Source organism: Sminthopsis crassicaudata, chromosome 6, assembly GCF_048593235.1.
Source record: "Sminthopsis crassicaudata isolate SCR6 chromosome 6, ASM4859323v1, whole genome shotgun sequence".
NCBI classification, from domain to species: domain Eukaryota; kingdom Metazoa; phylum Chordata; class Mammalia; order Dasyuromorphia; family Dasyuridae; genus Sminthopsis; species Sminthopsis crassicaudata.
Window position 1 is genome coordinate 60,237,558 of NC_133622.1, and position 144,179 is coordinate 60,381,736.

Below are 144,179 nucleotides of genomic sequence, written 5' to 3' on the forward strand. Positions count from 1 at the left end.
CCTAGAGACCAATGCTTTGGTGTGATTTTGGTTTGAAATTGTAATTAAAAGGTTTGACTGCCTCTTAGGTGTATCTAATCTATTTTACATCTTGGTTAAAAGAGAATCTTAATCTATGACTAGTGAAGATGACCTGGGTATGAGGGTAAAGAGGGAGGACTGGTGCTCACCAGAAGTTCATACTTGGAGCTTGATGATTGAAAGCCATACTTCTTCAGTGTCCTAATATTTAATGTACCTTTTTTTTTTTTTTTTTTTTTTTTTTTTTTTTTTTTTTTTTTTGCAGCTGTTTCAATTTTGATTGGCATTAGTGCAACTTCTTCTGGAAAAAAAAAGTTAAAAATTTCTTTCATTTATTCCTGTAAGAGGAAATTGAACCTTTTTTTTTTTTTTTTTAAAGAAAGCTTAAATTTTCTTCACTTCTCTTTAAGGACTCAAAATGGTATTAATGAGATAATAATAACTCATATTATGAATAGACAGCCTGTACCATCAAGGTCAGTATAAGGACACAGAAAACTAATTTCTTGCTTATTTCTCAGATAGATCCCTTTATGAATAGAAAGCAAAACCTAATGAGTTGATTGGGAAGATGGAAATCTCTTTCCTTAGTAGCCATGAACCTTGAATAAAAGCAAGCAAAGGTAAGGAGAAAAGGATTTTTAGTGGCTTCCTATTGGCTCCATGTTTACATGGGCTATTGGTGCTAGTCTTATGTGCACTATTGGTCTGATTAGCTGTGGTTAGACTCCCACATAGTGATATCATTTGACACTCTTAAATCAACCAACAATTTGGCGACAACCAATTAACATTGCCTCCATGATAAAACTGAAATTCTTTTGAAATTACTTGGAAAATAGCATACTACTTCAAAGAAAGTGTTTATTAAATACCTATTACGTGTGTAATCACACGTGTTCATATGTTTACATATGATACGTGTTTTCCTATATTTTTATTTGGGCTATTTCTATAGTGCTAACATGATTGAGTATTTCTTTTATATTTCCCTTGAATTGAAAGCAGTTGAACACTAAATCATGGAGAGCAGTGGTGATTCTGATCATTACTATCTCCCAAATCCTTTTCCTCTGAAAGCCTAGTATCTTCTTGGGAAAATGTCTCATTCATATGAGATAATGGTGTAATAACATATAAAACATTTATTAATAGTTATATTTTATTAAGAATTCCTTTATCAAGTGGCTAATATTTGTCCCAGACAGTCTGATAGGCACTAGGTATGCAAAGAAGAAAGGAAAAAAACAATAAAATTAGAAAAATATATATTTCCTGGCTTTAAGAAATTTACATCATACAAGGAAAAGTGCAGCATACTTGCAGAAGTCAAAGTACTATGATACAATTTAAAGAAGTAAGTGAGTATTATCAAGTATAATACACCCAAATAATAGGTTAAAATTGGTCAACATAAACATAAACATCAGTTAGAATTAGAGTTTCTATTGTTTTGCATTATCTATCAGAGCCCAGAAATCTATTTTAATTCCTATTACTGGATTTAAAGGTCAACAACACAAAAGATATGCATAGTTTCCTAGTAGTCATTTGAGTTTCCTTTCTACTGGTTAGATATTATTTATAATATGGCCAGAATAATGCTCTCTTCTGATCAACTCTTTTGTCACACATATTATTTACCTGTGAAGAACCACTGCATGACTAGAATTATATAAGCAAGCAAAGCCCTTTATTTATGTATGTCTGGCAAATAGTTTAAGTTCAACCTCAGTATGAGCTTTATGGGATTGAGAAACATTTTATTTTATCTGTATGGGTGCTCAAGGAAGGCTATTTGGCAGCCTTGATTTGATGAAATCCCATGCAGGAGGAGTACTGAAAAGATATTACAGATATCTTTTAATGTTAAATGCATTCATTTCTTTTAAAAATATTTATTTATAAAATTGAGGCATTTATCAATTGAAAGGCAATCAGTTATAGTGAACAATAAATAGCTCCTAGGAAAATAGTTAAGAATGTTTTGGTTCTTGGCCAGTCTTTGACACTTATTAGCTATGTATGACCTGATTTATATATCTTCTGAGATATATAAATATCTAAATAAAATAGATAGATAAATGAGTCTTCTCATTTGTCAAATAAAGATAATGTAAATGACAACCTCATACTCTTGTAGCAAGCAGTAAATACAATCATGTATACAAATTTTTTTTTTTTTTTGGTAAATTTTATTGTTGTTACATGTTCATCATTATTATTCACTATATTTTAAATTGTAGAATTCTGATTTATTGTAAGAAATTGAACCATTGGGACTATGATAGCATTTAGTATTTGAGGATACATTTGGCTTTGAGTTTACTAAGAAACTTAGAATAAAACAAAGCTATCTTGCCCTTGTGACACAGGGGAAAGTTTTATGAGACCTTGTCAATGCTGTCTGTTGTGGCACACTCTAAATTCATGGACTGTTTCCTACACCAGTCCAAATTGGTATCAGCACAACATGACAGCATAACACATGGGATATAAAACTCTTCATAAAACATTATGACATGGTAAAGAAGGTTACAGGCTGGGTGTCCTGATCTCTATTTAGAGTAATTGAAACATCTAGCTTTAACTGAAGCTACAGATGCTCTAAACTCAGACATCCTCTTTTTTCCCCTTCTGAAATCTAAAGAATCACATACTCTGTCACATAGCCAAGTACTCAGACAGGTCTCTCCAAAAAAGCATGGAAATGATCTTCATTTAGGGGAGGCTGTAAATTTGCTCAATGAGTCATTTTAATAGGAAAGGTCAGGAAGGAGAGTGCAGGTAGCACTTAAGAATAAAGGCAATTTTCTTCAGGATGTGATGCTTATTGAAGCAGTCTTCAGCATAAGTAAGGTGAGCCAAATTAGCTGTTTGCAAATCACCCACAAAGAATTGACTGAATAACCACTATAGGTCAGATGAAGGGAGCTGAAATACCTGGTCCAAACAAATTAAATGATTATGATAATGATGGAAGAAGTGATAACTGTTTTATATTCTGGTCTGATCAGACCACAAATAAAGGTTCAGATTTCATTGTGAATATCAAATTATAGGAAGAATAGTAAGATGCAGCCTTCTGAAGGGAGTGGAGCATTGAACTTGTAGTCATCAGGATATGGTTTCAAATCCTTTCTCTTCATCTCATATTCCTCATTTGTATGGAGTAAGAAAGGAAAGGTCTGTACTCAAGGGCTTCTAAGGTCTCTTCCAACTCCACATCTGTCATTCTATAAAGGTGAAAGAACCCAGAGTTAGACAACCCGTATGATGAAAGACTTTGGAACAGTTCTATATAACAACTGATTAGAGGAAATGGAAATATTTATCCTGAAAAAGTGAATACTTAGAGAGAACATGTTAGGTATTTTCAAGTACTTGAAATTCTATCATATGGAGGGAAGGAAAAAAAAAGACTACATTTATTTTTGTTTTGTCTTTAAAAGCAGAACTAAGACCAGTTGGAGAAAAAAAAAATCAGCAGAGCTGTCAGTTCTCTGAGACTGATTCTGTAAGACAAAGGAGTAAAATGAGAGAAAAAGGGGAAAAGTAAAAAAAAAAAAAATGCATTTAAGCTTAATGAAAGGAAAAAACTTCCTAGCACTTAGAGACAACACAGAGAAAAAAAGATTTCTAGGAAATTGATGAGTCCCCCATATCCACCCCACCCTGTACATTGTCTTTTCAAGCAAAAGCTGGATAGCCATTGTTGTGTAAATTTATACATGTATATTTACATATGTATGTACATAGATGTGTGATGATTTAAAGTGGATGAAGAAGAGACAGAGTGAGAGATTTTAATGAACACAGAGTCCAAGTTCAACTATGTATTGATCTAGATGGCCTCTGCTATTTTCTGACAACTTTAAGGTTTTGTGTTTCTGTGGTGCTGTATAATCATATATTGCCTATTCCAACAATGAGTTATAAAGCAATATTTCCAATAAATGCATGGTTGAAATTGATCAAATCCAAGTGTCAAATATGGGATTGGAATGGAATCTTACATTAAAGTTGAAATGAATTAAGCCATAAAGTGTGGGCTATGTTTCATATATTGTGGTATCTGCAGGTATTCCCTCCAAAATGCTAGATTGATTTCTATTAGCAATTACATTCTGGGCGTGGGTGTTATTATCATGTTCACAGCAACATATAGTTTAAAAAGCTAGAGTACCTGGATTCAGATGCTAACCTTGGTGCTTTTCTATCTGTATAACCCTGAGCAAATAAATTCTTTCTTAGCCAAAGTTTATTTAGTTGTAGAATAAGGACGTTTACTAGATAACATTTTTTAAAAAATCTGTTTTTTCCCATGATCTTCTCCATTTCTGCCAAGCATCTAAAGACTTCTTCACACTAGTGTGGCTGCTGCTTTTCCAAAATATAAATAGAAAAATGAGAGCCAGTCATTATGCTAGCTCAAATGGATATGAAGACAAAATTATTAATAGTTCCGTCCTTCAAGGAACTTAATATTTCCTAAGCATTACAATATACACAAAAATAAATAAAATCTTAGAGTTTCTTCTAAATGACTTCAAATAACCCAATGCCTAGAAGAGAGAAAAATCTTTCATTACTTTGGGGTTGGGCATCAGGCTAGAACTTCTTTAGGAGATGACATCTGGTTTGAGCTTTAAAAGAGAAGTTAAAAAACTGAGGAAATAAGAGAACAATTGCTGGCCATGCTCAGAGACAATCTCTAATCTTCCAAATTTGGAAAGCAGGTAGCAGACTAATTTGGCCAGAATTTAAAAAAGAGATAGAATAACAAGAAGTAAATTTGAAAAGCTAGATTAAAATAAGATTGCACATGTGGATTGGAGGCGGTTGGGGATATTTGTTAAATGCCTGGTTCATGGCTATATTTTATCCTAGAAGCAACAGGGAGTCATTGAAGTATGTTGAGGAGGAATATTTCCATGCTCAGACTGAAATCTTTGCAAAAGAACAAATAAGCAAACAAATAAAAATACACACTTTTTGGAACCCAAGAGACCTATTAGAAGTCATATGATATATGGAGGGAGGAGGGGGCATTTTATTAGAGAAAGAAATTAAGGACTAGGAGAGAAAAGGGCCTATTCAAGGTCACAAAACAAGTCAGGAGTAGAAAGCATTCATCATCTACATCATTTATCTTTCTCAATATACTCTTCTTTCCACTCACTTCTAGAGACCCATATTTTAAAACAATGCATGCAAGCTTGTTAGTATTCCTCATATTCATAATTTCTTGTAACTCAGTCATATTCTATCATATTCATTTACCACAATTTATTTATCCATTGTCTAGTTGATGGTCACCTACTTTTTTTCATTTTTTGCTATCATAAAAATGTTATATCATAAATATATAAATATATTTAGATACACACATACGTATTAATCAGTATCATCTATATGACACATATACAAATGTACATATGTAAATTTAGAAATCTACATATCTCTTTTTGTGACCCAATGTTCTAGAAATGCTGTGTGTGTGTGTGTGTGTGTGTGTAGATAAGTGTATAAGCATAGACCTTTCTATATAGTCATATATATATATATATATATACACATATATATCAACATCTATATATGTGTATATATACACATACATGGATACAAATGCATGCATAAATATAAAATATATGAATATATATCAACTTTCTAGAATCTTTCTTTTTCTTTTTATTTTTTTGCCAATGATCTTCTTGAGGTTTAAGATCACTGATTAAAAACATTCCTTGTTAAACTTATTAAAAATAAATGTTTACTAGTGAGGGAATGCTTGAGGAAAGATTTTCTTTAACAGTAGACCAGGGTTTTGTGATCCTCTGGTGATCTCAGATGAGAAGAGATTGGTGTTTGAAAAGGTTTCCATCTTAGTGAAGGACCTTTGTTTCTTTAATTTGATGAAGCTTCCTTCCTGGGATTGCAATCTGATTAACAATGTGCACTGAAAGTTGAGCCTTGGAAAGTGGGTAGGTGGCTTGGGGAAATAGTCACAGAAGAATTCCTAATAAAGCTCCCGAATAGAGAATAGGAACTCTCAGATTTGAGGTTCTTTTAAAAGCCTGAAAAACAAAAATCTTTAGAATGGCAGGAGTTTTAATAGAGTTTTTTTTTTAAGTTGTCCTACTTTGTGACTACAAGTGCTAAGTAGTTCAACTAAAATACAATCCTCCTATGAGAGAACCTTTTTTTTTTTGCCAAAGATCTTCTTTGAGGTATAAGTCCAACACTGAGAATGCTGCTTATTAAGTTTATTAAAAATAAATGTTTAATAGTGAGGAAATGCTTGAGGAAGGATTTTCTTTAGCAGCAGGCCAGGGCTACCTATGATTCTCTGATGATCTCACATTAAAAGAGGTAGGTATTTGAAAACTTTTCCTTAATCTAAAGGTCCAGTTCCCTTCTCACACATTCAGTACCAAATCTAAACTGCTAGTTTTTAAGTCTCCAGGAATTTCATCCCTATCCAGCAATGAGGCAGAATTCATCCCAGGACCCAGGAAGGAGGTATGGTAGCTCAATATGACTTTCACACTGTGAAACAGCAGCTCAGAAAGCACATATTAAGTTGACCTACATTAAAAGAGGCAAAACATCCAGGAATAAAGAGATGACTATCCCTTTGTACTTTGCTCTGGTCAGAACACATGTAGAGCTTTTTTTGTTTTCATTGTAGACAATATATTTTAAAGATATAAAGATCTAGAGTGTTAACTATCTCCCCAAGATGTGTCATCTGAAGCAAACAGGATCAATTGCTGAAGAATAACTAAGTTCCATGAATGAAAACAAATCTTCCTTTGGACAATCACCCCAGTTCCTATTCTTCCTATCTCCACCCCTAGGAATTGTAAAGCTATTCCTACCATGGTTACTATATTTTGCTTCTGAGTTCTATTCTGTGAGCTGCTTTAACTTGTACAAATTGATGAACATGACAGAAGATTGATTGATTGATTAAAGTAAAAAACCATCTTTTAAAAAAATGATGACAGACTGCAGAGGCTGAATATATTTGGTTCAGTTCTTCAGAAATTTAGTTTGTGAGACAAAAAAGTTAATTGGAAAGTACTTTCCAAACATGACACACCAACACCTCAAAGAAATAAAAAGTTTTGAAAATTAAAAGCTGTGATAACTATTAATATATTTACATTTTTGTTGAGGATGAATGTTTTGGGGAAGATTGACTTACTGTAAAGTGTTTTCTTATCAACTATTTCATAATCTTCTTGACTTTTATGATTTAAGAGGTGGAAAATATGATTTAAATCATAGAGATGAAAGTTGCCAGTTTTCATTCTCAACTAAATATTCAACTTCAGAAATTATTTTAAAAATAGATTCTTTTATTAGCTTCAGTGATAAAGCAGGATTTTTAGGATTTTAAGTCAAATATTTCTTTCCTTTTGATTCCTTATTTTGATTTTATTCCTAAAGCATTTGTTAAGAGCCTACTATTAACAAAGTTAAAAATAAAATCATCCTTGTCCTAAGGGAGCTCTCATTCTTCTGAAGGAATTCAAAACAAAGATAAAAAAAAAATACACTTCAAGGAACATTTAGGAAGGTGTGAATAGAGTACTAACAACAGATACATCAGAGAAGGCTTCCAGGAGGAGGAGTTACCTGAACTGATATTTCTTTTCCTCTTTATTCTCATGAACCCCATACTAGTTAAAGTCCTCATATAATGGCGCTTGGAATATAATGAAAATTTCTAATTAGTCCACTTGCTTCATATCTCCCCTCTGAAATCAAGTCTTTCTGTTTGTTCTTTCCCTTTTCTCTTCACCAAAAGCACTGGTCCATCATCTTTTAGCCTCTGTTCAAGATATTATATTGACTCCCTACTTTCTTTACAAGCCAAGAGGCATCTCTTGTACATTATCACTGTTCAGGAGATCAGTCCTTTTGTTTCTCACTTCTTTTCCTTTCTCTAGGTCTTTGCACAAATTCTGTCTTCTTGCAATGCAATCTCTTTATTCTTCTTTACTCAAAAAAAAAAATGGGGTTTCCTTTAAATCTCAGTTCATGCATTGCTTTCTATATAAAGCCTTTCTTGGTTCTCTAAGCTGCTAGTATGTTCTTGCTCAAGATGAGCTTGATAATATAAACATATCAACAATATACACATGTGTATATGTATATTTAAATATGTGTGTGCATATACATATATAATACTGTTTCTGTTTGCATCTATTTTTAACATAGCTACCCAAGCATACACAAATATATATATATATATATATATATACACAAATATAAACACATACACATGCACACGTATCCAGAAAGTATTTACATATATCTATATTAAAGATATTTATATTAGATAGATGCAAATACTAGATAGATAAAAGATTATACAATATGCATATATACATATGAATATGTATACTATTCAAATATGGTATATATGACACATACCATACACATAAACCCTCTGTGTAAATAGCACATATGTATGATAAAACAGACTATGTAATACACACAGAGATTTATACATATACAAAGATACTCACATGCATAAAACACATGTATGTGTATGACTTTTCTTTCAAGTGACCATCTGAATAATACATTTAGCATATTTACAAGTTACTGTCATATGTTTGTTTCATAAAGGAAAACTTAGAAGATTCCATAGAACTACTCTGTATTTCTCAGGATTTCACTGACATACCAATTATGAACCTTTAAGAAAACGAAAAGTGAATTATATACAATGTTTAACTTTTTTCTTTTTTTTTCCTTCTTTCTTTCTCTTCCATCTTTGCTTCGTCTCTCCCTTGCATCTCCTTTCCTCACTTTCTTCTTTTTTCCTTTCTTCCTTTGTTCCTTCGTTCCTTTGTTTTTTCTCTCTCTCTCTTTTTCTCTCTCTATCTTTCTTGCTTCTTAGCTTTCTTTCTTCTTTCCTCTCTTCCTGCCTTCCTCCCTTCCTCCTTCCCTTTTTTCCTTCCTTCATTCCTTCCCTCCATTTTTCTCTCTCTTTCTTTCTCTTTCTTCCTTTCTCTCTCTCTCTCCCACTCTCTCTCTTTTCTTAAAGATGAGATCTACTGTTCTCACCCAGACTAGTTGTACAGAAGCAACTTATGTTTCTGCTCCAACTACACATCTGTTTAGTTTCCAACTGGGCTAGTTTGTCTCTCCTTAGGAAAGCTGGTGCCCCTGCTGCCAGGAAAGCAATATATCAATGCCATATTTAGTGTAGACTACCAATCAATGTAGCACAGTGAAACTTGAAACTCCTATGTTCAGTAGCTCCCATAACCTACCTGAGGCAAAGTAGATATAATGCTGGGCTTCTAATAAAGAATACCTGAGTTCAAATATGTCTCCAGACAATTAGTAGCTGTGTAACCCCAGGCAAGTTATTTTAACCACTGTCTGCCTCATTTTCCTCAGATGCAAAATGAATGTAATAAGAGCTCCCACCTCTCAATGTTATTTTGAAGATTAAATGAAACAGTAATTCTTACTATATTGCCTGACACATAGTAGGTATTACACAAATGTTTATTCCTTCTCTTCCCTCCTAGATTAAATGGGTATCAGACTGCTTAATGAATCTGTCCTTTCTTATAAGAAATTTCTTATTCATTAAGGCCATCTAGGACACAGTGTGACATTTTTCTGCTTAATAGCTAAAAAGGTTCAGAAAACATATACTCATTAAATGAATTATGCAATAAGAGATAAGGATATTAAATCTATGAAACAGATTTCAATTTCTCCATGACAATGAATTCTCTGGGCTGCAAAAATGTGTGAAATATTATGCCATATATTCTACAGAATGTCACATTCCATAGGATAATTGATCTGCCAACTTATGTAACATAAGCGTATTTCCTTTATTTTTATTCTTATCAGTGGTAGTTTTTCTGATTTCTAAATGGACATCCAAAAGGTTTTATTTGTTTGTTTGTTAGTTTTTGTATTCTAGAAAGAAATTTAGAGGGTAGATAATTTTAAAGTTTCCTCTTTACCTCTATCTTGCAACTTCCACAGCATTTCTGTAGCTTTCTGTAGGGAATTTACTTGTCATGGGCCAAGGAGTTCAGAACACTAAGTAACAATGTCAGCAAATGAAAATCAAAAGCAGTTTCTCTGACCTTTAACTATTTTTACCTTTGCAGGTAGCCTTAATATTCCATTTCATCCTAGAAAGAAAGAAGGAGATTAGGGGGGAAGAAAGAAAAGAACCATTTGTCAAATGTGACAGGTATTAATGTTGCATAAATATTATTTTACTTAAATCTTCACAACATGCCTGGCAGGTTGATATTATCATTATCTATAGTTTACAGTTTATGAATCTGAAGTAAAAAGAGGTTAAATGACTTGACCTGTTTCATACAACTAAGTGTCTAAGGCTGAATCTAAATTCAGATAATCCTTATTCCAGACCTAGTGCCACATAACCTCCCTGTGTGTCATCTCACTGCTTGAGTTTCATCTGCAGTCTGCTTTAGTCTTCTGTGTCTAGTTTTTTTTTTTCATTGTAGGCCTCATAAAGAAAGATGTCTATCTGTCTATCTATCTATCTATCTATCTATCTATCTATCCATCCATCCATCCATCCATCCATCCATCCATCCATCCATCTATCTATCTATCTATCTATCTATCTATCTATCTATCTATCTATCTATCTAAATATCTATATCAGTGGTCTTCAAACTTTTTAAATAGGGGGCCAGTTCACTATCCCTCAGATTGTTGGAGGGCCATTGTATAGTAAAAACAAAAACTCACATTCTATCTCCTCCCCTCAGCCCATTTGCCATAATCTGGTGGGCCTCATAAACATCCTCAGTGGACTGCATCTAGCCTGCAGGCTGTAGTTTAAGAACCCCTGATCTATATCTACCAATCTATCTACCTATTAATCCATCCTTCTATCTATCAATATATCTATCTACCCATCTATCTACCTATGTATTCATGCATCTATCCATAGATATATCCATCTACCTACCTACCTACCTACCTACCTACCTATATATTTATGCATCTGTCTACGAGATGTTGCCTCATCTACTAGAGTGTATACAAATTGAAATCAGGGTATATTCTTTCATTGTCTTTTCATTCCTAATATCTAATACAAAACCTGGTACCTAATATCTGTTAATTAATGAGAAAATGTCATGCACAGAGCCTGACAAATATTAACTGTTTTATAAATATAAGTCTAGTATATTCTAGCCACAATCTATTATTTTCTTTTTATAAAAAGAAAAACTTGAACAAAAATAATTCTATACTTTTGCCTGGGAATATATAGGGACTTCATAAAGATCAGAATTGAATTGTCACTTTTCTCAACCTAACTTATTTCTTAGCAAGTCCAGAGAATTCAGTGACCTCCGATTCATCCTCAACTTTTTAATCAGTGCTTTAAGGAGAGTACATATACTGAGTATTAACATGAATGATGCAATTGCTATTGTTTCCCGTTTGCCCCTTAAACTCACATTTTGTTATATAAGTGATTTTTCAGAGTAGACAAGTTAAAAGTTAGAAGACTTTTACCATGAGTCTTTAAATATGTCAAATATTCCCTTAACTTCTTACCTTGTTAAGATCTACAGAGTTGCTACTAGGCAACCTATTTGCTTTCACAATAGAAGGATTCAAAGAATATCATAAAAGAATGAATTAATAACCCTAACTTGAGAATGGGACTAAAACAAAGTTATTTTATCAATAAATCTCTCCCCGCCAACTGACTTTGTTTCTTTTTTTTTAATTTTTTTTAATTTTTCCTCCATCCTTTCATTGCAAGAATGCTCACTCATTAAATGGAAAGAAGCATAAGGGTTGTTGCTATATTTGTGTAAGTACCTGCTATTTTTCCTTGAATTCATGGATATTAAAAAAAAAATCTTAGAGTACTATTGAAGTGCAAATTATTTTTGTTACTTCCATAATTAGTATGGCTGAACTGATTACAGATAAGGAAATGAAGTTAATTGCCCAGAGTCACACAGCTATTAAGTGTTTGAGGTCAGATTTGAATTTAGGAAGATGAAACTTTATCATTTCAGGACCACTATTTGATATACCATGAATTTCTTAAACTTTTCCCACGCACAACCTCTTTTGTCTGAGAATTTTTATGAGACCCAGGCTATATATGTATGTAAAATAGACATACAAATCAAATATTTGCTGAAAATAAACCATAAAGAAATTTATTTTAAAGCAATTCTTTGGTGTTCATAAAATTTCACCATTTATTTAAATCAAAAGCAAATTTGCATGCTAATGTGATAGATATGAGTATCTTTACATAAAGAATTAAGTCTTGACATAATATTTGATACTTTCTACTCCTGGCAAATTTTTTGCGATCCTCACATTCATATATATGACCCATATGAAGTCAAGGCCATAGTATAAGAAGCTTTGCTATACACTGTGCCACCTAGTTGCCCAGACATATGTACAAATTGTATAGATAATTGATGTTATGATTTCAGTACTATCTCATTATTGTGCATATACATTTAATCAGTTTTATTGATTGCCTAAATTGCCCATTTTGATGCCTAAATTAATCTCTTGTATACACCAAAATAATCAGCTTAGTTGTGTGCATAGATATTTAGTAAATTAAGGCTAATTGACTAAAATAAGAATTTAATTTGAATACTTGTTTCAGAGTTAGTTCAATTTTCAAATCTCAAAATAGTCATATATAAACAAGTATCTTTCAGTCCCCTCATTGGCCATAGAAAATACTGTACAAATAATTAGCAATTAGTTTAATAAGGTATCTTTAATACCTTTTGAGTTGATTTGCTTTGATTTAGTAAATTCCACCAACTTTTCTTAGTAATGAAATCATTTGTGTCAGTGTTCTAGAAACAAAGATATTGAAATGTCTAAAATGAGAAAATAGAATATAAGTGGGTTTCACTGCATCTACAATTCAACATCAAGATGAACAATTGAAATTACTTCATTCTTTCTCACCAACAACAATGCTATTTTTTATGCCAAATGGAATCCCAGGTGTCATGGGAAGATTTCTTGCTTTTCATTTAAGTGCAATGAAAATGTTAAACTGAAACTGCTGGCATTTTAAATTCTTTTTTTTTTTTTTTCCCCTGAGCTCCTTCTGTCAAATAAAATTCTGTGAAAAATAAGGGAAAAAAGGAAAAAAAAAAAAAACACCAAGATTTATTTCTAGAGAAACTTAGAATGGAGGTCATTCCCCAAAGACTCATTTGTTCTCTATTTATTTTTATTGTACGGCAAAAAATAAATCTAAAATGAGTCTTCAGTTGTTATGATAATACTGATATTTGTGTAATTTTTTGCAACTGCTAATTAATTAATTAAGATTTTATAGATGCTTTTATTTAGGAAATAAGGTTTCAAGACAATTCACCTTATAAACTAATATATGGTTATCATTGACAGTATTGGACTTTTCTTACTGAATAGCTATTTAGTACTATTTCAGTGGTACTATTTTCCTCAAGTTTATTCAGATTTATTTCATAAAAACTCTATTCGTAAAATAAATCAATAAACTAGAATGGGTGATGGTGTTTTTCTCCCAGTATGGGCAACTAGGTAAATAGTAGATAGAGTATTGGTCTGGGAGACAGAAAGTTTAAATCCAATCTCAGATAATTACCAACTATGTGACTGGCAAAGTCATTTAACTTGTTTACCTCAGTTTCCTCATTTATAAAATGGAGATAATAATAGGCCTTACATTCTAGGATGTTGTGAGGATCAACTGATATAATAATTATAAAGCACTTAGCACAGTTCCTAACACAAAGTATATGTCTTTTAATTAGTATGATTTTTGTTCCTTTCATAATCTTTTCCTACATATTAGTTATAAGGAATCACATGCCAAGAGCCTTGGGATACTTCAAGTAATATTTCATGATGCCTTGAATCAGCTTCACAGAGGATAGAACACTGGACTTGAAGTCAGAACATCTCAGTAAATTGAAGTAAAGAATTACCTCTTTCACCTAATCAAAAAAAAAATTATACATACATATATATATATATATATATATATATATATATATACACATATACATAAAATAAATGAATAAATCTAGGAGGGGAAGTCTTTCAGGGTTTTTGGCCAAAGGACAAATGATTGCTATTGATATTTAATTGAGTCAATTAGGACCCAAACAATGAGCAAATGGACCTTGGCTAGGGCCTATTGGTGGCCAGTGAAAACTTCAATGACAATCAGATTGATTTTGGTTTAAATCCTTGTCCTTAAAGATCTAGCCAGTAAACTGTAGGATATCTTGATTAAAATGGACAGCAAGGACAAAAACTTGTCCTAGCCCCTATAAGATAAAGTATTTTATGATTAAATTTGAACAGAATCATTAGTGTCAATGAGATAATGTACACTTCTCTATATAGTCTGCTTTGACTTGGTTTCTTAAATTAGTTTTATTTTTGATCCATTAGTAATTTGAGTTGTGGAGAGAGCATCTAGTGTGGAAACTACTTCAATTACAGTTACTGAAGGGCCCCAAGGGGACAATGAAAAATCTTGGAACTTGCCTAAGATTCCTAATTCTAACGTTGGACCCTTATTCTCTTTTTCATATTGTCTCCTTTATTAACTTTTGACTAGCACAGCAATTTTTTAAACACCTTTGCAATGATTAACTCATTTCTTGTCTAGGGGGTCATTATAATGGTCCTTAAATGCCACTTTATTTCCTTCTTTTCAGCTTTAGGGAATTTATTTTAGATGAATAGTTCTGAATTCTTTCAGAATTGCCCTTAACCTTCAGTTAGGAAAAATTTATTACACAGAAGCAGAGGTTTGGTTCTTTTTTAACCTTACATTTATATCTTTCTCTCATTAACCCCTAACCTTTTGGTGGTTAAGGCAAAAATCAGTTTACTGGAAATATTTGGGCAACAAAACAGTATTTTATGAGAATAGACAAGTAAAAATTCTGTCTGATTGAGGAGGACAAGTTGGTGCAAAGACCTGCTTTTAGGATTTCTTTTGGCCTACATCTTCTACTCTCTATGGCTTATAGAGCAAAGGAAATCATTCTCAGATATCACTCCCTTCTCTCCCAAAGTTCTGCCTTCCCTCTATTTCATTTTGTTTCCTCTCTTTGCTTCATGTTTATTCTAACCTCAGCATTACAGATGCTTAAATGTTCTCCAATTCTGATACAGCTTCTTCCTCTTCTGAATAGTAAAGTGGGCTCAGTTTTTCATACAGTAACTCTGATTCAAGAAGATATACAGTCAGGATGTTAGTTGCTTAATAGTCACATTCTACTCCTGGGAAAACACTAATTTGGGTTTTTGGGGGCAAATACACTGGAATGGTTAATTTGATTTCAAATTTTCAAATTAATTTTGTTTCAAATACACAAGGAAATGGCTTGTCCAACTCCTTTTACAGATGAAGAAACTGAGATAAATAGAGCTGAGTAACTTCCCTGGAGTTAAATAACTAGAAAGTATATAAGGACAGATTTGAATTCAAGAAGATGAATCTTCTTGACTCCAGTCTGGCACTCAATCCACTGAAACATCTACCTATTAAGAAAATCTGGCATCCAGCCCAATCACAGATACTGCCTGACTTTGAGTAAGTCACTCAGTTTGCCTCAGTTTCCTCATCTGTAAGGAACTAGAGAAGAAAATGCCAAATTACTGTAGTATCTTTGCCAAGATAACTCTAAATAGGGTCATGAAAAGTTGGGCATGACTGCAATGACTGAGTAATAATAGATAGGAAGCCATTATAAATTTTTGAATTGAGAAATGCAATGATTAACGCTATGCACAAAAAACCATTGTGGCAAGCATATGATTGATTGATAGAAATTCAGAAAAGAGGTAGGAAGATGTGTTAAGATAATAAAATCAGTATATTTCTGTTCAAATCCCAGTTCTACTGCTGCCATGTTTAGAATCTGCTATGCCATATATAGCCTCATCTCTCTGAATCTGCTTTCTCACATATAATGAAAGGGTATCACAAAGTATTTAATAGGCTACTGAACTGGGTGTCAGAAAGATCTCTCTCTCCCTTAGTTTCATCATTTGGAAAATGAGAGGGTAGGAGTCTATAAGTCCCTTCTTTTTCTTATTCTATGATTATCTGAGAACAGCAAAAAGAAAGAGCTAGAAAACAGATTCTTAAGATAGTAGAAACATATTTGCTAGGAATATAACTGATTATACATAAAAAGTGGAGGGAGAAAGAAAATGAAAGATAACCAGAAAGCTCTCAACACAGGACATTAAGTGAATGATGGTGGTTCTGACAAAAATAGTGAAGAAAAAGTAAATTTTAAGTTAAAATAATACTCTAATTTAGGTAGTAATGAAGTTAAGGTGGTAGTAGGGAATTTAGGGAAAGAAAACCTATAGGCAGTTGAAGATTATGATCAAAATTTCATTTGGGATTTAAATGCCTAGTATGTAGCATTATGTATTTCACATGTTGATTGATCTACTGAATGAATGAATCTCAAGAGAACAAAAGGATAAAGCTGCAGAACTGAGGGCTGACATAAACTGGTTACACAACTCACTGATATCTCAATAGCTCATTAATCAGATAAGTTAAAGCTATGACCTCTCACATTTTACTTTCAATGAAGCTCCTTTAAGAGTCACTTCATTTGAAATATCCCTTGGATACATAAAAATGCAACATGACTCTTTTCTAGAGAATTTTTTTTAGGTTAGTTTGGAGAAAAATTGAAATATGTCCTTTAAAAATTTTGTCTCAGCCTGGCTTAGAAAGGCTTTAGTTGCTAAATATGATGCACATTAATGTAGTCTATTTTTACCACATTTCCCTCCCTCCCTCCTTTTGTTTAAGAGTAAATTGTGTAACTTACATGTAGCTATATCTTTAAGGCAAAGAATATCTTCAGCTGATATAACTAACAGACAGCTCTAAACCTAGAAGTAGAATATTATTATTACTACTAATAATAATTTTATAGTGTCATTATGTACCAGGTATTATGATAAATGTTTTATTATTATACCAAGCCTGAGCAAAAAATACATAAGGTATCAAGAGCTAGCCTTGAAGTCTGGGAAATTTGTATTCAAAGTCCTCCTAAGAGATTTGTTAGCTGTATAGCTCTTGAAAAGTTACTTATGTAACCCCTATACCAAAATGAGTTTCTTTTCTATTCATTATGTGTGTTCACTGCAAAACTGATAGGGGAAAAGGTGTCAAGCTTTTTATTTATAGCTTAGAGTTCCCCTCCCTTACCAATAATGACAAGGTGCTGAGAAGCTGGATTGAACTGAATATATCTCCTAGATTGTTTCTGATGAAAGTCAGGTGACCTTTGGTCCAAACTTCATCCTTACCTTTTAGGCAGAAATGAAAGTGCTTCTTAGAAAATGGTTAGGGAGAAGAGAGATTAGAGTTGTTTATTCTGCCTTTCTTCCAGATAAATACAATAATATAACTTATCTTATACATGGCTATACATGGCTATCCCTATCTTTGGGTCTCCCTCTTATAATTAATTGCTCTAATTTCTTTTCTTTAAATGGGGCTAATAATATTGCTTACTCTTCAGAATTGTGAGAATCAAATAAAATGATGTATACCAATTTTTCCAAGATATGGGACTAGGCCTACGATTTCACTTATATGGAGAAATCCCAGAATGAGGAATTCCCCCTCTACAAATGCAAAGTAAACAACTTATCTGCAATGTATAATCTTAGAAAGCTGCCCAGAGCACCATAATTTGTTTGATCAAAATTGTTTTATAAACCTTAAAGTACCCATATTATAAATGTCAGTTACCATAAACTCCATTTTAAAAAAAATACCTGGAAATAACATTTCAGAAAAATGAAATGGACTATTGAAGTAATTATATTACTTGCTGCTCTCCAACTTTCCCACACTACTTATAGATAGAAGTACTAATCTTATTTAGTGCTAGGTAGATAAATAGATAATAGATAGATAGATAGAATATTTATTCACTTAACATGTGCCAGTCACTGTTCTAATTACTGGGGATACAAATAGAAGCAAATACAATAGCAGTTATCCTCTCAGAAACTCATTGTAAGCATGGAAGAGACAATAGAGAGGTCAAAGTTTTATGAATGGAGGAATAAGAGAAGAAATCCAAAGAGTTAAAACTGATTGAATTTAGGTCTAGCAGATACACATTATAAATAGTTACCTAGATCTGGAGGAATGACTTTAGGGCAGAGACCTTTTTTGTCTGTTTAATCTGGGTAGGGGATAGTGATGATGGTTAGGAAGGAATAAAAGAAGAGAAGTTCAGAGAGTAAGAGTGAATTTTCAGTCTACCTCATGATAAATGAGAGGATAGGAGACAGACATAACAAAAATGGTGGGTGAAGAATGAGTATTAAAAGTGTAAAAATAATATGACATTAACATATATTTTTGTGTACCCCCATTGAGAAAAATGGGAGTAAAGAGGACGAGAGACAGAGGAAAAGAGAGACAGACACACCGAGAGAGAGAGAGAGAGAGAGAGAGAGAGAGAGAGAGAGAGAGAAGAGAGAGAGAGAGAGAGAGAGAGAGAGAGAGAGAGAGAGAGAGAGAGAAACTCAGAACCATAAACAGCATAATATTTTTTGAAAACCTTTACCTTAAATACTTTGGGGTTGGATGGGGTGGGGTAGAGGTAGAGAAGTAATAACAACTGGCATTTTTACCTTACCTGTACTACTTCATTTAAACCTTCATAATAGTTCTATTAGACACTACAGGTACTATTTTGCTTCACTTGACAGATAAGGAAATTAAGGCTTAGAGAGAGAAAATGATTTTCCTATAATCATGAATGTCAAGAAATCTTAATTACCATAAATTCACTTGTCTTCCCAGTTGCCATGTTGATTCCTGATTCCTCTGAAAGTACTACCCAGGTCTAAAATATGTTATATTATTATCCTAGGATCTTAGATAGTAGTTTCATATCTCTACGATCAGGAAAATATTCAGCCAATGACACATTAAGATACTTTTAATAAACTGTAATAATTCAGGGTATTGTCTAGAAAGAAATCCTTGACCCGGTACATGAAGGAGAGCCTTTATCAATTCTGAGAACAAATCCTTGTTGAATATCTACTATAAAGTGCTATGGAAGTAAATGGGTAGCTAGGAAAGGGAAAAGAGAAAGATTGAGGAACATGTATGGGATGGCACATCATAAGGGCATACAGAAGAAGAATCTAACCAAAATTTGTAAATACTATGTAGATGTTAAGGATGAAGACTGAAAAAAAAAATCCTTAGATAAGTATGCCGTTATTTGATCTTTTAAAAATAAATTTCAAAACAATGATAAAGATAGGAGACATTAAAAAAATGGAAGGAGAAAATATGGAAGCATTTTGGGTAAATGACTCTTACTTTCTACTCAAAGTAGAATATAATTGTAGATGAAGTCAAATTAAGGAAAATAAATTAAAAGACAAAAAGTCAAGGGACAAGACCTCCCATTGAAGAATGGTTTAACTGTGATTGAGGAAGTATGAGAAAAGAATATAAAAGGAGGTAATAATTAGAGAATAGAATCTTGTAATCCTGAATCTTGGAGACAATATATTTCTGTAACATGATGAAGTCCAAATTGTGGATGTGACAGTATATATAAGAAATAGAAAGTAAAAGATAGCTTTAGAGTAGGGAAGATTAAGAAAATGTATATTTCAAGTTTCAGAGGGTTGTCAGCATTAATATCAAACTGAGTACTGTGGTAGAGAATCTGGGTAGAAAGTAAAACTTTGAGGCAGGTGATAAGGCATCATTGATGAGACTACAAGAGTATTCTGGAGGTCAATAGATTTTTTGTGTGTGTGTGTGTGAGGAAAGGGGGAACATTTTAGATATATTTATTTTTAAAGATGTAAAGCATAGAACTTTAAACATGTTGTCATATATAGTGTTTATTGACATATTTTTAAGTTGTAAAAGCATATCTAAAATATGCCTAAATAAAAATATGCCTAAAATAAACACTCCATTACCTCTCCCTAAGGAAAACAACTTATTTTGAGACATTTGAGTATCCTTTTTACGAAACCAATACATAATGACCAATTCAATAATAGTTCAGGAAAAAGGATTAGCTCAAACAAAAAAAACATTTATTCCCATGGCATGAGTTCATCAGTACTGATCAAGCATGACAAAGCATGTTCTTTTTGGTGAACATCCTGCTGAGACCAAGGCCCATTTGAAGAACCTCCAGAAAGCTACCCTGAACTTTTTTCTTTTTGAAGTTAAGAAAATCATTTCTCACAGCTAACTCTTTGAATATTTACCCAAAACTATCATCCTTCTAATCACGAAGTCCTTTGTTTTCCAATTTAAAACCTCTAGGTTCTTCTCTGCATCTCATATGACTTTTTCTTAAGGAACTTGGCAATCTAGTAATACTTCTTCGCATGAAATGTTCTTCATCTTATCAATCTCTTTCCTAAAGAATACAGAGGAATTAATTTAATATTCTATTTATGGCTTGAGCAAGGCAGGATATTGTGGAATTATTTGGCTTTAGACTTATTTCAGCTTAAGGTTGAGTTAGTTTCATTGAACATTGATTTCTACAAGGCATACAATTGATTAAAATTCCCAGATTATTTTAGGTGAACTTACATCTCATTATTCCTTATGAAGTGGAGTTATTGAAATCAAATATTCGATTTTAACTTTGATGTCTTTTAAAAATCATTTTGTTAAATAAGTCTCAATGTCTTACCCTTTGAAATTTCTTTGTAATATATCTTTGTCATACTGTTTGGTATCTAAACTTCCTACTTTGTTTTTTTTTTCTAAATTTGGTGAGGGTACTATTTAGATCTTTATCTAAACCAATAAGAACAATATTAAATAATAAATTGCCAACCAAAGATTTTTGGGATACTCTAATCAAGACCTTCTTTCAAATGAAATCAAGTCGTCATTAACCCCACTTTTGTACCTACATATTCAAACAATTCTAAGTTAATCTATTTAATGGCAGCCCACATCAAATTATCAAAAATAATATAAAAATACTTTATCAAACATTTTGCAAAAGCAAAAAGGTATAAAAGGTGATTATCTTTAGTATATCTTTCATCAATAAGTTTGATAAACCTGCCAAAGAAAGGAAATTTGTTCCTGATGCAATTATGTTTTCTTTTAAAGATTATGGCTTCCTTCTGTTGGAGAATTGATCATTGCACTTTGAAAAGTGATTTATTGAATAGCGTTTTACGAATAGATGCAAATGACCTATGGTGCACACAACTTTGTTTTCTTTTCTTTGTTTCTTTTCTTTCTTTAAATTGGAATAACGCTTCTCCAATTTTTCTACTTTTCATAGTCTTCCAAAGATTGTGATAATGGCTAAGCAATCATATTTCTTGATAATTGTAATATAATCCATCATAGTTCTTTTTTCAGTCTCTCATTTTCACAATTTTGGCATTATCCTTAATATGTTACATATTCCACATATCCAGTCCAAACATTCCTCTATTCACCTTCACATCATCTTTCATTTAATACTTTCTCTTTACTCACAGATACCTCCTTATTATAAGTCTTCATTACTTCTTTCCAAATTTGTTGGATTACTTTCTAATTGGTCTTTCTGCTTTCTCTCTCTTTTCTGTCCTACCCTCTGTAGCACATCCAATGTGATTTTCATGTGACTAAGATATTGATGTTGATGTTGATTAGCTCCCTAATCAACAAACTCCAATACCACCTTATTCATCCTTATAAAAAATATAAGATCTGTACTTTGGCTTTTAGAGTCTTTCACAATATAGCCTCAACCTATCTTTCCGAACTAATTGTGCATCACTACATTCTTTTACCCTAATTAAGTTAAACTCTTCTGTGTGTATTCCATGCACCCTGTCTCTCATTTGTATTCATTCAAACTAGATATCCTTGATGCCTAGAGTTCAATCTCTTCTTATCTCTGCCTCAAAAATTTTCATTTTCTGATAAATTTTGAAGAAGATGTGGGAAAACTGAAATACTATATGCATTGTTGGTGGAATTGTGAACTGATCCAACCATTCTGTAAAGCAATTTGTTATTATGGCCAAAGGGCTATACAATTCTGTATGTCCTTTGTTCCAGCAATACCACTCCTAGGTCTGTATCTCAAAGAGATCATTCAAAAGAGAAAATGGCATATATGTACAAAAGTACATAGCAACTCTTTCTGTAGTGGCAAAGAATTGGAAACAGAGGGTATGACCATCAATTGGGGAATGATTGAACAAGTTATAGTACATGAATGCAAGGGATACTATTTTTTCTATAAGAAATGATGAGCAGATGAATTTCAGAAAAACCTGTTAAAAACTCCCATGAACTGATGGTTCATGAAAGGAGCAGAACCAGGAGAATATTGTACACAGCAAAAGCAATATTGTGTGATGATCAGCTGTGATAGACTTGGCTCTTCTCAGCAAAAAATGATTTGAGATAATTCCAAAAGAACTACGATGGAAAATGCCATCAACTTCCAAAGAAAGAATTATAAAGTCTGAATATAGATCAAATCATATTATTTTCACTTATTTATTTGTATGTTTTTCCCTTTTGTTCTGACTCTTCTTTAATAATTTGACTAATGTGGAAATATGTGATTATGCCTTGTATAACCTATATTAGATTGCTTACTGTCTTGGAGAAGGGCTAAGGAAGGGAAGAGGAAGAAAAATTTGGAAATCAAAATCCCACAGAAATGAATGGAGAAAACTATCGTTATACGTAATTGAAAAAATAAAATACAATTAAAAGAAAACATTGACTTTCTTTCAAGATGTAAGTCAAGTACCATTTTCTATTTGAAGAGTTTATGGTTCCTTACAACTCACAGTATCATCCCTATCTAACTATTTCATACTTTATTACCTTGCAATTATATTTATATTCATTTTATTTAATAATATATGTATATATTTATACTTGTGATTATAAATACACATGCTATCACTGATAGAATCTAAGATTTCTGAGAGCAATATATTTTTTTTCCATAGGCCTTTCTTCATCAAAAGAAGTTTCACATCTTTTTCTTCTTCACATCTCTTCTCTTTACCAATACTTGGTAAATATTATTTTATGAGTATGTGTTGATGACTTGGTTGATATGGAATTAATCCTTATCAGAATGGGAACATTAAAAGAACAATTAGTTTTTTAAAAGACCACTTTTACAATTAGACTGAAAAAAACAAACTAGATTTGAGGCTCTTCCTGTATAAATCAGAAAGCAAGACCTTATGAGAAGGAAGAAGCTATTTGTTTTCTGAAAATTAGTAGAGTAGAGGCTGAGAAATTATTGGGTGAGAGATCATGCACTAGGGAGGCAGCAGAAAAATATAATAAACATAAAAGTTGAAGATTGCCTATTCAGAGATACTGGGGCAATGATTTTTCTACCTGAAACCACAATAAACAAGTTAGTGATCTTTGTGAGATATTTGTTCAAGGCATAGTGAAGAATCTCTCAAGACTTATTGAAACACATGACAATTATTCACTTATAATTTGCTATATGAGTATAAATGGAATCTCTAGACATAGCAAAAAAGTTTCTAAAGTAATAAAATTGTCAACCATTGTGAAATATTGGACAAGAATCTGAAGACCATAACAACATTTTTTTTTGTTTTTTTCACTGCTGATTCACTGAAGGAAAAGGGTGAAAAAAAGAAAAAAAATAATTTGAAGTGAACAGCTGGCTAAGAAGGGAAAGTCTGAGAAGGAGATTGGAATCTGGATCATGACTTACAACATACGGTTGGCAGATACCTGGCCTGATATAGAGTATGCCAAACAAAGTCTTTTAAGAATGTATCTGCCATAGAAGATTTTGATTATATCAAACTAAAAAAGTTTCTGTACAAACAATACTAATGCAAACAAGATTAGAAGGGAAGTAACAAATTGGGAAAATATTTTTACAGTTAAAGGTTCCGATAAAGGTCTTATTTCCAAAATATATAGAGAACTGACCCTAATTTATAAGAAATCAAACCATTCTCCAATTGATAAATGGTCAAAGGATATGAACAGACAGTTCTCAGATGATGATATTGAAATTATATCCACTCATATGAAAGAGTGTTCCAAATCACTACTGATCAGAGAAATGCACATTAAGACAACTCTGAGATACCACTACACACCTGTCAGATTGGCTAAGATGACAGGAACAAATAATGATAAATGTTGGAGGGGATGTGGGAAAACTGGGACACTAATACATTGTTGGTGGAGTTGTGAAAGAATCCAGCCATTCTGGAGAGCAATTTGGAACTATGCCCCAAAAGTTATCAAACTGTGCATACCCTTTGATCCAGCAGTGCTGCTATTAGGCTTATATCCCAAAGAAATACTGAGGAGGGGAAAGGGACCTGTATGTGCCAAAATATTTGTGGCAGCTCTTTTTGTAGTGGTTAGAAACTGGAAGATGAATGAATGTCTATCAATTGGAGAATGGTTGGGTAAATTATGGTATATGAAGGTTATGGAATATTATTGTTCTGTAAGAAATAACCAGCAGGAGGAATACAGAGAAGCTTGGAAAGACTTACATCAACTGATGCTGTATGAAATGAATAGAACCAGAAGATCGCTGTACACTTCAATGTTGTATGAAGATGTATTCTGATGGAAGGGGATATCTTCAACATAAAGAAGATCCAACTCACTTCCAATTGATCAATGGTGGACAGAAACAACTACACCCAGAGAAGGAACACTGGGAAGTGAATGTAAATTGTTAGCACTACTGTCTATCTACCCAGGCTACTTATACCTTTGGAATCTAATACTTAATGTGCAACAAGAAAATGGTATTTATACACATATATTGTATCTAGGTTATATTGTAACACATGTAAAATATATGGGATTGCCTGTCATCGGGGGGAGGGAGGGGATAATTTGGAAAAATGAATACAAGGGATAATGTTATAAAAAAAATTACTCATGCATATATAATGTCAAAAAATTTATAAATAAAATTTACAAAAAAGAATGTATTTGCCATTTTTCTTACAATTATAATGAAAATAGCTTTAAATTAAAAAGAACTGGAGATAGAAAAGACTAACTTTTTAAAAATTATGCCTCCCTTCCAAATGGAATTCCAAGAATACATCATAACAAACAGCACTCCTTTGCTAAGAGGCCAGCCAAGTGACAAAAAGACTAAGTAGCTTCACAGTGACAGAGTGACTAAAAGCAGAGTATTTAATGAATTAATTTTCCTCAGTCATAATTTCATCATTTAATGGTAGAGGAAACAAGAAGGAGAAATTCTATGTTGAATCAATCACTAATGGAATCAGTCTAGTTGCTAGAGATAAACATAAGGGACACCTTGGCGAATTCTTAGAGTTTGGAATGGTGAAGTAGAAATTTGGTCATAATTTTCAATTGTCTTACATATGTGGAAAGTAAATTTTAAAGCATTCAGAAAAAAATATTAGGAAAATCTCAGACAGTAAAATGCTCAGGAAAATTTCCCTAAGGGAAAAAAAAAAAAAAAAAAAAAGCTATTATAAAGAATGGGATAATGAAGAAACAAATAGAAATAATCCTAATTAAGAGAAAAAACAAAAATTTGATTGAAACCAATGTGGATAGAGAACAGAAGCATCAATAAATCTATATTTTTTTTAAAAGAAAATAAATGTAATGAAGGGAGGAAGGCCAAGTAAGAATAAATTACTGTAAGTCCTTTGACACTGCAAAGCAATGCCAGAGCTCAAAATGACCTGAACTGAGCAGGAGAAACTTAAGAAAATAGAATAAACAATTTTTCTTGGTGTTTTTTTTTTCCCTTTTTTATAGATATTTTATTTTTCCTAGTTACATGGAAAAACATCTTTTTTACATTTATTTTGAAAACTTTTGAGTTCCATATTCTCACCCCTCTGTTCTTACCTCCCTCTCCCTATTAAGAACACATAGGTGAAGTTAAGCAAAACTTTTCTGTAAAAGTCATGTTGTAAAATAAAGCAGATCCCCACCTGTAGTGTTCACCTAGTTGCTCTCCTACTAATTTCCATTCATCTAGATGCAGTTCTTTTTCCATAGAGAACCAAGGAGATATACATTGCACAGGTTTTAAAAGTTCAATGATCTCCTCCAAAATTATAATCAATTCCTGATTTTTCATAACCTTGACAATGCTCTCTAAACATTTTCTTTGAAGGGGAAGAGAAGGCTATTTTCTAAAAATTTGCCCAATTTTGTTGAAATTCTACTTTAGCTCTTTAACAAAGTTTCTTTGTTATACTCACCCTAATTTCTGGGTCAGAGAGACTTTTCCACTGGATCACAATCAGAAGCTTTTCCATTGAAATAAGGATCCTGTTTGCCCCATGTTGGGTGTCAAAATGTGATATTCTGTTTCTCTAGATTGTAATCATTCTCTTCAGGGCAGATTTCTTGGGGTGCTTGTGGAAGCAGCCTTGGCTTCAGTTCAGTTCAATAATCCCAAAATGCAGCCAGGATTTAAAGTCTAGATCCTTTATTGTCTTCAAAGTCTTGAATCTTTTCCTGGGGTCTAGCTAGCTTTAATAGAGGCTTATCTCTCTCCTTGGTTCCCCGATGAGCTCTTGTCAGAATGTCTCCATCCAGCTTCAGCCTCTCCTCCTCCCCATGTCTCCAGCCAGCATGAAGGTAGATGTGGGAATGAATCAAACTCTGCCTTTGAGAGTGGGATTGTGGGTTACAGTGGGCTTGTGGGAGCTCCTAGAAATCAATCCTAGTTATGAATCTCCTCCCAGAGAGTGAGCTTGTCCTTCTATATGCTCTCTTAAAGGTGTGAATCTCATGGAATTCTAGTAAATACATGACTGAACTAGAGAATTGTTAAGTACCATGCTAAATTAAATAATTATATCCATTCCAGTGTCTTAGCACCTTGTAAGAATCCTAACACCCACCCCCAAAAAAATTCTCAAGAAAAAAATAAAGTAAAAACAAAACAAAACAAAACTATGATTCTATCTGTATTCAGACAGTATCAGTTTTTCCTCTGAGTATAAGTAGCACTTTGTACCATTGTACTACTGAGAATAATAGTTATAGTTGATCATCCAAAAACATGGCTATTACTTTGTACACAATACCTTTCATTTTGCATGAACTCATGAAGAACTTTCCAGATTTTTTTGAGAGCATCTGCTCTTATCCTGTACACAATAGGATAACATCATAATCACATGGTTTGTTCAGCCATTACCCAATTGAAGGACAGCCCTTCAGTTTCCAATTGTTTACCCTGATAAAAGAGCTGCTATAAATATTTTTGTACATATAGTAATTTTTTAAAATCTCTTTTGGGATACGTCTAATAGTGATATTTTTATGTCAAAAAGTTTGCATGATTTTATAGTGCTTTGTTCATAGATCATATTTTTTATATTAATTGGGGAATGTCTATTTTTAAAAAATAAATTTGCTTTGGCTCCCTATACATTTGAGAAACAAGGCCTTCATCAGAGAAATTGCTTCAAAATTCTTTGTTTTTAAATTTTTATTTAATTATTTTAAAACATTGTTTTATGAATTATGATGGGAGAGAAAAATCAGAACAAGAGATTCTATGGAAAGAAAGAGAATCTTGGGAGAGAAAAAAAATTTAAAAAGAAGTAAACATACCATGTGTTGATTTAGATTCAATCTCCATCATTCTTTTTTTGGATGTAGAGGATATTTTGTATCAAAGTTTATTGGGATTGCTTTGAATCACTGAAGCAATGAGAAGAATCAAGTCTTTCATACTTGATCATTGTACTTTCTTGAACTTACATTGTACAATGTATCCTTTGTTCTGCTTGTTTTGCTCACCATTGGTTCATGTAAATGTTCCCAGGCCTTTTTAAAGTCAAATTTTTTATCATTCTTTATAGAACAATAATATCTCATCACCTTCATATATCACAATTTATTCAGCCACTCCACACTTGGACAGCTGCTCATTTTACCAAAAAAAAATTATTTTTATTTATCTGTTTGTATTATAAGTTGCTTTATGAATCATGTTGGGAAAGAAAAATCACAATAAAAGAGGAAAAAAAAACATGGAAGTGGGAAAAAAAAAAAACAGAAAAAAAAGTGAATATAACATGTGTAGATTCAATTTCCACAGTTATGTTTCTGGAATTTGATGGTATTTTCTGCTCAAAGTCTTTTGGGACTGCTTTGGATCACTGAACCACTGAGAAAAACTATATCTTTCACAGTTGATCATCTCACATTCTTGCTGTTATTGTGTACAATGTATTCACTCAGCATCAGTTCATGTAAAACATAGGATTTTCTAAAATGAACATATTCATAATTTCATTTTTATGACAATGTCATTATCATTTCCTGTCATCTTGGCAAATCTGAGAGATAAGAGGTGATATTTTTAATGTGATTATAGGTGATTCTAACTGACTTTAATTTTGTCATATGGAAATTGTTCATATCCTTTGAACATTTTTCAATTGAAAAATAACTTATTTTTTTTACATAGTTGACACAATTCTCTGTATATTTTGGAAATGAGACCTTTATCAGAAACACTGACTGTTAAAATTATTTTCCAGCTTTATACTTCCCTTTTAATATTCTTTGTTGGTTTTGTTTGTGTAAAACAATTTTTAATTTAATGTAATCAAAGTTGTTCATTTTGTATTTCACAATGTTCTTTAATTTTTCTTGTCATAAATTATCCCCTTCTCTAAAGTTCTGTTAGGTAAATTATCCCTTGCTCTCTTAATTTGGGTTATGGTATCATCCTTTATGCCCAAATCATGCACCAATTTTGATATCATTTTGGTATAAGGTATGATATGTAGGTCTATGTTGAATTTCTGACATATTATTTTTAAGTCTTCTCAGCAATTGTTGTTAAATAATGAGTTTTTAGTCCCAGAAGCTTGCTATAGTAATTGATTGTCATGTCATGTACATCTATTCTATTCCACTAATCCACCATTCTGTTAATTAGCCAGTACCAAATACTTTTGATGACTGCTGCTTTATAATATAGTTTTAGGTCTGGTACTGCTAAATAACCTGTCTTTGTATTATTTTTCAATAATTCCCTTAATATTCTTGACTTTTTTATGTCCAGATAAATTTTGTTATTTTTTTCTAATTATATAAAATATATTTCAGCAGTTGGATAGCTTTAATTTCATCATCTGAAAATTATCTGTTCATATCCTTTTTTTAATGATTTTTCTAGGATTCTCTATATCATCATATCATTTACAAAGAGTAATATTTTTATTTCCTCATTGTCACTTCTATTCCTTTAAATTTCTTTTTCATTTCTTATTGCTAAAGCCAACATATCTAATACAATGTTGAATAATAGTAGTAAAAATTGACATCTTTGTTTTATCCCTGATCTGATTGGAAATTTGTCCAGCTTCTCTTCATTACAAACAATGCTTATTGTAAGTTTTAGATAGCTACTGCTTAATATTTTAAGGAATGTTCTCTTTTATAACTTTTGTAAAGGGCTGAAACTATGAAAAAGTGTACTTGAATCAGACAACCAAGCACTTAAAGGCTAATTACCTATTTGCTATGACTCAATGACTCTATTAGCATATGTTTTAGATAAATGGCTCTTTTCATTGTTTGGTACTGGCTCACTGTTTGATGTTAAGATAATGGTAGGCAAGGATTAGAGGGTAGAGTGAGAGAGGTGGAAGAACAAGGAGAACAAAGATGGAAATTTTAGACTCCAGAATTCAGAAGAGATCTTTGGCAAAACTTCTGGCAGTTTGCCTGTCCCTTTCACTCCTCCCCCTAAAGACCATGGATTTTTACTTATACTGACTCTGGCTGATGCTAAAGCCTCTAGACAGCTAGCTTGGATTTAACATTTTGGTGTCCAAAGTGTGAATCAAGGACCCTAATTTCACTGAACAAGTCCCTGTGACCAGGAAATAGGGTGAGCATTTTAATAGACAGAGAACTTATTTTGTTAAGAGCTAAACTAGTAACTCTCATTTTCTATCTGAAATGGGACAGATATTAGGAAAAGATTCTCCCCCACCCCCACCCCAATCTCACCCCAAGGGAGATCTACAGGAAGCATACTCTGACTGATAAAGAGGCAAGGTTTGATTGTAACTTGGGAGCAGATTGGTGGACTTGTGGATACATTAGAATGCATGTGTCTTTGGTTCTTCTAAAAAGAAGAAATAAAGGCAGATAATTGGAAACTAGTAGGAGATCAACTATGTGAATATTGCAATGATAAAGGTCGAGATTCAATTTCTAAAGAAATATTCTATATATACAACTTAATACAATTGGCCTTAAAGAATCCAGCAAGTTCTAGAAAAAAGAAAAAGTTTTAATACCATACAGATAAGAAAATGTGAGGAGAAAGAGGAAAAGAAGGGAGAGATTAGTGGAAATCTCACCAGAGGACATGGGGAATTAAGTAAACTTAAAGAATGTGATTCTCATTCTCACAGCCCAGCTTCAACTCCACCTACATCAGAGCAAGTCCTTGACTCTCCCCCATCAACTTCACCTTTGTGAGTGGAGGGAGGAGGAATAGGAGGGACAGTGATATCACCAGCACCTTCCCCCCCCCCCGCCCCAGAAATCACCCCCTCCTAAGACTTAATTACAAAAGGCAATACTTAAAGCAAAAGAGGAATGGCAGAATACAGCTGATATGAGAATAGAAATATATCCTGTTATTGAACAGCTTAACTCTTCAGGTCAAGAAAGGAGAAGATACACTCCTTTTGATCTAGAAATAATCAAAGACCTAAAAAAGGCTTGCACACTTTATGGGGCTACATCATCTTATGTTAAGATGTTATTAGAGAATTTGGCTTATGAAATTTTAACCCCTAGTGATTGGAAATATATAGCAAGGACATGCTTAGAATCTGGACAAAACTTGTTGTGGCTTTCTGAATTTAGTGAACTCTGTAGGACACAAACCCAATGAAGTAGTCAAAGTGGAGTTAATACTCCAATCACCTATGATCAACTAGCAAGTGTAGGTTCTTATGCAGACATTTCAGTTTACATTAATTACCCCATAGCAGCATATGAACAAATTGCTGCTGCTGCTATTAAAGCATGGCTTTTATCCTCAGTAAACACAATAAGAGTGAAGCCTTCACAAAAATAGCACAAGGGGCAAATGAACCCTTTGCTGATTTTGTGGGATGTCTACAGACAGCTGTCATATGAACTATTGGTGAAACTGCAGCAACAGAAATTATTATAAGGCAACTTAATAAAGAAAATGCAAATGAGGTTTGTAAAAGACTTATACTTGGACTACACAAGGATGCTCCTTTAGAGGAGATTATGAGACACTGTGCCACAGTGGACACAAATATCTTTTATACCAAGGCTATGATGCAAACTTCCCAAGATCCAAATTGGGAAGATAGGGCCCCTTTAGGCAAGGGACTTCTAGAGAGACTCATCAATGCTTTCAGTGTCGTAAAGTAGGACTACTGAAAGCTCAATGTTGGTATAGAATAGAGTGAGAAGACAGGATGGGAGAACAAGGCACAAAACCCCATGTCCAAAATGCAACAGAGCCTTCCATTGGGTATCAGAATGTAATTCAGGGAAATGAAATGAGGGGCCAGCCCCAGGGCACAAAACAAACAAACAAATACCAGAGGCATTATGTCAACTGATGCTACATCCAGAGAGCATTTAGAAGTTCAGTACTCAAACATGACCGATCATCCAAGAAGCAATCTGTTGGGAGAAAGGGATTATAATTGGGGAGAATAGAGTTGTATGCAGCTGGGACTACTAAAATACCTCCTGGAGAAGTGAAATCTGTCCCTCTCTGGTCTATGGATCCCTTGCCTCCAGGCACAGTAGGCTTGACCATTTCACATACTGAGAGTACTTACAAAATAGAGTCCATCCATACACTTATGTGGGAAACTGGGGAATGTCTAGATAATATCCCAGTCACTAATACAGGTAGACAATGTGTGACTTATCAACCAGGAGAAGTAGTAGCATCAGCTTTATTGATACAGACTCCTAATAAGCAATCTGGTGATAGTTGCTCAGATTCTGACTCTAAGCAACAGAATCCAGGAATATTCTACACAGCAGCTGTGACACCTGACTGACCTATGCCTATTTTCAAAGTAAATGGCATATCATTAGAGACATGAGTGCTGATTGTACAGTCATTAGAGGTGTCAATTGGTACAGTCACTGGCTAAAGATTAAGGCAGATATCTACATGTCTGGTGTAGGAGCATTAATAGCAACTGAAATTAGTGCTACATCTTTGAGAAGGACTTTTGAAGATGAAACAGGAGATCTTTTGATAGTTGAAAAAATCCCCATCAATCTGTGGAGAAGAGACATTTTACAATAATTAGTAAAAATGAGTACTTTGCTTTTTTAGGCAAAGTTGCTGGTGAAGGCCTACCAATACTTTTGCCTATTCATATTCAGTGGAAAACTGAGATACCAGTGTGATAGAACAGTGGCCCTTAGCTAGTGATAAAATTCAGGCTTATTAGATATAGTACAAGAGCAACTTGACCAAGGACACTTACTAAGTCCTTGGAATTCCTCTGTATTTGTTGTAAGAAAGAAATCTGGAAAATAGAGGATGTTAACTGATTTAAGAAACTATGGGAACTCTTCAGCCTGGACTTCCATCTCCTACTCAATTGCCTAAAGAATAACCTCTTTGGGTTATAGCCATTAAGGATTGTTTCTATTTTATCCCTCTAGATAAGGAGGATATGAAAAGATTTGCCTTTTCAGTATCCAGTGTTAACTTAGCTTAGCCTTATAAAAGATATGAATGGACAGTTTTGCCACAGGGAATGAAAAACAGCCCTACTATATGTCAAATGTATGTTGCTGCTGATATATTGGGATGTGCACCTAAGGAACAAATGTTAGAAGCATGTCTTCAGAAGACCATAGAAATACTAAGGAACTACAAATTGCATATAGCTCCAGAAAAAATTCAAAGACATGCTCCTTTTCAACATTAAGATATGAAATATACCCTAAGGTGCTTACAGTTCAAAAAAACTTTGCTTAAGAACACAGAAGCTAAACACCTTAAATGACTTTCAGAAACTGATAGGAGTTATCCAGTGGATGTGTCCAGTGTTAGGCTTGACTACCTATCAATTGCAACCATTATATGACATTTTAAGGGGGGGACAATGCTTTAAACTCACCACACAAGCTTACAAAAGAAGCTCAAGAGGCTTTGAGAGAAGTTGAATTGGCTTTATCCAATGTGGTTGAGTCACTCAAAAAACCTTTGGAATTAACAGTTTTTGCTACATAAGAGGCACCCACAGCAGTTCTTCATCAAGGAGACATTGTGATAGAGTGGATGAACCTTCCAGCACAACCAGACCAAAGCCTTACTCCTTACCCAGTACTTTTGGCTAGAATTTTATTAAAGACCATTAAGCGAGCACAACAATTATCTGGGATAAGACCTGACAAGATATACACCTTCTATACTAATGCACAATTTAATATATGCTGTGAAACCACCCAGAGTGGCAAATTTTGCCACAGCTCCAAATTTTACACACAAGTCTCCATTAAAGATAACCAGACTATAACAAAATTGGTGATGGATTCTTGACTATAAGGTTTCCAAAATTCCTCTTAAAGGACCAACTCTCTTTACAGATGCATTCAGACTTAACATTTGTGCTGTATGCTCTCATGACTTACCCATAGAGTAGTCAGAAATCCTTTTCAATCCACTCAGCAGAATGAAGTGTATGCAATCATTCCAGCTTTTACTTATTATCTGGGAGATATAAATATAATATCTGATTCCACCTATTCAGTAGGTGTGCTACAAAGAATTGCCACAGCCCAAATAAAATGTGTAGCATCCAATATATATCAGTTCTTTAAGGAACTTCAAGAGCAAGTGAGAAAGCATCCAGGTAAGATGTATATCTTGTATGTCCACTCTCATAGTTGACTTCCAGATACTATTTTTGATGGTAATTCAAAGGCACATAGCCTTCTAACTATGTTGGTCAATACTCCTTTATTTCAGGAAGCCCAAGAATCCCATTGTAAATATCATCAGGCTGCTCGAGCTTTATATTTACAATTTGGAATAACAAGAGAGGAAGCTAGGAGCATAGTAAGTCTGTCCAGCCTGCCTTCCTTTCCATGCTCCTACACTCCCTCTAGGGAAGAACTCTCATAGTTTGAGACCCAATGCAATTTGGCAAATGGATGTGTCCCATTATAAATCTTTTGGTCATCTGTCTTTTATCCATGTTGTAGTAAACACCCTTTCAGGAGTTACTTTTGCAATACCAGAAGCAAAAGAGACAGCCCAAGTGGTCACTGAATTCCTTATACAAACATTTGTAATTATGGGTCTGCCACAAGCAATAAAAATAAACTTCTAAACATTTTGAACACTTTTGTGCTCAGTATAAGATTTTACACACCACTGGCATACCCTTTAATCCTCAAGGAAAGGCAATAGTACAGAAAAGAAGTAGAGATGCTAAGATGTTCCTCCAAAAACAAAAGAAATGGGGAGCCATGGGTAACCCTTGAGAACTTCTAATTTAGCTTTTTATACTATCAAATTCTTGATTTTTGACAAAAATGCACAGCTCTGGCAAATAGGTTTTATAACCCACTGGAAGGGCAGTGTTCAGTGCGAGCAGCTCCACTATCTTTAGATAATCGCCAGGTGATATGGAGAGTTCCAGAAAGTGGTGAATGGAAGGGACCAGATAGGTCAATTGCTTGGGGGAGAGGGTTTGCTTGTATCTCTAAGATGGAGAAGGAATCAGATAGGTGCCAAGGAGCCATATTCACATTGTCTATTTGAGAGAGATGGAGCAGATCATTGAAACGAAGTTGAAAACCTAAGAAACATTGGGTGGTTCCATCACTGACTATTCCCACCACTGCAAGAGCATAGCAGTTATGGCAATTGACTCATGGACATAAAAAATTGTTAATGAGACTGATGTAGGACTTCAAAACCCTCAGGAATTATTGGAATCCCTGAGACATAAGATTTTTATAGGACTTGAAAACCCTAAGGAATCATTGGGTTCTCTGAGACATGATAAGACTGTTGCAAGACTTCAAAATCTGCAGGAATCATTGGATTCTCTAACATATAAAAATACTGGTGCAGGATTTCTAAAACTTGTGGGGATCATTGGATTCCCTGACATGTGAAGTAATGGATAATAGACTGGTTTTGATTATCTCTTGGTAGCTGAAGGAGGCATATGCTTGATTGTTATGTACATATTTTTCTTCTAAGACTTCTGGAAATCTTTTATAACACTATGTTGATTCATATTTTTTGTTACATCACAACTTGCATGTATAATTCATGTTTGTTACACCACATTGAACTTTGGGGAGAGTCATCACAGCTAGCCTGTGCTTTATTGCTATGTGTTTGTGTAATACTTCCCATGCTGATGGGTTCATGTATACCTGTTTTTAATAAGACCCTTCAGGCCAGAAACCCACTAACAATATCTTGCTTGACTCCTCACTTCCTTTTTTTTTTTTTTTTTTTTTTTTTCATGTCTCTTCTTGAGAAGTCACGGAGGGCATGATCATCTTCTTTTTAGTTCTTTCACCTGAAGATTCTGGACTCCAAAATCAAGAAGACATCTTTGGCAAAATTCCTGGAAGTTTGCCTGTTTCTTTGACTCCTTTCCCTGAAGACCAAGGCCTTTTACTTATCCTGACTTTGGCTGATCCTGAGGCCTCCAGAGAGCTAGCTTGGATTTAGCATGCTCTTTTATGTTTTTAATATGAATGACTGTCAAAAGATTTCAACATCTATTGAGATTATGTTATGATTTCTGTTGGTTTTGTTATTGAAATGGTCAATTATGATAATAGCTTTCCTGATACTGAACCCTACATTCCTGGCATTAACCCCACAGGGTCATAGTGGATTATTTGCTATAATGTCTTTGCTAATATTTTATTTTAAAATTTTGCATCAGTATTCATTAGGGAGATTGCTCTGCAATTTTCTTTCTTTGTTTCGGCTCTTCCTGATTTAGGTATCACTATCATATTTGTGTCATAGAAGGAATTTAACAGAACTCCTTCTTTAATCATTTTTTTCTAAAAAAATTATAAAGTTTTTAAATTTATTTTTCTTTAAACATTTGATAGAATTCCTTTGTTAATCCATCTGCCCCTCGAGACATCTTAGCAAATTCATTAATGTCTTATTCAATTTATTTTTCTGTAGTGGGATGATTTAAGTAATTTATGTTCTCTTCTGTTAATCTAGGCAATTTATTTTTTCTAAATATTAACCCATTTCTGGTAAGTTGTCATAATTTCTGCAATATAGTTGGGCAAAACAGCTTCTAATTAATGCTTTAATTCACCCTTTTCATTTTTGATGCAGATAATGTTTTTTTTTTTTTTCTTTTCTTTTTCCTAATCAATTTAGCCAGTTTTATGTATTTTTTTCTCAAAATCATCTGTTAATTTTATTAATGAGTTCAATAGTTTTTATTTTTTTAGTTTCACTTTTATTAATCACTCCTTTGAGTTTAAGAATTTCCATTTTGGCTTTTAATTGAAGGTTATTATTTTGTTCTTTTTCTAGTTTTCTTCTTATTATTTGCATTCCCAATTCATTATTCTTCTCTTTCTCCGTTTTATTCATATAACTATTTAGAGATATAAAAATTTCCCCTCAGAACTGCTTTGGCTGCATCCCATAGGTTTTGGTATATTGCCTCATTATTGTCATTATCTCGAATGAAATTTGGTTTTCTTTCTGGGATTTCTTGTTTGATGTAGCCATTCTTTGGAAATAGATTATTTAATTTTCAGTTGATTTTTAGTCCATCTTTATCTGGTCCTTTATTTTTACTACATCATGATTTTTAAAGAAAACATTTACTATTTCTACTTTTATGCATTTGATTGTGAGGGGTTTTTTTGCCCCAATATTGGTCAACTTTTGTGTATGTGCCCTATATTGCAAAGAAAAAGGTATATTTTCTCTACAGTTTTGTCATAGTTAGGTTTTCTAGGAACCTAATACCTCCCCAATTTATTTCCTGTTTATTTTTTTTGTTAGATTTTGTTGTCTGATTCTGAGAGTGGAAGTTTTATACCCCCCTACTAATACTGTTTTATTTTTTATTTCTTCTTCTAAATGACTTAACATCTCTAGAAATTTGGCTGCTCTACTACTTCATGCATGCACATTTAATATCATTATATTTCATTGTTTATGGTAAACTTTATCAACATGTACTTTCATTCTTTATCTTTTTTAAATCAGAAACTAGTTTTACTTTTGCTTTAACTGAGATAAGAATGGCTATACCTACTTTTTTTTTTTTTTTTTTTGCTTTATTATGCTTTGATGAATAATTTTGTTCCAGCCTTTTACATTTATTTGGTATGTATCTCTCTATATCAAATGTTTTTTTTTTTTTTTTTTGTAGATATATTATAGGATTCTATTTTTCATCTACTCTGTTATTCCATTCCATTTTATGAGAGCGTTCATCCCATTCCCACCCATAGTTATGATTAGTTGTGATTACCAACCTCAAATTTCCCTCCATTCTATTTTCTTCCATTTGTATACTTTTGTTTTCTCTTTCTACCCCGCCCCTCCTTAGTAGTGTTTTGTTTTTTATCCCACTCCACCCAATACCTGCCCTATCTTATCATAGCTTCCTTTTTCTCCTTGTGTTTCTCCTTTCCCTTCTATCCAAACCCTATCTTTTCTTTATTCATTCTCCTCCTTTATAGGGTGAGATAAATTTCTTCATAGGATGAGATAAATTTCTATACCCAATTGAATGATTAAATTATTCCCTCTTTGAGCCAAAACTGATGAGATCAAGCTTCAGACAATGCTCATTTCCCTCCCTTCATTCCCTCTTATGTAATAAGCCTTTTGTGCTACTTTTTGTGATCTAATTCCATTATTCTATTTTCTCTTCTCCCAGTACAGATCATTTTCCACACTTTAAAGTCTTTTTCTTTGATATCATCAATTCAGAGTCCATTCATAATCATGCCCACAATTCATGTATGTCTCTTTTAACTGCCCCAATAACAGATATAATTCTCAAGAGTTACAGATATAATTTTCCCATCTAGGGATGTAAACAGTTTAACTTTTAAATACTATATATTTTCTCCTTGTTTAATTTTTTATACTTTTCTTTAGTCCTGTGTCTGAAAAATAAATTATCTATTTAGTTTTACATTTTTTTTTTGTTTTGTTTTGTTTTGTTTTGTTTTGTTTTGTTTTCAGTAGAAATGATTGAAAGTTTCTTACTTCATTGAAGATCCATCTCCTCCCCTGAAAGATGATACTGAGTCATGCTGGGTAGTTAAATCTTGGTTGTAACATTTTGCCATCCAGAATATTTGGTGCCCTGAGATCCTTTATTGTATATGCTGCCAGATCCTGAGTAATCTTGACTGTTGTTCTGAGATACTTTAATTGCTTTTGTCCAACAGCTTGCAGTAATTTTTCCTTGCGAATATAGTTCTGGAGTTTTGCAACGATGTTCCTTGATGGTTTCCTTAGTGAGATCTTTTTCTGAAAGTCATTCAATGGACTTTTTCAATATCTATTTCAGCCTCTGTTTCTAAAATATTGGGCAAGTTTTCCTTGATGATCTCTTGAAGAATCCAGTTTCCTTTTTTCATCATCTTGAAATTCTGTATCTGTTAAGATAGTATGGCTGTCCAAAAGATGTTGGGTTTTTCCTCAATGGAGTTCATTGAGCAGAGGCTAGGTGATTATTTGTACAATATGTTTTTTATGAGAATTTCTTTCTTGTATTTGTACTGACTGAAAAGTATCCTTTGAACTTTGAATTTTTGTGATTAATTAGATTTTCCATCTTTTCTGTCTGATTATTTAAACAAATCACATATAGGAAAATAATCTAAGATTATAGAGTATGATTATACTTTATAGATGAGAAAATTGAAATATAGAGAGATTTGTGATTTGCTTAAGTACCAATCAATCATCCTATGAGTTTGGCACAAAGAAAGATAAAAACTAAGAGAAAAATGGATATGATGAATTGAAGATATGTTTGATATGTTTCCATCACTAACTATGCATAAGTCTACTGAGATAGTGGAGTCAGAGATGCGACTAAAATTTTCCTTGGTTCAACTCCTCAGCATTAATATATACAGTTTTGTTTTTTTTTTTTTTTTGGGGAAGGAATCTCTATCTTCCATCCCTGCCCATCAAGACACACATTTTACAAGCTGCTGAGGCCAAATGATTCAAGTCTTTGGATCAGAGCCGATTTTGCCATAGGAATGTAGAATTAGCCCCTGTTATAAAACTGTATTTTATATAAAAGGGCTCTCCTCTACACTTATTATTTATTTCTATGCATGGAAAGAAGACATTAATCACATACACAGCCTAGGGCCCTGCTATTCAATTTGCAATTTGAGGATGGTAACAGTGATTTGACTGTTGGGCATGTTTTGCATGTGAAACCAAAGATAGAGCATTTTGCAGGGGCACATTAATTTTTTTTTTTTCCTTTCCTTTCTGAAAGCAAAGCTAGACAGCATGAGCTACTATAACATGGCCCTAAGGCTCATGCAATACTTTGGTGTTGAAACATTCCAAAAATATATAATATATATATATATATATATATATATATATGTATATATATATATATATATATATATATATATATATATATATATATATATATATATATATATATATATATGTATATGTATGTATTACCAACTATTGCATTATTTACCCTTTACTTTTGTACAGTGGATTAATAACATAAAAATAGGAGTAAAATGATAGCTCATAGGTTATTGTAATAAAAAGTCAAAACCATAAAGTAACAAATTGAATTATTATTGTTAATATTTACAATTGTATTGTGAACTCTATTGGATCAGAGACTGTTTTGTTGCCACTTTTTGTAGTCCCATTAACACAATTCCTGGAATATAGTAGTTTTGTAATAAATGTTTATTGATTGATTGACCAACAGGAATATCATAACAATAGCTCCTTTTGAATTTATATACTACTTTAATACATGAGCATAATTTTGGTTAGTAAGTTTCATTAAAAAATGTTTTTTTAAAGAAAATGTAAGAAATAAAGTCAATATATTTAAAAAATTTCCTGTGTAATGGAGAGAAGTTTTATACAAATACAAACAGATCTATATGTATACATGTGAATGTTTCACATATATGGCTATGAAAGAATATATATATATATATATATATATATATATATATATATATATATATATATATATATATATATATATATATATTGTATTTGTTTGTAATACAGTAACAAGTTCAAATACTAAAAACTAAATTGTACATATTGAAAAAAAATTCTTTTTTCCTTGTTGACTCCAGAATTGGTGGCATTTGGGGGAATTTTGGGTGGAGATGAAGAGAAATTTTTTTCTATATTATAAAACCTAACCAGAACACCCTTTATAATTGATGTTTCTATGAGAAAAATGTGTTCTGATTTTCAATAAGCAGATTTTCAGGAAACAGTATTTTCACAGCTTTGGTGTTTCATTATTTAGCAATGAGAAATTTATTATTTTAACATATTTACATGAAAGAAATATGTCATTTCCAGACTCAGATAGTGATCCTGAGCTCTGATCATGCAAAAGCAAAAATAGATCTAGTTAAAAGATATAAGGAAGGAAACTGCATCTTGCTAAAGTGTATCATAAATAATGAAGTAATATCAATGCTGAACATATGTGCATTAAGTAGTATGGCATTCAAGTTTCTAGAGGAGAAGCTGAGAACCACAAGAAGAATTAGACAGGACAATTATGTTAGTGGAGGATCTCAAACTTACTCTTTCAAAACTAGATAAATTGAACCACAAAATAAGCAAGAAAGAATTTATGGAGATAAATAGAATACTAGAAAAATCAGATATGATAGACCTTTGAAGATAATTGAATAGATACAAAAAGGAATATACTTTTTTTTCAGTGTTACATGGAATCTGTACAATTTATGGTAACAGTGATTTGACTGTTGGGCATGTTTTGCATGTGAAACCAAAGATAGAGCATTTATTAGGGTGAAAAACCTCAAAATCAAATGCAGAAAAACAGAAATAATAAATGCAATTTTTTCCAGATCATGATGGAATAAAAATTACATGCACTAAAAGGCCAGGGGAGACCAACAATTAATTGAAAAATAAATAATCTAATTCTAAAGAATGAGTAGGTGAAACAACAAATCATAAACACAATTGATAATTTTATCCATGATAATGATAATGAGATGACATACCAAAATTTATGGGATGCAGCCAAAGCAATACTTAGGGGAAATTTTACATTTATAGATGCTTGCTTGCATAAAATAAAGAAAGAGAAGATCAATGAATTGAGCATGCAACTAAATAAGTTAGAAACAAAAACAAATAAAAAAACTCCCAATTAAATGCCAAATCTGTAACTGAAAATAAAAGGGAAGATTAATAAAATTGAAAGTAAGAAAATTATTGAATGAATAAGCAAAACTAAAAATTGTTTTTTTGAAAATAAAATGGATACACTTTTAGTTAATTTGATTAGAAAAAGGAAAGAAGAAAATAAAATAGTATCAAAAATGAAAACAGAATCCTTTCCCTTTCCAGCAATGAAGAGGAAATTAGAGCAATAATAAGGAGTTATTTTGCCTAACTATATGTCAACAAATGTGATAATCTAAGTGAAATAAAGGAATACTTACAAAAATATAGCTTTCCCACCATAACAGAAGAGAAAACAAATTATTTAAATAGTCCCATCTTAGAAAAATTAATTGATCAAGCTATCAATCAGCTCCCTAATAAAAATCTCCTGGGCCAGATGGATTTACATATTGATTTTATCAAACACATAAAGAACAATTAATTGCAATAGTATGCAAACTATTTGGAAAAAAAATAGAGAAACAAGAACTCCTACTAATTTGCTTTAATGACAGAAATGTGATGCTGATATCTAAAACAAGTAGGGTCAAAATAGAGAAAGAAAATTATCTTATTTTCTTAATGAATATTGATGCAAAAAACCTAAATGAAATATTAGCACAGAGATTAGAGCAAATTATCCCCAGTATAATACCATGACCAAGTAGGATTTGTACCAGCAATGCAGGACTGGTTTGATATTAGGAAAACTATTAGAATAATTGGCCATATCAGTAACCAAACTAACAAAACTCATATGATTATCTTAATAGGTGCAGAAAAATCCTTTGACAAAATCCAATTACAATTAAAAGCACAAAAGAGTATAGGAATAAATGGAGTTTTCCTTAAAATAATCAGTAGCATCTATTTACAACCATAGGGATAAACTAGAACCATTCCCAGTAATATCAGGGATGAAACAAATTTGCCCACTATCACCATTGCTATTCAATTTTGTATTAGAAATATTAGCTTTGGCAATAAGAGAAGAGAAAGGATTCAAGGAATTAGAGTAGCTAATTAGGAAACCAAATTATCACTCTTTATAGGTAATATGATGGTATATGTAAAGAATCAGCTAAAAGCTACTAGGAGAAATTTCCAACATCAGCAAAGCTGCAGAATATAAACTAAATCCTCATAAATCATCAATATTTTTGTTACCAACAAAGTTCAGAGCAAACATAGAAAGTGAAATTCCATTTAAAATAACTAGATAGTATTAAATATTTAGGAGTCCGCCTCTCAAGACAAAGTCAGAAATGATAAGAATACAATTACAAAACATTTTTCATACAAAGTCAGTTATAATCAATTGGAAAAATATCATGTGCTTATTGGTAGGCCTAGCTAATATAATAAAAATGAAAATACTACCTAAATCAATCTACTTATTTAGTACCATACCAAACTCCCAAGAAATTATTTTACAGAGCTAGGAAATAATAACAAAGTTCATCTGGTAGAACAAAAGCTCAAGAATTTCAAGGATATTAATGAAAAAAAAACAAAAAAAACAAATGAAGGTTGCCTAGATATAGCAGACATAAAACTAAATTGCAAAGCAGCAGTCATCAAAACTATCTGGTACTGGTTAAGAAATAGAGTAGTTCATTATTGCAATAGGTTAGGTTCACAAGACAAAATAGTCAATGACTATAATACTCTAGTGTTTGCCAAACCCAGACCCCAGATTTGGGGATAAGAATTCATTATTTGGGGATAGCTAGGTGGCACAATAGAGAGAGTATCAGCCCAGAAGTCAAGAGGACCTGAGTTCAACTCTGGCTTCATATACTTTCATAACCTTTCCTCCACACGGCCAATCAATGAAGCATAATATTCCCACCCGTTTCTCAAACATTATTCTGAATCCTTACTGCCAACCTCATCACACTCACCTGAATTGGTGGCCAGCCAGTAGAACAGCCATTTATTATTATCGGCCAGCTAGCCTCCATTCTCTACTTCATACTTATCTTCATCCTCATACCTCTAGCAGGCCTATTTGAAAACTACATACTTAAACCTAAATGAAGAGTCCAAGTAATTTAACTAAAATACTGGCCTTGCAAGCCAGCAATGAAGGTAAACCCCTTACTAGGGCACATCAGGCTTATAATATCATGAAACAATCCAACTATTTTAGAAAGCTTTCTGAAACTGTGCCCAAAGAGCTATCAAACTGTACATACCCTTTAGTCCAGCAGTGCCATTACTGGGTCTATATCCAAGGAAATCTTAATGGAGGGAAAATACCCCCATGTTCAAAAATGTTTGTAGCAGCTATTTTCTTTAGGCAATAAATAATTGGAAAAGAGAGTGGATGCTCATCAATTGGGGAATGGCTGAACATGCTATGGTATATAAAGATAATGAAATATTATTTTTCTATTAAAATGATGAACAAGCTGATTTTAGAAAGGCCTGGAAAAATTTACATAAATGATGGAAAACTAGTAGAAACAGGAATACATTGTACCCAATTACAACAAGAATAGGCGATGATTAATTATAAGGTTTAGTTCTTTTCAGTGGTTTAGTGATCCAAAGCAATCTCAATAGACTTTGGACAGAAAATTCCATTTGCATCCAGAAAAAGAACTCTGGAGACTGAATGTAAAGCAATGTTCACTTTTTTATTATTTATTTATTTATTTATTTATTTTGCCTCTCCCATGTTTTTTTTTTCACTTTTGCTCTGATTTTTCTCTCTAAAAATGATACATAAAATAGTATGTATCAAAATACATAAATTTGCTAGAAAAAAGGCATAGGTTTGCAAAGTACTTGGTAAACAATATTTCATTTGATCTTTATAATTTTCAGACATGGTAGTTACACCAGTTATTTCCTTTCTTTTTGTATGGATTAGAAACTTGAGTTTGTGTCTTGCCAGAATGTATAGATCAAGGCAAGGTATGAATCTTGCTGACTAAGACCTTTTAGAGCTTAGCACAGTGCTTGGCACATAATATTTTTAAATAAATGTTTATTGATTGACTGTTCAGATGACTAAGTCCAGGACTCTATATACTAAAACGTGTAACCCTTCCCATTAAGTGTTCATTTATTACAGAGATGAGCATGTACATAAGAGGTTTGCCTAAGCTGCCAAGGAAAATCTTCATAGGTATTTCACAATAAATCATAATGTGTTTAAAATTGGACTGAATAAGTTTCTCAAAGAAAGATGTTAAGACTCTTTTTTATCTAAAAAAATAGATTTGCAATATGATTATTTTGTATTTTTTTGCATGAAAATATTAAATCCATTGAAGTATAAAGGAACTCTTTAAGAAAATCAATGTATGACTAGTAACATTAAATTGTCCACAGTTGCTAGTGTTTTTACTTCAATAAAAATTTAAAAATAGATTTTTGAGTCATAGTATGAAATGTAAATTTGTAGCAGATAAAGCATTATCAAGTGAAATATTAATTTGGATATATTAAGTGAAGAAGATAAGAATGCAAAAATATTCTCTAAAAGAATATTGATTTCATAGGATTGTCAGGAAAAAAAGTTCACCCGATAAAAGAAGAAGTGGTAGAGAAGGTGAACTTCAAGTAGACAAGCAGTGAGTATAGATGACGTGTATCCATGAATTTTAAAGGAAGTGAACAAGAAAACCAGTGAACCTTTAACTGACATTTTTTAAAGTTCACTGGACTTGGGAGAGATTCTAGAGGATTTGAAAGCAGCAAACATGACTCTGTTATTTCAAAAAGGGTCAAGATAGAAAGGATGGAAGGGAAGCAGAGTGATTTTTTTTTTTTTTTTGAAGTAGGGAAATAGTAGGAAAATCACATATAAAGTGAATTATATAGAAATCATAATAAGTAAAACTAATTTATGAGGAAACATTTAGAAAACAAATCATAGTTTAAACTTGCAAGCATATTTTGGTATATGAGAAACCCTGTTTAATAAAACTGATTTTAAAAATGCTGATATTGAGGAATAGGAAAAAAGAAAATGGATATAAATGTGTAGCAAATCTTTGTGATGTAGTACCCATTCACATCTATGATGAGAATAATAGAATCAAAACAAATTCAGCTGTTTTATGATATTCAAGTGTAGGACATAAAACAAAAAAAAATGTTATTTAAAAGCAACATAATATTGATATTTGTTTTTTACCATGAAAATAAAACTAATTCACCGTGTTAAAAAGCATTATCATTTCATCAATAAACTCATTCTAAACTCCAGATATAATTCATGTTTCAGGATAAAAAGAAACTACCAACTATTCAGTTTACATGTTTAGATAGTACAGATGCATATTACATAAAAATAAAGTGTTATAAGTAGATAGACACAAATAGGCATATGTGCCTATATGATATGTGAACATTCCTTTTGGCTATCATTAGACTCAACTTACCTCTCATTTAGCAAGTTGAATCTTAGACAGTTGACTGAAGCTTATAAATAGAAAGGATTTGTTTGAGATCTCAGATAAGTGTTTAAAGTAAGAGTACATACTGTTGCCTTAATAATTTCAAGTTTCAGTGTATGTTATGGCTGTGTCTTTCTTTTCTCGCTCTCTGTTTCTATCTGTATCTTTCTGTGTTTCCCTCTTTTACTCTGTCTCTCCTTGTCTTTGTCTATTGGTCTCTCTTTTTCCATTTCTCCCTCTTTCATTCTATCTCTCTCTCTCTCCAGATCAGATGACAAGAGAGGAGTGGAAAGAGAAATAATTACCTATGGCACTTCCATAAGTCTATATACTGTGTTTAAATATTTGTCTGCATTTCTTTCTTTCTTTCTTTCTTTCTTTCTTTCTTTCTTTCTTTCTTTCTTTCTTTCTTTCTTTCTTTCTTTCTTTCTTTCTTTCTTTCTTTCTTTCTTTCTTTCTTTCTTTCTTTCTTTCTTTCTTTCTTTCTTTCTTTCTTTCTTTTTTTTTTTCCTGAGGCTGGGGTTAACTGACTTGCTCAGGGTCACAAAGCTAGGAAGCGTTAAGTGTCTGAGACCAGATTTGAACTCGAGTCCTCCTGAATTCAAGTGCTCTATCCACTGCGCTGCATTTCTTTTTACTTGATAATTCTAAGAGTTTGCATGATCACTAAGATTGAAAATTCATGAGTTAAAATTGAGAGATATGGAACTAGCTTCTAGACATAATCTGGAATTCTCAAACATCATTATTTTTGAAGTGTTTGATGCTATATTTGAAGTCATTTAAATCTTAACTAACTCTTCATGAATCCATTTAGGGTTTTCTTGACAAAGATTCTGGAGTGATTTGTCATTTCCTTTTTTGTTTCATTTTACTAAGGCACAGTTAAGTGACTTACATAGGTTTGTTTACCTAGCCAGTAAGTGTCTCAGACTGGATTTGAACTCAGGGAGATAAGTCTTTCTGACACCAGGTCTGGCTATCTATCCACTATGCTACTAAACTATCCCAAGTCTAATATATTTGTAATCAATACTTAATATTTATTATGTGCCTAAAATTCACTGTTATAAAAGAATAACAGTCTTTGCTGTCAAGGAGTTTATAATTAAATGGGGAAAGAAAATACACCAAATGAAGTTAAAAAGGAGATGAGAAGGAGGTGTAGGGGATGACAGCCTGATGATGGTGAATTAAATTAAAACAGTGCAACTGGTAGAAAATGACATAACCTTCTTTCAATGTTAGCTTTGGGAAATTTTAACTGCACCCTCCTGTCCTCCAATCAGAGGGACAGTGACAACTGAGGGTACAGATTGGGTATGAGTACAAAATGTGATGCAATCTCCATAATGATGAAATTTCCAGTTTGATATTTTCTTGGGAAAAATAATGATGATGGTATTATTGGTATTATTACTATTTTACAAATGAGGAAACAAACAGAATCAGGTTAAGTGGCTAGGTCAGGACAACTCAGACATAAGTTAGGTTAGATTTAAACTCACATCTTTCTAACATGAGCTCCAATCCATTCTGCCACTGAGCATTGCTTATGATCTTGGAAATAGTTCATTACACTGAGCATAGTATACCAAAAGTGATCTGTCTTAGACTCAGTGAGACAGAATCCTAACTTTTTTCATTCAATTTATCTATCATGTGCCATAGGAATAAATATCTTTTTTGATTCCCTTATAGAAATATTGACATATGTTGAACTTACAATCCATTTTTCCCCTGAAGGAAGTTATATCTATCAATGCTTTTGAAGTTCTGTCCATCTAATATTGATTTTTAACATATGTAAGACTTTATACTTATTGATATTGAATTCACATTTCTTGAAGTAGACTAACATCTTTTTTTGAGTCCCATATTTTCATTCAGTTTAATATTTCTCTGTGTTTTATATCATCTGCAATTAATCAAATCACTGACAAAAGCTAAAATAAACAGCAAAGGGTCAATTTCAACTTTCTTAGGATGTTTAAAATATACATCTTTAAGGGGATGTAAAAATATTGACATCTGTACTACTGTTATATAGGACACATATCTTCAAACTTTTCCTTAGAATAGCATGAAAAAAAACTATCAAATCTTTTTTTTCAAAAATATATTCCAACTGCTATCTACAACATTCCTTTGACCTATTTGTCAATAAATGAAATAAGTTTAGGGTGGCTATTTTTAATAATTTTTTTTTTCCTAAATGTTTTTTTAAGATTATTTCTTCCCTTCTAGACATTTTTGACCATTATTTTAATATCACTAGAATTTTGCCTAAAATAAAATTTTTGCCAAAAATAAAATTTTGTTCCATAGTGTATAGATTCAATTCTCTTCACTTTCCTTAAATATCTTTTTTCAATATCTCTTGTTTGTTGTGATATTTTAAAGATCCCTTACTTGACTCAACTATTATATCCAATGATTCTCTTTCAACCTAAGGATCTAGTTTTGAAAATGTATAACTTGAGTTGTTAGGAATAGGAAAATGCTATTTTATCATTGGTGGTCTTATCTTGGGTTTCTACCCATATAATCAATTTCATCCTTCTTAGTCCAAACTGCATTATTCTAGGGAAAAAAATAAACTTTTTTCCATTGTCCATTATTAATCCATTTTCTTTTCTTACAGCAAATGTAGCTCAAAACCTGACTCAATCATTTGATGTCTAGTTTTTACCACTTCTGACATATTCTTAAAAGATGAATTCTTTTATAATTCTTTTTTATTTTATTTGATCTTACATAGTTTGAAACAGTGAGTTTATTGATATAGGTTTCCATTTATGCAGACCAAATGGTGTCTTTTTTTCCTGTTTGTAATCATTAATAGTAGAATCACTTGATAATAATGCAAAGTTCCAGAGATTTATGTAGTTCGTCTAATGTTATTCACAAATATTAGCATCTATGACCCCTCATAAACAGATATGCATTCATGCATTCAACATCTACCATGAGAGTAGAAAACAACTTTGATAAATACCTTTGGAAAAAGATCCAAGCATTTTCCTAAGTATTGACACATGAACCCTTAATGATCAGAGGGTTATTATATAAAGTGACCTCCATTGTTATATCTTTAAAGTAGCATTTTGTCTTTTTTTCTTTTGTTTTTACATTTTTAAAAACAATAAAACTTTGCTAAATTTGAAAACTAACAAAACAAAATAACAACAACAACAACAAAATATCCCTAGCTCTTGAGCTATTAAAAAACAGGAAGAGATAGATTTGGTTCACAGCCCAAATGGTTTCTGGTTCTAATCTATGTTTCAATGTAAATTCAAGTTATATTCAAAATAATACAAAGTAATTTCAAGGTATAGAGAATCCTTAGATTCAACTTGAAGAATAACAGAGATTCTAAGAGGTGTACAAAAAGATGTACTGATCACATTTCAGAATGAGGACAATGGGTGCAAGGGGATGGAGGAAGGAGAGATGTTATCATATACATACAAAAAAGGAGTAAGCTAGTTTGGCTAGAAAGTAGAATATGTGAAAGGAAACAATATGAAATAGAACTGAAAAAGTAAACAGAAGGCAGACTATGCTAGAATGGTTATTTTAATCTTCAGAAAATGACAAACCCTTCAAGTAGGTTTGAGAGAAATTATAATAGGTTCTTTGTGCATATTAAGTTTGAAATCCCAAAAAGGAAGTGTCCAGCATGTGCTTCTTAATTTGGAACTGTTTTTCAAAAGAGATATAAAGTCAGGATGTGAATATTTAGAGATCATCTGCATAGAGATAATAATTTGATCCAAATTTTCTGATAAAGAAAGAGAGGAAAAGAGAGGAAAGATAAAGAAAAGATAGATAGAAAGGACGCAGGAAAGAATGTAAAGGTATGATATATTTTAGATTTTTTTGTGTTAAAGCATTACTATTGGCTATATCTTTATATAGGAGATATATATATATATATCTTTATGAAACATAAAATATATGTGTATAGATTATTCTCATAAATATTTCATATAGAAGATATATAAATAAGCCTATATAAATAAGCATTTTTTATTAAATCACTTTTTCAGTAAGCTTTTATTTTTTAAAGTCCAAACTGGTCAACGAGTTTTCAAAGAAGTTACATTATTCTTTTGAGATATTTTTTTCTCTTTTTCTCGTAAGAATTATTTCTGCTTGTTTTTTTTTTTTTTTCTGAATATAGTCATTATGATTTTCTTACCTCTTTTCAGCAAACTCTCCCTAAATCTAAGTATTCTTTGTTCATTGCAATTTTTTTCCCCTAAACTCCCCAAAATACTCTTTTAAATCTCGATGCTCAGCTTTCCTCTCTTTTACTATCAAGAGCTCTATGATTTAGTGGTTATTCTTTCTACTCAAGGTCTTTCTCATTTCTCAGTAACTAATTTCTCTCTATTTTAAGTGTTGCCTTTAGTTGCCATGTGCCTAAAACTTACAAGGAGTTTGACTTCTCAAGGTGAAGAAGTTTCTGGACTTATTCAGCCTTCTTGTTCTACTAATAATGCAAATGCTAAATTTACCTAAAAATGTGAGAAAATCATTTGTTTTTTAATTTTTCTATTTTCCACCTGACAAAATCTATTACTTTAAAAAAAGCAAAGTTGTGACTTTTATAATCTCAAAAAGTGTATTCTTTTCATCTACATCCTTTCTTCTAATGTGGTATTTACTTTGAACTTTGTTGTAACCTGTAGATGAGCTGACAACACATAGAAAGCTGATTTTGAAATGATTTCCACATAGGCAACTAGTCATTTCATCTTTGTGAAGACATATTCTGTTTCATTATTTATGATGCTATTTGGTGTTCACCTTACAACTCTTTTCTCAAAAAAATATAAATATAATCATGATGTATAGGCAAAGCTATGTGAATAATCTATAGCCTTTGGCATTTTGCAATTTCTGATCCCAAAGCATACTTTTTGAAGTAAGAAGGTCCTGTGGTGTATTTGTATGTTGTGTGTGTGTGTGTGTGTGTGTGTGTGTGTGTGTGTATGTGTGTGTATGTATGTATCTGTGTGCCTCTCAGGTATATAAAGTGATACTTATACCATTCTCCAGTTCTTGTCTGTTATTTGTTCATCTTTTAAATCAACTTTTAATATATTCAGAGCAATCTAATTTCTATGATTTGGACTATTTTCTGAAATCAATAAAATGAAAGAAACTCTCTCTAATTTACTCTGCTCCCACTCTGGGGATTTGGGGGTAAGCATGATCACAAGCTGAAAACAACATGGAATAAGGAACATAAAAATATAAGATCTTATTTTATTCATTTATTCTTGATTTTTAAAAGTTTAACAATATGCAATTCTGACTCAAACTAATGCATATTATTTTAAGAAATATTTTTTTTAAACTATATAATCACTTATGAAGTTCTGCCATTTTTATCTCATTATCATTTCTTGTATATGCCCCTTTCTCTCCTCTGATATCACACTATTCTCATTCAAGCTCTCATTATGTCAAGTCTGGACAATTATAATATCTATCAGATTGTTCTCCTTCATTAAGATCTTTTCCCATACAAATTTATTTTGCATGTATATATCAAACTGACCCTCATAAAACACAAGTCACGCATCATTTCTAGTCCTTCCCCATTTTCAATAACTACAATGTTACCCTGTTACCTCCAAAATCAAATATAAATTCCTCAGAATTGTAAACTTCTTCATAATCTGATCCCTTTCCACCTTTCCAGTCTTTTTCATTTTAATCCGCTCCACATGTTCTTCAATCTTGTTATATGGACTTCCTTGGTTTTACTGGCACAGAAGGAACCATCATCTAAGTCAACATTTTTTTGAAAGCTCTTCTTCCTCATTTTGATCTAATCATGGCTCCTTCCTTCTAAGTCTCACCTCTAAAAGCTTTTTCAAGGCTCTCTTGATCTTGCTAGCTTCCCTCTGAACCTATTCCCAATTTATTCTGTCTATATCCTATATTATTTGCATATTGTCTCTGATTAGATTGTAAGTTCCTTGAGAGGAATGATTGCATTTGTTTTCATTTGTTTTTGTGTTCCAGAGCTCAACTAAGTGCCTTGAACATGGACTTGCTTAATAAATACTTGCCAACTTGACAAATTGTATTGATAGCTATGTCTGTTCAGATAAGTCTTGCTCAAAAAATTGTTGAGTGTTGATATCAATCAAATAATAAAAATGAGATATTTTGTTGCTTATCATTTATTTGTCATAGAAAATTTCCTTCTACAGAGGCTAAGCAATAGAAAAAATTTCCATTGATGTTGTCTTCTAATTATATTACTCATAAGTAATTTCAGTCTTTCTTTAAGAAAGAATGATGAATGAAAAATAAAACAACAGAAAACAAAACCAATCAAATCAAAGCAGAAAATACAGATTATGGCAAATATTTGCTAAATTGGGGTGGATAAACCACTGCTTGAAGGTATTGTTTGGAAATTTTAAATGGCTATTACTTATGGAGATTAAAAAGGGATAGTATTACACTGAAGAAAGCACTGGACACAGAAATATCTTAAACTGTGCTCTGTTCCCAGCGTCCATTTCAAAATGTCATCATTCTTCCTTGAAGATCATAAGAATATGAATCATTGAAAACCATGATCATGAAAAGTCAGAATTATTTATGACCAAATATCATTCATGAAAAATCCAGTTCTATTATTTAAAACAATGGGTATGGAATAATTGTTATTTAACAGCTTATGTCGATGCTGAAACTTTGCATGATATCTAATATGTCATAATTAGTCCTGTGACTTAGGATATATTACTCAAACTCTTAGGTCTAAAGTTTTTTGTTTTTTTTTTTAACTATACAAGCAATTAGTTATGTTATTTATAAAACATAATAGTGAGGTTAAGAAACAGAATAGAAACAAGTATATCATAATTCTATTGTAATAGTGTTGGGGGGGTAACAACCAAGATGTTCAGGATCTTAATAAACACAAAAGTACAACCAAAATAAGGCATTTGCAGTTATGTTAGGGGGAACAATAGTCCTTCAATCACTATGAAGGATGGCTTTAATGATAATATTGGATGACGACAAAAAGATGAAAAATTAAAATATTATATCACTTCATTTATCTCTTGAAAACAACAATTTCTTAGGAATGAGGAGAGTCATGAAACCCAGGATAAATAAATATGCAATGACAATACCTTGATGTCCTCAGTTAAATGAAGTTGGCTTAAATTTAGTGTTCATTCTACTACATTTTGCAATAGTTAGGCAATTTCTGGAGCTCTCCAAGACTGTTGAATAGAGGAAGATAATTATCAGGGTTATGATAGCTAGTTTTTATTATTTAAAGAACTCCCATTTGGAAAAGGAATAAAAATCATTATTATTTGAACTAACTAACTAATGGGACAGAAAATAAAATGAGGAATGAGTGCTACAGAGAGGAAATTTTTTGGTTGGATATGAACAAAAACCATCATTCAATCACATCTATGCAAGATTCGAATGGTCAGCTTTGGCATAAAACAGATATTCCCTAATTGGATATCTTTGAGCAGGATGTTGAACAATAACTTTTCATAATGTTGCAATTAATTTTTATATATAGGATACCTGAATGATCTCCATGGTTCCTTTTATTTATTAAATTCTGCAAAATAGCTCTGATGACAAAGAAATGGATATGTAATTTGAAGAAACTAGCAAGGTCACACAAGAACTCCATGATATATCATGATTACCAGTATAAAGTATGAAAATAAAGTAGTATTAAATGTAATAATCACTGTGGAAATTGCTAATGCTATTAAAGTTTGCTGAATACTTTGTACACATTATGTCATATAGTCAAAATATAATGCAGAAATATAGAACAAACTTTTGTGAATTATTTCAAGAAGAAATGGTATTGATTCTACAAAACTCACTGTCTTGTATTTTGAAGTTTCTGGAAAAAAGTACTTTAGAAGGAATGATTAAATAGTCTATGTTTCTGTTATTCCAAAAGTCAGAACTGGGAGCGATGTGTAGATTTTAGAAAAAAAAAAAAAAAAAGTACAGAATGCCACAAAGACAGTATGGTTCGCAGTTTCAAGGAGAAAAAGAGGCAAGCTCCTATTTTAATTGAACAAATGATGCCATTTGCTGATTGTATATAAACCAGTATAAGTTAAAAACATAGATACAGAATGTACAGTACTTCTGTACTTCTAACCAAGACCCAGTATTTCTTTGGACCAGAAAAATGAAATAATTGTTAACTTTAGTTTTATTCTGAGTGACCCATCGTGTTTATGCACATATATGTTATAAGTTTCAGGCTGATACTACAAAAAAAAAATAATAATTTGTTATGCAGATCTTCATATGGTGAATGTGAAGGGAATGACAAAATTTTATAACAAGAAAATAAAAATAAGCTCAAATTAGCTATAATTCCACCATTCTAAGCTAAGCAGAACATGAATGTGAAAATCAGTAGGTCAAGTATAGATAAAAACAGATATTGTTAGATCTTTTGTGTCAGGGACTAGGTTACATTACACCTGTTTTATATATTTTTTCATTTCTTCTTTTAAAATTGGGATTTTTGACAAGTTGAGGAAGCAGATATATTTCTTCTCAGATTAATGTTTCTTTTGAGCATTCATAATCAAAGTTAATGTTAATTTCAGTTAGAGACTTGCCAAAATAAGACAATTTTTGCCCCTTCTAATTTCAAATTTTATACTCAAGTACACTTCTTGGATTGTATCTGAACTTCAAATTAAGAAACTGCTTTAGGACAAGAGAATATACTTCCAAGAAATAGAACTACATAACAATGAAATGGAAAATTAATACAGTGATTAGATAAACATTTTTTGGTGATGTGTCGGGGAAAAAAAGAATCCTCCATTAGGTGGAGTGTTTCATTTTATTTGTTCACAAGTTATTTGGAATTTTGAGAATCTGTAGAGTTATTAGAACAATTTAATTGAGTGTTTTTTCTATGCACATAATTGTAAGAGGTAAATAAAATAAATCTCTGAATTTATTATCTTTATCTTTTATTTTATTTTTCACTTTCTAGAGATTAATCTAGTTACTACTTTTGGAAGAATTGCTCTTTAAAATCAGAATAATAGCATCAGAAGAGATTTTATAGATAACCTAGCAATTCTAGTTCAAACTCATCATTGTGGGAAAAGAAAGAAAACTGACAGAGAATACACACGACTAAAACATTCATGGAAATTAAAAATCCCCACCCTTCTATTAATGGTTGTCAATTGGAAGTTTCAGTTGATGTTCATTTCTTGTATGAAATGTAGTCTACTGGGAGAATTGTGGGGTTTTTTTGTTTTGTTTTGTTTTTGCTTTTTAACACAGAGTGTACTGGCAATGGAATTTTAGATCGAGGAAAGTCCGAAAGGAATAAGGATTATCAGAAAATTCTGGTGTCAAACACTACAAAAGAATGTAGACAAAGCAGTCTTTCTGTCATTTACACAAAAGCTTTGTTCTTTTGCAAGTTTCTAAGATTTTTTCTCTCACACCAGCTAAATATTTATGTTAATATGCTCAGTTGAAGAAACTAGTGATATCTTTGTGAGCTGTTTTGTCTCTAAAAGGCTAAGGTAATTGTGGCCTAAGGTTATGTGTGAGTATCTAATGACCCACATAGCACTTCATGAGTGTAATTCTGTTCTTTGTTTTCTCAACTGTTTTACCAAAGCTAATGACATCTTCCTATTTATAAATTTTCTTTGATAGATCAAACTAAACTTAATATGTTCTTGAAGAAAGGTCTAAGTTATACAAGTATATACACTTGATATACACATGTACACATTGTGATTACACGCATATATATACACACATATATGTACATATATATGTATATATACATATGCATATATGTTATATGCATATGTATATATACATATATACATACATTATATATATTCATATAAACATTTGATGCATATATATGCACACAGGAAAGATATTTGAAGATATTGATTTATAAAGTCACAGGGTCATAGGTTTAAAGCTGAATGGATAACCTAAAAGCTATTAAGTTCAGTCCTCTCATCTTACATAGGAGATAATTTAGAGATATAAAAATTAAGTGACTTGCCCAGGATTACACAGTGAATAAGTGTTTGTGGCAAAAAGTTGAATGTGGGTTTATTTTTTTTTCAGTATTTTAATATGCTAATAATAAAATAATTTAAAAGATATGATCTATGATATCAATTGTTATTGGTTTGCCAAAATAAAAGTTTTAGTCATTTTGTCCAAAGAAAAAAGAAGTAAACATAGCATGTGTTGATTTACATTAAATCTTCTTAGTTATTTTTCTGGATGTAGATGGCATTTTCTGTCCAAAGTCTAGGGGACAGGGAAGGCAGGGGGGGAGCAAGAAGATGGAAAGGACACATGCTTCTTTCTGAGCTCTCCTGCTACCCTCAAACTAACTACAAAATTCAGCCTCTGAAATAGTGCTACACTATCAGAACCCACAAATATTAGGAATCTGCAGCAAATTACCCACAGAAGATAATTCTGAAGATCACCAGAAAAGGTTGGTTTTGATCACATGTATGAGCACAGGAGAAGGCCAGGGGCAGGCAGGAAGCCAGAGCACAGAGGCCAGCACATACTGAGAAGAGTGGGGGCAGGGGGCAGTCTCTACATTATGAAGAATCTATAGGGAAGACTCTACCACAGGGTTGGTTACTCTGCCCTTGTTGCAAATCAGTAGGTCAGCAGAGAAGTTAAAAAACACACAACACAAACATAGCAGGTAAAGAGTGAACCCCAAAATGCTGTAGTCTCATGGGACCTGGCCATGCCCACCCAGTTATAAGGAGTGATTCAATAAGATCCCATCTCAGACACTGTTGATTCTGGTCTCTAGAGGACGCTCAGTACTCCTTGTCCCAAAAGCAGATCCCAACATTTAAAAAAATGAGTAAACAGGAAATGCAGGTTCTAACTCTAAATAGCTTTTATAGAGCATGAGAACAGATTTCAAACATTTAGGAGCCTAAAAGCACATTGTCTTCAGATGAAATCCCAAAGGGGGAATATAACCTGGTCCCCACCACACAAGGCTCTGCTAGAAGAAATTAAAAATTATCTTAAAAGAAAACTAGAAGAAGAATGGGAAAATGAAATGAAGACCCTGAAAAAAGTTTAGAAAAGGCATATAACTCATTAAAAGAAAGATTTGATAAATTGGAAAAAGAAAACAACTCCGTGAAATGTGAAATGGAAAAGTTAAAGAACTCCCATAAAAACAGAATTTGTAAATTTGGGAAAAGAAAATAACTCCTTAAAAAAGTTGTGAAATGGGAAAAAAAATCCATATAACAAAACAACTTATTTAAAAACTCAGTTGGAAAGATACAAAAAGAAATTAAAAAGTAAATGAAGAAAATAATTCATTAAAAAATCAGATCTGAACAAATGGAAGTGAATGACTTTATGAGACATCAAGAATCAGTCAAGCAAAACAAACCAAAAAAAAATAGAAAAAAGTAAAATACCTACTTGGGAAAGCCTAGAAAATAGATTTAGGAGAGATAATCTAAGGATTATTGGACTCCCTGAAAATCATGATGAAAAAAGAATCTAGATACTATTTTTCAGGAAATCATCAAACAAAACTGCCCAAATAACATAGAATCAGAAGGTAAAATAGCTATTGAAAGAATTCATCAAAACACTTCCTGGGACTTCCAAAAGTAAACTCCAAGGAATACTGTGGCTAAATTTCAGAACTATCATACTAAGTAAAAATATTACAAGCAGCCAGAAAGAAACAATTCAAATACAGAGGAGCCACAATAAGGATTACTCACTATCTAGCAGCATCCACATTAAAGGATCAAAGGGCCTGGAATCTAATATTCAGAAAGGCAAAGGAACTTAGCACGCAGCCAAGAATAAACTTCCTTGCTAAATTGAACAATTTCTTCCAGGAAGAAGATGGACATTCAATGAAACAGGCAAACTCCATTTATTTCTAATGAAAAAAAAAAAAAAAAAAAAAAAAAAAAACAGAGCTAAAATAAAACTGAGTTCCAAATATAGGATTCAGGAGAAATATAAAAAAAAGTAAAAAGAACTCTTGGGAACTGTATTTCTTTCTGTTATGGATATACATAAAGAGTGTATGTGTAATTTGACTTTACTGTTATAATATAAAAAAAAGAACTATAGGTGGAAGGGAGATTATACCAGAAAGAGGAAAAGTTAAGGGAAAAAGAGGGAAATTACATCTCACAAAGAGGTAAAATTGTATCTGAGGGAAAGAAGGAATGGGGATGAACACTGTGTGAATCTTACTCTCATCAGATTTGGCTCAAAAAAGAAAATATTAAATATATTTAAAATACAGAGAAATTTATCTCTCTTGATTGAAAAGTGGGAGGAGAAAAGTGAAAAAAAGGAAGGGGTAGCTTAAATAGAGAGGAATAAAGAAATAATAGAGGGAAGATATAAGAAAGGAGGAGGGCTGCTTGAGTCAAGTGATACCCATAAGTTAAATACTGGGGAGAGGGGTAAGATGGAAAGGAAAGAGAAATGTATAATCTGGGGATAATAAGATGGCAGGAAATACAGAATTAGTAGTTTTAACTGGAAATGTGAATGGGGTGAACTCTCCCATAAAGTGGAGGCAGATAGCAGACTGGATTAAAAGCCAGAATCCTATGATATATTATATACAGGAAACACATTTAAAGTAGGATGATGCATACAGAATAAAGGTAAAAAGTTGGATTGGTATTTATTATGTAGCAGGTGAAGTATAAAAAAAGCAGGGGCAGACATCCTGATCTCAGATCAAGCAAAAGCAAAATCTGAACTAATTAAAAGTGATAAGGAAAGAAACTATAGCTTGCTAAAGGGTGCCATAGATAATGAAGCAATATCAATACTAAACATATATGCACCAGATGGTATAGCATCTAAATTCCTAAGGGAGAAATTAAAAGAACTATAAGAATAAACAGATAGCAAATTCTATAATAGTGGCAAATCTCAGCCTTGCACTAAGAACTAGATAAATCAAACCACAAAATAAATAAGAAAGAAGTTAAACAGGTAAATAGAATAATAGAAAAGTTAGGTATGATAGATCTTTGGAGTAAACTGAATAGAGACAGAAAGGAGTACTCTTTCTTCTTGGCAGTTCATGGAACTTATATAAGAATTGATTATATATTAGGACATAAAGACCTCAAAATCAAATGCAGAAAGGCTGAAATAGTAAATGCATCCTTTTTAGATCATGATGCAATAAAACTACATTCAATTAAAAGTCAGGGGAAAATAGACCAAAAAGTAATTGGAAACTAAATAATCTCATCCTAAAGAATGAATGTGTCAAACAGTAACTCATAGACACAATTAATAATTTCATCAAAGAGAATGCCATTAATAAGACAAAATACCAAAATTTGTGGGATGCAGCAAAATGATAATAAGGGGAAATTTTATATCTCTAGAGGTTTACTTGCATAAAATAGAGAAAATCAATGAATTGAACATGCAACTAAAAATGCTAGAAAAAGAATAAATTAAACCCCCCCAATCAAATACTAAACTTGAAATTCTAAAAAATAAAAGAGATTAATAAAATTGAAAGTAAAAAAAGGAATATTTATTAAATAAAACTAAAAGTTGGTTTTATGAAAAAAAAACTACAAAATAGATAAACCTTTGGTACATTTGACTAGAGAATGGAAAGAGGAAAATCAAAATTTTAGTCTTAAAAATGAAAAAGGATAACTTTCCACTAATGAAGAGGAAATAGAACAATAATAAAGAGTTACTTTGCCCAATTTCATGCCAATGAATTTAATAACCTATGTGATTTGGATAAATACCTACAAAAATATAGATTACCCAGTTTAACAGAGGAAGAAGTAAAAATTACTTAATTAGTCCTATTATAGAAAAAGAAATAGCATAATTTACTAATCAACTCCCTAAAAAAAAAAAAAAAAAAAAAAAAAAAAATCCCCAGGACCAGATGGATTTACATTTGAATTCTACCAAACATTTAAAGGACAATTAACTCCAATAATACATAAACAATTTGAAAAAATAGGGAATTAAGTAATCTTAGCAAATTTCTTTTATGACACAAACATGGTTCTGATATGTAAACCAGGTAGGATGAAAACAAAGAAAGACAATTATAGACCAATCTTTCTAATGAATATTAATGCAAAAATCTCAAATAAAATATTAGCAAAGAAATTACAGAAAATCATGCCCAGGATAATACACTATGACCATGTGGGATTTATACCAGAAATGCAGGGCTGGTTCAATATTAGGAAAGCTACTAGCATAATTTACTATATCCATAACTAAATTAACAAAAAACATATGATCATCTCAATAGATGCAGAAAAATCATTTTATAAAATCTAACATCCATTCCTATTAAAATACTTGAAAGTATAGGGATAAATTGACTTTTCCTTAAAATAGTCAGTAGCATCTATTTAAAACCATCAATAAACATTATATGTAATGGGGATAAACTAGAATCATCCCCATATGATCAGGAGTGAAACAATGTTGCCCACTTTCATCATTAGTATTCAATATTGTTTCAGAAATGCTAGTTTTAGCAATAAGAGATGAAAAAGAGATTAAAGGAATTAGAGTAGGTAATGAGGAAACCAAATTATCACTCTGCAGAGGATATAATGTTATACTTAGAGAACCCTAGAAAATCAACTAAAAAACTATTAGAAAACTTTTGTAGAAGTAATCCCCAACTTTAGCAAAGTTACAGGATACAAAATATATCCACATAAATCATTATTATTTTTATACATCACTAACAAAATCCAACAGCAAGAGATACAAAGAGAAATTTCATTTGAAATAACTGTCAATAGGATAAAATATTTGGGAATATATCTGCCAAGGGAAAGGCAGGAATTTTATGAACACAACCACAAAACACTTTCCAAACAAATAAAGTCAGATCTATAAGTTGGGAAAATATCAAGTGGTCATGGTTAGGAGCAAACTAATATAATAAAAATGACAAAACAATCTAATCTACTTATTTAGTGCCATACCAATCAGACTCCCAAGACATTCCTTTACTGACCTAGAAAATTCATCTGGAAGAACAAAAGGTCAAACATTCCAAGGGAATTAATGAAAAGCAAAGCAAATGAAGGTGGCCTAGATGTACCAGATTTAAGCTATATTATAAAGCACTGGTCACCAAAACCATTTGATCAGTGGAAAGTTAGGTTCACAGGACAAAATATTAAATGACTAGAGCAATCCAGTGTTTGACTAATCTAAAGATCCCAGTCTTAGAATAAGAATTCACTATTTGACAAAAAGCGCTGGGACAATTGAAAATTAGTATGGTAGAAACTAGACATTCACCCACACCTAACACCATATAACAAGATAAAATCAAAATGTGATCATGATCTATACATAAAGAATGACATTTTTTTAATTTAATTTTAATTTAAATTTAAATAATTAAATAAATTTAAATAAAAATTAAATAAAAAAAATTAAATTAAAAAAAATTAAATTAAATTTAAAAAAAAAAAAAAAATGACAATTTAAACAAAAACACATAGGATAGTTTACCTCTCAGATCTGTGGTGGTGGAAGTAATTTGTGATTGCATTCCTTCCAACATTCATCATTATGTTTTCCTGCCATTTTAGGTAATCTGAGAGATATGAAATAGTATGTCAGAGTTATACTAATTTGTATTTTTCTAAACAATACTGATTTAGAGAATTTTTTCACATGAATACATATGCCTTTAAATTCATCATCTGAAAATTGTCCATATCCTTGATCTACCTTTCACATACCACAATTTTTTTAGCCATTCACATATTATGGAAAATTTCTCATTTCAAAAATGAAGAAAATGGGAGCAGCTAGGTGGCACAGTATATATGACACCAGCCCTGAAGTCAGGAGGACCTGAGTTCAAATCTGATCTTAGACACTTAACACTTCCTAGCTGGGTGACCCTGGGCAAGTCACTTAAGCCCAATTGCCTCAGGAAAAAAAAAAAATGAAGAAAATGAAGGTCAAAAATTAAATGACTGGCTCAGCTCACGAATATGTGATAAGAGAGATATTTTTGTTGACCATTTCTATAAATAAAGTGATCTTACTGCCTCTACCAATTAAAATCCTAAAGATTTGCCTGAGAACATTTAAAGTTGTAAGAACTAATATTTTCATTCAGAACATGAGAGACAATATGTGTTATTATAGATTGCAGGTTATGGAATCAAAGACATCATGGGATTTTATGTAAAATCATTACTAGCTAAATGACCCTGGGCATGTCATTATCCTTTCTGGCTTTCACTTACTATCTTTGTAAAAATGATGAGTTTTATATTAATTGAGCTCTAAGCTACCATCTGTTCAAATTCAGAATCGAATAACTAAACACAATGACATGAATGCCGGTCTTGTTAACAAGGAAATTAGCTTTCTATGCCCAAAAATCATTATATAATTATTATATATATATATATATATATATATATATATACATATATATATGTATATATGTATATGTATATACATATATGTATGTATATGTATATACATATATAATATATATCTATAATGAGCTTTTAGAAAATGAATCTTGATTATATATAATCATTTTCAAAAACCTCATTCTTCAAATTCAATCTTCTTTCCACTATATCACATTCCAATTTTTCTGGAAAAAATATAGATGAAGCTTTACATGAGAAAAGTGCCTTCAGAAGCTCTAGAAGTTGCCCCAAATTCCCCTTCTTAAAAAGGAAGCATAATATCAAAATTATTTTAAAATGTATCCAAATATAAATTACTGATAATATTAACATCCATTTAAAATAAAATATGGAGATATTTTTATGCATTTCTATTTCCTTAGATTGCTTTTTATCATCTTCAGGTCTTCACTCTTTGTAACTAGGTAGTTCAAAGTTTTTAGGAGTTTTAGTACTGTATAGCCTAACTTCATTATTTGTCTTTGCAAATACAACATTAAAGAGAAAAAATATAAGAAATAATTCATGAAAAGTATGTAGCAGTATGCCAGATGAAAGCTCCACTTTATTGCCTCATCATTCATCTCTCCTGTAGGCTAAGGAGATTCAATATAATTCACTGAAAATAACTCTGGAACTGATTTATGGAAAGATCAGAGATCCCTAAGTGCTGCAGTTAATAGAGTACTAGATTTGAAATCTGGAAGAGCTGAGTTCAAATTTTGTTTCACATACTTGCTTCTCTGTGTAATCCTAAATAAGTCACTGATTTTATTTCAGTCTCATCTTCCTCTTCCACAAAATGGTAATAATAATTACACCTACATTGCAATGTTGATGTGAGGACTTCAATAATGTAGAGTGTATAGAGTGTATTCAAGGAGGATTAGCATCTTTATTGTGAAGACTGCTGAGTTCTTTTCAGAGATGCTTTCTGCCTTGGTGTCCACCTGACTGGCCCTATTCTAATCTGTGTATCCAAGAAACTATAGCATGCACAGAGGCCACATCTAAGTTAATTTTTCCACAGATAAGCAAAAACAGGTTGAGGGAAATTGAGGGGTCTGAAGGCCATCAATGAGTTAGATGGGATGTCTATCCTAATCATCTGAAAATATCCTCTGGTTAAATGAGCTGATGAGAACAGTTTATTCCAATGGAGGTGCTAAAGCAGGTGCTTTGGAGACCTTAAAGCTTAATTAGTTATCAAATATAACAATACCCTTTATAATATCCTTAATCAACACTAGTCATCTTCACTTTTGTCTTGTCACTGGCCTATGATTATTCTAGAAGAGAGAGTAAGGCTGTCTTTGTGCATCTCTGCCTTACTTAAATCGAATTTATGCACAGATCAAAAGATGTCACTCATAACATTTTGCTGTTTTTATTTACTTCAAAGTCCTGTGTCAATAGGATAGTGACAGAACAGCAGGTGCCCATACACTGGGAACATTAATCCACTACATTCAATTTTTCTCAATTTAGCTGTTACCAATGATTCTACATATGGGTGATGTGTTGCTGGCTGTTGATTGTTAATTATTAGTTCAAAATTAGTACAAGCAATAGGTAATCTATTTTTGCTTCATCTCAGTCTTAGAGGTTACATTAAGTCCACAATTATCTGTGAATAAAAAAAAAATCACTCACCAATTCTCCCTCCACTTCAGTCTTGGCCTATATCCTTTTTAAGCTAAGTAATTTAAAATGAACTAGTGCAATAGCTGACCTTGATCCTCTTTTTGTCCTTGTTGAAGATAAACATAGGAGTTAACACACAGTTTCACTTACTGGTGTCTGTAGAAACATGAGTATATTATCCGTTATCCAGAACCCATAAAAGAATTCTGTGATGAAACTGATGTACAATACTTATGAACTTCTCAGGACAACTAGATTTTTCCATAATTTTCTACAAGCCTTCAAAACTGACAGACAATATCAAAGTTCTTGGCCAGATTAATAAATATTTTTTACAGACCTCTCTTCTGTTCCTGGCATTTCCCCTACACTTATCACATAACAACTACCAATTTTTTAAACTGCAAGGAAAATATGAAAAGAATCCTTGATGATTTTATCTTGGAGAGACAGAAGAACATAGAATAATCAAAACATGGGTTGAAGTTAGTTCTCTCTGTGACACACAAATTGTGTGATCATGAGTGAGTAATGTAATCTCTTTTGTCTTGGATAACTTTGTTAGACACAATTAGAAGCAAATTATCATGCTGACATGTGAGACCAATGCTTTATTAAGTGCCTGGCATATGCCAGGCTTTAGACATGCTATGTGCTATATGCTTTACAATTATTCTATTTGTTCATCATGATTTTAATTTTTTTCTAAATTCTATAGTTAAAGTTATTGAGGGAGAAGCAAATGACTGATTCAGGATCACAAGCTAACAGATACCTCTGCAAGACTCAGGTCTTCCTGATTCAGATCCCAAGATTTATCCATGAGACCATCTAGCTGCTTGCTGTATCTTAGATATGTCCCATGATAATTAAACCCCAGATCAGGGAACAAAATAAAACATAAAAAAAAGACAGAGACATATGAAATCAGCCACAAAAACATTAAAGAGGAATGGTTCTAATGCAGAACATTCAAGTAGGTATAGATGCTATCAAATTTCTAGGAATGTATGAAAGTGAGATTGTACATGGTATATAACTTGTACATTTACAAAGGTGAAGAGAACTATTAGAGTTCAGGTGTTGAGAATAAGAAAATATTTAAGACCCCAGACCTAGAAGTCAGGATGTTAATCTATATGAGAAAACTGCAGCAGTTAGTACCTGATTCAAACCAGAAGTGGAATTTCTCCACTCTTCATAGTCAAGGAAAGATGAATGAGCTTTCATAATGGACCTTGCTGTGACAATAGGAATAAATGGCTGTGATTTCTGAACATTTTCAAGGAGACCCAGAGACTCAATATGCAAAGTCTTTCATTCTATCATTGAAAATGCAGCCTTGGATTATTACTGACAGCCAAGATGCAGTTAAAGTAAAGGTCACCCAGGCTATTGACAATAATAAATTCCAAGATCTGGTAGCTTTAGGCTGGGGCCTGCTTGAGGTCATATATCAAAAACCTGTACAAGAAAGTATTTTACCTTCATCCTATAAAAGGGTGCAATTGACTTTTTTAAGCTCATTTTTTGAATGAATGTACAAAGAAAACACTTCTTTTTAAGCTATTAAACTCTTCTCATTAGTAAGCATGGCCTTCAGATACTTAAAATATTCTCAAGTGACCATGGATAATGTTATAAAATAAGGTAGCATAATCATTTGCTGCTAGGTACATGATATCAGTGAAATTGCATATTTGGGTAAAGGTTGAATGTAAATACTGGTAAGTTAATTTATTTTTCACCATATAAGCCTGGGGTTAAAACATCTTCAAGTTTTAGGTTAACTAATTGCCCATTTCTAATTGGATAATAAATATCTATGGCTTCAAAAATAATGCCAAAAAATTCAGGTGGCTTATTTAATTGTGTTAAAATTACTTATAAAGAAAATTTTAAAAGAGCTTTTTTTCCCTCTTTTCTCCTTTCACCTGCCTTCTTCTCTCTTCATCTCTTCTTATGTCTCTTTCTTTCACTTTGTCTCTATCTGTCTGTCTCAGACTCTCTGTCTCTGTCTCTGTCTCTCTCTCTCTGATTCTTTCTGTCTCTCCATTTTCTTCCTCTTCCTCTCTCCCTATGTCTGCTTTTTGAATATGATATTTGTTATATTTGTTTCTACTTAATAGTAACAACCCACTTTGATCTTTAAGATGTAGACATACTAACCATAATGGAGAATTCATTGAAAGTGTTAAGATATAATCAGTGATTATTCACTCAGAAAAAATGAAGAAATATCATTTATAACTATATATTATTTTAGATAATAAGAATCATAAATTAATTTGTTGATGAGGAAACTCAGAATTAGGAAGGCTGGCTCTAATTTACTTACTCACTGTCATACCAATCTTAACAGCAAAAAGTAAAATTTGAAGTTAGGTCTTTTAACTTCAAAATCAGTGTCCTAAAACACCAAAGACATGCATAACCTGAAATTGAGGTAGAACAGATATTTAATAAGTGAAATGAGTGTCAGTTGGGCAGTCTAAATGCCATCTTCTGAGCCAGGAAATGTTAAAACAGAAAAAGAAAGAAGCAATAAATGACCCAGGAAAATTAATGCCTCTAGTAGGTTGGATAAAGTTTCTATAAAAATATGAAATATATGAAAATGTAAAAATAAAAATATGGAAGTGACCCAGAATCATAAAAATATCACAATGTGCGTAGGCTGGATTCTCCACTGGTAGAATGTGTCCTGAAACCAGTGAGATCAAATATCTATCAAAATAATGAATTATTTTAATTATGAATGATTTCCTTCCCTCTGACAGAAAATAAGATTTATAGTTCTATTTTTTCAATACATACACAATACATTCATAAACACACAAGTAATACTTATGTGTAAATATAACATATATATGTGCAAATGTTTGTATCTATGACTGAATATATATATATATATATATATATATATATATATATATATATATATATATATATATCATATACAATGTTCTAGGTAAGGGCAAATAAGGAGATTAAATAATTGTCTTTTGTAATTGAAAAAAAAAAGTATCAGAAATGTAAGCCCCTCATCTGTAGGCTCACTGAAGGCAACTTGGGCAATGCACACTGTAATAGTCTTCTCTAAAATATAATATTCTCTGGGAACAGGTTTTATGGTAAGGGAGGGGGCATCTAGAGGCAGCCTTCCTTTCAGTTCAATGTAATCACCCCAAATGCAGCCAGGAGTTAAAGGCTAAATCTTTTATTGTTTCCTTTAAACTCTCATCTCCTTCACTTGAGGCTCAGCTAGTTTTCTGGAGACCTTCTGTAGTCTTGGTTCCGATGAGCTTAAGCTCCTGCCTGCCTTCTCTGGCTTTTGAATCTCCTGGACTGAATCCTGGCTGAGACTTTGAGAGCTTTTAGTGAGCTTGTCCTTTCTGGTCCTGAGAATTCCTCCTTACATGTTCCACACTGAGCATGCACCAATCACTATATCACTAGGAAACCATTTTTTTAATAGCTTTTTATTTACAAGATATATGCATAGGTAATTTTTCAGCATTAACAATTGCAAAACCTTTTCTTCCAATTTTTTCCCTCCTTCCCCCTATCCCTTCCCCCATTTGGCAAATTGATCAATACATGTTAAATAAATTAAAGTATAAGTTAAGTACAATATATGTATACATGTTCAAACAGTTATTTTGCTGTACAAAGAGAATCAGACTTTGAAATAGTGTACAATTAGCCTGTAAAGGAAATAAAAAATGCAGGCAGATAAAAATAAAGGGATTGGGAATACTGTGTAGTGGATCATAGTCATCTCCCAGAGTTATTTCCCTAGGTGTAGCTGGTTCAGTTCATTACTGCTCCAATTTGGTTCATCTCATTGTTGAAGAGGGTCATGTGCATCAGAATTATCATCATATAGTATAATTGTTGAAGTACATAATGATCTTCTGGTCCTGCTCATTCCGCTCAGCATCAGTTCATGTAAGTCACTCCAGGCCTTTCTGAAATCATCCTGTTGGTCATTTCTTACAGAACAATAATATTCCATGATATTCATATACCACAATTTATTCAGCCATTCTCCAATTGATGGGCATCCACTCAGTTTCCAGTTTCTGGCCACTACAAAGAGGGCTGCCACAAACATTCTTGCACATACAGGTCCCCTTCCCTTCTTTAAAATCTCTTTGGGATATAAGCCCAGTAGTAACACTGCTGGATCAAAGGGTATGCACAGTTTGATAACTTATTGGGCATAGTTTCAAATATGGCTGGATGTATTCACAATTCTACCAACAATGTATCGGTGTCCCAGTTTTCCCACATCCCCTCCAACATTCTGCATTATCTTTCCCTGTCATTCTAGCCAACCTGACAGGTGTGTGGTGGTATCTCAGAGTTGTCTTAATTTGCATTTCTCTGATTAATAATGACTTGGAGCATCTTTTCATATGGCTAGAAATAGTTTCAATTTCTTCATGTGAGAAATATCTGTTTATATCCTTTGACCATGTATCAATTGGAGATTGGCTTGATTTCTTATAAATTAGAGTCTATTCTCTATATATTTTGGAGATGAGGCCTTTATCAGAATCTTTGACTGTAAAAATGTTTTTTTTTTTTTCCAGTTTATTGCTTCCTTTTTAATCTTGTCTGCATTAGTTTTGTTTGTACAAAAACTTTTCAATTTGATATAATCAAATTCTGTTTTGTGATCAATAACAATCTCTAGTTCTTCTTTGGTCATAAATTCCTTCCTCTTCCACAGGTCTGAGAGGTCAACTATCCTATATTCTTCTAATTTATTTATAATCTCATATATGCCTAAATCATGAACCCACTTTGGTCTTATCTTGTTATATGGTGTTAAGTGTGGGTCAATGCCTAGTTTCTGCCATATTAATTTCTAATTTTTCCAGCAATTTTTGCCAAACATTGAGTTCTTATCCCAAAATCTGGGGTCTTTGGGTTTGTTAAACACTATTATAAATTTTATTATCTGTTTTATCCTTTGAACCTAACCTATTCTACTGATCAACTAGTCTATTTCTTAGCCAATACCAAATGATTTTGGCAACCACTGCTTTATAATATAATTTTAGATCTGGTACAGCTAGGCCACCTTCATTTGATTTTTTTTTTTTAATTAATTCCTTTGAAATTCTTGATGTTTTGTTTTTCCATATGAGCTTTGTTGTTATTTTTTTAGGTCATTAAAATAGTTTTTTTGGGGGAGTCTGATTGGTATAGCACTAAATAAATAAATTCATTTAGGTAGTATTGCCATCTTTATTATATTTGCTTGCCCAATCCAAGAGCATTTAATATTTTTCCAATTGGTTAGATCTGACTTTATTTGCTCATATATTTTCTGATTTTCCCTAAATATTTTATACTATCTGTAGTTACTTTAAATGGAATTTCTCTTTGTAACTCTGTTGGATATTGTTAGTTTTATATAGAAACCATTATTTGTTGTGGGATTAAATCAATGTTAAACTAGATTTAACCACTATCTCCTCAATCGCACTGGGGTCGGGAATAAAGGGTGTGGACTGTGAAGTCAGAGAGTGGCAGCAGACCTTAGTATGATTTAATAAAGCCACTGCTCTTTTTGTGAGGCAGGGTCTGGGGATAGGCATATCCCAGTTTGTGAGATAAGAATGCAGTTTAAGCTCTTGGACATCTTTTAACTATACTGCTTTTCCTTAAAATAATAGGAGGTTGGTTTCTCAATTTTACCAGAAAAAAAATAAGCAAAGATCCTCAACTTTTCCCTCCTAGTTTCCCCCCTCTTTATAGGGAGACAAGGAAGGAGTCAGAGGGGATGCATAGTATCAGAGCATCACACCCAGATTACCAGCCCCTGAGGTGTTTGGACTGTCCTAGGATAAAAGGGAAACAGGGCAGGACCCCAAATCCCTACCAGGGAGCAAGATGCCAGGGTGTCAGTTCAGCTCCTGTGATGTTTGCTGTGATGATAAGAAGGCAGTTCCTCCTGCTAAAATTCAAGACAGAGACTGGGGTCTCCTTGAATAGTTTGCTACCAGTATAAGTCTGGGAGAGATTTGTATTAAAAGAAAAGCTGAATGGAAAAAAAGAAATTATTGAGTCCTCTCTTTGTTTTGAAAGAGTCTAGCCTTGCTGGGTGTATCACAGTAGAAGCATTTTGTGTCTGAGGGCAGAAGTATGCAAAGGAAGCTTCTTTCAACTTAGGTGGAGGGAGATCAGCTTATCTATTCAGTATTCAAATTGTGAGGTGGAGGTGGCTTAAGTGTGTCTCTGTATTAAGAGACAGTAACTGGTTCCAAGCACCCCGATTCTATAGCTTTTTGTTCTCTTTGGGCATCCCCAAGAGAGAGAGATACTATAAAAACTTTAATTTTTGTCAGTTTGCAGAAGTATTTCCATGATGCCTCAATAGAAATACCCAGCTCAAGCGTTTGAACTCCAGACAGGCCAGACAAAAGTCAAGGGAAGCTGCCTGTCTCACTTAGCTATAGAAAGGGTGGGGGTTTTGAAAAAGAAAAACAAAACCTCATGAATAGTTAAGACTGAAATAGACAGAGGCAGGAGCAGTTAGCTGAAGTGAGTCTCCAGAGAGAGATGACATAATCATCTTGAGGGGAGGCACCTCAGACTTGAGAAAGGCATCTTGATAAGACATTCAGATAGCTTGGGATTGGAGAGGCATTCTAATATTCTAAACATACATTCTTTTACACTTTTCAGGTATTATGATAAGGAGGCAGGGAAGATTTTGCAGAACTGAGAAGCAGGGAAACTGAGGCAGGGCTGAGTCAAGATAATTAGGGAAACTGAGTCAGGACAATAAGCCAAATAAACCAGACTTAAACTAGAACCAGTTTCTCCCTGATAATACAGAATTATTATCATCAAGCTGCATTCCTCATCTAGGGAGACACACAGGCCTCCCTGTTCAAGTACTCTACAGGTGGCAAACATCTCAGCCAGAGATGGACAGTCTGAGGTCTGTGGTCATTTGTGCATTAAACTCAGCCTCTGATGAGCAGTGCTCAAGGGAGTCCTAATGCTGTAAGAGGGGCACCCCACGTCTGTCAGAGGCTCCAAAAGAGGGAAAAAGTGGGTCCTGGAGTAGCTCCACCTGTCCCCTCTCTCTGGAGCAGGAGCTCCTAGTAGGAGACAGATTTCTAAGCAAATTATACAGTTAGACCAAGACAGGCCACCCCAAACTATTAGAGTCCTGATATCAAAATGTTGAAATAGTAATTAAGGAACTAGGGTAACAGGAATGAAGAAACATATCAGAGAAACTGCCAGTTCTAGGACAGGTGTCTGATTTCTGGTTGTTTCTAAAGAATAATCCCAAAGACTGAATAAGGGATCTCAAAGTTAAAACATAACCCAGCAAATCATAGGACAGTAAATTTTAAGCATAAGAGTAAAACAATTTCCAATTCAATCTGAACTAATGAATAGGGAGTAAGGCAGAAGTGCCTAAGAAAAATACATCAGTTTCCCAATTTCTTGACCAGTTTCAATCAGTTTTCTTCCTCCCTTTATTTTGCAGAAAAAGAAATTATTGGATAAATTAAAATTCATATGCATAACAAACTAGTAAATTTCCTAAAGTCCATCAACCATACAGCAATAGTTAAACAGTTTTAACAAATCCCAGTTTTAACAAGTGTTAAAAATAGATCAATTAACTTAAAGGCAGGCCTATCTTGAAATCTTTTGTCAAAGCCAAGCCTCTGCGAATGAAGGCTGGAACCCACTAGTGAATGTGGGGGAATTCCATGTGGTCTCTTTCTCCCCGCTCCATTTCCCAAGAGGCAGAGGGGAAGGGAAGGCAGCTAACCTTTGCCCCAGGTTAACTAGGTGCTTAGCAGAGAGCAGTGGATGAGTTGAGGACAAAAGATCCCACCCCACCCAATCTTTAGTGGGTTGGGTGTGGGGGCATTGAAGCTTTTAAAAAAATCAGACCCTAATTGGAGATGCATGACTCTTGAAAAGAAAGTTGGAGGATGGGTGAGTAGAGAGAGAGATTAGAATTCTACTTGGAGTTCAGGTGTTGAGATTAAGCTATTTTTCTCTAGCCCATCATTTGTCTCTGCATTAAAAGACAGCTTCATGAAGAATCTATTCATATTCTGTAGCCCTGGGCTCCTTGAACTGCACTGCCAGAGAAACTGAGGCAGTAAAAGAGAACTGTGTCACAACAGAGCAAGGGAGAATTTGTTAGGGATAAGCTATAGAGTAGAGAAAAAGTCTAGAGAGAGAGACACCACAGAAATTCCCACAAGGGAATTCTGCAAAGTAGAGAAAAAGCAACAGGAAAGCATTTTTTTTTTTTCCCCCATAAGAGGAGCCAAATTGAAAGTTGTTAAGGATTTTTGAAAATAGGTTCTATCTTTCCCAACTCATTCACTGCTGCAATCAGGGAATAAGAAGAAAGAGACAAAGGCCATGTTTACTCTCTTAACAATTTAATTTAATTTTTCTTGATTCAGAATTTTATTCCCCAGCCATCATTCCAAAGATTTTTCCTGAAGCTGCAACCTGGCCAGGATTGGAGCTTAGAAAAGAAACCTCTTTAATTGTTGGCAGGAACATAGAATACCAATGTAGAAAAATAGGAGAATGTGCTAACCAAAGGGTCCTGGGACTGAGAAAATTCAGGAGTTATTTTTTCTCACTTGTAAAGTTAGGTAGGAAAGTGAGACAGAGAGACATAGCAGATATCTAGGCTTTATCTTTCCATTACAGGGTAAGTACCCTGAGGCTAAGGAAAAAAAGTGAGCAGTTTGAAATTCCCTGTCTTCGTAGACAGCTTTGTGAGCATGGAAAAGCATAATTTTGAGGCTGCTACAGTTATAATGTAGGATGACCAAATCAGGGAAACCCTATTCCCATTTTAAAATGTATGGGACAAGCTTGCTCTCTGAGAGGGCTCAAAGTCGAAGTTCCTTAAGAGCCAGGTAAAAGGTCTAGGAGGGGCATGGCCTGCTTGTACAAATTGCTTGCAAAGTACCATTTTAAGAGTTGATGGGGAAACTTTTCCGGAGATTTGAGAAGATAAGATTGAGTCCCCAATCTCCCCACTGTACAGTACCCAAAGAAGAGGACAGGATGGGAGCATTTAAATGACAGGTTGCCAAGCCACATGGAAGAGGTCTGAGAGGAGAGAGGATGGGGGAGAAAGAGATGTTATTTTACTCAATGCTTCCTGGATGTCGAGGGCTCACACAGGAACTTGAGGAGCACTTACCTCTGTCCAGGGAGTAGCAGCCGGGTAGAGACATAACTCCAAGCTCATCCCAATCCCTTCTCCTTGTGGCTACAGACTGACCATTACAGTTGAGTGGGAGAGGGGCTCAAACACAGAATCACTAACATTTCTCTGGTTATCTCCCCAGAACAGATCAAAGAATGTTGACTTGGGATTCCTGAGAGGGGTAGGGTCAGCCATGTGTCTCTTTGATCTGGGGGGTGTGGAGGGGTGAAAAAGAGACACTTTTTCCCATGTGTCTCTGAGTTCTGGCCTGAGGGCCTGCTTTCTGACAAGAGAAAAGGGGATTAGAAATGCCTTGCAAGAAAAGGTCTTTTGTCTCTGGAAGCAGTTTAGGTGTGTATAGATCATGGACAGGTAAAAGGTTTTAGTATTCCAACTTCTTGCAGCTTCTCTCTTATCTCTAAAGACAGAGGGAGACAAAAAGAGACCTTTTGTCAATTCTCAGCAATTCACAAAGAATCATGCTCGAGAGTATGCCCTAAAAATGATCCAAGCCTGACTAAGTGGCTTTAGATGTCCACTGCAAAATAGGAAAAGAAAAAAAGTCTTTTACCTTGTTCAGGGTTCCAGATTTAAGGTTCCTTTTGGTAGCCAAATTATGTCTAGATTTCGAGGATTCCCAGTCAGGAAACCAATTGATGAGAACTAAATAAGGAGTATCTAAATAAAATCTGGTTTAATTGAGGAATAGTGGCAGGTTCGGGGTACAGGGAGTCAAATAGAGCTCCCCTGAAACCCCTTTGGATTCAGCGGAATGATACAGAGTTAAATGAGTCTAGTAGTGGCACAAGAGTCCTCTGTAAAGGAATTTATGACCTGAAAACCTAGATTGATAAAAGAGGTTTATTATGGGATTTGGGAGTAAAGTTTAGTTAGTAAAGTTGAGGGTAGAGATAAAAAGGCACCAGAGCTACAGGTCCAGTAGGCAGAAATCCTTGATGTGACTGGTGTAAGGATGCCATGTTTGGGATCTCTGCAAAGAGTGGACTCCAGTTTAGCCCTTTTTATAATAGGGGGGCTTTTGATAATCTGAAGGGGCTTATGGGTGGAGTCCCATATTGGCTTCTAGTTTAAGCTTCAGCCAGGGTTAGAATTTGAATAGAATTCAATGGGATTTTAGTTAAGGAGGAAACTTTGCTTGGGGTGGGGAAGAATCCTTGAGGCAGAGTCCAAGGAGAAGAGTTTTGGGGTTTCCTCATCAATTTGTCTAGAACCATATCCCTTACTATTGGAGTGATGCCTCAGAAATCTTTATTCCAAGTCTAGGGCTATTTCCTTGTGCATCCCATTGCTACTTGTGAAAGATTATATGAAATACATTTTAACAAATTGAATTCTATCATGATTGTATTAAGGGATATGGATAATAAAAGAATACCATGGTAAATGCTTTTGGTGAAGTGATCACACCACTTGTTTGCCTTTTATGCAAGTATCATCCATCATTTTCCCCCCATGTGAAGGACATTTTAAGTGTGTGCTTAGCTCATTAAAAATGACCTTATTTAAATAGATTTGCCTATTTAATCTACTGTGGGTAATCAAATAAAGAACTGGGAATCAGTCTATCTGTATTCCAAAGAATATTCAATCCTGTATGAAAAAAAAATTGGCAAGAATATTTCTAGTGACTCTAAAACTAATTATTCTTGCCATTTATCTAAGAAAGGAGCAAAGGATTGCTCTAAAACAAATATTCTTAAGATAGGTTTTGTTGACCCCATATAGGGTTGCATAACTGAAAGTGGGGATAATGAAATATTTGGCAACAGTAAAAGGTTTCTAGTTTGAAAGATCAAAAACTAATTCAAAATAAAATGTGTAATGAATTTGAGATTTTTCACACACAACTTGTCCAAATTACATAGCACAAATTCATGACATTCTTTGTTTTGAACACATAACACATGTTCTTTATACTACGTATGCACAGATTCTGTGCACATACATGGATTGTGTGCACATACAAGAAAGCTTTGTGTATGTGCACAGGGATTAGGTTTGAGAAGGGGTCACCTAAAAATTATCTGCCAAAAAGGGGCAGTAAGTAGAAAAAAGTTTAAGATCTAAAATCTTTTCAATGTTTTTTCCAATTCTATGATTTCATGTTTTGCATTATTATAATAATTATGAGCGATAACTTGGGACTAATCATCTAAATACCTTTTCTTTTTTTTTAACCAAGTCCTGATAAAAAGTCAATATGGCATTGAGACTATAAAATACACATTTATTGAATTGAATTGAAATGAACTGACTTGGAAAGAGCATTGGCTTTGATGTTGTAGTATAACTCAAAAATTTACAGCTGAAAGGGACTTTAAAGTCATCTTTGTTATCCCATAAAGTAGTCAGCCATTATTTTATAGGTTAGAAAATTGAGGCTAAGAGAGATTGTAACTTGTTTGAATTGTGCTATTTATTAAATATGACTAAGGTTAAATTATTATCTGCTTCTAGGCTTTAGCTTCTTCATTTATGAAATAAAAGAGTTGGATTTAAAATCTTTGGGCTAATTTCTGTTTATCAGAACAAGTACAAGAAAAGACAAATAACCACATAGCCCTTTTTTAGTGCCACAAACTATGCTAATTTGCAATTGTCTCACTTAATTTTCTCTACACCCTTGGAAAGTAGATGCTATAATTAGCATTTGGGCAAACTGTTTGCCCAAAGTCACATAGTTACTAAGTATCTAAGACAATATTTGAACTCAGGTCTTCCTGATTACAGAAACAGGAGTTTCTCCAATATGCTACATAAATATCATTGCTAAATATAATGGGATTGGAAGATTCATGTTCACTTCTTGGCCATGGTTCCCACATGATTCCAAGCTGTGTAATACAGACTTAGAAAGAAAACTGACATTTATTTTTCAGAAAATATCTAATATTCTACAAATATATAATATTTCACCCATATGTCTATTGGTTTGTTAACATAAGAGTAGCAAAATTAGAGGAAAATAAATCATTTTTATCAATAATATATTCTATATGGGATACTTTAATCTTTGGGAAATTAAAATGATTATATTCTCTACTGAAGAAGAAACTAATAGAAAAAGACTTATTAACACAATGTCCTGGAACAACATAGTGATTATCCTGAATCAATAAAGTAAGAATGAATTCACATAAATAGATTAATCTTAGAAAATGAAGGATGGTAATATGTAATCTCATGCCTACTTTCACAAAATAATTTTTAAAATCCCTTGAGGAATTTTTTGTACATTTAAAGAAATATGTCTAGTTTTCAAAACAAATATATTTATTCAGTTCACTCAATATTATCAACGAAATTATTTTTTATTGGGGAAAAGTTCCAGAATATTGACCATTAATAGGAAAAAGTTTTTCTTCTGCCAGATATAAAATGCTTCAAATAAATCTCTGAATTTCTAAGAAGGACAATCGCAAGGAAAGATAGCTTTTATTTTATTAAAATAAATATTAAATTAAAAGTCTGTGCATGGTATTTTCAAGCTTGTGTGAAATATTTTGTTAAATAAATTGTAGTTTTTAAAAATTGTTATTTTATGTTGTCTAATTACATGTAAAATCATTTTCTAAGACTCATTTTGAAAAACATTTGACTTTCAAATTCTCTCCCTGACTCCCTCCACTACACCTCATGGAAAAGGCAATTGTTTGTTATAAGTTATACATGTGTAGTCATTTAAAACATTTCCATATTAGCTATGTTGTAAAAGACTACACAGATTGAAAAACAAAAACAAAAACAAACAAAAAAAAACCAGAAAAATAAGAGAAATGCAAAAAAAAAAAAAAAAAAAGGATGCTTCAACTTTCATTTTTATTCTATCAGTTCTTTTCTCTGGAGATGAATAGAATTTTTCATCATCACTACTTTAATATTTCCTTCATTTTTTGTATTGCTGAGAATTGTTAAATTATTAAAACAATCAGTCATATGGGTATTATATTATCCTGGTTCTTTTTCCTCTAGTTTATATCTGTTCATATGAATTTGTTCAGTTTTCTCAAAGAATCATACTCATTTCTTACAGCACAATAGTTTTCTATCAGAATCATATACCACAACCTGTTTAATTATTTCCTTATAATGGATATCATCTCCATTCCTAATCCTTTTCCACAACAACAACAACAACAAAAAATGATGCCATAAATATAAATTTTTACAGAGGTCCTCTTCTCTTCTCTCCTCTTCTCTCCTTTCCTTTCCTTACTTCCTTTCTTTTTCTGTCTTTCTTTCTCTTTTTCTTTCTTTCTATGTTGTTGGGACAATGTTGTTGCTGGCACAAATGATATGCACAATTTTATAAATCTTTAGATTGAGTTTATAATTGTTGTCCATAATGGTAGGACCAGTTCACATCTCCACTAACAGAATTCTAGTGACCCAATTTTTTTACATCCATGCAAAATTTGCCATTTTTTTCTTTCATATTAACCAATAAAATAGGCAAGAAAGGAAACCTTAATGTTTTCTTTATTTGATTCTTTCTTTCCTCCTTCCTTCTTCCTTTTCTTTCTCCACCTTTTCATTTCCTTTCCCCCTTTCTCTACTATCCTCTGTACCACTCTTTTGGCTTTTCCTGCTCTATTTCTATCCTTTTTTCTCCTCATGATCCTTCTCCTCTATCCTTTTCTACTCTGAGTTTTTTTCCCTGCTTCTCTGTATCTCTCTCTATATCTCTGTCTCTATGTATTTTTGTCTCTGTATATTCATATACATGTATATATATATATATATATATATATATATATATATACATATACCCACACATACATATATATTGCATTATTTTATGTGTACATAATGTTTGTTTCTTCCATTAAGATAAGTCTTTCATATCAGATATTATTTTATTTTTATCTGTTTATATATAGCACTTAGCAAAAACCTGAAAAGTAGGAGGCATTTATTCATGTAATTTTTTTTTATTAATTTTTATAATTATAACATTTTCTTTGACAGTACATATGTATAGGTGTTTTTTTTTTTTTTTTTTTTTAAACAACATTATCACTTGTACTCCCTTCTGTTCCGAGTTTTTCCCCTCCTTCCCTCCACCCCCTCCCCTAGATGGCAGGCATTCCCATACATATTAAATATCTTATAGTATACCTTAGGTACAATATATATGTGCAGAACCAAATTTTTTTTGTTGTTGTTGTTGCAAAGGAAGGATTGTATTCGGAAGCTAAAAATAATCTGGGAAGAAAAACAAAACAAAACAAAACAAACAAACAAACAAACAAAAACAAACAATGATCTCAATTTACACTCATTTCCCAGTGTCCCTTTTCTGGGTGTAGCTGATTCTGTCCATCACTGGTCAATTGGGTCAATTGGAATTGGATTAGCTCTTCTCTATGTTGAAGATATCCACTTCCATCAGAATACATCCTCATACAGTTTCATTGTTGAAGTGTATAATGATCCCCTAGTTCTACTCGTTTCCCTCAGCATCAGTTGATATAAGTCTCTCCAAGCCTCTCTGTATTCCTCCAGTTGGTCATTTCTTACTGAACAATAATATTCCATAACATTCATATACCATAATTTACCCAACCATTCTCCAATTGATGGACATCCGTTCATTTTCCAGTTTCTAGCCACTACAAAAAGAGCTGCCACAAACATTTTGGCACATACAGGTCCCTATCCCTTCTTTAATATTTCCTTGGAGTATAAGCCCAGTAGTAGCACTGCTGGGTCAAAGGGTATGCACATTTTGATAACTTTTTGGGCATAATTCCAGATTGCTCTCCAGAATGGTTGGATTCTTTCACAACTTCACCAACAATGCATCAGTGTCCCAGTTTTCCCACAGCCCCTCCAACATTCATCGTTATTAGTTCTTGACATCTTAGCCAATCTGACAGGTGTGTAATGATATCTCAGAGTTGTCTTAATTTGCATTTCTCTGATCGATGGTTATTTGGAACACTCTTTCATATAAGTGGAAATAGTTTTAATTTCATCACCTGAAAATTCCTTTGACTATTTCTCAATTGAAGAATGGCTTGATTTCTTATAAATTAAAGTCAATTCTCTGTATATTTTGGAGATGAGGCCTTTAGCAGAACCTTTAACTGTAAAAATGTTTTCCCAATTTGTTACTTCCCTAATCTTGTTTGCATTAGTTTTGTTTGTGCAGAAACTTTTGAATTTGGTGTAATCAAAATGTTCTATTTTGTGATCAATAATGGTCTCTAGTTCTCCCTTGGACAAAAATTCCTTCCTCCTCCACAAGTCTGAGAGGTAACCCATCCCATGTTCCTCCAATTTATTTATGATTTCGTTCTTTATGCCTAAATCTTAGACCCATTTTGATCTAATCTTAGTATGTGGTGTTAAATGTGGGTCCATGCCTAGTTTCTGCTACACTAATTTCCAGTTTTTCCAGCAGTTTTTGTCAAATAATGCATTCTTATCCCAAGATTTGGGATCTTTGGGTTTATCAAACACCTATGCCACTGATCAACTTGTATATTTCTTAGCCAATACCAAATGGTTTTGGTGACTGTTGCTTTATAATACAGTTCTAGATCAGGTACAGCTAGACCACCTTCATTTAATTTTTTTTCATTACTTCCCTTGAAATTCTCGATCTTTTGTTCTTCCATATGAATTCTGTTGTTATTTTTTCTAGGTCATTAAAATAGTTTCTTGGGAGTCTGATTGGTATAGCACTAAATAGATAGATTAGTTTAGGGAGTATTGTCATCTTAATTATATTCGCTCGGCCTATCCAAGAACACTGAATGTCTCTCCAATTATTTAAATCTGACTTTATTTTTGTGGCAAGTGTTTTGTAATTTTGCTCATATAATTCCTGACTCTCCTTTGGTAGATATATTCCCAAATATTTTATACTATCGACCATTATTTTGAATGGAATTTCTCTTTGTATCTCTTGCTGTTGGATTGTGTTGGTAATGTATAAAAATGCTGAGGATTTATGTGGATTTATTTTGTATCCTGCAACTTTGCTAAAACTCTGAATTATTTCTAATAGCTTTTTAGCAGAGTCTTTGGGGTTCTCTAAGTATACCATCATGTCATTTGCAAAGAGTGATAATTTGATTTCCTCTTTTCCTACTCTAATTCCTTGTATCTCTTTCTCGGCTCTTATTGCCGAGGCTAGAGTTTCTAGTACTATATTGAATAGTAATGGTGATAGTGGGCAACCTTGTTTCACTCCTGATCTTACAGGGAAAGGTTCTAGTTTATCGCCATTACATATGATGTTTACTGAAGGTTTTAAATATATGCTCCTTATTATTTTAAGGAATAGTCCATTTATTCCTATACTCTCAAGCATTTTTAGTAGGAATGGATGTTGGATTTTATCAAATGCTTTTTCTGCATCTATTGAGATGGTCATATGGTTTTTATTAATTTGATTATTAATATGGTCAATTATACTAATAGTTTTCCTAATATTAAACCAGCCCTGCATTCCTGGTATAAATCCTACTTGGTCATAGTGTATTATCCTGGGGATGATTTTCTGAAGTCTTTTTGCTAATATCTTATTTAAGATTTTAGCATCAATGTTCATTAAGGAAATTGGTCTATAGTTTTCTTTCTCAGTTTTCAGCCTACCTGGTTTAGCTATCAGTACCATGTCTGTGTTATAAAAGGAATTTGGTAGGACTCCTTCAATCCCTATTTTTTCAAATAGTTTATATAGCATTGGAGTTAGTTGTTCTTTAAATGTTTGGTAGAATTCACATGTAAATCCATCTGGTCCTGGAGATTTTTTCTTAGGAAGTTGGTTAATAGCTTGTTCTATTTCTTTTTCTGAGATGGGATTATTTAGGATACTTACTTCTTCCTCTGTTAATCTGGGCAACCTATATTTTTGAAGGTATTCTTCCATTTCATTTAAGTTGTCGAATTGATTGGCATAAAGTTGAGCAAAGTAGCTCCTAACTATTGTTCTAATTTCTTCTTCATTAGTGGTGAGTTCTCCCTTTTAATTTACAAGACTAACAATTTGCTTTTTCTCTTTCCTTTTTTTAATCAGGTTTACTAAGGGTTTGTCTATTTTGTTGGTTTTTTCATAGAACCAACTTTTAGTTTTATTAATTCAATAGTTTTTTTACTTTCAATTTTATTAATCTCACCTTTTATTTTTTTGAATTTCAAGTTTTGTGTTTGTCTGAGGCTTTTTAATTTGTTCCTTTTCTAGTAATTTTAGTTGTAAGCCCAATTCTTTGGCCCTCTCTTTCTCTATTTTATGCAAGTAGGCCTGTAGAAATATAAAACTTCCCCTTATTACTGCTTTGGTTGTATCCCACACATTTTGGTATGATGTCTCATTATTGTCATTTTCTTGGGTGAAGTTATTAATTATCTCTATGATTTGCTGTTTTACCCAATCATTCTTTAGTATAAGATTATTTAGTTTCCAATTTTTTTTTTTTTTTTTTTTTATCTATTTTCCCCTAGCTTTTTGTTAAATGTAATTTTAATTGCATTGTGGTCTGAAAAGGATGCATTTACAATTTCTGCCTTACTGCATTTGATTTTGAGGTTTTTATGCCCTAGTATATGATCAATTTTTGTATAGGTTCCATGAACTGCTAAGAAGAAAGCATACTCCTTTCTGTCTCCATTTAGCTTTCGCCTAAGATCTAGCATATCAAATTTTTCTAGTATTCTATTTACCTCTTTGACTTATTTCTTATTTATTTTGTAGTTTGATTTATCTAATTCTGAGAGTGCAAGGTTGAGATATCCCACTATTATAGTTTTGCTGTCTCTATTTCTTCTTGAAGCTCTCTTAATTTCTCTTTTAAGAATTTAGATGCTGCACCATTTGGTGCATATATGCTTAAGATTGATACTGCTTCATTATTGATGCTACCCTTTAGCAGGATATAATGCCCTTCCTTATCTCTTTTAATTAGATCAGTTTTTGTTTTTGCTTGATCTGAGATGAGGATGGCTACCCCTGCTTTTTTGGCTTTGCCTGAAGCATAGTAGATTCTGCTCCACCCTTTTACTTTTAGTTTGAATGTATCACCCTGTTTCAGGTGTGTTTCCTGTAAACAACATATAGTAGGATTCTGACTTTTAATCCAGTCTGCTAACTGCTTCCTCTTTATAAGGCAGTTTGCCCCATTCACATTTATGGTTAAAATGACTAATTCTTTATTGCTTGCCATCCTATTAACCCCTGCTTATACTTTTCCCCTTTCCTTCCCTCTTGCCCCCCTCTCCACTATTAAACTTGTGAGCACCACTTGCTTTTTACAGTCCTCCCTTTTTAGTATCCCTCCCCCACATTAAAGTTCCTCCCCTTATTTTACCCCTTTTCCTCACAATTTCTGTATTCCCTTCCCCTTAGCTTACTCCTTACCTCTCACTTTTCAATGAAGTGGAAGAAGTTTCACTATAAATCGAATATGTCTATTGATACACACTATGTTCATCTCCCTCCTTTCTTTCTCTCAGATATAATAGGTTACCTTTGCCTCATCATGAGATGTAGTACCACCACTTTACACTTTTTTATGATATAATTTCCTTTCCACCTCTAGTTTCTAGGACAAATTATACATATGTTCTTTACATATTTTTATGGCAGAAGTATAGTTCTCAAGATTTCTTTTTACCTTTTTAGAAATCTCTTGAGTTCTCTATTTGAAGATCAAACCTTTTATGTAGGTCTGTTTTTTTCATCAAAAATAGATGGAATTCATTTATTTCGTTAAATGTCCATCTTCTTCCCTGGAAAATGATGCTCATTTTTGCTGGGTAAGTTATTCTTGGCTGCATACCAAGTTCCTTAGCCTTATGGTATATCATGTTCCAGGCCCTTTGTTCTTTTAATGTGGACGCTGCTACATCCTGTGTTATCCTTATTGTGGATCCTCCATATCTGAATTGCTTTTTTCTAGCATCTTCCAACATCTTTTCCTTTGTCTGATGGTTCTTGAACTTGGTCACTATATTTCTTGGCATTTTGATTTTAGGGTCCCTTTCAGTAGGGGTGATTGATGAATTTTTTCCATGTCTATTTTACCTTCTGTTTCTAAAACGTCTGGGCAGTTCTCTTTGATAATTTCCCCGAAAATAGTGTCCAAGCTCTTTTTTTCCTCACATTTTTCAGAGAGTCTGATTATTCTCAAATTGTCTCTCCTGGATCTGTTTTCCAGGTCTGTTGTCTTTCTAATAAGGTACTTGACATTCTTTTCAATTGTTTCATTTCTCTGGTTTTGCTTGACTACCTCTTAGTTTCTCCTTGAATCATTCATTTCTACTTGTTCGAGTCTAATTTTCAATGATGTATTTTCTTCACTCACTTTTTTATTATATCTTTTTGTAATTGTCCAATTGTGTTTTTATCTTCTATGGAATTTTTTTCCATTTTTTCCATTTTATTTTTTAGAGAGCTGATTTCTTTATCCAGCTCACTACTCTTGTTTTCCTTGGAGTTGTTTGTCTTTTCTAATTCACTAATTTTATTTCTCAATGATTTGATCTCTTTATCCATTCTGGATGACTTCTCCAGGCTCTCTTTCCAAGCTTCCGTTTCCTTTTCCTATTTCTCTTCTAGCTCTCTTGTGAGAGCCTTTTTGATTTCCTCTATGAGATTCTTTTGTATTGAGGAGCAGATCACATCCCCCTTAGGGGATTCCTCTGGGGACAGTCTGTTTTTAGTCTCCTCAGTATTTGAAGTCTACTCTCTCTCCATACAGAAGCTGTCAATGGTTAGAGCCCTTTTGAATTTTTTGTTCATTTTGTCAAGAGCAGAATGGAAGAAAACACACTGACAAGAGAAACAATTGTTCTGTTTTTGGGGGGATGGTGCTGGATGGTGTTAATGGGCTTCCTCTACAGACTGGGGGTAGGGCAGCAGAGAGCCACTAACAGAACAGGGATGGCTGTGTTGTGTCTATGTTCTGAGGCTCTGAGAACTCTTTGAGTCACTCCAGGTTGGGTTGGGGGTGGCCGGGTTCTGAGAGACTCTAGCTTTCTGGGGTTTTAATCTTCACCTCTGGTGTTTACACTCTCTCTCCTGATCCTGGCTTGCTGCCAAGACGAAATATCCACACTGGGGTAAGAGTCTTTTTGCAAAAACAGCAGAGATCGTACCCCTCCCCCCTCTGGTCTGAGCCATGTGAGCTGTTTGTCTAGCTCTGGCTGCCTGCCCTCAGTCTGTGCCCAGTCTGTTCTACCCTCCCCAGAGCAAACACAGACCTTTTCTGGTGAATTTCAAGGATGTCTTCTCTTGGTCATTATTTGTGGGTTTCTTTTCTGGTCAAGCATTAACTCTGAGGCTTGTCATGAAGTAAGTCCTGAGAGAAAACTCGGAGCTCAAGCAGCTGTCTGCCTCCATGCCGCCATCTTGGCCGGAAGTCCATGTAATTTTTAAATAAATTAATTTCCTGGTTTCAAATTCCAACTTTAAATCTTACTTCCAAGTGACTTTGAATAAACTATATAAACACATGGGATTCTGTTTCCACGTTTGAAAAATACAGAGATTTGACTAGATGATCTTAAAATTAATTTTTAACTCAAAATTCTATGATCCTGTAAGGGTAGAAATCTTATGCATATGGAAGAAGACAAAGGAATTCTATGTATAAATTAATCAGTTTTAATCAATAAGCACATATTAAATGCCACTCTGAGTGAAGTACTATGATAAGGCCCGGGAATTAAAAAACAAACAAATAAACAAACAAACATTTTGACTAATGAAAAAGTTTGGGAGACAATTTCTGGGTAACTAATCGATAATTTTATTCATTATCTCCTATTCATAATTAATAAAAGTATTAGTTATCAAGAAATTATATGTTTCCAACTTTACATTTGTAATAAGATAAAAGATAAGTTCTGTGCTACAAAAGCTCAAAGGGAAAAGAAACAAACAAATATAAACAAACTGTATGCAAGATGTCTAGCAAATAATAGAATTTGCAGTCAAAGCAAAGACAGCAGAATAAAGGAAGAAAATTGCCCAACCTCTCTCCCCCAAACTGCCCTGAATTACTTGAAATAATGACTCTGAACAAGTTTTAGAGCATCAGAATACCCCCCAAAAAGGGAGTTGAACATTTTTCAGCCAAAGGAAGCTTAGAAACTCATCAGGAAAAGTCTGTGACACTAGGGTGGGAATCCCTGGAGAGGAGATACCAATGCAGTCCCAACCCCAGGCCTGGTCTGACTTCTGAATCTGTAGCAATGCAGGCACCTTCTGGAACTCTCAGCCTAGTGAGAGTGGGGAAGACTTGAAAGGTTAGTGGAGAGGGTCTGTGGCAATGAGGTGCAAGTCTAGTGTATAGTTCTAGCACAGACCTAGTCAGGAGAACCCCAATCCTGGCTATCACCCTAGATCTTACAGCTCCACTGGGGCAGGGACATGCCTAACAGCTCCAAAGCTGAAAAGAGTGCTTATGGTCAAGTTCTTAGAACAAAACTCCTGAAGCTTGGGGTGGAGCTTCTACCTTAAAAACAGAGCCCTACTTTAACAAAGAGTTAAAAGCAGAATAATAGGCTAGAAAAATGAGCAGAAAGAAAAAAAAAAATTGTTTCTGACCATAGTAAAATACCATAGTGACAAGGAAAATCAAAACACATACTCTGAAGAATATTACAAAGTAATGCAATATTACAAACATTACTTAAAAGAGACTTTGAAAATTAAGTAAGAGAAATAGAGGGAAAATTAGGAAAGAGAAAGAATTGTGAAAGAAAATACAAAACATCTTAAAAGAAGTATGTCTTGCAAAGTAAAATTGGCCAGTTAGGAAAGGAGGTACAAAAGATCATTAAGGAAAATAATTCCTTAAAAATAGAATTGAGCAAATGGAAATATCTCATTAGAAAAATAACTGACCTTGAAAATAGATCCAGGAGAGATAATTTTAAATTTATTGGTGTGCCTGAAAGCATGATCGAGAAAAGAGCCTGAATATCATCTTTCAAAAAATTATTAAAGAAAATTTAGGATATTCTAGAACCACAGGGTAAATGGAAATTGGAATAATTCATCAATTACCTCCTGAAAGAGATCCCAAAATAAAAACTCCCAGAAATATTATGGCCAAATTGTAGAAGTTCAAGGAGCAAATATTGCAGGCATCCTAGAAACAATTCAAGAATAGTGGAGCTACAATCAATAACACAAGATTTAGCGACTTTTACATTAAAAGACTAGGTGACTGGGAATATGATATTCCAGAGAGCGATGGAGCTAGGATTGCAACCAAGAAGCACCTATCCAGCAAAGGAGTATAATGCTTCAGAGGAAATAGTGGTTATTCAATGAAACAGAGGGTTTTCAAACATTCATGATGAAAAGACCACAAGTACATAGACACAAAGTACCTGTGTAACTTTAGGCAATACATTTGATATCTAGAAGCTATTTGCACATCTTTTAACAGAACTAACTCTTTTCTTAAGATAATTGGAAGAGACTGCCAACCTAGAGACAGAAACACTACTTATTATATTCTTTCATTTTAAAAGAAAATTGAAAGGAAAATTTGACTTTCAAATACAGTATTCTAGAGAAATATAAGGAGGTAATCAAGAAAGTGCTATCTTAAGAGACTTAATAAACTTTATCAGGCTACATTCATACATGGGAGGATGATCCTTGTAACTCATTAGAACATTCTCATTATTATGACTGTTAGAAGTATATATAGATAGAGGACATGGATGTGAGTTGAATATGAAAGGATAATACCTTTTTAAAAAATATCAAATTAACAAGTGAGTGAGGAATATACTAGGAAAAAGGGAAACATAGAATGGAATAACTTATCTGACTTAAAAAGAGGCTATAAAAAGCTTGTTCAGTGGACAGTGCAGGGAAGGAGGGGGAGGAAAGAGGTAGTGAGTAACTCTTATTCTCATCAGAATTGGTTCAAGTAGAAAATAACATACATACTCAAAAGGGATATAGAAATCTATCTTACTCTTCAAGAAAAGTATAAAGGGAATGAGATGTAAAAAGAGGGGAGGGTGATAAAAGAAGGCATATTGGGGAAGGGAATGGTCAGTATCAAAACACTTTTGAGGAAAGTCAAGATGAAAGGAGAGAGACAGGAAAGGAGGGGAAGTACAGTGAGAAATAGTGATTGTAAAAAAATAAATAAATAAATCAAGTTTCTTTGATGGAATATTACTGTTCTCTGGAAAATGATGACCAGGATGCTCTCAGGAAAACAAACAAAAACAAGCAAACAAGCAAAAAATCCTGTGAAGTCCTCTATGTAAAAAGTGAAATATATTATATACAAAGGAATAGCAATGTTCTATGATGACCAGATAGCTATACATGACTTTGTTATTATCAGTAGTATAATTGTCCACAAATACTCTAAAGGATTCATGATGAAAAATCCTGTTAATACCCAGAGGAGAACTGATCAAGCCTGAATATAAAGCACAGCTTTCTAAAACTCTATTTCTTTCTTTATTTTTAGCTTAATTTTTCTTGAGAGTTTTTATTTTTATTAGGGTGGAAAATCTATGTTTTGTTTCACAACTTGACTTTTATGGAAACATTTTGCATAACTTCATATGTGGTTTCTTAATTATAGATGTGGAAAAAAGAGAAAACCTAGAACTCAAAAAAATTAAAAACAAATGAAAAAGTTTTCAATATAAATGGGAAAATATTAAATAAACAAATAGATAATTTTTTTGTTGTTGACTGATTGACTAGAATTCATCTCCTTGCTTGTCCTTTGTAAATAGTAGATGCTTCCAAAAAGAAAAACTTAAACTATAAGCTGTTTTGAGGAATAAAAATACAGTTTATAAAGTTGGTATTTTTTAACTGTTTGACTTTTGTGTAGATACAATAAACTTTTAAAGACACTAGTATTAAGTGTCATTCGAGAAACCTTCCTGTAAACCAAGTAAACATTAGATAGATATATTAGATAGATCAATCAATGGATCGATTGATAGATTTATATAGATAAATGTAGAGATAAAGATATGTAGACATATAGATATAAATATTTTACCTTAGTTCACCCCAAATTACCTGTAACTCTATCTCAATATGGTGTTATTTCCCTAGAATTTTAAGATTAAATTTAGGGACTAGAGTTTTTGACATGTTACCATTTCGATGGGTTGCCATCTCAGTCATTTCTCCTTTACAATATACCTTTTAATGATACAACTGAAGAATCACTGAATTTCCACATCACAGACTTTTACCCCAAACAATCACTTAGTACCTGTGTAATTTTAGGCTTGATATCTAGGGGTTGTTTGCACATCTTTTAACAGACTAAATCTTTTCTTAAGATAATTGGAAGAGATTGCCAACCTAGAGACAGAAACACTAGTTAATAGCTACTTCTTTTGTAGTTTTGCTTAAAGGTGGCCTGAATAAGTTTTATTCAATTACAGTTTGATTCCAGTCCTACATTTCCTTGCTAGCTCATCTGAAACAATATATGTCATAGAGAAACTGCAAAGTGTCATGGTAACTTTCTGTATGCAATTTTCTGAATCGTGGCCTCTTGCACAATCATAGATATTTAAATGAATGAAGAAGCAACATGTATTTATCAAGTATCTACTAAGTATCATGCAGCATTTGTAAGTGGTCATCTAGCATCTGCACAAAATTTTAATGACAAAGAACTTATTATCTCTCAAAATAACTGATTCTCCTTTTGGAGATGTTTGAATGTAAGAATATCTTTTATTTTTTATTTTTTGATCACCCTGACATTAAACCTATGTTTCTAGGTATTAAGGATATAAATATAAATGTTGGATTTTCTCTGTCTTTAACAAGCAATGGGATAATATAACAAAAAATCAGAACTAAAAAAAGTAAGGAGTTATTAAGTTCCTCCTATGTGACAGGTACTATACTGAGTGCTTACAAGTATTTCTTTTAATCCTGACAACGATCGAGGGAGGTAGGTACTATTATTAACCTCATTTTGTAGCTGAATAAACAAAGGCAAATAGACATTATGTGACTTGGTTAAAGTCAGACAATTAGTAAGAGTCCAAGGCTAGGTTTGACTGGAATGCCATACTCTTTATTGCACCACCTAGCTGCATAAGTGAATGGTATCTAGGAAAGAAAAATGGTTCAAGCATGTCATAGACATCATCAGTGCATTCATAAGTAAGATAATCTTACAGTAAAAATGTATCCTTGTCCAGTAACTATAATAAAAAAAAAAATATCAATTAGGCCAGTTCAGTACTCCAAATATGGAAGGGATAAGAGCAGTCACAAGTCTAATTTACACCTAAAAAATATTCACTTCTACAAAACTCTAGTCATCCAGATTCACTCTAAAGATCACCATACTTCCTGAGGCAGCCTCTTCTACTTTGTAATATCTTGAGTATTACATAAACCTGTTCTAACTTGATTTAGCCTCTTTGCAGCATTTACCCACTGTTTCTAGTTCTGCCCTATGGAGTCATCCCCTCCCCCACCAAAAAAACCCCAAAGTTCTTTCCTCAAAATATATCTTTTTAAATATTTGAAAACAATTACTTACCTCACCCTTAACACCTCTGAGTTATCTATGCTAAATATCATTAGTTTCTTGCATAACATGATATTTTTTGAGATCATTCAATGTTGTAGTGCTTTCCTCTAAATTACCTTTATAATGAATGTTTTTCCTAAAACTGTGGTATTTGAAACTGAACACAATGCTCTGGTGTGATCAGAGCAGAGTTATATGCAATCTCTCACTAAGTTCTTAATAGTTCAGTATTACTTAGTGATTCTCATCTTAACATTGCACAACAAATCTAGGTTATTATAGACAATGAAATAAATTGTCTTTTCTGAAAAACAAAATAAAACAAAACAAAAATAAAACAAAGACTTGCATACTAACCCTTATCATAGAAAGTAAAATAAAAAGAAACATTTAAAACAAGAATGATTTTGCAATGATCAGTGAATTCTCTGGGTCTTATACAGTTTAATTTGCCTAAGGATTTCAGAGACTTACGTCTAATTTCTGAGAGAAAGAAACACATACTGATCACTTCACTTTGCAGTCTTTGTAGTATTCATCCTCACAGATGTTTGCCTAACAATTTAACTGATGACTCTATCCTAGTCTATTACCTCATCATTTTCAAAGCATGATGCCTATTTGTAGAATGTAAGTTTCAATGTGACTAATGAGTAAGAAGTCAGAGATAATGGTAGATATGTGCATCTTTAATATAAAATTACTGTTACGTTCTTAGAGTTGAAATGTTTAATTGTTTCTTTATTGCTGCTTCATGTAAATCAGTCCTAAAAAAGGATTTAGAAAATTCCAGTCCCCAACACTGTAATTCTAATGCATTTTAAATAACTTTAGCTAGGTTTAGAAAACATCTCTTGGGGGGAAAAAAAAAAAGAAAAGAAAAAGAAAAATAGTTTTGGATGCGTTGTTATCCACAAATCAGAGCTGTCCATTCTTCATCTACAAATCAGAGCTGTCCATTTTTTTAGGCTTGAATAAGTAATTGGATATATACAATCTATGTGTCATATTTGAATCAACTCCTCTTTCCCACTATTCTCGACCTGCCTCAACTATCAACATGTTACTCATTAGCTATATGACGTTGGAGAAGTCACTTAATTCCTATAGACCTCTTATTTTTTCTATTTAAAATGAGAATCATAATATTTGTACTACCTCTTTTACAAAGCTATTGTTAGGAGACCCTTTCATATAATTTAAACTTGTAAATAAATGGGAGCAACTAATTGGTTCCTGTGGTTTTAACTGTGCTCAGAGTTTACTGAATCAGTCACAGTTTAAAAATGGATCTCAGCAGGCAACTTTTTCAGCCTACATGCAGAAATAACAGTCTCAAAACATGGTTAGCCAGCTATCAGTTGAAGATGTTCATTAACAGGGGACCCAACCACCTCCTGAGAGAGAGAGCTACTTCTATTTTTCTTAGCTCCAACTGATAAGAAGTTATTTTCTTTTTAGTTAGCCTAAATCTGACTCTTTGTATAAAATATTCATTGTATTTAAAAGAACTCTACCCATTGTTCCTAATTCTTCTAAACAGAACAAGTGCCTCTTTCTTCCCCATGATAGCTCTAGGCTAATACAACTAATAGATACTACACAAGTATATTTCTTTTGGTTAAATATCCCTACTTCCTTGAACCAAATTCTGATAGGAAATGAAGACATCTTATTAGCTCTTCATTAACTTCAATGCTGTCCCCCTCAATGCCCTGTAAATTATGTAAATCTTTCCAAAATCATAATGCCTAATTTGTAGTAATGACTAAATCAAAGAAAAATAATTGTGATAAAAAATGATAACAATAAGACATCATAACAAAATTCCTAGGCTACAGTTAAACAATCATCAAAGTAAAATATATTTCTGAAAACATACATTAACAAAAGTGAAAAAGAATTAATGATTTAATATGTAATTTTAAAAAATATGAAATTAACAAATAATTATTACAAAAGAAAAAATCATGAAGATTAGAGAACAAGTCTTTGGAAAAAGACTTCTGAACAATATTAAAAAAATGTATAACTCATACAATGTGAGCACTCCCATGTATGGCCGAAGAAACAATAAAGGACAGTTTCAAGGTATCTTTGAAGTACTTTGATATTGATGGCAAGACATGGGAGACCCTGCACAGAATTATAAAATGTGACATATCTGCATGAAGGACATTGCTTTGGTCTATGAATTGCTATAGTTCAAAAGAAATGTGGGATGTATAAATATAGACATCTCCATCCTAGGTGTTCAGTTGAACAATTTTTCTCTGTCCTATGATACAGTTTTCCTTGGTCTGATCAGCCACACTGAGATAAATTATATTTTGACCACAAAATTGTGATGCTATATTGGTCCTCTAACTATAGTGATATTGTATAAGAGAAAAATTAAAGATATTAATTATCCAATTAGATGAAAAAAAAATCAGGGTTGACTTAGAAAAATATCAGAGAATCATCAAAGAAATTGTTGGAGTTAATAAATCTCTTCACTAATACATCAGTAAAATGTATCCACAAACATGAATCACTATTGTGCGTCAATAACAGGATTTGAGAAGAAATAATAGAAAGAGATAATTTATTTAAATATAATCAAAATACATAAAATATTTGTGGGTCAGCCTTTCAAGGGATAGTCAAGATGTATAAAGGCTTAAAGAAAAAAATAACAAATTGAAAAGAAAAATATCATTGCTTATGTTCAAGCTAAACCAACATAAAATTAAAATTATCATGTAAATTAGCTTGAACTTTTATTACTTCTTCAATTCACCTACCCAATGTTTTCTTAGAAATAGATAAAATCTCTTATAAAACAACACTAAATCTAGCCTCTCAAGAAATAAATGGGAAAAATCAATGGAATGGGAACAACATTTTAGTTGTAACTTAATTATAATTGGATGTTGAGTACATATTTTAAGTTTTCTTGGTGAAATTACTGGAGTTACATGAAGTTACTGATGAAGTTACATTTTCTTCTCTAGTTCATTTTGTAGAAGAGGAAACTAAGGCAATCAGATTTAATTGCTGCATGACACTCTTGACACTCAAGGACAAAAAGTATCTGAAGTCAGATTTGAAATGTCAGATATTTCTATTCTTGACTATTGGTCCAATGGGCCACCTATTTGGCAGGAAATTTTATATTTTAGTTTGTAATACAAATAAGGGATCATCAAAATTATGTTTGTAACACTGGTTAAAAAAGACTTGTTAAATTAGGTTAGATTAGACAAGGAAGAGACAAAAAGGAATTTTTGTGAACTAGGTAATAACTACCTGTTTGATGAGAACTTCTTAAAAACCTGGAATGTAATTTGTCAGAAATTAGGGATAAAACAACATTCTAACTATACCATGACACATCACATTTTATACCTTAATTAGTTCTAAAAAGATGTATGCTCCCTAAGCAGGAATATGTTTAGAGATTTATTTGGAAGGGTTCTCTGAGACATTTTTGTGAAATTAAATTCAAATAGCAACAGTCACTAAACCAAATATAAAGATCCTTTCAGGCCCCACATTGATTTTATTGTTGTTCAGGTGTTTTCAGTCATGTCCAATTTTTCATGACCCCATAGGACATTATTTTGGTGAAGATACATGATTGATTTGTTTTTTTCCCTCTTCAACTCATTTTAGATAATGAAGCTGGGGACAGGGGGTTAACTGACTTGACCAGGCCCACACAGCTAGTAGAAATCTAAGATCAGATATCAGCTCATGAAAATGAATCCTGGTGCTTTTAGACTCAGTGCTCTATCCACTATACCAACTAGCTGCTCTACATATTGCCTAAGAAATCAAAAGTTAGACCATTTGTATTCATTTATTTTTTTCAATTAGAGCTTAATCTGGTTCTAGCCACACTTAAGAGCATTGTTGATTGATGATTCTATGTATGACATCTCTTTTCCAGTATAATCCAACCCTTTCACGCAACATACAGATGAGAAAACAGAGGACCAGGGAGTTTTAAGTGGTTCTTCCAAATTTCTGCTGTCAGAGACAGCAATAAAGTCAAGTTTACTGATTTCTACTATATTTTTCACAATTGGAAAGTCTTCATGAACTGCATTAAAAGTGGAAAGTGGAAGAGATCAGGAGAGAGAATACATTGTATTTAGAGAAGCTGTACAGCATAGTAGATAGGATGGTGTATTGAATCCTGTCTTATACATTTACTAGCTGTGTTTTCACAAACAAATCATAGAACTTTTAGAGTTATTTGTAAAATTAGCATATTATTAACATCTTCACAGGACTATTGTGAGAAAAAAAAAAGATAGTGGATGTATAATCCTTTACCACTTATGAGCCCTATATAAATGTAAGATATTATTTTTATGATTAATATTTTCTAACGTAATTTAACTTATAATGATTGGGCTCTTTTCATATCACCTATCCTTTTCCAAATAGCTTTATATGGTGAAAGGAACCCTATAATTAAAGTTGGAAGTTTTAAGTTAATAATATAGTTGTATCATTGTAACATCTATTTGATCCTAGAGGAATCACTTTCCCTGTTTGGGTCTCAGTTTACTCCTTTGTAAAACAATGAGTGGTTTAGATGATATCTACAATTTCTTCTAGTTCTATAAAGGTCAGCAACCTTTGATTCTAAACTTGAGCACAGAGAATCAAAATATGAAACATTTTCTATTTCTAATGCTGAGATATATTACTAGGTCCCTAAGCAACTTCCTCCTTGTCCAGACACAAGACTCAGTCCAGGCCCAAAATTTGAAGCAAAAAATGAAAATCTAATCTATGAATTAAGTGCAGATAGTGACAGCAAATTACTTTTCTGGGTGGTGTTGAGGGATGGTATCAATAGACTCACAATAAATGGTGATGGTAAGAAGGGGCTCAGGCAAATGGAAATCTTAGCTAAGAGACAATTTATAATGAAGAGAAGGGAAGGAGGATGTAGTCAAAGAAGAAAGCAATGGGAAAGGGAATGACACTACTGGAAAAGGAATTTAAAATTCCTAGTTACTAGGAATATGCCAGTTATTACAAAGTGTAGCAGAGTGAACTAATTTCTATTTATTTATTTAATGCACCAATTCATTGACCTTCCTTTAGACCTTTCAAATCTTTCTTTAGATTACTTTCTGTTGAGCTATTTCCTTCATTTTTTAAAGAATAATCTAAAGAATGAAATGGAGATGGTCATTGGAACCAATGTTAATAGCTGAATCTGAACATACTATTTATTTTGTAAAATTAAAATTGTAATTGTCTTTATAGATATAGGCAGCAATACACTGAGCTCTTCCCACAAGAGGTATATGTTTAGGAAATATCACCGTATATGATACTATTAGGTTTGAAATCACAAAATATGGTTTAATTGCTGAAAACAACTTCCCATACATAGAAAATAGGGTAGTTGGGCTAGGTGATCATCCAGATCATTTCCAGGTCTATATCTATTTCTGTGACCTATTTTTTACCTATATGACCATGTTCAAAACACATACTTTCTCTAAATCTCAGTTTCATTTTCTCTTAATTGTGGGACCATATTAGACGAACTTTTATATAGCTCCTATGTTTAAATCTATGAACTTTGACATTGATTGTAGGTACAATCAGACATCTTAATTCACTATCTTTATTAATAAAAACTCTCAAAATATCAACTGTCTCATCCTTCAGTTCCTCACCAGTTATTCTTGTTGGTAAGATACTCTTAGCTAAACTAGTTTATTTTAATGTCCAATGTTTTGCAAAGTTTTTTTTTTTTTTTTTTTAATTGAAAAATAGTTTGTTGAATTATAGAGGACAGTGAATTTTGATTTATTTGGCAATAAACTCAGAGGATTGCACTAAATAATTCTATACCATACAAAAAAGAGATGTAAAAAATGCAGGAAACTTATGACAAAGCAGACATGAATAAAACTTGGGGAGTGTTACATACATGAATCTTAAGGAATTTCTTGTTCTGCTTAGCCACACAAATGGACAAGTGAGAACCATGGGTAAAAGCTGAAAAAATTTCATTTAATTTATATGTATCTCCACATTTCAAAGGTCCTAACCTTGGAAATCTTCAAGTAGAACCTAAAAACCATCATATATGTAGACCTGGAATTGAATTGAGATATCAATTTACGCAATCTTTCCAAATGAGCAAGGTAAGATTCAGAAAGGTTAATGGAGTGTTCCACTGTCACACAGTTAGCAAGTAGGAAAGCCAAAATTTTAATCTATATCCCTGACTCCAAAATAAACTTCTTTTCTACTGTAACACATTATATAGGGAGTCTATTTTTTAAAATGTCAGTTGAAGTAGATCGCTTCTAAGCCCTTTTCAACTCTTTTGATTCTATAAAATAATCCTTACTCACAAGCTGTATCCTAATTCTAATAGAGTAGGAAACATTGAATAATGTAATCAGTAGAAAATTTATAAAAATTCCATTTGCACTGATAGATGGTAAGATCATGCCTTTATGTACAAGTTATATTTTACAATTCAGGCAGATAATTTTAAAGCAGATAATATTCCTACAGCAAGGTTTTAGGATTTCCATAAATCAAGTGTAAAAATTTCTTGAGAGGGTGTGACCAAATGAAATCAAGAAATAATACATGAATGAAACATATCTATTTTAAGCCTCATTTTATAAAGCACGTTGTGTTTTTGAAATAAAAAATATTACAAAATGTTCCATGTCCTTCTTCCTATGATTCTAACCATTAGCACTTAGATTATAATTGCACGTTAAAATAATTCCAGAAAAAATATTTTTACATTAACAACCACTATTGTTGTTCTGTATTTAGAGGAAGGCTGAATAGGATCATTAGCAGTTAAGTTGCTCATTTCTTCTGTTTCTATTCATCAGGAAAAGTAATAGGTATAACTAAATTTACACCTTATAGACATCCATTATACAAGTAAAATACTTTAAAATGTTAACATATTGTACAGAGATTATTGGAGATAAATAGAATTAAGATGAGTTATACAAGTCATTTTCTTTGACACTGTAATATATGATATAAATATACATGAATAAATTTATGTTTTTAATGTTAAATGTTCAATGAAACAGTTTTTTTTTTAATTGAGCAATAATTTGTTGAACTGTAGAGAACCCTTGGGATTGATTTCCTTATCCATAAAGTCAGAAAGTTATATTAGGTAGTTTTTGTACTTTTTTTTTTTTTTTATATGGATTCAAATTAATGCATATATGGAATTCTGGGAAGTGATAAATTTTCATTGAAATTGCCCAACTTGAAGTTCTAATATATGTGAAATATTTTAAGTGATTCCAGACCAATGGATATAAGCAGTGCCAATCCTAGTAAGCTAACCATTTCATGATGATGTGTCATACATTAGAATGTGAACTACGTGAAAGCAGAGACTATCTTACTTTTCTAGTTGTATCTCCAGCAAACAACACTATTCTTTGTACATAGTTATCACATAATAAATGCATTCATTCATTCATTCATAAATGATAGCTTGTTTAATTTGGTCTCATATTAAAACTTTCTGCAGGGGGCGGAGCCAAGATGGCAGAGAAGATACACTCGAATCAGTAAGCTCCCTTCTTCCCTCAATACCAATTAGTTAAAATCAGACTCAAAAATAACGCTGGACTGATACAAACCACAAGGATTAGAAGCACAACTTACCAGCTGAAGAGAATCTGGAATTTCAACAGAAAAGGTCAGTTCTGAGGGGAGGAAAAAAGAGACCAGCACAGACAGGGTTAGATGCTAGCACACTATGCCAATCGGGTAGGGGAGAACTCTGGGATCAGAGAAGCCACTGAAATAGAGGAATCTGGCACAGGCTGTTAGCTCTTCTCTACTTATAAAACAGCAGTTCAGAAGATAAATCAAGCCACTTTAAAATATAAAGCTAGATCCTAAATCCACCCCAATCCAGAAGTGACCTAACAGATCTCAGCACTGTCTTCTGCTGTCCAGGGCTTCTCCTTGTGGTAATTGAGAGCCTGAACAGTGGGCGCACAGCCACAGGCAGCCCCTAATCCACATAGTGTGGGGCTTAGCCTGAGGCAGTGGAATTCTAGCAACAGCAGAATTCCCAGAGAAACAGAACTCCCAGAGAAGCAGAACCTTTGAAGTAGGGACCTTGGTTTCCGGGCAGACACTTTCGGTTTGAGTGCAGGGACTTTTCACGTCAGCTGTTGATATCCACGGACCCATGGGAGGCATTGTCTGGGGTTTGTGACTCTTCCACTGTTTAGCCTTAAACCTCAGGGCAGTTGCTAAGCCTCACAGCAGAGTCCTTCAATGGGTACTCCTCAAAGCTGCAGCTGTGCTAACCACCTCTGAGGCATTTCTGGGGAAGGGGAATGGGAACTCTCTCCCAGAGCTCTCTCTTAGCTCAGGCACAGGACTGGCTGCATCCATATTGTCTGGGAGGAAGCTGATAAATTTCTTGCCCAAGGGCAGACCCCAACATATTTTTAACAATGAGTAAGAAGTGGAAGAGAACGATTGATACCTTCTCTACAGAGAAAGAAGGGGTATCCAATCCCGAGGAAGCTAACAGCAGACAATCTCCAGATAACACCTTAAAGGGGAATGATACCTGCCCCCCATCACATAACTCTCTCCTAGAGGAGACTATTAAAAAGTTAAAAGAGTTTGAAGAAAAATGGGGAAAGGAAAGAGAAACTATGATAGAGAATAACAATGTCCTGAAATTAGACTTGGAAAAAATAAAAAATTCACAGGAGGTGCAGGGAAACAAAATTAGTGAATTAGAAAAGGTTAAAAAATCACAGGAAAGTAGGATTTGTGAATTGGAAAAAGAAAATAATTCACTAAAAAAAATAGTGAAATGGAAAAAAAAATCAACAGAGCAAAATAATTCATTTAAAAACTCAATTGGGCCTATACAAAAAGAACTAAAAAATGTGAATGAAGAAAATAACTCATTAAAAATCAGGACTGAACAAATAGTGATGAGTGATTCATTGAGAAACCAAGAATCAGTCAAAAAAAATTGAAAATCTGGAGAATTACATCAAATACTTACTGGGAAAATCTATAGACCTGGAAAATAGATCTAGGAGAGATAATCTGAGGATCATTGGACTTCCCAAAAACTATGATCAAAAAAAGAGCCTAGATTCTTTTTTACAGGAAATCATCAAAGAGAACTGTCCAGAGATAATAGAAACAGAAGGGAAAATAGGCATTGAAAGAAGTCACTGAACACCTTCTGAAAAAGACCCTAAAGAAAGAACTCCACAGAACATAGTGGCTAAGCTGCAGAACTACCAAACAAAGGAAAAAATATTGCAAGCAGCTAGGTAAAAAACAATTCAAATATCAAGGTGCCACAATAATGGTCATGCAATGTGGCTGCCTCCACATTAAAGGATTGAAGGGCCTGGAAATTGATATTCTGAAAGGAAAAAGAACAAGGATTGCAACCAAGAATAAACTACTCAGCTAAGTTTAGCATTTTCTTCCATGAGATGGTCATTTAATGAAACAGAGGAATTCTATTTGTTTCTAAGAAAAAAAATACAGACTTAAACAAAAAAAACTTTATCTACATCCACAATACTGAAGAGAAGCAGAAAAAAGGTAAAAATAACTCTTCAGAACTGTATCTCTGTTGTGGATATACAGAAAGTCTGCATGGATAATTTGATTGTACTGATAAAATATAAAAAAGGGAAGTAGTAAAGGGAAGGGGGTAGAATCAGAAAAAGGGGAAGGAGTGATAAAATGAGAGAAACTACATCCCAGGAAGAGGCATAGAAAATCTACCACATCTGAGGGAATTTAGAGAGGGGGAGAAATATTGTGTGAATCTTACTCTCCTCAGAGTAGGCTCAAAGAATAAATAATTGACATATTTGTTTTTCAGAGAATTTTTTCTCATCTCATTAAAAGGGGGGAGAGGAAAAGGGAAAAGGAAAAGGGGAATAAAGGAAGGGTACAAGAAAGGGGAAGGGAGACTAAAAAGGGAGGGTTGTGTGTCACAAGGAGGGTCTATAAATTAAATATTGAGGAAGGGGTTCAGGGGGGTCAAGGAATAAAAAAAGCATAATCAGGGGATAATATGATAGCAGGAAATACAGAATTAGTAATTTTAACTGTAAATGTGAATGGGATGAACTCTCCCATTAAATGGAGGCAGATAGCAGACTGTATCAAAAGTCAAAACCCTACATTATGTTGTTTCAGGAAACACACTTAAAGCAGGGAGATACATACAGAGTAAAGGTAAAAAGTTGGAGCAGAATCTATTATGCTTCAGGTAAAGCCAAAAAAGCAGGGCTTGCCATCCTTATGTCAGATTAAGCAAAACAGAAATTCATCTAATTAAAAGAGATAAGGAAGGAAACTATATCCTGTTAAAAGGTAGCATAGACAATGAAGCCATATCAATACTAAACATATATGCACCAAGTGGTATAGCATCTAACTTCCTAAAGGAAAAGTTAAGAGAGTTGCAAGAAGAAATAGACATCAAAACTATAAGAGTAGGAGATCTCAACCTTGCACTCTCAGAATTAGATAAATCAAAACACAAAGCAAATAAGAAAGAAATTAAAAAAGTAAATAGAACATTAGAACAACTAGGTATGATAGACCTTTGGAGAAAACTGAATGGTGATAGAAAGGCGTTTATTTTCTTCTCAGCAGTTCATGGAACCTATACAAAAATTGACCATATATTAGGACATAAAAACCTCAAAATTAAATGCAGGAAGGCAGAAGTAGTAAATGCCTTCTTCTAAGATCACAATGCAATAAAAACTACATTCAATAAGAAGTTAGGGGTAAATAGACCAAAAAGTAATTGGAAACTGAATTATCTCATCTAAAAGAATGACTGAGTGAAACAGCAAATTATAGAAACAATTAATAATTTCACCCAAGATAATGACAACAATCAGACATCATACCAAAATTTGTGGGATGCAGCTAAAGCTGTAATAAGGGAAAATTTTATATCTTTAGATGCTTATTTGAATTGGGCTTACAACTTAAAAAACTAGAAAAAGACCAAATTAAAACCCCCCAACCAAAAACTAAACTTATAATACTAAAATCAAAAGGAGAAATCAATAATATTGAAAGTAAAAAACAAAAAAACAAAAAAACAAAATTATTGAATTAATAAATAAAACCAAGAGTTGGTTTTATGAAAAAGCCAATAAAATAGAACAACCTTTGGTAAATCTGATAAGAAAAAGGAAAGAGGAAAATCAAATTGTTCGTCTTACAAATGAGAAGGGGGATCTTTCCATCAATGAAGAGGAAATTAGAGAAATAATGAGTTACTTTGCCCAACTTAATGCCAAAAAATTTGATAACTTAAGTGAAATGGATGACTACCTCCAAAAATATAGGCTTCCTAGATTAACAGAGGAGGAGATAAATTGCTTAAATAGTCTCATTTCAGAAAAAGAAATAGAACAATCTATTAATCAACTTCCCAGGAAAAAATCCCCAGAACCAGATGGATTTACATGTGAATTCTAGCAAACATTTAAAGAACAATTAGCCGCAATGTTATATAAACTATTTGAAAAAATAGGGGATGAAGAAGTCCTACCAAACTCCTTTTATGTCACAGACATGGTACTGATACCTAAACCAGGTAGATCAAAAACTGAGAAAGAAACTATAGACCAATTTCCTTAATGAATATTGATGCTAAAATCTTATTAAATAAGATATTAGTAAAAAAGAGTACAGAAAATCATCCCCAGGATAATATTTTATGATCAAGTAGGATTTATACCAGGAATGTAGGGCTGGTTTAATATTAGCAAAACTATTAGTATAATTGACCATATTAATAATCAAATTAATAAAAAAAAACATATGATCATCTCAATAGATGCAGAAAAAGCATTTGATAAAATCCAACATCCATTCCTACTAAAAACACTTTAGAGTATAGGAATTAATGGACTATTCCTTAAAATACTCAGGAGCATATATTTAAGATCATCAGTAAGCATAATATGTAATGGAGATAAACTGGGAATTTTCCCAGTAAGATCAGCAGTGAAACAAGGTTGCCCACTATCACCATTACTATTTAATATTGTATTAGAAATGCTAGCCTCGGCAATAAGAGTCGAGAAAGAGATTAAAGGAATAAGAGTAGGAAAAGAGGAAATCAAATTGTCACTCTTTCCAGATGATATGATGGTATACTTAGAGAACCCCAGAGATTCTAATAAAAAGTTATTAGAAATAATTCACAACTTTAGCAATGTTGCTGGATACAAAATAAATCCACATAAATCCTCAGCAATTTTGTACATCACCAACAAAATGCAACAGCAAGAGATACAAAGAGAAATTCCATTCCAAACAAATTTGAGAGTATAAAATATTTGGGAATCCATCTACCAAAGAAAAGTCAGGAATTATATGAGCAAAATTACATAACACTTGTCACAAAAATAAAGTCAGATTTAAATAACTGGAAAGACATTCAGTGCTCATGGATAGGCTAAGAGAATATAATAAAAATAACAATACTCCCCAAAATAATCTATTTATTTAGTGCTATATCAATCAGACTCCCAAGAAACTATTTTAATGACCTAGAAAAAATAACAACAAAATTCATATGGAAGAATAAAAGGTCGAGAATTGCAAGGGAATTAATGAAAAAAATAATCAGATGAAGGTGGTCTAGGTGTACCTCATCTAAAGCTATATTATATAGCAGCAGTCACCAAAACCATTTGGTATTGGCTAAGAAATAGACAATTCGATCAGTGTACCAGATTAGGTACAAAGGACAAAAAAGGGTACAACTATAGCAATCTAGTGTTTGACAAACCCAAAGATATTAACATTTGGGATAAAAATCCATTGTTTGAAAAAAAACTGTTGGGAAAACTGGAAATTCGTATGGCAGAAATTAGATATGGATCCACACTTAACACCATATACCAAGATAAGATCAAAATGGGTCCATGATTTAGGCATAAAAAATGAGATCATAAATAGATTAGAGGAACAGAGGATAGTCTACCTCTCAGACCTGTGGAGGAGGAAGGAATTTATGACCAGAGGAGAAATAGATATCATTATTGATCATAAAATAGAATATTTTGATTTCATCAAACTAAAAATTTGTTGTACAAATAAAACTAATGCAAACAAGATTAGAAGGGAAGTAACAAATTGGGAGAATATTTTTAAAGTTAAAGGTTCTGATAAAGGCCTAATCTCCAAAATATATAGAGAACTAACCCTAATTTATAAGGAATCAAACCATTCTCCAATTGATAAATGGCCAATGTATATGAACAGACAATTCTCAGATGATGAAATTGAAGCTATATCCATTAATATGAAAGATTGTTCCAAATCACTACTGATCAGAGAAATGCAAATTAAGACAACTTTGAGATTCCACTACACACCTGTCAGATTGGCTAAGATGACAGGAACAAATAATGATGAATGTTGGAGGGGATGTGGGAAAACTGGGACACTGATACATTGTTGGTGGAGTTGTGAAAGAATCCATCCATTCCGGAGAGCAATTTGGAACTATGCCCAAAAAGTTGTCAAACTGTGCATACCCTTTGACCCAGCATTGCTGTTATTGGGATTATATCCCAAAGAAATACTAAAGAGTGGAAAGGGACCTGTATGTGCCAAAATATTTGTGGCAGCTCTTTTTGTTGTAGCTAGAAATTGGAAGTTGAATGGATGTCCATCAATTGGAGAATGGTTGGGTAAATTGTGGTATATGACGGTTATGGAATATTATTGCTCTGTAAGAAATGACCAGCAGGAGGAATACAGAGAAGCTTGGAGAGACTTAAATCAACTGTTGCTGAGTGAAATGAGCAGAACCAGAAGATCACTATATACTTCAACAACAATACTGTATGAAGATATATTCTGATGGAAGTGGATCCAACTCACTTCCAGTTGATCAATGATGTACAGAAACAAGTACATCCAGAGAAGGAACACTGGGAATTGAATGTAAACTGTTAGCTCTACTATTTACCCAGGATATTTATACCTTCGGAATCTAATACTTAATGTGCAACAAGAAAATGGTATTTATACACATATATTGTATATAGCTTATGCTGTAACATATGTAAAATGTATGGGATTGCCTGTCATCTAGGCGAGGGAGTAGGAAGGGGGTAAATTTGGAAAAATGAATACAAGGGATAATGTTATAAAAATTACTCATGCATATATAATATCAAAATAATTATAATTATAAAATTAATAAAATAAAATCCAAGCGGATTGTTAAGAAGATCCATCACTTCATACAAATTGTATCCTGCTTCTAGAGACAGTTTTCCAAATGACTTATCTTAAAGGGCTCCAGTTTTTATTTATAAAACTTTACTTCTGAGAGCCTGTTCAAAAAAAAAATAAAGATATGTCACAAAATTCATTTTCTTAAAACAGAAAATTTAAACTTTTTTGTCTCATTGAATCTTTTAGAATTCTTTTGGAACCTTAAGGATATCCCTGATTATTTTCAAATAGATAAAATACATATAGTTACAGAGAAAACCAATTATTTTTAAATAAGCTTATGAAATCTAGGGGAAAAGTATATTTTCTCAATTCATGTTATAGTAATATATTATAGTAAAAATACATATCCCCAAGATAAAAACTACTGTAAAACAAAAGATTCTCTTTCAAACAAAGTTCATATTTTATAAATCTTTGATTTACCAAGTTTTTTTCCATACTTCTGAGTTTATTCTTATGTTTTATTATGGTATATCTACTTTAAACAAGGGGAAACTGAGCCAAAGAAAATGAATGCTTTGCTTAGAAAGACAAAGCTTTGGAGATATCATGTGAATGCAATCCGGACTAATAATATTACTGGGTGCCCACAAATACCCATGACATTTAGTTCTTATGGCATAAAACCTACATTTCTTAGACTGTCCTCCAAACAACACCCCTTTAATATTACTCCTTTAATCTTCTTCTGGAGAAAGGCTGTTGCTAAGATTAGTTTGATACTCTCTTTTCTCCTGCAATTCTCCTTACCTGAAATAACATATCTTCTCCTCCTAAACTCCTTCATATTTTTAAGGTTAAACTTCAATTGTACTTCTTCCCTGGTAATTGAAATGTTTTTTGTCTTTTATGTTTATTTGTTTTTGGTAGCATTCAATATCTATGCCATTCATCAACCATTTGTCTTTCCTCTCAGTTTATTTCTTTGTAAAATGGGATGATAATATCTGTAGAGTTTTTCCTTCAGTGATATTTACCAAAAAAAGATGTAAAGTATTTTGCACACTTTAAGGTATTATACAAATTCCAGCTATTATTTATGGGAAGGACAACTATATTTTGCCCTGTATTTTAATTATTTGTAGGCATACAGTGATCCAAATGTCTTGGTAGAATTTTAATTATTAAAATTTTAAATTGCCATTAGATGTTTGAGACATACTATATATGTATTTAAATACATATAGATGATAAAGATATAAATATGTAGATTATCTTTGCAAATAAATTATAAACTTGTATTTTTGTAGCAGGTTCTATGTTTTAGGTGTTAAAATACTAGATAAATGAATTGCTGTATGTATAGTACTATTATAACATTAGTATAAATAGAATCCTTTCCAGGAGAATGTTTCCAATTCCCAATTACATTGGTGAGATTATTTTCCCTTCAGTGTTCTAGTGGTACTCTTGAGATATCACAGCTTTATTCTTGTTTTTCTTATTCATTTTCATCATTATCATCATTGCCACTCATCAGCCTTCATCTGATCTGTTTTTCATTATTAACCAAAAATATCAATTAGCTTTTAAAAAGGCAGATTTATTAAGATAGTATCATCAGAAAGTATGTCACAAATAAATCACTCACAATGTTCAGGATACATTCATTACCTCTCAAATGTCCACATAGTTCAGGGAAATATATTTAAATTCATAGGCAGAAAAATGATTAAGTAGAGCATATGATTAGTAGAAATTCTTTTCCCCCCTTTATGAAGTGTTCAAAATGTCCCATTCAGTATAACTATTGAACTCCAAAGGCCCATGTCTTTTTATATTCCTAAAATGGTATTTCCTCACTATGTCTAATTTATCTTTAAGGTGTCTCTCAGCTCCCAATGCAGATGTTACTTTCAATTATTGATACTCTGAGAACACTGCTATCAACGCCAATAGGAAATCCAAATCTTCTGACCTTTTGAAGTTTACAAGGTTATCCTCTAGTAAATACTGGGGGCAAGGAAGAAGTGAGAAAACTTTATTCTTGCTTCCCAAGAGCAATTTACATACACAGGTTGGCCATTACATTGTTTTTGCTAAATATTCTTGGAATTGCTCAGAATATATAGAATTGGGTCCAAGTCTTTCAATCAAATGCTAATACATTTCCTATATTGCATCAGTTAATTTATTTCAGTAATACATGTATTTAACTCCATTTAATTTAAAGACTTTTTACATCTAATTCATTTGAAAATCCTTAGTCTTTAATATTAGGATTTAAGTAAAATGAAAATAATAGTTGGGAAAAGGTCTTCCCCACCCAAATTCTGAGACACATCCCCACCCCACAAAATATACAGAGTATAGGGGGAAATGGATTCAAATTTTAAGAAAGTGACAAAGAAACAAAAGGATTCCCAAGTTTTCTGATTAGTGAGAGGCTTCTTCTTCTCATAATCCTCATGAAAGTCTACTTCTGTATAATATCTACAAATTACAGAATTGTTTGAGACTTAGAAAAGTTGTCAGTATTCAAACACTCCCTACAGAGAAACCCTTCTTTCCCTTTGTAGAATGGTCAATATATCCCCCTAAGTATAACTCTCTACTGAGCTCCAAGGGCAAATGTCTTTTTATATTCCTAAAATTCTCTTTCCTCACACTGTCTAGTTTTTCTTCAGTGTGTCTCTTGGCTCCCAATGCAGTTGTTACTTTCAGTTACTGATAATCTGAGACCACTGCCATCAATGCCAATGGGAAATACAAATCTTTACATTGCAGAGGTAATATTTGTACCCGGGTCTTGCACCATAGCATGCTGGTTTACATTGATGTAGATTTGTCTATATTAAGCATGTCTAAACATTTTTCTCTCATGGACAGATAAAATATACATTTTTTATGTATAAACGAACTATGTTTAATTTTGTATTTACATTTTTACATACTCATATTTATTAGCATACATTATCAACTATGACTTTCTTTCTGTATTATGCATAAGATATACTTTGATCTAACAGAAGCATATATGGTACAGCCTGACCTCATCACAGGGAAGTGAGAGTTAGAGCTAAGTAAACAGTGTGAGTTTATTTGAAATAGTTCTGATTTGATCTCCACTATTGCTCTTTCTCTAACCAAGGTATTATCTGTAGCTTAACCCTTCTATCCTCTGTTGACGATTCTAAAAATATATATAAAATAGAATATTTTGTAAAGATAGGTAGAAGTGAAAACAGAAAAGCGTGTTTCCTTTTTTTTGATGTTTGTTTTTTGTATCCTTCCTATAAAGGTGTATTTAGAAAACAAATGGCCATATTTTATTTTTCAAATTAACTATCTTTTGCCTTATGTTGATGTTTAAACAGATGATTTCAGAGACCTATAGCAAGAAGTCCTAGTCAAAATGACCCATTTTATATATGAGAAAGTTAAAGTTCAAAAAGGTTGTCAGGATTGTATCTAAAGTAAAGTAAAGTAAAACCAGGAGTTTTGTCACAGGGCAGAAAATTTAGAAGGGGACTGTGGTATCATTTGAGGGGGTACTTCTTCATGAGGTTTTTTTTTTTTTTCCAACTAAGTCTCTGATAGTTATTTCATCTTAAGTGCTTTTTTCTCCCTAGCATCTGGGAATATCTTCACCATTTCCAGATCTTGAAGTTGGTGCACATTTCTTTCCACTATCCATAAGGAAATATAGAGTATGAAGATAGAACTGTCCTGAATTTTCTCATTTTTCTCTAACCTAGGGCTTCTTACACATTTTCCATTTATGAGCGTTTTTCAGCTAATAAAATTTTACATGACCTGGGCATAGAGTTACGTAAAATTAGTATACAATAAAACAATTACTGACAATAAATCATAATTTTACAACCCCCTCATTTGGTTATATAACCCCACAGTTTAAGAAGCTTCTTTCCAATTACTTGCCCTGATCAGCCTGTCTTGCTAATAGGAATAAAAACATTGTCAATGAGTGTTTCCTTCTAATTTCCACCTTCAGTTTCCAGTGGCCAGTAGGTCAGTAAGGTACAACGTTTATAATGTCCTGTAACTTGCTTCAACTCTCTCAGAATAAAATTCTAGAAAAAAACCTCATATCTTATCCAATCCTCATTACCCTCTCACTACACTAACTACACTTGTATCAGTTGCAAATTTTTTCCTTATCCCTCTGGTTTAAGTGACTTTTATAAGATTATACAAGTAGTAAATATCAAAACTGAAAGGGGAAATACTTTTTTAGGGAAAAGAATCCACATACAAAACATATTTCTAGCAACTATTTTTGTGATGGCAAGGAACTAGAAATTCAGTGAATGCTCATCAACTGGGAAATGGCCAAATAAGTTACAGTATATGAATATAAAAGAATATTATCTTTTGAAAAGAAGTGATAAGTAGACCGATTTCAGAAAAACCTGGAAAGATTTATATGAAGTGATGTGAGTTCTACATAGTAACAGCACGATTGTGCTGTGATAAACTATGATACACTTAGCTTTCCTAACAGCAATATAGTGATTCATGATAACTACAATAGATTTGGGATGGAAAATGCTATCTTCATCATCCAGACAGAGAATTTTGGAGACTATGAGTCAAAGAATACTATTTTCACCTTTTTTTTTTTCCCTCAGGGTTTTTTCCTTTTGTTCCAATTTTTCTTTCACAACATAAATAATGTGGGATTACATTTAAAATGATCTATATTGGATTGTTTGTTGTCTTGTGAAGAAGGCAGGTAGAGAAAGGAGGAAGAAAACTATTAGAACCTATGATCTATTGAAAGTAATCTTTATATGTCATTAAAAAATAAAATACTATTGATAAAAAAACAAAGATCTAAAACCCAGTGTTTCTTCCAGTAGAACTCTAAAAAGGCTATCATTATCTCTTTTATTTTTATTTTTTTAAATTTTTTCTGAGGCTGGGGTTAAGTGACTTGCCCAGGGTCACACAGCTGGGAAGTGTTAAGTGTCTGAGACCAGATTTGAACTCGCGTCCTCCTGAATTCAAGGTGGGTGCTCTATCCACTGTGCCACCTAGCTGCCCCCATTATCTCTTTTAAAGAGATAGTAATGCTACCAGATAACTTTTTCAGATTCAATAAGAACTGTTCAGTATATTCTAAAATGAGACATAGATTATAGGATATCTTTATATATCAGTTCTCCTTATTATAGCTGTAAACAAAACAAGGAAACTTGTTTGTCAATTAAAATATAGCAGTATTTTTGAAAAGTATATGTAGAAGTAAGAGGAACTTTATGGAATTTAATGTATTCTAGACTCATTAAAAGATTATCCAATGTTCAGGTAGTATAATGAAAATGGTGACATAGACAGAAACTGGCTATTACAAAAGGATGGTACTTTGGAAGACATAACTGCCAATATTACCAGATTGAGAAACTAAGAAAGAAATACATACAATGACCACCTGAGTCCTAGTTTTAAATTTTTAAAATTAACTCAAAAAGAAAAGTAAGCCACTGATTTTTTCTCCTCATATTTATATATTGTTACCTTTGGAAGGACTTCAGCCTTTATTATTCTAATCCTTAAATGAAAATTATTACCTCTAAAGCATCCTTGATGAAAAGGAATCTATCTTTTGCTTGGAGATCTTCAGCAAAGGAGAACTTATTCATTGCCTCTGAAGCAGTTCATTCCACTTTTGGAAACTTCCAATTATTATAAAGTTGTTACTGACACTTTTTTTAAAATTATTTAAAACTTCAATTTATCTCTTTTTAACTTTTACATATTATTCCAGTTCTGTTCTTTAGGCCCAAGTAAAACAATTTCTTTAAAAGAAGTTCTATTATAATTTAACTAAGAAAATTTCTTCTTTCTTTCATTTCTTAGATTAAGTTGGTTCACTGATCAATTTGCCTCAGCAGTTTAATTAATTGTTGTGGAATCCAGTGTGGCAAGCATCTTCTCCTTCTTCACCATGGCCTGAGGACTCAAGCTTCTAATTTACTCTTAGCTCAGAGGATCTATATATTTTTTTTTCCAGATTGGAAAGCCAGACAAAGACATGGCTATTCAGCTACCACTCACACTAAGACTCAAGGCTCTAGCTCATAAATTTGTAGTTTGGGGAAACTTTCCTACTACTTCTTACTGTACCTTTTGAATTGTTATTGTTATCCTTTTGATTTGCACAGTCAGTTGTCATGACATAATTAATACTTTAAAAATTAGATCTCCATTTCTCTTAGGGAAGAGAAATAGTGAACTGGAACCTTCCATCTGCTGGAATTGGATCAGCTGGAATTTTTTTTCTCTTACTATCTTCTTATCCATTTACTATCAAGTTTTCAAACTTACCATTGCCCCAAAATCATTCTCAATCATTGCCAAATTCAATGAACTATTTTTGTTCAATTTTCATTCTTCTTGAACTTTCTGAAATTATCTTTTACATGATCACCATCTTTTCCATTATGCTCTCCTCTTTCTAGTTGTTTAGGAACATCGTTCTCCTGGTTCTCCTCCTATCTTTTTAGATTTCTCTTTTTGATCACTCCAACTAAGTTCAGATGTCCCTCATGGGTTTTATCCTGTGCCGTCTTTTGCTATACCTCCATACTTCTTCATTTGTTAATCATATTTGCTCTCATAGATTTAATTACCATTTCTATGCTGATGATTCTCAAATCTTTCTACCCAGCTGACCTTCAATCTCATCTCACATCTCCAAATATATTTTTCAGATATCTTAAACTGCATGTCTAGTAAATACTTTAAACTCAACATGTACAAAATGTGATTCATTAACTTTCACCCCTGTATTGTTCTGTTGTCTCTAGAAACTGTCGACCGCTCTCTGGGAGGAGATCTGCTGTCTGAACTCAATCCCAGACTAGACTCTTCTTTTTCCAGAAAGCCGTCCCAACTCTGTCCTAGAGTAGACTCATTCCAGGCTCAATGTTGTCTTCTTTTATCCTCCCAGAGAATGGGCGTGTGAGAACTCAGGGACTTGTGGGAAAATTACTTCAACCAATGAACTTGCTCCTTTTAAAGGTTGTGTGAACTCCTTTTCATATGTAAACTCCTCCTCAGAAGTTCAAAGGGGTAAACTCCCCTTAAAGGCTGGAACCAAAGATGTGAACTAGAGAATTGTTAAGTACTGACTTAGCACTTAGTAAGAATCTAACATCTCCCCCTTTCTTTTGATTTAGAACATAGGGTGGTCATGACCTTGAAACATAAATCCATCAATATGGGAGGTATTACACATAATTATATAAATTACATAAAGACATAGTAACATAGTAACATAGCAACATAACACATGCTAGAAGTATGTAACAAATAACATGATCAAATAATCATAAATTGAGAATTTATAAATGTCCATAAGTCCATTTTTCATTAGTCTCATCTTGTGTTATGAAATCCAATGATTCCTGCTGGTTTTAAAGTTCTTTAATAGTCTTCTTATTATCCATGCTCTTTCAGTGTCAGCTGTTTCTTAGATTTTCTCCTTTGTTTTGAGGTCTTTCTCTTTTTCTGTCTCTCTCTGATGGACAAGGTGAATATGACTCATTAACACCCATCTGATTCCTTCTCCATCTGAAGAAATACAAGCAAACCCTCTCCCCCAAGCAGTCAACCTATCTGGTTCTTCCATTCACCACTTCTGGGTCTCTCCACATCACCTGGCGATTATCTAAGGACAGTGGAGCTGATTGCACTGGACACTGTCCTTCTGGTGGGCTATAAAACCTATCTGCCAGAGCCAGTACATCTTTGTCAAAATTAGAAAATTAATGGTATAGAGAATTAAATTTAGAAGTTCTCTAGGGTTATCTATGGCTCCTCCTATCTTTTGTTTTTGGAGGAGTGTCTTAATGTCTCTGTTCCTTCTCTCTACTATTGCCTGACCTTGGAGATTAAAAGGTATGCCTGTGGTGTATAAAATCATATATTGCACACAAAAGTGCTCAAAATGTTTAGAACTATATGCAGGTACATTATCTGTTTTTATTTCTTGTGGCACACGCATAATTGCAAATGTGTGGATAAAGCTGTCTCTTTTGCTGTTGGCACTGCAAAACTGAATCTTGAAAAGGTATCTACCACCATGTGGATAAAAGACAGACGACCAAAAGATTTATAGTGGGTCACATCCATTTGCCAGATTTCATTGGGTCTCAAACCACAAGGATTCTTCCCTGGAGGGATTGTAGGAGCATGGAAAGGAAGGCAAGCTGTACAGCTTTTAACTATACTCCTAGCTTCCTCTCTTGTTATTCTGAATTGTAAAGGTAAAGTTCGAGCAGCCTGATGATATTTAGAATGAGATGCTTGTGCTTCCTGAAATAAAGGAGTACTGGCTAGCATAATTAAAAGGCTATCTGCCTTTTAGTTGCCATCAAAAATAGGACCTGGAAGTCCACTATGTGAGTGGACATGCAAGATATAAATCTTGCCTGGATGCTTTCTCACTTGCTCTTGAAGTTCCTTAAAGAGCTGATAAATATTAGAGGCTGCAAATTTTATTTTAGCTGTGGCAATTCTTTGTATTACACCTACTGAATAGGCTTCATCTATAATTATATTTATGTCTCCTGGGTAATAAGTAAGAGCTAGCATGATAGCAAACAATTCATTCTGCTGAGTGGACTGAAAAGGAGTCCTCACTACTCTCTTTATGGTTAAATCATGAGAGTATACAGCACAAATATTTTCTTTGGAGGCATTTGTAAAGATTGTTGGTCCTTTAAGAGGAACCTTAGAAACCTTTTCTTCAAAAATCCATTGCCAATTATGTAGTAGCCAGGTTATCTTTAATGGAGATCCATGTGCAAAATTTGGAACTGTGGTCAATAAAATCTGTCATTCTAGGATGGTCTCACAACGTACATTAATTTGTGCATTAGTATAGAATGTGTATATTTTTTCAGGACTTATCCCAGATAATTGTACTACTCTCTTAATGGCCTTTAATAAAATTCTAGTCACAAGCACTGTGTAAGAAGTAAGGCTTTGTTCTAGTTGTGCTGGGAGTTCACCCATTCAATCACACTGTCTTCTTGATGAAGGATTGCCGTGGGTGCCTCTTTTGTAGCAAAAACTGATATTTCCAAACATTTTTTTTTTTTTTTTTTTTTTTAATTTTTTATTTTATTTTATAATTATAACATATTTTGACATTACATATGCATGGGTAATTTTTTACAACATTATCCCTTGCACTTACTTCTATTCAGATTTTTTCCCTTCCTCCCCAACCCCCTCCCCCAGATGGCAAGCAGTCTTATATATGTTAAATATATTACAGTATATTCTAGATACAATATACGTGTGTAGAACCGAATTTTTTGTTGCACAGGAAGAATTGGATTCAGAAGGTAAAAAATAACAGTTTACATTCATTTCCCAGTGTTCCTTTTCTGGATGTAGCTGGTTCTGTCCATCATTAATCAATTGGAATTGGATTAGCTCTTCTCTATGTTGAAGAAATCCACTTCCATCAGCATCCATCCTCATACAGTATCATTGTTGAAGTGTATAAAGATCTTCTGGTTCTGCTCGTTTCACTCAGCATCAGTTGATGTAAGTCTCTCCAAGCCTCTCTGTATTTCTCCTGTTGGTCATTTCTTATAGAACAATAATATTCCATAACATTCATATACCATAGTTTACCCAACCATTCTCCAATTGATGGACATCCATTCATTTTCCAGCTTCTAGCCACTATGAAAAGGGCTGCCACAAACATTTTGGCACATACAGGACCCTTTCCCTTCTCTAGTAGTTCCTTGGGGTATAAGCCCAGTAGTAGTATGGCTGGGTCAAAGGGTATGCACATTTTGATAACTTTTTGGGCATAATTCCAGATTGCTCTCCAGAATGGTTGGATTCTTTCACAACTCCACCAACAATGCATCAGTGTCCCAGTTTTCCCACAGCCCCTCCAACATTCATCGTTATTTGTTCCTGTCATCTTAGCCAATCTGACAGGTGTGTAATGATATCTCAGAGTTGTCTTAATTTGCATTTCTCTGATCAATAGTGATTTGGAACACTCTTTCATATGAGTGGAAATAGTTTTAATTTCATCATCTGAAAATTGTCTGTTCATATCCTTTGACCATTTATCAATTGGAGAATGGCTTGATTTCTTATAAATTAAAGTCAATTCTCTGTATATTTTGGAGATGAGGCCTTTATCAGAACCTTTAACTGTAAAAATTTTTTCCCAATTTGTTACTTCCCTTCTAATCTTGTTTGCATTAGTTTTGTTTGTGCAGAAACTTTTTAATTTGGTGTAATCAAAATGTTCTATTTTGTGATCAATAATGGTCTCTAGTTCTCCCTTGGACACAAACTCCTTCCTCCTCCACAAGTCTGAGAGGTAAACCATCCCATGTTCCTCCAATTTATTTATGATTTCGTTCTTTATGCCTAAATCTTGGACCCATTTTGATCTAATCTTAGTATGTGGTGTTAAATGTGGGTCCATGCCTAGTTTCTGCCATACTAATTTCCAGTTTTCCCAGCAGTTTTTGTCAAATAATGAATTCTTATCCCAAAATTTGGGATCTTTGGGTTTGTCAAAGATTAGATTGCTATTTTTATTCACTATCTTGTCCTGTGAACCTAACCTATGCCACTGATCAACTAGTCTATTTCTTAGCCAATACCAAATGGTTTTGGTGACTGTTGCTTTATAATATAGCTTTAAATCAGGTACACTTAGACCACCTTCCTCTGACTTTTTTTTCATTAGTTCCCTTGCAATTCTCGACCTTTTATTCTTCCATATGAATTTTGTTGTTATTTTTTCTAGGTCATTAAGATAGTTTCTTGGGAGTCTGATTGGTATAGCACTAAATAAATAGATTAGTTTGGGGAGTATTGTCATCTTAATTATATTCGCTCGGCCTATCCAAGAACATTGAATGTCTTTCCAATGATTTAAATCTGACTTTATTTTTGTGGCAAGTGTTTTGTAATTTTGCTCATATAATTCCTGACTCTCCTTTGGTAGATATATACCCAAATATTTGATACTATCGACTGTTATTTTGAATGGAATTTCTCTTTGTATCTCTTGCTGTGGGATTGTGTTGGTAATGTATAAAAATCCTGAGGATTTATGTGGATTTATTTTGTATCCTGCGACTTTGCTAAAATTCTGAATTATTTCTAATAGCTTTTTAGCAGAGTCTTTGGGGTTCTCTAAGTATACCATCATGTCATCTCCAAACATTTTTGAGTGACTATTTCAACCTCATTGGATAAAGCCAGTTCAACTTCTCTCAAAGCCTCTTGGGCTTCTTTTGTAAGCTGGCATGGTGAATTTAAAGTACTGTCTGCCCTTAAAATGTCATATAGATGTTGCAGTTGATTGGTAGCTAAGCCTAACACAATGCATCCATTGGATAACTTCTATTAATTTTTGGAAATCATTTAAGGTATCCAACTTCTCTGTTCTTAAAGAAAGCTTTCATACTGTGAGCATCTTAGGATATACTTCATATCCTAAATATTGGAAAGGAGCATGTCTTTGAATTTTTTCTGTAGCTATATGCAGTTTGTAGTACTTTAGTGTTTCCATGGTCTTTTGTAGACAGGCTTCTAACATTTGTTCCTCAGGTACACCTCCCAAAATATCATCCATATAATGTAACAATATTACTTTTTGAAAGGCTTTTCTTACTGGAGCAAGAGCAGCAGCAACATACATTTGGCACATAGTAGGGCTGTTTTTCATTCCCTGTGGCAAAACTGTCCATATTTTTTAAAAGGATCAGCCAAATTAACACTAGGTACTGAAAAAGCAAATCTTTTCATATCTTCCTTATCTAGAGGGATAGAATAGAAACAATCCTTAATGTCTATAACCCAAAGAGGCCATTCTTTTGGAAACTGAGTAGGAGATGGAAGTCCAAACTGAAGAGTTCCCATAGTTTCCATCTGTTCATTTACTCTTCTTAGATCAGTTAAAATCCTCCATTTTCCAGATGTTTTTTTCACCACAAATACTGGGTAATTCAAAGGATTTAGAGAAGGCTGCAAGTGTCCTTGGTCAAGTTGTTCTTGCACTATGTCGAATAAGGCCTGAATTTTATCACTTCTTAAGGGCCACTGTCGTACCCACACTGGTGAATCAGTCTTCCACTGAATAGGAACCGGTGAAAGTGCAGGTAGGCCTTCAACAGCAGCCCTGCCTAAAAAGCCAAAGTGCTTATTAGTAATCATATCTGCTGTAAAATGTCTCTTTCTCACAGATTGAAGGGGATTTTTTCAACCACAAAAGGAGTAAAAAAAAACTGTTTCACCTTCAAATATCCATCTCAAACGTATAGCACTAACTTCTGCTTCTATTGATCCTCCCACCCCAGACATATAGGTATCTGCCTTAATCTTTGGCCAGTGACTGGGCCAATTGGCACCTCTAATAACTGTAATATCTGCACCCGTGTCTACCAATCCTTCAAATGGTATTCCATTTATATAAATAGTAAGCATAAGTCGGTCAGCTGTCACAGCTGCTGTCCAATATATTCCTGAATTTTGTTCATTGGAGCCAGAATCTGGGCAACTGTCACCAGGTTGCTTATGTGAAGGCCCGGGCTAGCTCCTCTGAAGGGCTCAGAGTAAGTTCTTGTCAGGATGAGCAAAAGTCCTTGCCCCACGTTGGGTGCCAAATTGTAAAGGTCCTGTTGTCTCTTCAATTATAATTCTTCTCTGGGAGGAGATCTCTTTTGCAGTCACACTTGCTGTTATTATTGGGAGTATTGATATCCTCCTCTTCTCTCTTACATATGAGTTATCTTGAATTCCTCATTATTGCTCACCCTCTCATCCAAGCTATTGCTAAGGCTTGTCAATTTTTGCAATATTTCTTGGATATATTTCCTTGTCTCCTCTGACATTATCACTTTTATCAACTCTTCCTTAACATTTCTTCTCCTATTAACTGCTTATAGCTTCTAATATCTCAAATTGTATCATTCAGGGATTCATTTCTACAGGCAAAACTCAAGATTCCCACCTTTATGCCAGGAATTGAATCCAATAGTTCTTATACTATCTCCCCTAGCTATTTGATTTATAATCAGGTCAGTTATAGCCTTAAAACATCTAAAATCAATCACATGCAATTGGGCTGATGAACTATGGTGCTATGAATCCATCTTTACCTCAGTAATTGCTTTCTCTTCTAAAATATGTTTTCAGTCCATTTATTACAAACAAGCATCTTATTGTAAGAATGATCTTTACCTCTCTTCAGTATCTTAGAGAAAGTGTAGTTCTTTTTGATTTGCCTTATTATTTTTTCTTCTTGCAAATGTTCATTGTTCCATTTTAGCAACCAAAATTTTCATGCATGAAAATTTTAGTAGTTTGCATCACCCAATTTTTCTTTAATGTGATAACTCATCCTATTAAGTACTTATCTACATTTTCTATTATCCTATTTATCTTCTTTCCATTATGGTTAAACTCCTTGAAAAGGCTTGCTACAATAGCTGCCTACACTTTCTTTCTTGTCATTTTCTTCTTAATCTTTTCCAATCTTACTTCCATACTTTTTAATCTACCAAAAATACTTTCTCCAAAGTTACCAAATATTCAAACAGCATAGGAACGATTAAAGTCAATCCCCTTAAGACTTACTTTAGTACTAGATTGAATTAAATAAGCAAAAGTGTTATCATTGTATTTAAGTTCCTAGAAAGCAAAAACACTTTTTTTTTTCTTTTTTATATCCTTAGTGCCTGGCACATAGTAAAAATTAATAAGTTCTTGCTAGCAGGAGAGCTTATTGTACTATCTCTTGTTGTTCATTGTTAGACATTTCTTCATTTATATTCGGGGTTAAATATTTCTCCCAGAAAATACAGAATGAATTTAATGGTCCAAATGATACCTTTTCAAATATATGAAGTTGTCTCTTATCCCCTTGTACATCTTCACTTTTTCAATCTAATTAATGATTGTATGATATAGTTTATATGTTTTTTATTCACTTTTCATTCTCTTCTAGAAACATCCCTTTTAAATGTGGCTATTAAAACTCCAGATGCCATCTGCCCAGTGCAGAATACAGAGGAAACTATTACCTTTCTCCATCTGGACACTACTATGCTTATATTAATGCATCTTAAGATTTAATTGGTTATTTTAAGCAGCTATGCCAAGATATTTCATAATAAGCTTTCCCACAACAAAGATTTCCAAGTATCTTAAACTTCTGTTATTAAATGAATAAATTATCATTTATGTATTTATGAATTTTAATATTTTGAACCTAAATATATAACCATTTATTTATCCTTGTTAAATGTCTTCTTGTTAGTTTGGGCTTATCATTATAACCTTTCAAAAATTTTTAAAGTTTGATTCTACTCTTTAGAATTTTGATAATTCTTTGTAGCTTTCTAAATTTGAGAAGTGACTTCTGTCTTCATCCAAGTCACTGATACAAATGTCAAAGATGACTGGCACCAAAAAGAAAACTTCTTGTATACAGATTATTGGTTTCAGATTCAAAATTCTCCGGTCCATGAAGGAAGGATAGGTGCAGGATAGAGGTGGGAGCAAGAGATAAGAAAGCCATAGTATTTATTGATCACGTTGTCCAAAGTCTCATTTTGCAAGTGAGGAAACAAGCCAAAAGATTAATTGACTTGCAAACACAGTCACCCATTAGTAAGATAATGCCATAAAGTGAAAACAGCATGCAATTTGGAATCAGAGTTTCTAGGTTTAAATTCTCTCCCCTCTACTTAAAACATGTATACTCTCAGTTTATTTATTGTTAAAAGAAATATATTATATGATTAAATACATTTCAATTATAAATAAATAATTTCACAAGTTAAAAAAAGACAAAAATCTCTCAAAAATCTAGACTCCAAAATGTTAGGATTACTAGGTGAGAATTCAGGTTGTCTGGACAATGACAAGGTGAGAATTCAGGTTGTCTGGACAATTACAAGGTGAGAACTCAGGTTGACTTGATAGTTCTCTGGCTCAGATTCTTAAGAGGAGCAAGCTCATTGGTTGGAGTACTTCTTCCCAGAAGTCCTTGTATTATCCCACACCCATTCTCTGGGAGGATAAAAGAGGCAACATTGGGCCTGGACAAGCAGTCTGGACTGGGGAAGGACAAGAGCTGGAGGAGATTCAGAGCCAGGATTCAGGAAGAAGAAGAGGCTGGCTGGAGGCTCCAGAAGCCTCCCAAGAAACCTCCTCCCAAAGAAGGATCACAACTGAGAGATTATCAGAACTTTACACCAAATAGTTTTTTTGTTTTGTTTTGTTTTTTATTATGCCACATTATTAAAGGGAATTTTGTTGATAAAAATTATTCTTTTTCTCTTAGTTCTTAATACTGCTTTCTTAGGATGAATTCCTATTCAAAAAGAAAATAAGTATTTGCACTATTCTATGACTTAGGAGAAAATAATGCTTTTAAAATAATCCTTGTAATATTACTTCCTCCTCTTTATATTTAATGTTTGTTTATTTCTATTATTACTTTAACTAATTGGATTCTGAGGTAACAAAGCACTTTACTACATATTTGTAAGTTTGACCTCCCCCTACTAGAATCTTTCAAGAAAAGACTACATAAATCAAATTTATTAGACAGCATTTTTGTTCAATAATTGGTTAGATCAGAGAGATAGACATAGAAAGAGGGAGAGGCAGACAGAGACAGAGAGACACAAAGAGAGATACATAGAAAGAGAGCCATACAAAGGTACAGAAATATTTTTCAAAGTACATTTGAACTATGCTTCCAATCAATTAGCAAAAAGAATTCATAATTTTTTCAAATCTGCAGATATTCAGTGACTCTAATTTGATTATAATTTTTTGACTTCTTTATGCCTATTCTTAAAAAAAATAAACTTAAGGGATTTTTTTCATGCTCTTCAAGGATAAATAGTGACATTTAATCATAACAAATAATTTGTAAACTCCTCTTAGTTTCTATGTCATTAATAGAAAACAGTAGTGTTAGTCACAAATTCTTGTGACTGGTCAATAGGATCAGATAAACACTTATGTCTATAAGTCACTAGAGAATTATTGTGGTCAAAACTGTTCAAAAACAGTGCTAAATTAGAGTCACCAGGAAAGGAGAAACACCAGAATATTGAAAAGCCTGGAATTAATGTCATAGGAAGACAGATTGAAAGTAGAGAAGATGTTTATCTTGAACTCTTGAAAGGGATGAAGCTAGGCAGGGGGAAAGGGAGAGGTATACATTAACATTTTTTAATTATTTGAAATTCTATAATGCGGAAAAGGAATTTGATTTGTCCATTTTGTCCTCAGAGTTCAGAAGCAGGAGCAGTGAAGGAATGGTTCATAGAGGCAAATTTGAGCCTCATATAAGATAAGACTTCCTCATAATTAGACCTGTCCAAAGTGGGAATGAACTACTTTAAGATGTGTTGGATTGTTCCTCTTTTGAGGATTTCAAGTGGAGATTGGATGGCACTTATTCAATATACTATAATATGGTTTATTTTCCTGTTTGAGTTAAAACAGATGATACCTGTGACCCATCTTGCTCTTAAATTCTGTGATGCTGTGCTATAAATGGGCAATTTTAGAAATATGCAATATCCATACTGATGGTCTACAACAATTTAAAAGTATTTTTCTCCCAGCTAAGAACCTGTCTAACTTGTCATTAAAAAGTATTAAATAAAATAATATATGTCAACCTAAAAGGGCCGGGTAAATATTAGTTGTTTTTGTTATGAAGACCATCAACAATGCAATAGCCCACTCAAATGTTGAAAAAAAGATAATATATAACACACTATTACTGAAAATGAAGTTCTACATGTAACAATACCTTGAATTTATATGTGGATCAAGAATATTATAATGAGCTTAAGAATTTTTCACATTGTTAAGATACTTTACCATGACATCACTTCGTATGATCTCTTCTCTATTCACAATAATTCAAATGTATCTTTAACTTGGAATTTTAGACTTGGAGACTCAGATTAAATAACTAGTACCTGATAACAATAGTATCAGAAATATGATTGGAATTAAACCCACCAATTTTTAATTATGTATATATCAAAGAATCCACTTTGTTATGTTATCTTTCTCACCTTGCAATTATATGAAATAATATGTACAGCTGAGTAGGGGATGGCTTCTTAAACAACAAACACAGATTGAAAGTGTTTTTATAACACTGTTAATCAGTACAATGGATGTTAGACCTATCCTTCAATATTATGAGTTACTTTATTCATCTTAATAATGCCATAGTTTTATTTTGTCTATTATTTATCTGTATAAATTAACGGCTAGGAGATGATTTCATTGTACAAAATATTCATTGTAAGAATATTAATTTATTATTGTTAACCATTATGAAACATTTATGTTAACACATATTATCATTGAACTCTTTTTCTGAATATCACAAAATAATTCATGTCAAAGAAATTTGGAACTGACTTTTCTCTCTTCTTCCTCAAAAATGATATAAAAATGAGGTACATATATAGCAAGTGATTTGATCAAGCTGAAAAAACTTTAATAATTAAAGTTATTTTACATTTTCTTTTGTTTCTCTCCAGCCATTCTTTTTTCTATTAGATAATATTGACTTTAAGCAACTAAAAATTCATGGTGCTGATGAGTTAATACAATTATATGTGTTAATTCTTCTGTGATAAATGTCATCAATTTAAATAAAAAAAATGTTAAATAAAATGTTTTCTGAATAACTCCTCTTGTAATTACTTCTGCAATTCTGAACTTGGGTCTATAAAATTTAAAAAAAGTTGGAATTTTAGATGTGTTTAATATATTTAGATAATTGCTTCTGGAAGAGTTAAATTTCACAGAAGATATTAAAATTTTAGAATTGAACTTAAAGGTTGCTTGTTAAAACATTCTGAATATGAAGTCAGAAGTTCAGGATTGTAATCCTCAACAACCAGGTATATATCTGGTGACAAATTTTTCTGAGCTTCATATGTAAAACAGGGAAGATGATATTTGTATATGGTGAGTAATTATTAGGCAATATTGTCTCATTTCTAAAAAAAAAAAAAAATCACACATGTAAGTAATCAAAAGGCCAGAGGAAAGATGTTTTAAGAAGAAATTTCTATTTGTTTTTAAAAATGAATGAAACAGGACTAACATAAAAATTTAGTCCCTAATTACTCCTCACCTAATATTTTATTAATTAATCTTTTGTTCTATCTTTTCAGTTTCTCCACTCTATTGTCCACCCAGCAAATTTCTTAAATAGGAGTAAAACTTCCTATTCAACAAATCCCAATGATTTTTATTGCATTTGGATAAATAAACATTTCTGTTTGCATTCAAAACTATTCACACTATTACATCAAACTACTTTTCCAATCTTTCCATAGATTACTTTTATTCCATTTTCCAAAGTTCAATCAAATAGATTTTCCTGCTAATAGGCATGTGACAATAAATTTGTGATCAACAAATCTTTCTATGAGTTTGTTTCCATGCTCGGAAACAATTACTTTATCACTTCTGTCATTTGAAATTATAGCATCAGAGGAAAGCATCATAAATTTAGTGATAAAAAGACCTTAGGGATTATCATATTCAATTACTTCATCAAGATCAAGCACCTCTTAAGTATTTAAGACATAATTCAAATTTAGGTCTTCCCAGGTGAAAGTTCAATGATATAGTCACCAACATGACAAACAAATTTTAAGCTGCTATTTATATGAAATTTTCTTTTAATTATTCTATCTGCTAGAAGTTCCCCTCTATATTAACAAACCAAACTATTAAATAAACAATGGCAACTACAATAAAATTCTTGTATTTATTTTGTTTACACATATAAGGGTAACAAATTAACTGGGGTAAAGTAAAAAAAAAATAATTGACACTCAAAAATATTATTTATAACTTGTTTGAAATATAGAACAAGTAGAACAAGTTTCCCAGAACTTTTAGGCAAAGTTATGGGAAGATATGGAAATAAATCATACAGTATCAACAAGTTTAGATAACTTGAAAAGTAGATCAATTAGAGATATTATTATTAACATTAGCATGGATCCATTAATATAAGTAAACTCACAGTTAAACTTCTGGAGAGCTGTTGTGCTATACTTATAGATATAACAGATGAATGGAGTTGAATATTTCTCTCATATTTTCCCAAACATAAATGCTAAAACACATGCCTATAGCAAGAGAATTGAATACAAATTACCCTCTTAGTGAATATGATGATAGTGGTAAGAAATAACAAATCAAATAACACACGTTAACTTCTAACTTTTCAGGTTATGACAAAACAAAAATGATATTCTAGATTCTTAAAATATTTATCTGGATATTTGGATTGACAGTCTCATTAATTAATCTAAGAACTTCATTAATGACTAACAGGAATGTCAACAAAGCAATGCCATTTCTCTCCTTTCCCCTTCACAGTATATCAGCTGGTGTACAACTGTGCTCTGATGTGAATAAGAAAATACTTGTAGTGAAATCAAAGTACTATACATTCTTTTTTTTTTTTTTTGAAAAGGCTGGGCCATGTTTATGCTTTAGAGATTTTAAAAAGATTAATGACATAACTGTTTCTATTTCCCTAATTTTTTTTTTTTTGAGAATTATTTTCTTTTTCCAATTCAGAAATTCTATTTTCTTGAGACTTTTTTATCTTTTCCAATTCAGAAATCCTATTTTCCTGTGATTTTTTAACCTTTTCTAATTCACAAATTTTGTTTCCCTGCATCTCCTGTGAATTCTTTATTTTTCCAACTCCAATTTCAGGACGTTGTTATTCTCTATCATAGCTTCCCTTTCCTTTCCCCATTTTTCTTCAAACTCCCTTAACTTTTTAATAGTCTCTTCTAGGAGAGAGTTATGTGATGGGGGGCAGGAATCGTTCCCCTTTAGGTTGTTATCTGCTGACTCTCTGCTGTTAACTTCCTCGGGGTTGGATACCCGCTCTTTCTCTGTGTAGAAGGAATCTATGGTTTTTTCTGGCTTTTTTGTTCATATTTAAAAAATCTTTTGGGGTCTGTCCCTGGGGTAGGAAATTATTTATTTACTTCTTTACCAGCTTCCTCCCAGACTGGATGGATGCAGCGGCTCCTGTGCCTGAGCTAAGATAGAGCTCTGGGAGAGAGTTCCCCACCCCCTCCCTGGAAGTGCCTCAGAGGTGACTAGCACTGCTGTGCCTTGAGGGCTTCCCTGAAGTTTGAGATTGAAGTAAAGAAGGCACAAAGCCCAGCCTATGCTTCCCAGTGGGCCGTGGATGTCTGCAGCAGGTGACGTGAAAAGCCCCTGTGCTCAAACTGGAAGTGTCTGCCAGAAACCGTGGCCCCTAGTTCAAAGGTTCCGCTTCTCTGGGACTTCCTGGAGCTGAGTTCCACCCCCTCCAGCTGAGCTAGGCAGTGTGTGTTGCCTTGGGCCGTATCCGCCCACTTGTCAATCTCTTAACTAGTCTTAGGTGGGAGGTGAGGCCACACCCCCTGGTGCAGAGATCTGCTGAGTCACCCCCAGGATCAGGTGGAAAATCTAATCTATCTGAATTTTTAAAGTGTTTAGATTTCCCTTCTGAACTGCTATATTATAAGCAGAGAAGAGCTAACAGCCTGTGCCAGATTCCTTTATCTCAGTGGCTTCTCTGATCCCAGAGCCCTTCCCAGCGCAATCGGTGCAGTATGCTAGCACCCAGCCATCTGTGCTGGCCTCTCTTCTTCCTCCCCTGGGAATTGACCTTTTCTGTTGAAACTCCTGATTCTCTTCAGCTGGTAAGTTGTGCTTCCAGTCCTTGTGGTATCTATCAGTCCAGCGCTATTTCTGAGGCTGATTTATCTAAAATGTTGTGAGGGAGTATGGACGTTCACAGAGTCGTGTGTTTCTTCTCCGCCATCTTGGCTCCGCCCTCATGACATAACTGTTTCTAAAGAAGATGTCTCTCTGTATTACATTGGTATTACTCTTGAATATGGGGTGTGGCATTTATTTTCAGTAGCTGCTGACTCTACTAGAGTGGCTCTGTTTCAGATGTGGCAGATTGTCAAATATAAGATTTATCTCTATTAATACCTTTGCTGCTTCTTTAATTTGAAGACCATTTAAAAATGTCTTTCCCCTTCATTTTTAATACATAAATATTGATGGTAGGCAATTTTGAAATCTGGAAAATTCTAATATTCAGTTTCTAAACCAATATTCCTTTTGGGGAAGCTATCCTTGGTGAAATCTATCAGAGTTTGTTTACTTTCCCCTTTTGATTTCCACTTGTTTACTGGTCTTTTTTAATGCCCAGAGAAGAACTTTTTGAGCAAATAATCCCAGAAATGTCCTGAGTGATCAGAAAGTTTGCTAAAAGCCCAAACACATCAGAATAAGTATGATTCTGCCGGTGACCTTCTATTAAATCCATAGGGAAATTCAGAAGAGATGAAATAGAATAGGGTAAGTAGAGGAAGAATTATTGCATTGGTGAATAGAGTTCCTATACTGAAAGGATTAATTACCAAAGGATTCATAAAAACAGAACTTACCACATGAAGAATAAGCTGCACAAAAAATAAAATGTGACAAGTGTTTCTGATAATGGCCTCATATCTCAAACATAGAGATAACTGAATAAAATTTATAAAAATACAAGTCATTTTCCAATTGATACATGATCAAAGAATATGAACTGGCAGTTTTCTGACCAAAAAATTAAAATCATCTACAATCATATATATATGTGTATGTATATATATATATATATATATATATATATATATATATATATATATATATATATATATATATATATATAAAACACAAACCTCTAAATCATTATCATTTAGACAAATGCAGATTAAAACAACTCTGAGCAATCACCTCATACCTGTCACATTGGCTAATATGACAAAATAGGAAAATGATAAATGTTGGAGGGGATGTGAGAAACCTGAAACACCAATGAAAGGTGTTATTCTGGAGATCAATTTGGGACTAATGTTAAGGAGCTATAAAACTGATCCATATCCTAAAGAAATAAAAAGGAAAAATATACCTGATCCAAAGCTATATTATATAGCAGCAGTCACCAAAACAATTTAGTATTGGCTAAGAAATAGACCAGTCGATTAGTGGAACAGATTAGGTACAAAGGACAAAAAAGGGTACATCTATAGCAATCTAGTGTTTGACAAACCCAAAGATATTACCATTTGGGATAAAAATCCATTGTTTGAAAAAAACTGTTGGGAAAACTGGAAATTAGTATGGCAGAAATTAGATATGGATCCACACTTAACACCATATACCAAGATAAGATCAAAATGGGTCCATGATTTAGGCATACAGAATGAGATCATAAATAGATTAGAGGAACAAAGAATAGTCTACCTCTCAGACCTGTGGAGGAGGAAGGAATTTATGACCAGAGGAGAAATAGAGATCATTATTGATGACAAAATAGAAGATTTTGATTACATCAAACTAAAAAGTTTCTGTATAAACAATACTAATGCAAACAAGATTAGAAGGGAAGTAACAAATTGGGAAAATATTTTTACAGTTAAAGGTTCTGATAAAGGTCTCATTTTCAAAATATATAGAGAATTGATCCTAATTTATAACAAATCAAACCATTCTCCAATTGATAAATGGTCAAAGGATATGAACAGACAATTCTCAGATAATGAAATTGAAACATATCCACTCATATGAAAGAGTGTTCCAAATCACTACTGATTAGAGAAATACAAATTAAGACAACTCTGAAATACCACTATACACATGTCAGATTGACTAAGATGACAGGAACAAATAATGATGAATGTTGGAGGGGATGTGGGGAAATTGAGACACTAATACATTGTTGGTGGAGTTGTGAAAGAATGCAACCACTCTGGAGAGCAATTTGAAACTATGCCTAAAAAGTTATCAAACTGTACATACCCTTTGATCCAGAAGTGCTACTACTGGACTTATTCCAAAGAAATACTAAAGAGATGAAAGGGACCTGTATGTGCCAAAATGTTTGTAGCAGCTCTTTTCATAGTGGCTAGAAACTGGAAGATGAATGGGTGTACATCAATTGGAGAATGGTTGGGTAAATTATGGTATATGAAGATTATGGAATATTATTACTCTGTAAGAAATGGCCAGCAGGAGGAATACAGAGAGGCTTGGAGAGACTTACATCAACTGATGCTGAGTGAAAAGAACAGAACCAGAAGATCGCTGTACACTTCAATGCTGTATGAAGAGGTATTCTGATGGAAGTGGATATCTTCAACATAAAGAAGATCCAACTCATTTCCAGCTGATCAGTGATGGAAAGAAACAACTACACCCAGAGAAGGAACACTGGGAATTGAATGCAAAATATTAGCACTACTGTCTATCTACCCAGGTCACTTACACCTTTGGAATCCAATACTTAAGTTGCAACAAGAAAATGGTATTTACACACATATATTGTATCTAGGTTATACTGTAACCCATGTAAAATGTATGGGATTGCCTGTCATCTAGGGGAGGGAGTAGGAGGGGGGTAAATTTGGAAAAATGAATACAAGGGATAATGTTATTAAAATTACTCATGCATATGTACTGTCAAATTTTATAATTATAAAATTAATAAAAACATTTTTTAATGTAACTGGGAGAAAATATTAATTAAATAAATACAACAACAAAAAATTTTATAGCAGCTCTTTCTTTGATAGCCTAGTATTAGAATTCAAGGGGAAGCCCATCAATTGGGAGATGAGTAGACAAGTCATGGTATTTGATTATTCTATAAGAAATGAAAACAAGATGGTTTTTGAAAAATTTTGGAAGACTTATTTGAACTGATACAAGATAAAGTGGACCAAAGCAGGAGAACATTGTACACAGTAACAACAATATTATATGATGAAGAACTTTGAATGACTCCTATGATCAGCAATATGATGATCCAAAATAATTCCAAAGAATTCATGATAAAACAAGCTATCTGCCTTTGGTGGGGGCAAGAGGAGGGGTTACTGATGCTGTTTGAGTACAGAATGAAGCATGATATTTTTTCTTTATTTGATTCTTTTTTTTTTAATTTTGGGTTTTCTTGCACATACTGACAAATATGAAAACATTTTATGTGATTGTCCCTGTATAGCCTATATGTCTGATTGGTTTCCATTTCAGGAAAATAGTGAGCAAGGAGAGAGAGAGAGGGAAAAAGGGATAAAATATAGAATTCAAAAATGTGTTATTTATATGTAATTGGAGGAAGATTTTATATATATGTAAAGTAGACATTAAAGTATGATTGAGCATTAAGATATCAACAAAATATGTGTTAAAATATTAATGAAAAGAACAATCAATCATCAGAATGAAAATATAAACAGATTAATGAATAAATTAGAATGCATTTATTACTTATTATGCCCTAAACCCAGTACTAAATATTGGGGCCATAGAACAAGCGAAAGAATAGGAAGGACAGTGTATACTTTGAAGACAATTTGTGCAAAAGCACAAATTATAGTTGGAATGACTTTCACTATACATTGTTGATGATATAAATGTTGGTGACTTTTAAAGATCTAAATCTTATGATATTATGGCCTCAATACTTTCGTACAATCTATGGGAGTCACTTATATTACTAATAGTACAATGTAGCTTTTGTAAAGAACATCTACTTATCTTGGTTGAGAGTAATATAACTTCATGTAACTATATCTATGTATCAGCATAGTTAGCAACCAGGAAAAAATATACTCTCAAAGGATATCTTTTTAAAAAAAAAGCAAACGAGGACAATCAAAATTGAAACTAGGTGTTCTTGAACCAGGGAAAATTCAACTGAAGTAGTAATGGAAGTGTTGGGTAGCTGTGGAGAATTAGAAAGTGAGGGAAGAGAAATAAGAGGGGAAGAAGAAAAAGAATTAAAGAGGGGTGAGTCGCAGTACAAAGGATAATCTACCAAGAGAGCAATAATCCAGTCTATCCTCTAAGATCTCTTCTATGTTCTAGTTATGCAGTCCAATTTCCAAACACAGATGACAAAGGTGGGAATGGAATATAGGTCTTGAGAGAGGGCTACTATGTTAGAGGACCCAGGGTTTTTTATAAGGAATAAAAGCTGTGGTACCATATTGTACAAGCCAAAGAAGCATATCTCTTCCAGATGTGGTTTACCGAGGTCAATGGTTCTGTGGTCTTTACCCTAATAATGAATCTGCACACAAGCTTCTGTGAAATAAGGAGCTGAGACTCTATAAAGTCTAAGATTTTTTTTTTAGCTCTAAATCCTATTGTTAGTTATCAAAATTAATTTTCCATAGCACAAAAAAAATTATGTTATCCAGGGCATTTAGGTAGTATAATGGACAGAGGACCTGCCCTGAAGTCAGGAGAACCTGAGTTCAAATCTGGTCTCAGTTACTTAACACTTCCTACCTATGTGACCCTGAACAAGTCACTTAAACCCAAATGTCTCAGGAAAAAAATGTTATTTTTATTTCTTTCTTCATTTCTTTAGTTTTGCAAATATGTTAGCAAAATATCCTTTGAAAACATATTCTTTTTAATGGGCAGTTTTTCAGTGCACAAAACACTCACTTTATCTCATCTGCTAATCTTCAAGTCTTTTATTTAATTACTAGAGAATTTTAGTTTGCTGGGAAGTATCTTCTGTGTAACTGTCACAGTAACACAGTATGAGTGTTCTAGATTTATATGACATTTATAAGTTATAATACATATGGGTTCTGAAATACATTTTTGAAGGGTATGCCCACATCAGAAAAATCACAGATCCATTTAAAAATAAAGTTTTCCTTTATCTACTCATACTTCATTTTATTTTGAAATATTTTAATTTCACTTTTCTTTATCTTGATATTTTCCCTAACAAAATCAAATTCATAAAAGTCAGATTTGCACACCTAATGCCTGGATTGCCAGGCACATAGTAAGTGCTTAATGAATATATAGTAAATTAAACTGAATAGGATATAGGACATTTTATTTATGGGCAGAAGTGTCTGGAAAAAGTAATCACATTTATTTTTCCAGATGCAAAAACTTCCAGGGATAAAAAAAAAAAAATACAAGAGTGGGAAGTCCGTAGGAATTTAGCAGCAAAGGATAGCAAAGCAAAAGACTGTAAATGTTTGTAGTAATGCATTTAGATTTAATTTTCTATTATGCTAATGCAAAAACCACAAAATGTGCTTGAAGATTTAAATTCAAGTTTCACTTGTCAATTTCTTCAATAAAGGAAATTGCCCTCTAAGTTTAAGTAAACATTTCATTTCCTTACAATGAAGACCTAAAGCTAGACCTGGACATTCTTAACTCCCAGATTTAAAAAAAAAAAATAGATTTATTATGATCTACGTTATACCTTTTTAACTCAGTGTTTACATTAACTTTTTATCAGAAATTAATTCCTTTGAGTAATTTATTTCTGCAGGCAACATAATACATTACATTTTATAATATTTGAACCCTTAAGTTGTTGTTTTGTTTTTTTTTTTTTTTCTTAGATTTTAAACCAACAATCCTGTCCCCTGGTGAATGGTGAAGCTCGGATTTTTGTGCATTCTTGGTCTGAACCAAGAAGGAAACATTTTCCAACAAATCTGGTCTTGCTTTATTTCCTTTTCTAGAGCAATTATTGTTTGGATTAGATATTCTAACTTTTTTACCATGGAGATTCGAAAACTGTATGGAAACCACTGATGATATAAATTAAACATTTAAGACCAATTTCTTTTTTTGTGTGTATATGGAAAACAGTGTGGCAGAGAATACATTTTGAGTAGCTTAAGTCCATATGTAAGATTTACATAAAAACAACATTTATATTTTATTTCTCCTCCTTTTCATGACAAAGTTAAATACAGCATCAGGATGATATTGTATACTGTATGCTGGATTTGGAGTCAGGCCAAATTCTAATCTAATAAAATGTAAACTACTTATGGGCAAGTGCTATTTCTTTTTTTATGTGAGTCCTCTGTACTTAGCACAGTTTTTGATACATTCCTATTAAACTGAATGTGTGTTGAATTTCCACTATTATGTTATTAACTGTGTGTCCATGGACAAATGAATTAACCTCTCTGAATCTTAGTTTACTTATTTATGATGTGAGGATAATAATACCTATTGTAATGGCCACACCAAATTGTTAGGCACATAAGAGCTAATGTGTCACAAATTGTAATGATAGTATGAAGAAGAGGAGGTGGAAAAGTTAGGATTGGTGGTGATAGGACTGCTGCTAGAATTACTAATATTGTTTTTTTATAGGAAAAATAAGACTGAGAAATAAAAATGCTTCAGGACATGTGGCAGTTAATAAATATTACATGTCTACTTGTGCCAAAAACTATGCTAAATACTAGAAATACAAAAAGATGCCAATCTATGCCCTCAATGAGTTCACAATCTAAATTTCAACAAGGGGATTGTTTTAAGAAATATACTATATATATATATATATACATATATATATGCATATATATGTATATACATATACATATATATGCATATATATATGTATATATATATATATACATGTATATATATATATATATATATATATATATATATTTGTTCCATATATATTTTGTGATTGTTCACTTGATAGTTGCTAGTCATAATAATGAATGATTTCAAAACTCCTATTCTTATGGGCTAGAACTCTTAACTTGAAACAAAGGATTCTTACAAGGTACTAACTAAGTGGAATTGATGAGACAATGGTTGTCTAGTTTAGCATGGTTCAATATGATTGATTTAATCTTATAACAAATAATGGTTTCCTAGTGATATAATGACTGGCTTATACTCAGTGTGGAGCATATAAACTGGGACTGAGAGCCACAGAGGACAAGCGCACTAGAAGCTCAGACAGATTCATTCCATTGTCCACTTTTGTGGTGTCTGGAGGCTGAAACAAGAACCTTTGGATTTAGAGAGATTCATTCACTTCATCCCACACCACCTTGGTGACAGGCTCTCCTCCTTTGCTTCTCCACTGAAACCAAGACTGCAGAAGGTCTCCAGAAAACTAGTAGAGCCCCAAATGAAAGAGATAAGACTTTGAAGGAGACAATAAGGGATTTGAACTTTAACACCTGGCTGTTCTTGTGGTGATTATTGAACTGAAAGGAAGGCTGCCCCAGAGACCCCCAAGAAAACCAAACTATACTTCGCTGATTTGATGGAGGGATTTTTATCAGTGTGAAAACTTGTATATAATGAAAATACAAATAGCCACATATATGGTTTTTGTATATGGTTTCCTTTCAATGGAAGATAGGCTAATCAATTAGTTAATTATTGTCTATTATTAGCCAGGAACTAGAGACTATGGGACATATGCCTATTGAGTTTTTGTCTTGTTTGTTTTAGTGTATCACAGTTCCAATAATCTGTTGGAATTTTTTTGAATGTCTCTCCATTCTTCTTAAAATACAATTATATATATATATATATAATGTATATAAATATATATATTATATATATTTATCTATTTATCCACCACTTCCAAAAAAAAAGAATTTAAGCTCATTGAGGGCAGAGGCTATTTAAAAAAGATGTATACAGACACACAGATATGTATATATAAAATCTAGTGCCTTAAACAGGTACTTGCATATAAAAATTAATTTTAATTAAATTTAAACTTAATTCAAGAAATGTTGATTATTTATTTAATAAAATTTAATGAGTTGAATTCTTACATGTATACTCTCTTGTGAAACTCTCTTTCACAGATTGGTAACATCTGTCAGCCCTTTGAGCTGTCATTGAGATTACAGATAACCAGGACTTATAACTACACAGTAGATACAAGAACATATTTGTTTTAAAGAGATGAGTTTTTGTAATAATTATTATGAGATCACTGAAAGTATAACATAGTTTCTTAAGTTCAATCTAGACCAATCCTCTCATTCAATTCTGGAACCAACCCATTAACCATTTACAATGCTTGTACAAGAGATCCAAGCCAATGAACATATTTGTCAGGCTGCCAGAGCCAGTGAAGGTAGGGAGCAACAACATAAGGGAGGCAAAAATAGTAGATAAAATACAAAATTGGTGTAGTCAATGTAAGGTAATAATTGATCTTTGGTCTACTTTTCTACCAATAAAATGTGAATAAAAACATGAAAACTAACTAATGTAAAGAGATGAGATTTTATTCAACCATGTCACCTCATTGGCTTTGACAGTGTATAAGAGGAGCATAATGTGTCTGTATTGTGAAATTGTATTTTCTGATCCATGACTCCTATAGAATCAGTTAGCTTTATATCCAGCACTCAATAATTGATGAAGACTCCAATGTGATCTGACAAATCATTGTGGCATACAAGTCTCAATTATAGATCTTTTGGTTAGTCCAATAAACTTCAGTTTGATCTTGTACACCCCACTCATTAATATCACATAAAAATCATTACTCTAAATGACTTTCATTTTCTTAATGCTATCTTTATTTGGTATTGGCTGTTGAAAGGCAAGACAGTTTTTACTGGTAGAAACAGCAGAGGAATGGATACATGGCATTGAAGTTTGTTATTGTCATTAACTTTATAATGAGGTCAAGTTCCAGCATGTTTTTACAGGAAAGAAACATATCTCACTGCATTTTATTTGTGATGGGGTGTCTTTTAAAACTAAGATTCTGCCAGGAGAGAAAAAATTATATAATAAAAGCAATATTTCAAATATATAAATAAGAATATAAAAAGAATTGGGTAATAAATGACTAATGACAATTCTAAAGAACTTCAAGCATGCTGAAATATACTATACATACAAACATAAAGAAACATGATGGGATCAGAGGAAAGATTGAGAAGCTTATTTATCCATTAATCCATTTATTCATTTATTTATTTTTGGCCTTAATTGCTGTGAGAATTTCTTTTGTTTGACAATTATGTTTATATATATATATATATATATATATATATATATATATATATATATATATATATATATATATATATATTTTTTTTTTTTTTTTTCCTCCTTGGTTTCTTATTGGAAATATAAGAGAGATGAGAAAGAGAATGTGGATATGAAAATACAATTTAACTAAAAAAATGTGTGTCTGTATGTCTGTGCACACATATATGTATTTGTGTGCACAAACACACACACACACACATATATATATATATATGTATATATATATATATGTATATTTTGGTTTGGCAAAATGACCAGTATGATTTGTTTAACTGTCTTACCTTTATGGTCAAACTAGCAACAAATATGTGTGATATCATGAACTGATTTAGAAACTGAGCAATTATAACTGCAATGCTCTTTCTACATGTACATGTTCGTATATACATAGAAGGTAGCCCAAAATAGTGGAAAGGATACTGAACTTGGAGGTACTATAGCATCTTGTTCCCAATAACTAGTTATTTGATCTTTTGAAAACCATTCAGTTAAACTCTCAGAATCTCGGTTTTCTCAACACCCTTTTATTTTTCTAATTCAGAAGGTTTTCTATGAATAATGACTAAATTGATTTCCCCCTTTTCTTCCTAATAGAGTATCCATCTCTTTCATTCAATTCCATATTTAATCAATATAATTATTAAATACCAAAAACCTTTAGTCATTGTGGGGGGAACTTGAGATATGAAGAAAAAGAAGAAATTTTGTTTTTAAGAAGATTTTCTGTTTCTTCTTACATTGTTATTTCATTTATTTCAGTTTTGTTTGATTCCCATTAATTCTTTGTCTATTTTCCCCTGGTCTTTAATTACAATGCATTTGCTAATTGTTTGAACATTTATACATATATTGTATTTAACTTATACTTTAACTTATTTAACATGTATTGGTCAACCTACCATCTGGGAAAGGGGTGAGGGGAAAGAGGGGAAAAGTTGGAACAAAAAGTTTTGCAATTGTTAATGCCGAAAAATTAACTATGCATATTATCTGGTAAATAAAAACTATTTAAAAATAAAAGAGTACTACATTTTGCTAAAAGATACCATAGATAATAATGTAATGTCAATAACAAACATGTAAGCACCAATGCTATAGTATCCTAATTCCTAGAAAGAAAGCGATCTGCAAGTAAAAAATAGACAGTTAAAATAATAGTATGGGATCTCAACTTGGTTCTATCAAAACTAGACAAAATAAATAAGAAAAAAATTTAGAAAGTGAAAAGAATTTTTGAAAAGTTAGATATGATAGAGTTTTGGAGAAAATTAAATGGTAATGGAAAGGAACAGACTTTTTTTTTTGGTGATACATGGAGCCTACACAAAATTGACAATGTATTAGCATACAAATCTCAAAATCAAATGAACAAAAATACAAATAGCAAATGGATTTTTTTCAAATCATGATGTAGTAAGAATTACATGTAATTAATGACCAGGGAAAAATAGATAAAGAATTATGGGAAACTAAATAATCTAATCCTAATAAATGAGTGGGTAAAACAAATTTTTGATACAATTGATACTTTCATCCAAGAAATTGAAAACAATAAGACAATCTAACAAAATTTGTAGGATGTAAACAAAATAATTCTTAGGGAAAATTTTGGAGCTCTAGATCTTACTTGAATAAAATAGAAAAGGAGAAAATCAATGAATTGTGTATCCAATTAAAAATAGAATAAGAACAAATTTAAAACTTCCCATTTAAATACCAAATTTTGAAAATAAAAAGGCAGATTAATAAAATAGAAATTAAGAAAACTATTGAAGTAATAAACCAACGTAAGTCTTGGTTTTATGAAAAAAAAAAAACAGTATAAACTTAGTTTGATTAGCAAAAGGAAAGAAGAAAATAAAATTGTTAGTATCAAAACTGAAAAGGGTGAACTTTTCTCCAATGAAGAGGAAATTAATGTAATAGGAGATATCTTGCCCAACTATATGCTAATAAATCTGATAATCTTAGTGAAATGGATGAATAGTTACAAAAATATGGATTACCAGATTAATAGAGGAGGAAATTTTAGAAAAAAATTTAGAAAAATTTACATTTGAGAAAAAAAGAAACTGAAGAAGCCATTAATCAACTCTCTAAGAAAAAAATCTCTAGGGTTAGATGGAGTTATAAGTGAACATTTAAAGAACAATTGTTTCCAGTAGTGTGCAAACTTTATGGGAAAATTGGGAAAGAAGGAGTCATACAAAATTCTTTTGACAAAAATATTGTGTTTATATCTAAACCACATAGAGTTAAAATAAAGAAAGAAAATTATACACCAATTTATCTAATAAGTATTTGTGCAAAAATCTTAAAATAAAAATTATCAAAAATATTATAGATAATTATCATCAGGATAATACACCTGACTAAGTAGGACTTATGCCAGGAAATGCATGGCTGGATCCATATTTGGGAAAGTATTTGCATTCTTCTTTATATCAATAACCAAACTTAAAAAAATACAATTATATCAGTGTAGAATAAGACAAAATTCAGTACCTTTCCTATTAAAAACTCTAGAGAATATAGGAATAAATGTAGTTTTCTTTAAAATTATCAGTGACATCTATTTAAAATCATTAGTATGCATCATATGTAATGGGGATAAACTAAAAGCATTCCCAATGAGATTAGGGCTAAAAGAAGTTTGCTCACTTGTTAGCATTACAAGGTGAGAACTCAGGTTGTCTGGAAAGTTCTCTGATGTTAGGTGAGAACTTAGGTTGTGTGGATAGTTCTCTGATGATTGAGATTACAAGGTGAGAACTCAGGTTGTCTGGACAGTTCTCTGGCTCAGAGTTCACACCTTTGGTTCAGGCCTTTAGAAGGAGTTTACACCTTTGAGAATCTGAGGTGTAGTTTACATGTTTAAAAGAAGTTTGCACCTTTAAGAGAAGGAAGTTCATTGGTTGAAGTATTTCCCCAGGCCTGGTTGAGTTATTACATGCCCATTCTCTGGGAGGATAAAAGGAGGGCAACACTGGCTCTGGAGGAGTCTACTCTAGGTCAAGAGTTGGGACAGCTCTCTACAGGAAGAAGAGTCTGGCCCAGAAGCAGAGTAGAGACAGCAGATCTCCTCCCAGAGAGCCATCTGCAGTTTCTGGAGACAACAGGACATTACATATTGGCGTCCACAATGTGGGGCAAGGATTTTTGCTTATCCTGACAAGGACTTATTCTGAGCCCTTCAGAGGAGCTAGCCTGGACCTTGATACTCACTATTGCTATTTCTATTCAAAATTGTATTAGAAATATTCACTTTCATAATACGAACAAGAAATTAAAGAATTTAGAGTAGCTAATGAGTAATCAAAATTATCACTTTGTAGATGACATGATGGCATACTTGGAAAATCCTAGAGAATCAATGACAAAACTATTAAAATAAATTCACAACTTTAGCAAAATTTCAGGAAACAAAATACATCCATATAAAACATCAGCATTTCTGTGTTATCAACAAAATGTAGTAGGAAGGAACATAAAGAGAAATTACATTTAAAATATTATATAAAATTGTATAAAATATTTAGAAGTCTACCTGCCAAGACAAAGTCAGAAAATATATGAAGACACCTTCTAAATAAATTAAGTCAGATCTAAATAACTAGAAGAACATCAAATGCTTGTGAGTAGGCCTAAAATTATGATAGAAATGAAAATTGTCCCTAAATTAATCTACTTCTCCAGTGCCATACCAATCAAACTGCCAATAAATTACTTTACGGAGCTAGAAAAACAATGCCAAAATTTATCAAGAAGACTAAAATATCAGGGATTTCAAGTGAATTAATAAATAAAAATACAAATATTTGGAGGTGGGATAACTATATCTGACCTAAAACTATATTGTAAATCAACAATCATCAAAACCATGGTACTACCTAAGAAATAGAATAATCGATCCATGTAATAGATTAGGTTCATAAAACACAATAATTAATGACTATAGCTCAAAGACTTCAGATTCTGGAATAAGAACTCACTATTTGACAAAAATTCCTGGGAAATTTGAAAATAGTGTGGCAGAAACTAGGCATTGACCAACACCTAACACCCTATGCCAAGATAAGTTAGAAATGGATTCATGACTTACACATAAAGAGTAATTGTTTAAGAATATTAGAAGATCTGTAGAGAAGAGAGAAATTTATGGCCAATAAAGAACTAGTGTACAGTATGAAATGAAAAATGGATAATTTTGATTACATTAAGTACAAATTTTGTACAAACAAAACCAATGCAGCAAAAATTAGAGGGGAAATAAAAAACTGGGGAAAAAAAACAAAACAAAACAAAACAAAAAAAAAACTTTACATCCAAGGGTTTTGATAAAGGCCTCATTTCCAAAATGTATAGAGAACTGACACAAATTCATAAGAATACAAGCCATTCTCCAATTGATAACTAGTCTAAAATATGAACAAATTTCATATAGTCATATGAAAAATATTCTACAGCACTTTTGATCAGAGAGATGCAAATTAAGACAATTCTGAGGTATCACTACATACTTTTCAGGTTGAATCAGATGATAGGTAAAGGTATTGGAATATTGGAAGGAATGTGGGAAAACTGGGACACTAATACATTGTGATTAGAGTTATGAACTGATACAAGCATTCTGAAGAGGAGTATGGAACTATACCCAAAGGGCTATAAAACAGCTCATACTCCTTGATCTATCAGTATTTCTACCAAACCTGTATTCCAAAGATATCATAAAAATGGAAAAAAAAAACCCACAAATGCAAAAGTTTTGTAGCAAACCTTTTAGTAGTAGCAAGAAACTGGAAATTGCCCATCAGCTGGAGAATGATTTCTAAGTTATGGTATGTGAATCTAATGGAATATTATTTTTCTATAAGAAATGATTCATAAGATAACTTCAGAGAAGCCAGGTGAGACTTGAATCTAAGTAAAATGAGTAGAATTAGAAAAACATTGTACATACCAAGATTATATGAAGCTCAATTCTGATGGACCTGGCTCTTTACAACAATGAGGTGTTTCAGATCAATTCTAATAGACTTGTGATTGAGAGGCCTATCTGCATCCAGAAAGAGCATTATGAGTATTGAATGTGGATCACAACATAGTATTTTACCTTTTTGTTGTTTGCTTGTTTTTTGTTTTCTTTCTCATTTTTTTCTTTTTGATCTGATTTTTCTTGTGCAGCATGATAATTGAAGAAATATGTATAGAAGAACTGCAAATATTTAACATATATTGGATTACTTGTTGTCTAGTAGGGGGGGTAAGGAAGGGAGAAAAATTTAGAACACAAGATTTTTCAATGGTGAATGTTGAAAACTATCTTTGCTTATATTTTGAAAATAAAAAGTTTTATTAAAAAGTGGAGGCTTTCTCACAATAGCAACCTTGGATTCCTCTTCAACTTTGTCCTCCTGATGCTAATATACCACTCCAGCCTCTTCCCTACCTTTCTTCCCAATCCCACCACAAGTCCAGGCATTCATTTGTTTTGGTTACACCAAGTCATCCTTGAGTACATGGTGGACAGCCCCTAGCATCAAGAGGATGCAGACTGTATCAACTGCATTCTGCTGGGAAAAAAAATTGACACTCAATGCTTTTCTGTGCTACAAATGAACCTGAGGATGAAGTTGACTTGAACATGGAATTGGCTAAAAATATATATGAATTACATCAGGACTTCTATTCAAGTAGCCTATTCTATGTTAGGATGGCATAGGCTATGACATCACAGAAGATTCAGTGCTGATTCATGAATTCTATACTCAGGAGGCCCATAGTCTCATTCATCCCACAGAATAAGCAACAAAACTTCTATCAGTCCTTCCAAGGGTGTTCCTGGCAAAACAATTGGAGAGATATTTAGTCTGTTGACAATGAAATATATTAACTGTGCAACTAAGCAAATTGGAATTAATCTGATTGTGAAAATGTGTTTCATCCCCAACTTGGCCTTTCATGTGATATTCAACAAGTTGCTGGGGAATCAGCCTAAATTAAGGATTCTCTAAGCAGATCATTGCAGTATGTCAAGATTATGCTGTTTGACTGGAAAGCTGTCAGTTGACAATGTGATGGATTGTTTCCTGATAAACCAGGTTAAAAATCTTCTCAAAATTACCCTAAAGACTTTAAGACCATGATGAACAGCAACATCAGTGATCTGTTGGTAGTGATCTACTTTGTTAACCTAACAGTCACTTTGTTCTTGATGAGAAACTTTTGAGCCTGTGATGAAACCCAATGAGCACTAGCTACATTGGGTCCTTCCTTGGCTTGATGCATAGGGTAGAGCAGAACAAAAGTGGATTTTTATTTAATCATTTCCTTTAAGTTGCCTGTTTTTATAGATGGGTTGTTTATAACTTTAAATAAAACAAAAACATTCCTTTTGCCTTTAGGTAAGGGATTTATTGTGACCTTTCCCTTAAGGTGGGGTATATAAAAAAAATGAAAGTATTTTTTCATTGAAAGGCTGCCTAATACGTCTTCTTCTGTATCCAACTGATCTCATATTTTTGAAAATTATTCTTTAACTTAATATTAGTTTTTCAAGTCTGCTTTATGTATTTTAAATAATGTTTAATAATTGCCTGCTACTTATACACTTGGGAGAGGAAGGAAAGAAGGAAGGAAGGAAGGAAGGAAGGAAGGAAGGAAGGAAGGAAGGAAGGAAGGAAGGAAGGAAGGAAGGAAGGAAGGAAGGAAAGAAGGAAGGAAGGAAGGAAGGAAGGAAGGAAGGAAGGAAGGAAGGAAGGAAGGAAGGAAGGAAGGAAGAAAGGGAAGAAGAAGAAGGAGAAGAAGAAGAAGAAGAAGAAGAAGAAGAAGAAGAAGAAGAAGAAGAAGAAGAAGAAAAAGAAGAAGAAGAAGAAGAAGAAAGAAGAAGAAGAAGAAGAAAGAAAGAAAGAAAGAAAGAAAGAAAGAAAGAAAGAAAGAAAGAAAGAAAGAAAGAAAGGAAGGAAGGAAGAAAGGAAGAAAGAAAGAAAAAAGAAAGAGAAAAAATAAAGGTGGAGGATGAGGATAGACAGAGACAGACAGGGAGAGAAAAACAGAGAGACAGAACAGGTGGAGAGAGTAGGATAGAGGGGGCAGGAAAGAGGAGTGAAGGTAAGAGGGGAGGAGAGGAAAGGATAATGACAAGTCCACATGATAACTCAGATAAATAGGACTTGTCAACATCTTCTTTACTTAGAGATCATAGCTTTGTAAAAGCTGTCAGATTTTGCCATGATCTCAGCTGTTTCCCCATTATGAAAGAGCTTCAGACGAATTTCTCCACTGGACCTATTTTGGTATGATTATACATTTTGTTTCTCAGTGAAGTTAAGAAGAGCTAATCCTTCCAGCTATTTATCAATGTACAGACTGAATTATAGTTGTCTTCTAAGTTGATTTCAAATAAAAAGCACTATATGTTTCATTACTATCATCACCAGAATTTGTGCATATATTTTCCTCTATCAATTTTATTGTTATTACTGTTTTGTTAATCTATAAACATCTATGTATCTTTTTTATTTTTCTTCCTACTCTCTGTGGCATGATCTGAATTTGAATAATGTAAACTTTGTTTTATTACTGTATTTTCAGATAAAGATGATGGTACGCATTTTTTATTTAGACTCAATTTTCAATGTTCTGCAATTCATCAAGTATTTATATTCATTGAATATTGTTCTGAGAATAGTTGAGAGTACTGAATAATCATGACCTTCCATTGGGGGTACAGAATCCATCTTGATAACTGATGTGCACCTGAACATTTGTGTGCTCTTGCATCCTGCTCACTTTGATAGGCAGCATACAGAAAGCAATCAGGAAGCCATTATCTCTTCACCTAGGGGCTTTCATTTGCATTAAAGGAAAAAGAAAAAGAGTAGCTAAGAACAAATAAGCCATGCTTTAGGAATGATTTTAATTTATTTAACTTTATATTCCACAAGGAGTAAAAACTTACTAATACCATCTAAAACACATATACACATATGTGTCTGTATGTAGACAAATATGTGTATATATTTTTGGCATTTTATCCACATGGAAAGTATATTCAATATACTAAACTAAGTGGGAGGAACATTGTCATGGGAATAAAGAGACATGATTCCTGGGCTCTACTCCTAGTGTTGCCTCCAATTTGCTTCATAACTTGGGTAATCCAATTGATAACCTGATTACCCTAAATTTTCTCATTTGTAACAAGACAGAAAACAGGCTATATAACACAGTTCGATCATGTTGTTTCCAAGTCTAACAATCTATGAGGTCTACTAATGGAACACTAAAATGACTTTCCTAATCTATTTAAATGACTTCCTCTATATAGCATGAAAATATTATTATAATTTCAATAAAATCATTGTGGACATGTTAAGTATTTAACATCCCATGCATATTAATGCAATAACTTTTTTTTTCATCAATAAAGGAATGTGGGAAAATCCAGGAACAAGAGAGGGGAAACACAACTTCAGGTTTTTGGGTAGCCATAAAGAAAATGAAGAAATGGGAGCAATTTTTGCCTTTGGTGTATATTGACCACCTGGACAGAAAGAGAAAATAGATGAGGAGTGATGAGGGAAGCAGATCACCAGCAGACTGGCACTATGATGGTATGATATAGTAGTAATAGAGAATATAAATTATCCACATATGCTAAAGATGTCTTGTTCTAAAGCTAAGCTAAAGATTTCTTGACTTATCATAGTAAAAGAAAAAAAAACTTTAAAAGAATAAACATTTTGGGTGGACAAGATCTTATTCTCTTGAGCTGGGAAGAACTGATTGATGGAGTTACATAACAGTATGAAATATTCTGGCTAAATGGTTGAAATGGCTAAGACTTAAATTGAGCTGAGATGGCATGGGAAGTTAAAGGCAAAACTTTTTTCAGTTAGTTTTTGTTGTTATTGATTTTAGGTTTGCTGAGAGAAAAACTAGATCAGATCTTTTGATGGCACAGAAAAGATGGCATAGAGCCTTTGCATGTGACTAAAGGAACAATAACAATTGTCTCTTTTCTTCAGTACAGTTACACTCCATAAAAATTGTCTTCTCTTAGATATGTATAGCTCCCCAGCTCAAAAATCTCTAGTGATTCTTTATTGCCTCAATTAAAAACATTCTTGATTTTGGAATTTAAAGATTTCCACTATACACCACCTCCTATCTTTCCTGTCATATTTCATGATGTTCTCCTAAATTTACTTTTCATTCTAGCCAGCCTTCTTGACAACTTCTTCCCTACATATTACATTCTATCTTCAAACTCTTTGCCTTTGCAAAGTATTCCTTTGTGTTTGGAATACACCCCTCTTTAAAATCTTCCTCTTAAAATCTTTCATTTCCTTCAACTCATCACTCCAAAATCTTTTCTGATCTCAACAGCTGATAGTACACTCTCCTTCAACATTACTTTATAATTACTCTTTTATTTATATACTTTCTTTCCCTAGCACAACTATTTGACAACAATGGATATTTTTCTTTTGCTTTTTTTTTTATCTCTAGTAGCTAGTACATTGCCTAGCACAAAGACTTTGAATCAGTAGATAAATTTGTTGAATTAAATTAGCAACAATAACAGCTTCCCTTATACAGCTTTAAGGGTAGTGAAATGCTTTCTATATTTTTTATCATTTGGCCCTTATATAAACCCTGAAATTCATTACTACAAAGATTGAAACCGATGCTTTTTGTTATGTAACTATTCAAAAACCCAGTATTTTTATAATTCAAAATTAGAGTTTGCTGTTATTATTCATAATAATTCCAAGTCTAGCACTCAACTATTAAGAGATGTATTTATGTCAATCGCCATCTACAAACTTCTTCATATTGTCTGAAGAGAAAAGTCACAACATAGATAGTCCAGACTAGCCAGATGTGATTAAAATCAATTTAGTCCACTATGATGAGAATTTAGGATCATAAATGAAGAACCAAATGAAGCTTTTGAAACTACA

The 144,179-nt window shown here is 32.8% G+C and overlaps 1 long non-coding RNA gene across 1 annotated transcript; it reads right to left on the minus strand.

Annotated features, from left to right (window-relative positions):
* Nucleotides 1–2,193: 2,193 nt before the first annotated feature.
* LOC141546508 (uncharacterized) lies at nucleotides 2,194–73,560 on the minus strand. The gene is made up of 4 exons (XR_012483317.1): nucleotides 73,427–73,560; nucleotides 61,634–61,718; nucleotides 16,926–16,989; nucleotides 2,194–3,257 (listed from the first exon to the last, which is right to left on the minus strand). It is a non-coding gene; the product is annotated as an uncharacterized LOC141546508 (long non-coding RNA).
* Nucleotides 73,561–144,179: the final 70,619 nt, after the last annotated feature.